The sequence below is a fragment of the Halichoeres trimaculatus genome, unplaced genomic scaffold, assembly GCF_033239565.1.
Source record: "Halichoeres trimaculatus isolate MK-OKI-2021-1 unplaced genomic scaffold, fHalTri1.1 fHalTri1_scaffold_21, whole genome shotgun sequence".
Lineage (NCBI taxonomy): Eukaryota > Metazoa > Chordata > Actinopteri > Labriformes > Labridae > Halichoeres > Halichoeres trimaculatus.
The window spans coordinates 13,820,311-13,942,206 of NW_027437199.1; the positions used below are offsets into that span (position 1 = coordinate 13,820,311).

Below are 121,896 nucleotides of genomic sequence, written 5' to 3' on the forward strand. Positions count from 1 at the left end.
TTTCCTCAGGGTTCCCAGTCAGTTGGCCATGCTGCTTCGCTGTCAGCAGGTGAGGGAGACAACAGCAACACTGTGACTCAGTAGTACAATCCTCAGCTCAGTGGAGGCTTAGCTCTGCCGGGATTATACTCTCCTCCAAATGGCTGGCTGGGTATAGTGGAAACTCCACAACTCAGCTTATAATGTACACTTGCTTAATGCACTGCACACCGGGGCTCGTGGGTAACAGAGCGGTTGGGCTGGTCGGGTGTTTCTCTAAGGTATTATAGCCTCACTGAGACTAGCAGAGATTATTCAGCCCTCTAATGTGCATTAATTACGGCACCTTCTGTTGGGGTTTTAGCTGCAAACGTATGCAACCTTAAGGGTCTTAAGAACAGGGCAGAGACGTCCTGGTTCAAATTCAAGTTACACAATAAGGAGGGTTACACGCGAAAGGGAGCTAATGAAGATAAACAAGAGACACAAGAGATGCAGAGGCTTCAGGAACCACCAAAACAAGTCAGACTATCCCAGATAAAACCCCAACAGAGAAGCAGAGGATTAAAGAAAAAACTAATCCCTATCTTTATCTCAATCTGTATGACATAACTGATCTGAATTGTTGAGTTCAGTTCAGATATCTATCATCACTGACTTAACAATTGGTTCTTTTTGCTTGAGATGAAAGCAATTCCACTCTAATACTCTGTTCTATAAACATTATAGCAAGTGAATGTATCTGTTTGCAGCACCTGTTGGGTCACTTACATGAGCAGATTATGGATCTACATGTCAGAGGTCAGAATCACTGACTGCATATGATAAATTGATGTAGTCACTGTGATGTAATGTCATGTGTCATCTTGTTCTTTAGAGCTACAAGTGACTTCGTTTAGAGGACAAAGTGGACAAGCAATTCTGTTTGACGAGGCTGCAGCTTTTCAATACCAAGGTAGCCACACTGTGACGCATTTCCAGCACTTTCTTTCAACTAATAGGCCCATTATTTAAAAAATAAACACCCTGCATTTTAAATGAGACTTGAAACAATCTGTTTCCATCACAGATTCATGAGGAAAATAAAAACTAAATGCAAACCAAACAATAACTATAACCCATTACCAATAAAGAAAATGATTAGTCAGCTGTTTGTTTGGGTTAAGTGCTATTTATCTTCTTCTTCTTCTTCTTCTTGACAATACACCACTGACTCTCCATGGGGTTTGTGTCAGCAAACAACTCTGTAGTAGTTTTGGCACTGTGGGCAGGTGCTAAATTTGGGATCTTCATAAAGCTTTTCCAGCAGATAGAATCATGAAGCGCTCTCAAATGTAGATAACTGTGTTTACTTACAACTTCAGCAAAATGGCATGCAGATGACATGGCTTCAGAAACCTCAAAGTAGACCTTAGTACCTTGGATTCTGGGCTTCTCCTCTCATCCTCCAAACTCTAGGATGTTGATTCCCTTTGAGGGAGAAAGCACATGGCTCTGTAGTGTAGAGATCTGCACAGGAGACTTGGTTGCCCAACTGGGGGGGAGAAAAACAGACTTGAAAGAAGGAGAGTGCTTGCTAGCTTATGGACTTCTCAAGGGTTGCAGTTAATAGTGTTTTTACGCTTTCTGTTCATTAAAGATGCACTTATCGTTTCAAATGCCGAATAAATGTGACTATCACTGTAAACCCCAAAGTTCAAATTAATCAATCGGATTCAGCTATGAAAACTCAAAAGTTGTTTTTGAGTTCACTTTTCTCAAATGTCTGAGTTTTCAGTGTTGAAACTGATGATTTCTGAGAAGATTAAACGTTTGTTACTGTTTAGGTAAGCAGAACTTAAATTCATTCGTTTGTGACTGTGATTTTGTAACCGTGAGTGAGGAGGGGGCATAGTCGATATGAGACTTCAAAATGTACAGCAGTGGCAGGTTGTCTGTGCTCCACATGGCATAACCTGTTTGTCTGTGCGTCACAGCATGAACTAGCTGTCTGTTCTTCTTGTGGGAGCTGACTATACTCTATGTGGTGTGGACTAGTTGAGTAAAAAAAATAAATAAATAAACATTTTTACATTTAATTTCAAAAATGGTCTAAATATCATGATAGTCTAGTCAAAATTCATGCAGTACTATATTAACCATTAGGCACACTGCAAAAGTCAAGACCCATGCCATTGCGCACAGACCACCAGTCAGTGCAACATTTTGTAACATTACTTAACATTTTAATTTGTAACACATAGGCATTGGGTTTATTTGGTTAAAGACATTCAGTAAAATGATTTCGATAATTATTGTAACTACTTAGATCTTGAGTTTTATTACTTAATTTTTTTTTAAGGTAATCGGTTACTAGCATTTTTCAAGTAAACTCAATTTATCCATGTTTACGGCGTACACCATAATGTGATTTTTTTAACCTTCCTGTTTGTTTTGTTGTATCTATGTCAAATGTCCTTGACTGACTCACATTTAACAGTTAGCATCAAACATGATTATTTTCTTACAGGCTGAAGTCTAGATTTCAATCAGTGTTTGGATGTCCCAGTCCGATGGATAAAGATACCAGTTCTTGAGAGCGTCTTGGTTTCCTTTAAGGAACTTAATTAATGAAATAAATGATCAAATGTGCTGCAGGGTCGTGTGATGCACATCCTACTTCCTCCTGTCTAAGTGCTTGGCCAACCTCCTCAGTGACTAATTGTCCTACCTGGCGGTAACTGATGCTAAATACAGATAGAGTGTGAGAGGCGGCGTCAGGTTGCACATACACGCACACACACACCAACACACACTCGTATCCTGTCAGTAAGGGTATTTGATGTGGCACACTGACCACCAGTGCCCACACACACACACACATGCACACACACGCTCCCAAACATGCCTCCACATTCAGTCTCCAGTTACAGTGGGTACAGATCTGCGCACAGTGTTAAATATTAAAGGCTGTAATATTAACGGCTAGGTGTTGTAATCGAGGAAACTGCTAAAAGGTCAAGTTCAACATAGAGGCTGCTCTGCTTCACTTCTCAAATATTGACTTGCAGGAGTCACTCAAGTTCAGCGTTATCTCAGATGAGAATGAGAGTGTCAGGGTGGGACCTAAAGGTCTGCTTCAAAGCCATTTCACCCATGAAATGTAGACTTTAATACAGGTGGATGATGGGGCATATCTACCATAACAGGGGAAGATAATCAGGAGTTTTTCTCCTTTACACACCTGCCATACTTTTTGACATGAGCCATGTTTTGAGTGTCAATCGGTGTTCATATTAATGTTCCTGTTAGATAATGTGTGTTTATGCCTTTAGCTAGCACAGAACTGCAGATATGTCAAAATGAGAAGACAGACAGGAGTATCTTAGCCTCTACCCTAAAACACTGTCATTTCTTTAAACCAATGAAATTACAATGGAGATGCCACAAAATGAATCATTCCATTTCATTTAACCCTGTACTGCCTGAATTAATTTACAATTATCTAAAAAAAAATAAAAAAATCTGTTTTTTCATTCTCACAGAGGCTAAATTGAGTGGAGATTTTAAATTTGAACATAACACGAGCTAATAGTTATAAATAAGTTATATTTTCTAGATAGATATAAATGTTCACCCTCTGACCAATCTATTGGTACAAAGGACATTTCATATGATCTTTGGTATGCATAGTGGGATAAGAAGATCTGGTGGGGTATATTGCAAATTCGTGAGAAGAGGCATCAATGGGTTAAACCAAAGTGTGATAGCCATACACAGTGTAAAAAATATATAATTTCAGTGCAGTCTGTTATATTTTGTAAAATTTCAAATTAAGGGCGCGGTCACACTGGACATCCAACCCGTACCGTGCTCAAACACGATTGCCCCACGATTGCAAGCAGTCACACCACTAAAATGAACCAGACTTTAGCAGGTGCCACACACGCGCATGGCCCGTCTACGTCATCGTGAAGCGTCTGTTTACATGAAGCGCGATCTCATCAGTCAGCAAGATGTGACACAGGCAGCTCTGCTACAACTTTAGAGACTTTTAGACTTATGGTAATTCGTTTTGGCCCGACACAGCCCTCTAGCACCCCCGCTTTGTTCAAAATGATTGTCGAGAGATGCGCTCGCGGTGATAATACGTCGTGGGTCAGGCGCGGTGTCCGCGTGCTTGCTCGTGCATGAAGTAAACCGTGCCGAAGCCCTACTCTCCGTAGCGTGCCAAAGCAGAGAAGTGAATCGGTTTGCCAGTGAAAGCTGAATAGAGTCAAGAAATGTGGTGAGTAGAGAGTGAGGAAAGGCAAATAGGTGAGGCTGGGAACTGAACAAACAACTACTGGGGGACTATAATCCCTGTACGAACGTAGGTTTAAAGCCTAGTGATAGTGGTTTCCAAATTGATGAGGTTACCTAATGCAGCTGCCACTTAGAGCTATATTGCAGTCTTCTTTCCTGTCTTTTTAGGCCAAAGTTATATCACTTTGTACACCAATGCCTCTGAGGGTCAATCGAAGGAAGACTGTCGAGTTTAAGGGTGCATTTTAATGCCAGTTGTAGGTTACCAAACATAGGATAAGTAAAGCATGGACAGTATTACTACTATCCAGGGTGAAGCTAGAATTTTTATGTTTCCTCTGGTGACTGAATGCATTATGGGTCATAAAGCCTGCTTCCTCCATTATAACAGATGGTAAGTGGCTCAAACTAGAAAATTACAGCAAATGTCAATGTAAGTTGTTGTTTTTTTTACTTGATTTCTCTGACATATTTGGCTCTTATCAAGTTGATTTATGTGTAGGTGTTCCTTTTTTTTCAGAGAAGCATCATTTTAATTAATTATTTGATGTTAAATAAATAGATCAACGGCTCTATTGACAAATGCAAGCTCCTGCAGCACTTTTTTATTATTTTATTTTATTTATTTATTTATTTATTTTACTAAAACAGAGGAGTAGAGGAAAGGAACAGTAAAAAAAAACAAAAAAAACAAAAACATGTGACCAACACCTGAAACAGAGTCACTGAACTCTCTTACTCATCGGTTCAGGTGTTGAACTGAAGGATTTTTCCATTTTATTTGTAGGTTAACTGTGTGCTTTGGAAAGTGGAAAGAATGACATCAGTGTCACAGGTCCACAGCCAGATTGCTTTTGCAACTTCCTTGCCTCCATTAGCACAATACGCTAACACCCATCAAGAGTGTATTTTTGGCTTCACAGCCTTCAGTAAGTGTAGATGGAGGAGCACTGTCAATGTTAGCATAGTTGAGCATCACAAACAAATGTTGGCTCCTTACTTTGAAGATTGCTGTTGCAGGAGTTCTACTGTTTGAAACTGACCCAAATACCCAAAGATGATGTGTTGCTTGTTATATATTTTTTTTCTTTATTTGTTGGCAGAGTGAGATTATCTGATTTCTTCTTATATCTGCTTGGTGGAAATATAAAGCCTGCAGAACGTTAGCTTAGCACAGAAATGCAACTTGTACAAAGAGCTCTGGCTCACTTACAAAATATAAATGAACACGTGTCATGTAAATTTAATCTGTACAAAAACCAAAGTGTAAAAATGACAAATCGTTTTTTTATGGGGTTGGCTGGGAGCAGTAATTTCCTGAATTCAATGCTGGTTGCCTGGCAACTCCTCAGAGTCAGGAAATAGCCTAGCACAAAACATCCTATCAAGATGTGCAGAACATGTGCGTTTTTTTATGAACCTAGAACGTCATTTATCTTCACACTTCATGTTTTAACATTTTGGTCCCAAACCTGTTGCACTGGACAGATCAAATGAATTCAAATCTAAAATCCCTAACTGTTTTAATTTTTATGTGATGTTATTAACATAATGAAACAACACTACCAAAAGTATGGGGAAGTTAGAGGGCTGGAGATGTTAGATAGTGAGTTAAATTCTGTTTGACAGCTGTGGCATAAAGTTAAGAGTTGTGTCAAAACAAGTGAGACACTGCATAATTATTCTGGACAGCTTTTGACAGATCATGAGGGAGCTGTAAGGAAATAATCAAGGGCAGCAGCACAGCTCAAACTGTAAGAGACACTTCTCCTCTCCAAAAACTTTATGTGAAAAAACATCAAAGCAATCATACATTTTGTCTAATTCAAAGGTAAATCAAAGAACAAACTCAGGGTCAAAACTGGGCTAACTGCAGCTTCGATGGAAATGGTATAAAAGTTCTCTGACTTACTGTGAAGGACAATTTCAAGACAGCATGATTACAATACAGTCCCAGTATGTTCAAAGAGCACAAACTCTTTTGGACTCAACAGCAGTGGCTTATTCAAAATCGCATAAATACTCAATACGGTTCATATCCATTTAGCTCTTGTACCTAACAAAGCCTTGGTTGATTGTTTTAATGTCTAAATCAATTAGGGGTGCACCGATCACAATTTTCTGGCCGATCACAGATCACAGATCTAAAAAGCCTGACCTGACTATACCAATTTGGGACGATACTGATTTTTATTTTTTATAACTGAATCTTTATGTTTTAACTTAAACGAACCAATAAAGTGTCCTGGGTTTTAGGTCTCAAAGCAAAAAGCAACAATGGCTGGCTGCCAGACCTTCCTGGAGGTATACGAGATCTGTTTCATATGTAAGGATGGGCCGATCAACAATCCTTGATCACCAATCACCGATCCCTCAAAATGAAGAAAATTGGCACTGATCGATCGGTGCATGACTAAACCAATACTTCAACAGCGAATTGAGTATAAAATCTCATGTAAAAGACAATCTAAAGAGGAAGACCTACTCCACTTTGCAGATTGAGTTGTAAATGGTGAATGGATGTTGGGTTTTTAATAGCAGACTACAACCCTATGCCTGTGGTAGATTTTTTTTCCACTATCCACAAAGTGTGAGGTCGGATCAGTGACTTTGACTGATGTGAATATGAAGCACTTTGTCACAGACATCTGCAAAAAAAAAAAAGGCAAACGGTTTTGGGATCATGTAATAGAAAGATTTTGTCGAGCTTCTTCAATGCTCCAACCTTTTTCATACAGACTTGAGAAAAAAGCTACAGATTGTTTACATTTTCAAAAGTTGGCCCCATAACTTCATCATGACATCCCACATGGCAAGCAACAGTTGGTTGGTTTAGTCACTGCAAGTGAGTAAGACTCTATAATTGCCTTGTCAAACACAATGACCATCTGTAATAGTCAAAAATACCATTTAGTCTGAACCAAGGATTAAGTTAGTCCTGTTACGAGTTCCGCAAGCACCGTTTGGCCTTTGGAGCAGTAAAGTCACAATTAATGGGTCTTTTATTTTTTTATGTTTATTTATATTGTTATTTTATGTTTTCATGTGTTACATGTTTTTATTGTTTCTGCCATTTTTACTGAAAAGCCACTGGCTGTCCTAAATGTGCTATATAAACAAAGGTGACATTGATATTTCCTGGTAATTCTAGTAATGGTAGTGGCTAGAGTTAACCAACTTTAACTAAGGTTTCTGTTACGCTGTGTTGAATTGTTTACAGTCTAATTAGCAACTTAACAGTTCGACTAGCCCATAGGTTTGTTTACAATGGGTCTTAGTTTCATTGTACAACCACAACTCCAAAGCATGTAAGAATAAAATGTTCTATGTCAATATGAAGTTATTTCTATGGTAAGCAAATCATTTAAGGCTATAATTAATTCAATACAGGAAGAGGAAAACACATCAAAGGTTGAAACTGAACATTATAACTGATTTATGAAAAATATGTATGAACGTGTAGTTTGTGTGAAAACTGTGAACATTTTAAATTCAATGCCGCAACATGTCGCAAAAAAGTTGTGAGCACAAAAAAAGATTTGCAACACGAACAAAAAACGAATTAAGGGAAGGAGGGGGAAAAACGACACAAGATGACTGAGAACACTCCAGAGAGCTACAGACTACAGACTCTCAGATGCAGATGCAGAACATAATATCATTCTTGATGACTGTATTTTACAGACCTTTTTTGCCCTGTGTTAAAAAACAGACATGAGTCTGTGGTGGATATCACTGCATGGGCCCAAAATCACTACCTTAAACTGTCTGTGAACACAGCTCATCACTGCACCTCGTACTGCAAGGTCACACTGTACAATGCAAAGAGGAAATCATACACATCAACATGTTCCAGAAACGCCAGCTACACCTCTGCACCCAAGCCCATTTAAGATGGGCTCTGACATTCCTTGAAGCTAAAATCTAAACACTGACTGGCTTACGCTAACTGATACCAGTGCCAATCCATAATTGGCCAATGTACCTCACAGAAAAAAGGAACACTTCCTGTTCTAAAACCCAGGCCCCGCCCACAGATTTCATAGTTTTACACAAAATACGTAAATAAAGATATCTGATAATACTCAGAGGGGTTTGGGAGCCATCTATCTACCAAACAAACATCTTGTACAATACACAGATTTTATTCCAGCGGCAACATGAAAGAAAGCAATGAACACGTCACTGACATGAAGATGACAAACATGAATGGAAGCAGCTTTAACAGCTACAGGTCACACACACGCAGTGAAATGAAAGGAAAGCATTCAGTCTCTATTTATGTTCTTCAAGCCACTTAAAGGCAGCAGCCATTTATAGAAATGCAAAACACCCACACATCATAATCATATACATGTTTATGAAGCCCTACATTTACATAGAAATGCATAAATAGTTGTGCGCACACATGCCAGAATATATCTGTCAAATGTAGAAGTATTTAAATACCTGAAAGGACCTAAGTGATGACATGTCTTCACTGACTTTTAATCTCAAACATCCACACATCACCTGAGCTCAGAGCTTGATAAGAGCTAATTTACAGTAACTGACCTCAACGTGAGTCCTGAGCCTAAAATTTCTCTCTGGAGAAGTGAGGGCAGGTTTTATGTCATTAAACTTTGACAGAAGAACAGGAACACACAGATTTAGGACGGTACACACACAGACATACACACACATGAAGACAGAGTGATTTCCCCCGTCGTCTGATCTGGTTCATGTCTTCCTGCAGAGAAATCAGAGTTAATAGAGAAAGAGAGCGAATCGATTCTCGATGCTCCAGTTTATTCCTGTTCCTTCCAGTTTCCTCCCACACCAACCTCTCACACCTGTCAGAGCTGAGGACGCTGTTTCATTAAAGTGGCAGTGCATGGAGAGAAAACATAAAGTAGTCAGTCCCAACTCTAAAAGCAGGCATCAAAGGTACAAATAAATTTGTTGAGCCACATCATCCCATTGTAGCCTAAATTTTTTCTAAGAAGCTTTTCTATTTTGGCAGAAATGAATTCCAGGGGTCAATATTGAAAAATGTATTATGTAATCTTGTGGACCCAATGAACAAAGTAAACATTAAAAAGCATGGATGCAGGCATGCCAATAATGCCTAGTTTATTTGAACACAGTATTTTTTTAGCATTCACAACCACAACATCCACAGAGCTGTTTTTCCAATACCTTAGAACAGGGGCCTCAAACTCATTTTCACTGTGCGCCACATCAGCATAATAGTTGCCCTCAAAGGCCAGATGTAACTGTTAGACAGTGTAAAATGTAGCTAAATGTAACTATATGTAATCCTGCTGTGATTGCAGTTTGGATGCTGTCACTTCATGGGTAACATAATCAGTAGGTATTATGGGAAACGTAGTTTATAATCAATGAACCCTTTTGACGTCTCTATTGTACAACAATCAGACCTTTAAAGCTTGCAGGCTGCATAAAATGGTGTAGTGGGCCATATTTGGCTCGTGGGACTTGAGTTTGACACATGTGCCTTAAAAGGTGAGTTTTTCAACATTTTGCTTGCTTCCACTACTTTTTACTGGGTATGTAATGTTTTATTTGTTTCTTTTTGCACTGATCTGCTGCCTGCTGTTAGAAAGTCAGAGAAATATGAACTAGAACACTATATTAAGAAACACCCATGTCTCTGATTGACCTGCAGCTTTTTAATTTTTCATTGTAAAATTTGATACACGTAAAGTCCTATTAAAAATACAGATATTCAACAGTTGCTTCAGTGGTGTTTCAGCAGGAGAAAGGGTTTTTTTTCATGACGGCTTTGAGACAATATGAGCTTGTGGTCACAAAACAAAATGCAAACAAGATTTGATCACCAAGATGAAGTCTACTCATTCTTTGGGCAGACTGGACATGACATAACATGATATAATATGATATGACATGATATGATATATGATATGATATCATATCATATCATGTCATGTTATGTCATGTCATGTCATGTCATGTCGTGTTATATCATATCATATCATATCATATCATATTATATCATATCATATTATATCATATCATATATCATATCATATCATATCATATCATATCATATCATAGGATAAGGATACATGACTTGATATGTTATGGTAAATGAAGTGATATGTTATGATGTGATATAATATAATATGAAGTAATACAGTATATGATATGATATGATATGATATGATATGATATGATATAATATGATATGATATGATATGATAAATGAAGCTTTGATTTATGACATTATAAGATATGATATATAATAAATAAAGTAATTTATATGATAAAGTGATGATATGATATGATATATAATTTGATATGGTAGGATATGATATGATATGATATGATATGATATGATATGTTACGATAGCCTAATTTGATTTGAATTCACTTTTCAATTAATTCTTTTTGCATTTTGCATATAAATAATCTGAAATAACTTACTTGTTCTACTTGCAATTAAGTTATAAACAGCTTGTCTGATGTTCATATAGCCACACAGAACGTGATTAACTTCGGACCCCCTCTGTTTATGTCATCCAAGCTTGATACTGAATATCCAGGACTGATTTGCTCAAGCCCTTACTGTCTCTGAAAAGTCAGTGTTGTTCTCTAGTCACAGATTCCAAGTGATGGTGAGGGACACTTTGAGTTGAAACTGTCATGTAAATCTAAATATTTTAATCTTTATCCTGTTCTGTATTTATTGTAATCGTGATCATTTATGTGTTTACAGGCATGTAATTAAATCCTTCATACTCTGGCCTATATACACTACATTCCAGTAGGGGGTGTTGTAGTTCCCATTGTCCCTGTGTTAAGAGACGAGGAAGCAGGATACGTAAATTTCATAATCTGATTCTATAATTATGGTGAGAAAAAGTTATTTTCATTATTAGAATCCTGTCATAGTCTCATGGAAATATGGCTGAAAATATACGGTGAACAAATGAAAGTGAAATACAGAGATTTGTGCAGTGAGTTAAATTCAGAGAGACTTGACTCTTGCAGTGTAAGGGCACTTAAGCACTTTTTAACTTAGTACCTTTTGAAAGTAGTCAGTGGAAATCCTCATCATTTTGACTCTGTGGGACAAACTCAAATATGAAGTGAAAATAAAGCTGCCTTTCTTCACCATCAGATACTATGCGTTTGTCTGTTTCTGTTAGAAAGATAAATAAGAACATAACAAACCCTTCTACAAAAAGAACAATAAGATAAGAAGGAAGGTTTTGTAATCCATTCGTGATTTTGATATAGTCTCTCTGATCATTTCCTGGAGAAGCCTGTATATAAAGCCAGCACTGAAACACTGAAATCGCTTACATCCAACAGAGTAGAGAAAAGGGCCCGAGGCTTTAGGGAAATGAGGAGGTTTATCTTACTAATCCAGTTAGACCTCTAGATCCCAAACATCAAAACAAACACAGCAGTTTACTGACACAAACACAGAATGTAAGAGACTCATTCTTCCTGCTGTTTACTCCCACATTCTCTCCTCTGTGTAAATACTGCTGGAATATGAAAAAGGAAGAGGAGCAGGATGAAGAAATGAATGGGATATTGTGGAAGAGGATAAGAATGCATGTAGCTTTGTTCACGTAGCACGTTTTGAGACCCTTTGGAAAGGCTTGTGGTGTTGCCCCATCTTGTGGCTAAAGGCAGTCACCTCAGACGACGTGAGATTTGACCAGATCTGACCCAGGACTTTAAGGAGAAGTAAGATGGGAGAGTACTTTGCTCAAAAGAGGAATCACAAACAGAAAACAGAGCCAGATTTGACTTGTATTTATATTACATAATTCTGATAGTCTCAAATCATTACATGAAAAAGCCAACTTATTCAGGTTACATCACGATCTCCATGACTATTTATTTTATTTTATATTTACAATCAAAACAGGGCTTACTGCAAAAGAGAAACATTTGCATCTTGCTACTTAACTTTTAGGACAGCTTCTTTAAAAACACTGATCAGTTTGTGCATATAGTAGCTTCACTTGTGACTTCAAAACAGATATTACCTTTAAAGTAACAAAAAATCCTCCTTTTCTCTCTCATGATGTAAAAGTCTATACTTTTTAAGTGAGAGATGTTAGATACTGAAACTAAAGAGTTGCTGTGAAATATTGACCAATCAGGATCAGGTATTTCATACAACCTTGTACTAACGTCTTAATATTATATTATTGACAAACAGCTGCCGCACTGACCAGCACGTGCCACTGACAGGCCTTCATTGAGCAAAAGAAAAACTTCAGCTTTGGCTTCATATTTTATGAAATTGAAACTATAAAAGCATTGTGTTTTTAGTTACATAGAATATAGTGCAAATAGGAAGACGCTGTTATAATAAAGGATAAAACTCTCATGTAAAATACAACAAAACTTCAGCAGTTAAAGTCTTAGGAGAATCTAACTAATTTGATAATTCTTTGGAAACTATAAAGTTAAAATAAATATTTTAATCAGTTCATTTTTAACAGACTGATGGTTTGACTCCCTGTCTAACAGATCCTCCTGTAACAAAGAGTTTCAGGGTGGATTTAAGACATATTGCCCCATACAGAGACTGGTTTTCATCACAGTGATCACTCTTCAAACGCCCAGAAACAACTTTCCACTTCACTTTTATCTTTTCAGCGGCCAATAAAGGCAAAGATTCTTATAATAAAATAGTCATAACAACCATAGCCATGATAACAGTAACAACAACCAGTACTATATGTACCTTTAAGCTCAAACAATGAGCAGGAAGTATAAGGGAAGTGTGTTTCCTCAGCAGGAAATGACTTAAAGAGGCAGGTTAAAAAAGAAAGAAATTATAATTTCAAGTATGAAAAGTTGATGTGTATCGAATGATTTTTATCTTCAGCACCCTGAGTTGCTTTGACAGTGCTCTTTGAATCTTCATTAACTGTTTTCAATGGTTGCAGATGATACTGATAATACAAATGACTGCTTCTGTTGTATGAAAGTTTCAAAGGTATAAAAATAGGCGTTTGACTGAGAACCTCTCTGAGCTTGGTATGGCATGGTGTGTTTGACTTGGTCTTAGCAATGCATTGGAAATAGAAACAGTTTGGCCTGTGCTGCTATATAAAATCTATAGACTTATTTGTCCTCTCCAGAAACTCTTACATAGTCTTTTAAAATGATTGATGTCTCACAAGTTTCACTTTGATACCCCATTCTTAAAAAACAAAAAGCAATGCATAACTTTTTTTTTTCTGAGAAACCTTTTCCATTCACGCCTCTTCTTAACCACCTTGAAACATTATTCTTTACATATCTAAAAGCAGAATTTGTATCAAAGGGGAACATTTGAGGATGGAGCTAAACAGTTTGTCTTTTCTGATTTCTACAGAGTCCTAAGTGGACCTTTTTTCCACACCCTGTTTGATCCCCAGCACCAAGTGAACAAACCAGTTGATCTGAACCATCCAGCCTTTTTCCCTGCAGATCTCAATCTGGTCCAGAAGGTGGCGCTGTGCCTCATCCTCGCTGCGGCCGACAGTCAATGCCTCGCGGATATACTCAATGTCCTCCTTGCTGGTTAGCTGGGGCATACCTGACAAAAAAATACTCAATTTTCAGATTCAAGTCTGATAGTTTATTATGACTTTTAATCATCAAGTGTCCAACAAATGTGCTCGTATGGCTGTTACTGTGTGAATGTGAGCCAAGTGTTTAAGTGCACAACACAATATTTCTTATTTTCTGCTTGATAATGGCTAGAAAGAAACATTTAAATCGTACCAGTCATCAGCATCATGGAGAAGAGGATGATGAGCAGGTTGGTGTGGTGCCTCAGAGCCAGGTAAGCCTTCACACACACATCCTGAGACACAGATACAGGATGTTTACATACAGTGCATACATTCAAAATATGGAACATTTGATGCCTAAAGAAAAAGGCAACCAAGTCAGGTGGTAGCTGAGTTCTTCCACATTTTGTTAATATGTATTTCTGCTTGGATACTTGTGTGAAAATGTTTCTTTGTTTGGGAATGAACCCATTAACCTTCAGCTTTTTTTTAAACACACACAAAAAATCCCTTTGTGCACCTGAAATTTCTGGAAGTGGGGGCTACTTTTCTTTCCCGATGTTCCCATGACATACAGGAAGTCTGGTGTCAGCACAAAAGGAACCCACTCCTTACTGATTCCCATGAAACTCTTATAATTCCCCAGGATGTGGCCGAAGTCAATGTGGAAGAGGTTTCCTGCAGGAACACAAAGCAGATCAGCACTCTGTATCTCTACACACAATAAGTTCACATGACAGCAAAGAAAAACACAGATCTTAGAAAGCATCATTGAACTTAATTTAATGCCCATGTTCTGCTTTCTTTTTGGTCTGATAGTGAGACATAAAAGCATATGTTAGACATCTTTACTAGAGCCCGGCCGATATGGGATTTTTGGGGCCGATGCCGATATTGGGAACAAAAAGAAGATATCTGATATATCGACTGATATCCAATATATTGGCTGATATGTATAATAAATTCATTGATATACACAGAATAAATACTGTATATGAACACAAATTATTACTAGCTATTAAAAAGTTCCATCTTCCATTTAATGCATGGGACTAAACTAGATTTTAAGTAACAATTAAAAACATGCAATAAATACAATTACAACAAAATACATTGAAACGTTTTCAAAAATTATTCCAACAAAGACAATAACTTGTGAATTTATAAGCCCAGGTTAATCTCGCATGGCGTTATGAAGTGAGACGCTGTGTAGTAGCCTTATATTAATTAACACACAGGAGCAGGAGCGACAGAATCTCCATGGAGCAAAAATTTTTATAATCGGCTACATTTTGGCTGATGTTGATTAATCGGTGACAGGCCGGATTAATCGATCGGACTCTAATCTTTACCTGATTCAGTGATCATGATGTTGTCATTGTGTCGATCCCCAATGCCAAGGACATAGGTAGCCACACAGTAGCCACCACAGGAGTAGAGAAACTTCTCAACAGCCTGTTGGAACTAGGACAGAAAAGTTGTGTGAATGTTTTTCAACTCTGATAAATATTTGATCGGGCGGTGTTTCTATATCCCAGTTTACCTGACACATAACACACTGTGGTAACACAAGGTGGTACATTTATAACTGGTTTTAGTGTACTCTAAAACGAACAAATACTTTCGTTGTTGGAGGTGTTGTTTTCAGGGAAGAAAGTCTCATCTACATAAAAATCATTATCATGTTATCTGCTTTGCATGACCTCATGAGACAGATCCAGCCTCTTGTTTACCTTGTCCTCGCTGACACACTTCTCCCTCAGCCACTGATAGAGGATTTCATCTTTAAAAGCTCCTGTGCTCCCAACAACACTCTGCTGGATGTTAGCGATGGTGGTCGCATCCTTCACGATCTCAATCATGCCTTAAATTACACGAAAACAAAGCAGGGGGTTAAATATCACGCAGCGATGGCAATACTCAGCTCACTTGTCACCGTCTGACCTATTCTGTTTCCAGTGGAGATGCAGCCATAGGGTAACAAACAGAGATCCAAAGACTCGGTCTCCCAGATTGACTCCATTATCAGCAGAATCTGGAGGGATGCAAAAGGACAATCAGTTCAAAACTCTTTTTTTTTTCCAGCTGTATGACAATCTCTGTTTGACACCGTGTTACCTGCAGGATGAGCATATCCTGCCTCAGGTCGTCTCCGTCTTTGAAGATGATGCCGATAGGGTCTTTGGACAGAGTGGTGGGGTCGGCTCTTTTAAACTGCAGCCAAAGTGGCTTCTTCTTGGATGCCATAACTTTGCACTGCTCAATCTGGGAGCACAAGAACAGAGTTGTCTTTAGGATTCAGGTGCTTTTATGCTCACAACCCCTTTTCCAAAATACTCAGATGACATTTCTGTTATTAGGGTATTTCTACTTATAGGAACAGGTGTGTCAGGTTTGTCCTCACCAGCAGGGCTCCAGCTCTGAGTCCAGGATCATAAGGAACTCTGAAACTCTCTGGCAGACCTGATGACTGCAGAGTCTCCAACTTCTGACGCAACTGGAACACAACTGACAAGCAAACAACACAGAGTACACTGCTTAAGCTTTGGAAATGTATTTTTAAAACCTACCTCTGTGATGGATTAAGCAACTCCACTCACTGCTGTTTGTCTTTTTATTTTGTTACTTTCAGCTCCACTAAAAGCCAGGCTTTAAGCACAACACAGACAGAGATAGATCAAAACAATGAGCTCACTGTCTGAAGTATTGAGTCATACATGTCAGCAGCAGGAGTTATAATTAGTAGCACACACCCACTGAATTTCTGCTTGTTTCACTTCTGCATGTCCTTAAATCCCTGTCTCAAACTTTTATTTTCAAAGAGCCTTTTATACATGCAGCCCAGAGTGCATCAAACACACACATCCAAGGAGAGGAGGGTTATCCAGCTGAAGCACGCCACCTTAAAGAGCTGCAGGCATGCTGGAGTTGAATTTTCTTACCTTGTGCAGTGACATCATACTTCTCAGCAGATGTTGCCTTCATCTCACGGGTGACTTTCTGCAGCGCCTCAGTCATCTCCACCTGGAGAGTGTCAATTCACAAAGCACTCAAGGAAAGAGTGGAGGAGCACAGAGTAGAAACCTGAACTTTAATGTGAGTATAGACTACAGAGTCAAATCCCTAAAATGAATTTAAGCATCAGTCCTTTCATTTATATACACTGTGTGAAAAGCTGTGTGAAAGAGTTATTTTTCACCTGTTTCTTGAAGTCCTGCAGCATGTCCTCACCGCAGCCCCTGAGGTAGGCCTCCAGCAGGACAGCATACCTCTGCTGGTAATGCATGGACTGAGCAATCTCACTGCGCAGGAACCAGAAGAGAAAATGACCGATACGCTTACTCTGTGGAGAAGAAACAAAAATCAAAAACAAATAAAAAAGGGAGTTTAATTTCATAGAACTGTTGTTCTGATGTGTGAGGGAGTAGATGAACAACATAAATAATAATACTTGTTCTCTTCTCCAACATTTAGAAGTTGCTCCTGCTCACCTTCAGAGCTCTCTTCAGCAGGAACCTGACCAGTGCGCTGTCATGGTACGGTTCAAACTTCACAGCCTGCAGAGCAAGGCAACACAAAGTCCAGACAAGTTGGTTATCTCTGAAGGAGGCTTCCAAAATAACAAGCGCACGTTCATGCAAAACATTTTTCTTACACCATAACACACAACAGACAAATATTTCAGTTTCAATAAATCCCGTCTGGATGCAACCCAGACCATATGGTTCGCATTTGAAAATATGCCTGTTTTATGTACAAGAAGGAATATTCTATGCTAACTGGTGCAAGGCCTGATGTTTTCCCACAAGGTGAGGAGAAGGAGGTGAGGACGACGTGCTGGTTCTCAGGTATGAGCTAAGAAGTGATGACATGGACCTGTCCTTCCATCCATCGTTATTGGGAACATAAGATCTATCTCCAATAAGATGGACGAGCTAGCTGTGCTAACCCAGCAACAGAGGGGGTAACGGAAAGCAGAGTAGCATCATGCTATTCACAGACATGGCTAACAGAGCTAACACCAGACACCAACGCCACATTGGAAGATCTACACCTGCTGTGAGCAGACAGGATCCAGGAGACAGAGACTGAACAGACGTTGAAGAAGCTCAGTCCTGGACCCTGTGGAGGTGGAGGCTGGCTGAACTGGAGAATGATGGACAAGCTGTCATCATCTATTTTGTTAAGGAGCTTTTTGCACTTTCTGAACACTTTCTTACTTTTGTTTTCTTGATTTCTGCTGTGACTTCTCCTGAATTCCCCTTGGGAATAAATAAAGCATTTTCTATTCTACTCTATTCTTTTCTTGATTGTGTTTAAGATTTAAAAATAACAAAACTGTGTTCATGTAACGTTGTGCAGTGGCTTTACAGCCTCAGACTCTCATTAAAATAAAGCTTAGGACCAACGACCCCCTGCTGTGAGAATACACAGACAGGCCACTCCAAAAACAGACAAAAAAAGAGATAGACTACCTTTGTTCACACATTGCTGTGTTTCATAAATTGACCTGCTGCCACTGATGCCATCGATTTACTGGCTCAGTCACCTCGTGGGTCTTGTGGCAACAAAGAAATGTGGAAAACAGATCAAATATTTTCTGTTTGCATGGTTCATAAAATTTACTGCATCACAAAATCATTGCATTAAAGCAGGGGTTTGGAGGCTTTCTATACCCGCTGTAGTCCCTTTAGTCATCTATGATATGTTGTATTTTGGTAAACATTGCATCAAGATGTCTGATACAAAGATTAAAGCTTAAGCTGCTTTGTATAGAAATTACATTTTTCCCCCACAGTGGGCTTCTGAATCATTGTAGAACAGAACGGCACAAACTGCATATATCTTAAAAATGACCCTTTCAACGCCACTGAAGTCAACAAGATAGAGAGAGCACAGTGCACTGTTAAGCTATGAACTATTTTACTATCACATCAACGGCTCTTTGTGAGCCTCATTTGATATCTCATCATGTTTATGCAAAGCTTGCCACAGAGCCAACCATGGAAACACACTAGAAGATAAACATACAGAGGGTTTCTGCTGGGCTGCTTCTCTTTTCATGATGTGGCAAAGCTCTAATTTTCTGAACAAAGATCCAGCGGTTTTCAGAGTCACTCTGAAAAGTGACTGAAACTAACTAAACAGAGGGTCTACTGATATTTTCATGCATAAAATTCAATATAGTACAAATACAACTCACTGGACTTTTGTTCAGCAGATGATACGTATGTTATAATATTATTATTATTATAATTATTATTATTATTATTATTATTATTATTATTAATAATAATAATAATAATAATAATAATAATAATAATAATAATAATAATAATAATAATAATAATGTAAAAGCTTTGTAATTTTCAGGCTTTATCATGATTTGCATTTTATTTATTATATAGATGTATTTGGATTTAAAAGAGATGATCAGATCTATAACAAATTGTTGCGGTGTTGGTGGTTTGGTACTTTGCCTGTTGTGTGTTTTGTTATTACCATGGATTCAAATTGCACCCAGGATCTGAAATTTTGTGGGCTGTGTAGATTGTTGTTAAAGATTTGCATGAGTGAAGTACAGGAGAAGAAGTTTCAACCTTAGTAGCAAGTAATGGGCATTCAAAAAAATATGAAATAAAATAAAATAAAAAATAATGAATAAATAAATAAATAACATTAAAATAAAATAATAAATAAATAAAAATGCAATAAATTCATAAACAAATAAATAAAAATGAAATAAAATAAATAAACAGGTAATGCAGCCATGATATTACTGGTGTAGAGGTATTTAATTTTCAGGATGTAAAATGTGGCTAAACAGACAATTTAAAATCTGAAAAAGTTTTTTTTTCTTATTTTTACTTTGAGTTAGATAAGCTACAACTAGTACCTGTGAAGTTGAGCTTAGCCATGCACAATGGCTTGAGAGGGTAACAATAAGTCACGGGTAGTAATAAAACAGTGATAAACATTGCATAATTTTATTGGAGTCTCTGTACAGAGCTTTTCCTAAGAGACTTTGTGTTGACTAAAGCTAAACTAGCTATGATAGCTTATAGATGTAAGAGCAGTATTGATCCTGGTTATTAAAGTGGTTCAACCTTAAACTGAACTGTAATGCAATAGCTAGATGACTTGAAGCTAATATGAACTTTTAGTGTTTACACTAAAGTGTAGGTGTTTAGTGTTTCACTGTGCTACAGTTTTACACTAAAAGTCTGCATATTTTATAAGTAAATGAACTGTCTTTCACTCACTAGCGACTCAAACATGAAATTAGTTTGATAGCTCATATACTTAACTCTGTCACCTCTTTAAAGAAAGTATAACTAGATACTGATAGGACGGAGGGAGAATCACCTGAACGAGCTGCAGAAGGTATCTAAGAACATCATCATCCTCCAGGGTCTCCAGCTTCCTGACAGCCATGGAGCGAACCTGAGCGTCTGAGTAATGACAGTCCAGCAGCTGCATGGCCAGACCAACATCCAGACCACTGGACGGGAACAAAGTGACATCAGGTAAGTAGATGGTGACACCTTCCACGTGATACGTAAAGTGGTAGCGTGACAGCCTTTTACCTGCTGTCCCAGGCACTGCTGCGCTCCAACAGACGGTGTGCTGCCAAGACGTCTTCCTGTTTCCCCCACCTGACCGAGCCCAGGAGCTTTGGATAGGCTCTGGTGACATGATCAAAACTCTGAATTAAATATCCAGCAGTTAAAGCTGTAAACAATCTGTTTTATAATAATGTAATAAACAGAGTACCTGGGGTCACGCATACACTCATGTCTGAAGTGCCACAGCAGCTCTTTGTCCTCAGGGCTCAGTGGGTGAAGAGGGTCAGTAGCCACGATGGCCGCAAACTGTTTCTTCAGGTGGTTGGGCATCTCTCTCTGACCACGCTCTCCATCAGTTTCCTCACCTCCCACATCCCGGCCCACATCCCGACTCTTTGGTAGCACCACTGGGTAGCAGTACTTGTCCAGTAAGATGGCGATGGCCATGCTGGAGGCTTTGTCGGGGTTAGTGGCCGATGTGAGCTTGTCTGCATTGATGCTGCTGCTGCTTTCTTCTCCTTTCTCTGGCATTTTCCACATGTGGAGGATAAACTCGCCTTGGCGGAGCAGAGAGCGGTGGTCAATCAGGAGAAGATTTACATAGTAGAGGAGGCGATTCTTTGTCTTTCCTGAAACATGGGAAGACAGGTAGATCAGCACAGAGACTTTTCTACAACAGCTGTTATCAAAGATGAAAATTCTGGAAATTCTGCTGAAGCTAAAGCTAAAGAAGTACCAGTAAACACAATGGAGTATTATCTTTCTTTTTTCCAGTCTAGCTTACTCCAGGAAATGGGCTGATTATTAACTATGTAATTTGACATGTCCGTCATGTGCCTATGACTAAAACGGCTGGGATTTTCCCCACTCCATCCAGCTTGTCCACATCAAGAAAGTACATTTTTTTAAAGCATTGGTGCTCATGATTTAGGTGTTAATTGCAACAGGGCTTATTTGCACAGAACGGGCTTTTTAGCAACAACTAGATGCAGAGTAGCTGATTTCCATGTATGCAAACCACACCGGTGGATGGTGACACTCTTTGCTCCGTGGTACAGTTAATGGAACATTTAACTCTTTGTGTGCTCTTTGAGGAATACATGACATTTTTTTGCTTATTTGCTCAATGTAAGCAGGAAATAAAGCTGCACAATCCTTCATTGAATCAGGCCTTCAGTCTGTAGGCCACTGAATGTCAGTAGACCTCACCATCATGGCTGCCAGTCCCTGCTGTGTTGTCTTGGTAGGCAGAGCCTCCCTTAGAGTTTGGAGTCTGAGGCTGCTTCCCACAAACAACCTGGTTAGGAAAAATGGGACACATGTTATTTGTGTTACTAGCAAATCAGCTGAGCGTAGTTAAGTTTGACTAAAATGTTAACCTGTAGGTTGAGACGCGCCCCTTTTGGCAGGTCCTTGATTTTAATGTTAAACTCCAGCCAGCAGTTCCACAGCACCTCTTCATTAAAGGTTTTAGAGGAAGTTCTTTCCTAAGAGACAAAATACATCCAAAATCTGAGATGTGCTGGTCATGTGTTTAGAAAATAACTGGTTTTATCCAGCCAAACTGACATTAGCGAGGTACTTGTTTCCTTTGAAATTCTCTCTTGAACTCTCTTCAGTTTACTTCAAATCTGCAAAACTTTTAGTTTCAAAGGACATTTTTTTCCATGGGGTGCACAGATGTTTTAACAACTTTTGATTCAAACAGCCTCTTTTCTGTGAAAGCAGTGTGTCAAATGCAAACTAAACACTTCCCAGTGTTGTTGCTTCAAAATAAAAGCAAACAGCAAACAAAATGCTGAGAACAGTTGGGAAAAAACACATATTTCAGGAAAAAACTCATTTGAAATTTTCCTTAAGAAAAAAAAAGCATGAGGCAGAGCTTGTCTGTTCACAGTAGTCAGTCTTACCTGAGCTAGAAGCTGCTGGCCATGGAAGATGCTGGCCTCAATGAAGACAATGAACTCTGGGATTTTGGGGAGAGATGGGATGTCGATACCCAGCACTTTCACTCTGAACTTCCTGTTACAGTCCCACATTGAGATGGTAAACACTCGCTCATGGTCTTTCTCATTGATGGTCAACTGCTCGTGGGTTCCTGACAGGGGACAGACAGAGTATGGCTCCAGATGGGGATCAAACTTCTCTAATACCATCATCACAACTCGTTAACAATCTGAGTCTTTAGTAAAAGATGTTACGTTTTTAAATGTTTACTGTCACTCTTAGTTATGGCTTTGGTAGTTAAAAAATGACAATTTAAATATTTTCTTTGAAAAGCCAAAGCATTAGAAGTTTAATGAATGGGAATTGGAAGTTAAAGAGGTGGTATTGTGATTTCCATTCTTTTTAAAATGGATATGTTTTGAAACTGTCACGTGTTCATATGTTGTAGGAATCCTTGAATCTGTACATAAACTGCTAAAAACACCAAAGTCTCCACAAAGCTTTGAACCCCACAGGTCTCCAAAGGGCCAGCCAATTAGAGGGTGGGAGTTTGTGGAACGGGGAATCTTAAAGAGACAGTAGCTAAAACGAAGCGTTTCAGACAGAGGCTCAAATGAGAGCTTTTAAACCACTTTGTGAAAAAGACTTACTTCATTTGATGACTAATTTACTGACCTGTCATCAGCCTGCCAATTTCAACACTGGTTAAGTATTTTTTACCAAACAGGGATTGCTACAGAGTTTTGGTGTCCAAAGACATTCAAAATACTTCATTTTTATTTCACTTGGAGGTTGTGTTCCTGCCCTTAAGGAAAATTATTTTTCAACATGAATCGCATTTTAACACATTAAATTTATGGGTTTTTTTTTTCCATTTACCTGCCACTCCAGTGCAGTCATCCACCTGGGCCCAATCCTCCTTCTGGACAAGATCCAAGTTGGGGTCTGGCGGCTTCTTCAGAACCAGATGAATCTCCTCCCCGTTCTTCAGACACTGACGGATCCAGTTGAAGTTCTGCAGTGGCTTATCCCCGTACAGATACTCCTCCCTGTGCGCATAAACACAGAAATCTCAATTTTAGACCAATAATCTGCAATGGAAATGAAAGCATGCTCTATGATACACATTCAAGTACAGTGAATAAAGTTTGTACCTTCCACACACACGTAGCACATAGTCAGTCTCACTCATGTCTTCAGGTATACCCAGTAAAACTCTCTTGTTTGCTATTTTGGTGAAAAAGCTCGCCAATACCTGAACAAACAGAAAATTTTCAGAAATCAACAACCAATCTGACAGAAAAAAGTGACCACAGCAAGTTATGCCCATTATTACATTAGTCTACCTGAGCTGGGGTGTCATCAATGGAGACTTTGATGGTCTGGCTGACGGCGCTGATGTGGATCACCACCAGGATGTGACTGTTACTCACCTGCACCAGGAAACAAATGTACAACCAGTCGTCAATAAAGAAACAAAGCAGTCCCCAACAACTAGAAGCTGTCTTTTTTTTCTCTTCGAACCTATTTCTATTCTATTTTTAACAACACAAAGTTTAGCTGTCTTCTGTTTGTCTTCAAATGTATTGACAGACTCATGTTTCTCGTCATGGACACACCTTGCTGAGGAGGTGCTCAGGCAGTGGTTTACAGATCATCCAGGGGTCCATGGAGTAGAATTTGGGGTCTCGGTCAGATAGCTCGATGCGTCGAGGAGTAAGCAGTTTCCTACGGGTGAACTCTAGCTCATCATCATGCACGTTGCTGACATCAGTCACATCATAACCAATCAGGTAGTTCAGGTAGCGCTGGTAATGCAGAGACTCGTCTGAGGGTTGAGGCCGGGAAACAAGCTGGATGCGCCCCACATCTTTCTTCAGTGCTTTAAAAACACAACAGACAAGTTTAGTTGTCTTTGTGGACTAGCAAGAAAAGTGTTTGCCTCCACATTGTCATTGGTCTGTACCTCTCCAGTAGCGGATGCAGTCCAGCGTCTGGAAGACCTGATGCTTGTCATAGATCTCACACACATTGCCTTTCTTCTGGTAGAGCAGGATGCAGTGGTCAGGAGATAAGCGCTGGTAGAAGTCAGGACAGAGGTTCAGAGTCACTGCCTTCAACCACACTTGAGCTTTCACCTGGAAGACAAATTACCCAGTCAGGGAAACATAGCAAAACATTTGAAAAGGCATTGTATTACCTGAAAGAAATAAATCCCCAGAGATAACATCAAATCCTGAGACCTGTTCCACTGTCCAGTTCCCGGCCACCTCCAGTAGCAGAGTGTCGTGGCTGCTCCCGCCCCGCACCACGGTGGGTAAAACAAACTCCACGCTGATCTGATCCATGGAGCAGCTGGAGGATGAGTTAATGGCCTTCTTTCTTCTCCTCCTACGCGTCTCTTCTCGTACAACTTTGGGCTCTTCGTCGCTCACCTGGAGCTGCTCCTCATCCATCGCCTAGCTTAAAGTCAACCAGAGACAAACAGAAAGAAACTCTAATGCCATGATCATGAGTACAACTTCAAAGCCAAAAAATAAGGTCCGTTCCGATTTTAACTTTCTTCACTTTGAGTCTCTGTGTAGCTTTTGAGTTGATTGTCAGGGGGTCAGGAGGGAATCAATCGATGGTGATACTCTCTAGGGACATTTTCTTGAAGAAGTTATTACACCTTTTTCTTGTCAGTTTTGTTTTGCTCCTTTTAGTTTCTTGCTGTGCATGCAAGTTCAGACAGACATCAAAACTGCAAAGCCTGTAAAAAACTAGAATCCCCAGCCACTTGGAAAAAAATGAGGAAAGAATATGTAAAGGCAACCATGTGGATAATTGCCCAGCTGTAGGTCAGACAACTTTGGTCTTCCAAAGCAAATGTCAATTTTTTTTTGCTTTAGCTGCAGAAAACATGTTGGCAATTGTGGAGAAACTGGAGAAAACAAAAGCATTTCTTGCTCAGGCTCTGCAAAAACTTTTATTCTGAGCTTTAGGATTCAGGGTTGTTATTCTACTTTTGAAGGGGAGACATTTGACTTCTTTCTTGAACTGTCCTCAACAGGCTGAGATGCATCTGGGTCATTGCTTTTAATCATTCGGACTGGTCTATACCCAGGAATCCTCTAAACTCAATAGTATGTGCATACAAAGGGGTGTTCTGGGTGTAAAATGTAAGTCATGGCACAAAACAAGCCTCTACAGTGAAGATCTCGATGCAGCATCCTGCAATCCATGTTTCTCATAGCTGTCATGTCTCTTTTCAGAGGGTGGGACTGTATTGCAGACAAAACCAGCAAGTGGGATGTTTGCTGAGTTAGGCCCAGATGAGCTGGACCAATCCTGACGAGAGCTCAAAGATGTCAAGACACTCTGGAGGATTTTTGCAGGAATGAATGAGCCACTTTTTGACTCTCTGCTGTCTTCATAATCTACTTTCACTACACTTTTGTCCCCCCCTGCTTCAGTTGGAGAAACTGAAAACTTCATTGCACTTTGTAATACCCTGCAACAAATTCTTCTTTTTAAGTCTATTTGCTGTCTCATTAATTTTGTGAAGGTTATTTTTTTGGACATGTATATGCTTTACTTTGCCTGTTTTGAAATGCCTCTCAGTTTGAAATCTGTTTTATAATTAAAGCTAACTTGTCCTAAAAGAATCTTCAATAAAAAGAAATTAAGTGACACTAAGTGAGCTTTTTACCAAAACAAATGTATGATCTTGGTAAAATGTATCCAAAGGCTCGGGTTTCTCTTCTTCTTCTTTGACATGAGTAGAGGAAGTTTACAAAGCAGGAAGCCAGACTCGACTTCAGACTAACCACGGCTGAAATAATTGGGTATAAAGACACTGTATCCGCACAGAAAACCATAATAACCAGAGGGAGAGGCGTACTTTTTAAAGTAACTGGAGATGACTTTTTGTGACTCACCAATGAACGCAGACAGCAGGGTACTCCGAATCGAACAGTTTAGGCATTTATACTACACGAAAAGACTACAAAATACAAGAAGTTATTCAAAGTTGAAGCAAAGTCAGACTAAAGGAAACAGTACAGGAAGGATGTCAATCTCACCGGCTAACATTTGCTAACCCAAATTCAATCTGTCTTTCCGGCTAGATCTTTCAAAATAAAACTGCTCTAGAATTTAAAAAAATAAATAAATAAATAAAAATAAAAAAAAAGATATAAAATACAGTCGACGAGCGGACATGCCCTCGACTTTAAACGCTTCGGTTCATAAAATGTAATAATTCCTGGGGTCTTTTTTCTTGTAACGGCACTGCATTTGTTTGCTTTACAAATTGTATCACAAGCAGAAAAAAAGCAACGTGGACTTGGGGTGAAGAGATCATCATAAGGAGAACAATATTGATCTCAATATCTGAGGTGGATCTTGGTCCGTAGGGCCTCTGAAATTTTTCAACGCACCAGGCGCAACATTTTCTCAAATAGAAGTGGTCAAAAATCATTGTAATTATCGATATATTTTTAAGGTGTATTCCGGAAACATTGTGTGATTATGTTTAACTTGATGTATACTGCCTTGCTGCAGTTCACTAATTTATCCGCGAGATGGCACTAGACACGATTAAGAATAACTTATTTTGCATAGCACAGCAATCATTGGGGCTTCACTTCTCCCATTCAGCATATCGCACAAAAACAACCCCTGTCCAGAGCCAAGAACATTATCGCACTCACCCAACCATGGACTTGCTTTGTGCTGACCTTTTTATTCATGTTAGGGGTAGGCAGCATCAGGAGTTCTATCTATCTATCTATCTATCTATCTATCTATCTATCTATCTATCTATCTATCTATCTATCTATCTATCTATCTATCTATCTATCTATCTATCTATCTATCTATCTTATGTTAAATGATGAAGTTTATCAGTTTATCATTGATTTATATTTCTGTCTTCCTGCCTTCTGTCTTCGTATTTACTAATTAGACAGCTGTTTTGAAATTGGGTCACAATCATCTGCTTGAAACAGGGATGATAAGCACTTATCATCACAGTATTTTCAGGTAATTTTTAAGTTTTTGCTTCCGGGGTTTTAACCATGTCTGTAACATTTGAGAATGACATTTTCCCCTTTTTTGGTGATTTATTTGCCTGAAAGTTCATGTTTAACTGGTCCCACGGGATGCCAGAAGATAATGCTGAAAGCAATTTGTCCACTGTGCTTTAAGTATGGTTGTTATTGTGCTTTCCTTTAATTAACAATAATTTATGTTGTGTTATAATCACAAAAATGCACAAACAATACAAGCTCATATAAGCTTGTAATGTTAGTCTTTGTTGGCCCTATAGTTAGTTATAGTAAAGATATATATATATATATATATATATATATATATATATATATATATATATATATATATATATATATATATATATATATATATATATATATATATAACTTTTAAATTTATACCTATATATTGCTCAATTCCTGTGCTTTTTTATCACATTGCAATATTGACGTATTTCTGTTGCATTCCTAACCCCCCCGGTCAAGCTAACGTCATCCATCCATCCATTCAGCTATCTACCCATCACCATTACCCTTCAGTGTAAAGAGTGACCAATCAACATAGTAAACATGCTTGACTTGATGTACAGCAATACACTCGCATCATGAACTTAAAAATAAATTATTTCAATGTACTCAAAACATAAAGATAACGACTTTCCCTTATTATCGCAGAATAGGATAGTTTGGGCACAGCTGTATTTTATAACTTCGACCCACCCAATGTTTATTGTTGTGGCGATGGACTAAAAGAGAAAAAGTCTACAGGGAACTGACCAATGAAAATTAAAGAAGACTTTGATTGACATCTTGCTCAGCCAATAGGATTACGAGAATGAAAGCGTTTATACCAGCCCTCATACCCGTACAAGGCGACTGTTTTGGTGAGTTAAGGAAAGTTCATTGAAATAATTTCAAGGTTTAAAAGTGTTGAATCTAAGAATTGATTCAACGATTTCACTTATTGTTCTCTAAACGTGGTACTGGAACAACACTGTGTAACTGACAGTGGTTATTTTTTTCGTTAAAGCAGTTTTGCTGCTCTCTCAGTAAAGCTTCATTGTTGACGTGCGCGAACAGTTGTTTTGTTCTAATCGCTTTTGCGTTACACAACGCCTCTTCTATCACCGTATGCGGATTAAAACACACCTTGAGTCATCGAGTCTCGTTGTTATTTCACATGTCTATGAAGAAATACAGGCGCTATATTGTCATTAACGTCGACGGTACTTTTGTTTCGTGACAACAAAATAACCCTTCCGTGTATAAAGTTCTCATAGGCCTAACGTGGTCACTATCGATGAATTTTATGACAATGCTTTCGTGAATTAAATATGTATGCTTACTTTCTTGCTTGAAAACCAATTTAACTGCTGATATGAATGTATTATCGCTGTCCTTCTCATATTGAATGAATGGGGGTTTAATGCGCATGCGTACAGGATCCCAAAGTTTATAAACAAGAGCGAGTCACATGACGCACGTATTGTGAAATACATCAGGCTTAATGTTCGCGTCTCTAACGGAATCTTTAATTTAAATGTCTTTACCTAAATAAACATCAATGAATAAAAAAATACTAAAACATCCCACTGATGAGCTTTGAGGATATGTCACAACTAAGTTGTAGGGGGTAATGGCAGCCATACCAGTGTTACCTTGTGTTATCCCGTGTCTCCTTATGTCACCCCATCTATTTATAGTCTATACATTACAGTGCAGCGGGGGATTAAGTGTCTCTCTGTGGGTGGTGGTTGCTTATGGAAGAATCCCAAATGCCAAGTCTCTATTCACCCACTTCTTACTGTACATACATGATTAACACCTTGACATTTCAGCATCAACATTTTTTTCCAATATAGTGAGATGTGATAGATCTACAGTTTGCACTTATTCTGCTTTCTGTCTGATGCAGTTACTTCAGAAATTATGGTTTGGGAGGTGGTGACTCCCAGACATCAGCATACGCTGGACTCAGAGCCTCAAGGGGAACACACGGGTAAGGAAACATCATGTATTAAAAAGTGCAACTGTTTATTTACTGTATAGTTACTGACTTTAAAGTCTCAAAGGAGAACTCCAATAACTCTTTCTTGCACTTACATGAAGTTGTGGAACTCACAAAAAGATAGACATAAAAGGGCCGAAGTCAAAAGATTGAAACTATTGGCATGCAGCGAGATATGAACAACTTTAGAGCCCCTCTACACTCTAGGTATGTCCTTGTTACATGCAGTTTTCAAGTATAAAAAATGATAGCCACAATGACATCATTGGAGTTTAAACTTTGTATAACTCTGCACATGTTTTTTATTCGGATCCCCATTAGCAACTACAAAGTGGTTGCTTGTCTTCCTGGGGTAAATAAAGAAAAAACAAAGACAAAAGACAGCATAAGCAAAATATTCAGAAACTATTCCATTGTTAATAATTCCACTGGCTTCAAGTGTTAGAGCTGTGGTTCCTGGTGAGTTGTTTTTTGTACTCAGAGAAGTCCAGTTTTGCCTCAAATTTGGGTCAAAAACGTAAAATCAGTTTTAAGGTCCTCACTCCTGTTCAAACGGTGAAGCCAAGAAAAATTGTAGAAAAACAAAGTAAGCGTTAAAACACTTTACGATGCTGGGTGTGTTTCCCATGTTTTTGACTGGTGGTCTAATACATTTTTTAAGCACTCTATATGTCATGACTACCAGTTTATATAAAGTAAAGCTTAACTTTTGCATGACTGCTTGGTTACCCAATAAAAAGTTTTCATTCCATATGCTTTGTTATGGAAAGGAAAAAAGGATTTATATCATCTTACTAATGGGCATGCTTTGATCTGGGGTCGTACAATATCTTGATTAATATTAACTTTATTGAAGAATGAGCTACTTCTTACATTTCTCCACCCTGTTATGTCTAAGGTTTGGAGCTCTTAAATCCCACACTGCTCCATGTTTCATTTACATGAAACAGAATGCACTCTACTTCTCATTTTTCCCGGCTTGAATCCTTGCAGTTTTTCTTTATCAAAATCCAATAATAGTTGTAAATTAAAAGAACGATAGAGTGCAAATGCTGACAAGCCTTTAACTTTAGCACCCATGACTCAGTGATGTTGAAGACTTAAAGAACCGAACAAGTTGAACTGGCATTTGTGCGTTGATCATCAACCATATCAAAGCAGCCCACACATCTAACAGGATAAATAAAACTACCCAGTTTACGACAACTTAGCCTCTTTCTGAACTCCTAAGAGTTTCATTTGATAAATTTGGAAGTTAAGATGATTGTGTAATATATAATTCTGTGTTGGATATTAACATCAACTTAATCTATCTATAGGCCTTTTTTCCCTTTAAAGGGACCGCAGAGAGGGGTGATATATCTTCTGTAACATAACTCTTTTTTATGCTCTTACCTTCAGAGATGATGATGGATGCAGAAGGAGACGTGTCACACAACCTGATCTGCTTTGAGGAACACCTCCCGTCTTCACCTGGATTCCCCACCAGTGACAGTCACATGGAATATGGTGCATAAGACATTAGGTTGCTCCAGATTGAACACAATAGACATATGAGGAGCATCATACTTGGCACAAGTCTTTTCTGACACTGTTTGTTTTCTCTTCCTAGATGACCTCCCAGACCTCCAGGAGGTCCAGGAGGAGGTGGAGCAAATAGCACCTCATGTGTACCAGGTGGGCGCAGGAGTCTCCCACCTGGAAGAAAACATGCATGCCCAGCCTCCTGACACACACTGGCTGACACAGCTTGCTCACATTGCCACTGGGCCCCAGAGCCCACTGCTTCAGGACTCACACAGCAGGTGGGTGTGCCTTTTCCTGGCCCTGATGTGTCTCACTACCTACAGTATGTCTCAGTTCAAAATTAAAAAAAATACTATCAGTACTATTTTAGGTCATGATATTATTTTCATTTCCTGTGTAAATTCAGCTAATTCCATTTACAATCCTTTATTCCTTTCAGCTCATCACCTGTCTGCCTCTCTAGCACCAGCACAAATCTACATTCCTATGCCCGGCCCCCTCTTTCTCCTCCCAGGGTCAGGTCTCCCCCCAGAGGTCATGGCAGGGAGCGTCGGCGCAGCAGGGTATCTCATGTTCTCTCTTTGCCTTGTGATAAATCATATTCAGTAGCATAAATGCTACGCTAAATTAAAATTCAGGTTACAGATGTTTTTGTCAAACATCTTGCTAACATTCAGGTGGCAGACAAAGCTTTTGGTATTTTGGGGGGAGTTGTCATGTCGTCCATCTTTTTAATAAAGGATGTAGAGGTGTGGTGTCCATATTTTCTCCATCAGTGTCTAACAGTGCTGCCACTTCTTTCTTTTAAAGAAGAGCAGCGAATGTGGCTCTGCTGTGTCCACCAGATCCTCCCTGTCTGAAGATGAAGACATGGGCTGGAGCTTCTCCTGGCCCCCTACTGCCTGGCACTGCTTTCTCAAAGGTAGGCACACACATCAGAGCTCCTCTGGAAAGATGCGAGGTCTGGATTTTCACATGTCTTCTTCTCTGTTTGGAAGAACAAAGGCATCTTTTTTTTCTGTTTTCAGGCACTCATCTGCGTTTCCACAGCGGCTCTAATGTGGAGTGGCAAGACATCGAAGATCTGGACTCTGTGGAGGGAGATGACTCTGGTGACGAGGAGCCGTCCAGATCTCTAAAGGTGCATTATGCAGGAAGCTTCAGCCTGCGCTCTAATTGTCAGAGATCTGAGTTCACAGTGTGCTTCTGATTCGGTTTCCATCTGGAGTACTCAGTGGTCTTCAAGCTGTGTGTCAAGTCCCTTTGTTAGGAAGGCTCAGCGTTTTATTTTTGAAAACAAATTTGCTGGTGTAAAAGCTGAAAAAGTAGGTCTTTTTTCTTGACAGATATTCAAATAAAAGATGACCGAGTAAAACCTCTTTGCTCTTTGCAGAGTTATGGCTCTGAGGGTCTTCAGCTGGTGGAGCATTCAGAGACTGTCATATCAGGCCAGGCTGTGCTGCAGCTGACCTTTGACCCTGGAGCCTTTGGGCATGCTCCCTTGACTGCTCGCTGCCAACTTGAACACCCTTTCTACGTTAAAAACAAAGGTAAGAAGAGGAAGATAAATCGTGACTGTTTGAAAAATCAAACTGGCTTCTTTACTCTCTCACTCCTGTGCTGCTTTCTGTCAGGGTGGTCGTCATTTTACCCCAGCTTGACCGTTGTGCGTCACGGTATACCCTGCTATGAGATGGAGATAGGAGGTGTGTGCCTTCCACCGGGCCACAGAGATGCCAAACACACTGACAGCTCGCTGGTCTTTGACGCGTTCAGGAGGTAAAGCTCATACAGAGTTAAATGCACACAACTCCACTGGGGATGCATTTTATAGAAAAGAGCCAAAACCTCTTTTCTTTGCTGTGTCCTCCTCAGCTATGATTTCACTCCTCTGGACTCCTCTGCGGTTTACGTGCTCAGCAGTATGGCCAGGCGGAGGCGTACCTCCCAGTCAAGTGGGGGAGCTGTTTCTCCAGACAGAGAGACATCTCAAGGTGCCAGACCTCAGATCCTTTAAGCTTTAAAATAATTCACTGACTGTTAATTATTAGGAAGTGAGTTGTACACAGCCATTGGTATCTGGAGTGTCATACAAATTGTCCATTGTAAAAACAACAAAAACATTTCAGCGAGGTTTGAAGTGCATTCCTCAAAGAAAACCTGTGAATCTTCCATCTTTTCTAAACCTACAGACTCATCCTCTCCTGGTCCCTCCAACTCTTTGTGTCAAAAGCCAACCAAAAGCCAGCATACCAGCACAGCTGGGAATGTCCCGCCCACTAAGTGCAAGCGGCCAATGAACGCCTTCATGCTCTTTGCCAAGAAGTTCAGGGTGGAGTACACACAGATGTATCCAGGAAAAGACAACAGGTAAGTATGCATTTTTTTCTCAGTGAGAGTTGTGATTACATGGTGTATTTCTGTGTGATGTTCAATAGTGAATGTGCTGTTTTATGTGTGTGTGTGTGTGTGTGTGTGTCAGAGCAATCAGTGTCCTTCTTGGTGAGCAGTGGAAGAAAATGCGAAGCGAGGAGCGGAGAGTGTTCACCTTACAGGCCAAGGCTCTCGCCGACGAGCAGAAGAGACTCAACCCAGACTGCTGGAAACGCAAGCGAACAACCTCTGTAAAGACACACACACACACACACACACACGCAGAAAATCACACTCTTACATTTTACTTAATCTGGCACTCAGTGGTTTTTGCTGCAGTCTAATTCTCCCTCTGTGTTCAACAGGGCTGTCAGGGAAATTAAGACTGCAAACAAGAAGAAAGCCAGCAAGAACGCTCACACACACACCCAAACACACAAACACAAACACACACACACACACACACACACACACACACACACACACACACACACACACACACACACACACACACACACACACACACACGCTCTAAATCAGTGTGTCAGCAGTGATAAGTCCATTTTATAACCGTACATTACGGTTAATCTTGAACTCTGTGAACATCAGACGTGCCTTGATCTGCAAAACGCCTCAACAGCAGCAGTGAGACCTTTCTTAAGACATTTTGAGCCGCTTTTAAAAACAGTCTGCTTTCTTTCTTTAGCTTTCCAAAGGTGCTCAATGCTAGATTTGAAAGAGGTATAAATTATTATTTTCTGTCAGAAGTTAAAACATTATGTTGAGATTCTGACAAACTACAGCTGCGTCTCCCTCCAGGAAAGAAATTTTGAACCAAACTGCTTTTAATCCATGACGGGAGGTGACCTCCTTGAGCGATGTAATGTGATGCATCTTTAACTAAAAGAGATCCTGATGCTTGTCAGTTTCTCACCTTATGCTTGAATTAGGTGGAAGGTGTGGTGCTGTAGACTTTCAGTTAAAGTAGATAATGTAGCTTTTTTTCCCAAAATGACGTCATATAGTGGTATATACATTTTTTTGTCTGTATTACTTTTATTTGCACAGTGTATAACACAAAACATGATTATTTAACTTTGCTTTCATGTAATTCATTTTTCAATATTACCGTATATTAAGTTTCATAACAGATGTATGACTTTAATTCTCAGATATTATCCTACTACTTCAAAAAAAAAAAAGAAAAATCATGAAAATGTTCTAGCAATTTGCTGACTAAGCCCCAAAGATGCTCTCTAAGACTTTTACTGAAAAAGTGGAATAAATAAAAACTAAAGCAAGAATTTCCTTCCTCAGCACTACTGCAGCTTTAGAACGCAATTTTTTTCTTGACAGTAATTTAATTAGAGGTTTTAAATGAAATCCTACAGTGTGCTGATTTTGGGGCTTTTTTTTAGAGGATTTACGGTAAACAGTTTTATTACAGTATGTTACAGAGAGCCCTGTCAGCTGTTAGAGGCTGCAGGGAAATGACTTCATGGATGATTTGACTATTTAATCGTGCCATATGTTTTCACCTGCGTTTTATCAAAGAATACCTGTGCTTAAAAAATTTCTTCTACTGGCTCTGACAGTTGGTCAAAAAGAAAACCAGAAAATGCCATGCTCCTTTTAAGATTTCTGGACCCTTGCTCCAAATATTACTGCTTAGAGTTTATCAGTATCATGGCCACCTCAAGCCATTTATCTGATTGAAAAGATTTTGTTGCCTCCTTCCATACAAAAGCTAAACATGCACCAGCTCACACATCTGCTAATCTCAAACTGTTACTGTCCAGAAGATGTGGACACAGAGGTTTTAATGACCACTTCTTGGTCAGTAGTGTGCACCGATTTTAACCCTGGGTTCATGTTGACACATGATTTTGCTATCAAGAGAAAGTTGAATCCTTTATGTAATAAGCTTTAAAATATGTTAAGTGTTTCGTATGACATTAGAGCCATGCTGAGTGTTAAGTCAGGAAGTGGATCTGCTTCTGGGTTTGAGTGCCTTAAAATAAGTTTTGAGATGAACTGAAATACAAATTAAACCCTGCCACAGTGGGCACTCGTTTCCTCATCGCATAATATTTATTCTTAATGCACTATATACACTTTATCTATGTGACTGCTACAGTTTAACGTGTAACGGCAATTATTAATAAGATTATATAGAAATATATATTTTTGGTTTTGACTTAATTTTTCTTCACCTTTCATGGTTGTGCTTGATTATTTAACTTTTGATGTCTTTGTTGTCATGCACATGTCTGTCAGGGGTGACAATGCAATAATGTATGTTTAAGTGTAAATAAAAGCATGAAAAAAAATCCATCATATATGTGTTTGTTTGTTTGAGAATTTAAGGAAAAGTTAAATTTTAGGTCAGAAGAGTAACTTTTATTTTATTTTCTCCCAAAAGAAAAGTTTTAATCATGTACAAGTTTGCTTTGACCTGTAACTTTATACATACTGCACCAGTGTGTGGCTGGAGATGAAGGTAGAGAACATTAAGCTGCTACTGTACTCATGAAGATAAAAAGAGATATAACATTCCATTAAAACTATAAACATGATCAACATTTTCAGGCTAAAATTATCAAATAGAATCTGAACAGTTGTACATGTGTCAATGACTAGAAAATCACTTTTTTTTATAGTAAAATAGAAAATATATAGAAGTACAATATAAACATCCAATAATTTGGCCTTATAGTGTATTCAGGGATATTTACAAAATTAGACTTCATACATATTACAGTAAGATCTGGATGAATCACAGTCTGTCAAGTCGCAGTGGCTCCAGTGATTTGTGCCTTTTTGCATCGCAAAACAAGTGCTACAGAGTGGTCGCAAAACAGGCAACAAAAAGCGGCAAGATTACGTGAGAGTGATTCAGAGGTTGATTGTTTGTGTGTGATGCAACAGAAACATTTGGACCCCCTCAAAACGAAAACAGTCAAAGTAAATGCCTCAGGATTCAGAGGATGAGCAGGGATGCTAAATAGAGTTTCACAGCATTATAAGTCAAAATCTCAAACTCTAAAAGTTTGCAACAGGAAGAAAACAGACAAATTATGTCACAGCTGATAATACTCATTGATTTATCCCTTGTTACAGATTCTAGTTGGAATTTGCAACTTTTTACAGCAATATCCCAGTGAACTGGGGCTGCCAAGTTTCAAACTTAAACTGAGTTTGTGTTACATCATTTCATCCAAAATCTTTTTTTTAAACACCCTTAGAGGCTGATGGCGGATCCCTTCTCCCCGTCTCTAACAAACACATGAAAAAGTAACAAAAGTAACAAGACTATAAGAAAATATAAAAAGAGTCATAGATCAATATTTTGGCATATTAGTTGTACAGAAGTATCAAAACAGGTTTAAGTACAAGAGTATGAGTGACAAAAGGCACAGGGTAACCACAGACCATGGAGCCAGCGGCAACAAAACAGGAATGAAGAAATTCAAAATGTGTCGCTCATGAAGCTTGAAGAGATTTGGGTTATTTTGGTACATGAAACATTTATCAATACAAAGAAGTGTGGGTAACTTAAGTCTCGAATTTTGCTATCCTTTCAAAAACAAGGGTTCAGTAGGAGGTCATTACCCGCATCATTCCCTTTTTTAACATTAAGGCCGTATCTTTTAATATTTATTTCAATAAGTTTTTGCTCTCATCTGCTTGCAAATTGCACTTTTTGTTTATAATTGGTCTAAAATGAGTATAAAATGAAGAAAATGCACAAAAAATAACCCAACAGTGTAAAATAAGAGAGAACGCGAATAAAATGACAAAATAAATGAAAATAAACAACAAATTTAAAGCCCCTGTGAGGAGGTTTTGACTTGCTGTGGACCAACAAGAACAGTATTTAATTGATACTGTTTTTTTTTCATGCTTGAAACTGCTGGGAGGGGTTGGTATCAGACCAAGTTTTTGAGTTTAACTGTTAGAAGACAGGATGATGAGACATTTGTTGGAAAATAAAGTTTTGGCATCTACAGGACAAGATCAATTACCGTGTATCTTTGCAACATGGACCCAACTGAGTCCCTCACAGCAGCTTTAAGGTATGTGTCACATAAACAGTGGACTTCTCTCAGTGTTAATAAAAAATAATGTCAAGAAAATAATAAGATCAGTCATAAAGAATTCTGACTTGTGTAATATTCATTCTAGTTTTCAAGAAAGCCCTCTTGAGTTTCTTTTTTTTTTTTGCAGTCTATCAGACAGTGCTGTGCTGTGGCTCTGCTGCTTCAGGCTTCATGCTGAGCACACACATATACACACACATTCTAACACAAACACTTACATTTTAGAAGTTGGTTTGTTTTTGGAATGACAGTGAACTTTAACTTGATACCATGTTCTCATTTCTGGACCTGTGTCATTACCTCCACAACAACATAACTCAAAAAGTAACAAATGGATCTTGATGAATTGTTCAGGAAATGTTTAAAATGAGATAAGGAAGAAGTGATTAAATTTTGGAGGTGATCCTGATCACCATCTGGATCCAGGATGTTTTTAGAGGATTCTTTATCATTATGAGATAGGGCCATTTTTACCATATGTGTATATAACTCCCTAATAAATGGTCGGATTGCTTTGCAAAACAATACACTATAATTTCTGACAGATGTAAAAGTAGGATCAAGTTAAACAAAACAAAACAAAACAAAAAAGGGGGAAAAAGCACTATTAACTGTTTATCTTGCAGCCAGCATGGACAGTTAGATCCATGAAGCCTATCGCTGTAAAGTGAATTGTGTCAGTCAAACTATTAATCGAGTTCTGAATTAGTTTTGGTCCTTGTGGTCAGCAGCCCTTTTTGCAAATGCAAGTATCAAATGAGTTAAAGTGAGTTTCAGGACAGCATATTATCTTTTCTTTTATACCAGTGGATCCCTACTGCTTTGAGTGTGCGTGTGTATGCGTGTGTATGTGTGTGTGCTGGCATGAAGCATTTCTTGTGTATGCAACATGTTTGTGTGTCTACATGAGTGACTCCAGGCTCTCAGCGATGTTGGTCTGACCCAGCAGCACAGATCCATTGGTCTCAGGATTCTGCAGGGCTCTCTGGTCCTCCTGGCTGCTCACCAGACTCAGCACAGCCCGGTACAGATACTGGTACTGCTCCTAAGGGGACAAAATCAAACCCTCAACACTGGACCATGCTTGGTTAAAATATAACTGTATCAGCTCACATTTTTCAGTCAGATTTTATAGAAAGGGATCATTAATGTATATCTGAGGTTTAGATTTTTACCTTGTGTGATTTGTGACAGAAAAGAAAGATTTGAGTCTACCAGTACTTACAACATCATTGAAAACCCCAGGCCTCATCAGGTTGGTCATCCGTGCCACCTGGTACACATCTACAGCTCCCTCCTCCTGGAGCTGACTGGACAATGTGGTGAGGGCACAGAACAGTCCTGATGTAGCCCCTCCCAACCTACAAACACACACACAACCATATACACACAACCAAACACACATGCACATGCACACACAAAGAGATTAAACATCACTTGGAAAGGAAGCTGTTGAAAAAATGTGTCATCCAAGGGGTTGTGCTTACGGATCATGTACGATTGTGGGTCTGTCGGAGTGTTTGCTGTGCTCTTTGACTGTGTTGACCAAATCAAAACTGTTCCTGATGGGACTGTCCGGGTTGGGCCAGCAGGTGGTGCTGTACTGCCGTACCTCCAATACATATTCATTCTAGAAAGACACATGATAAATATTAATGGATAAAGATTTTTTCAAACAATTCAACAACAAAAAAATAAAACAAACAAAACCAAAATAGTTACTTTTTGTAAAAACTCCACTAATAACCAATCTGTTTGAAAAGGGTGGAAGACCCTTTTTCTCTCTAGCTATTTCAATTAGAGACAGACTGATGTTTTTTTAGGGCCTATACCAATACCGAATATCAGTTGTCAAGGAAGACTATAACTGATATTGGGGCCGATATTCACTTGCAGTTAAAGTGAAAATGTTGCCGTCAAAATTACAAACTCCAATACTTGACTTTGTTTTCACGCCTTTAAGCCTGTTTTTTAAACAGCTCCCAGGCTCAGCAGCTGTCTTATAAAGATTTCTACAGTAAGTCAAGTTTGAAAAAAAAAAAAGGCTCTGCGTGCCACCAACTAGATGGTACTGTGGATGGGACAATTCTAGAGGCAGAGTAACGAATGCAGACAGAGAGGCACAGCTGTATTGAATAACAGTCTTAAATTTAATTTCTCATTGGCCACTGGGACAAAAAAAAAAAGGGCCAGTGCCTCAAACGCTGATAATTGGCTGGGCTGATAATTGGCAGGGGTCAATAATCAGACATTTAATTATGAGGCAAATTGGCATCCATCTTTTTTTTTTTTTTATCCTGGCGGCAAATAACACAGCCAGCTGATAATCGGTCTATCCCTAATTTCAATCAAGTAATACAGACAACCAGAAAAGCAACAATACTACAATAACACACAAATTCATAAGACACACCATATAAATAACTTTACACTGTCAAACATAGTATGCTGTGTGTGTGTTACCTGTGAACTCTCTACTCTGAAGTCCTGCACCAAAAGTCTCTCGTCATTTGACAGACACATGTGCTCCTCCCCCAGGTATGACACTGTGAAACCCTCAAAGCTCATTGGCTGATCTCTTCTGGGCCAGTAAATGCAGCAACCTGCCTCTGTGCTCTGAAATAAACAGGAAAACATGACAGCGTGTGCAGGTGTACGGTCTTTTTTAAAGAATCACAATAATGTTGTGTTTGAGTGTCATACCTGATAGTGTGTGTCTGACAGGCAGACGACAGTGTGTGTGTTGTGTTCCCAGATCATCCTCCAGAAATCTGCCACAGTGCTGCTCAGAGGAGTCTGGCTCACTATGAACTCCTTACAGTGGTGATGTCCCTGAGAGAGCGCAGGATGTGTTGTTACATTAAAGGAAACCTCCGCTGTTTTCAGTTCAGCAGAAACAGGCAAACATGGTGCAGTCGTCTTACCATGACGTATGAGGCGTTGATGAACCCTGTGGTGTTTGATTCTGAAGCAGTTAGACAAACTCTTGATCTCTCCACTGAGGAAAAAACAAGACATAAAACAATTCAGCAAAACATCACTGTAAAAGAGAGGGTGTATATATGTGAATACATCTCACAGGCTTTAAAGGGTCCAGAGCTGGTTTCCTTTTTGTCCTGTCATGCTCACCTGGCATCAGAGCTCTGGCCCTGTTCCTCTCAGCATTGCCGTCCCTCAGAGCTGTACTGTAGTCTGCATGCTTTGCCTGACGCTGACTGATCAGCTAAAACACATCAAGTACACTTTGTTACACTTGTATGACTTAAAGCCTGTACACACACTTGGATGATCGGGGAAAAGAGAACATACTTTAAACTGTCTGTCCATGCGGGTTCTGCCTGATGCCCCAGGGGTCAGGAGGTCAGACACATATGTGTGGAGGAGGTCAGAGGTCACTAAGGTGTCTCGGCTCAGGATGGCCTCCACCAGAGCATCATGGATGAATACGTACTGCTCCTGCATGAGAGAGACACACTGAGTGAATAGACCGCAAACACCTCTGACAGGATGTTTGTAGGCGTGGGGAAAAAAAATCAAAAATGGATACATCAGGAGTTTTTTTGTTTGACAATATCAAAACCAGGATTCTTTTCCCCATTTTTTTTTCAAATTCTTAATTTCAGTCTTTATTTATTAACTGTATTGAAAAAAAGTTACTACTTTTCTCCAGCAGAGGGTGAAATGTTTCTCTCTGACTTACATGATGTGAATTTTATGGGAAAATATGTCTCCTGATATAGTCTATACACATTATCATCATCATTTAACTTTTTCACATGGTCTGGTGTTAAAACAACAAACTGAAAATTGCAAAAATTGTAAATATCAGAGAATCGCAATTTAAATAGAATCAGCACAGCAAAAATTATAATAGAATCGAATTGTGAGAATAGCATCATCCCAGCCCTGGATATTTGTGTGTTTGTGTTTTTACTGCTTACCTCAGTCTGCACCAGGAAGTTCCTCTGCGTCCGCACATGTTTTAGGAAACCCAGAACATTGACCGTACCCTGGTCCTGGATCTGCTGCAACATGCTGTCTATCACGATGTAGGTTCCTGTTCTCCCTACACCCGCACTGTGACACACACCACAACCAAAAACATTTAACACCTTTAAGACACTACAAACTCCTGTACCCTCCAGTATCAGAGAATTATATGTCAACACACAATTTACCTGCAGTGCACCAGCACAGGACCGACCTCCTGTGTTCTCGCCTGGGAGGATGCTCTGATGAAGGACAGGACAGGCAGAGTGTATTCTGGGACACCCATGTCTGGCCACTGGGTGTAGTGATAATGAAGGACAGTGTGTTCAGCTTTCTTCTGAGACGCCTGGAGGACAAAAACAATTATTTACAGATGTGTGTGCTTGAGGAAGCATATTTCTCAGACTAAACAGACAAACACTGTTGAAACAGTGTGTGTTTGTGTGTGTTTGTATTGGTTCGTACCTTATTTGACGTATTTCTGACGGTGAATGTCCGTAGAGTGTAGTATGCCAGAGTCTTGCTGCTTTTCAGCGTCACCTGGTACTGACCATATTCCTCCTGGTTCTCGTCCGGCCAGTACTGATCACATTTTGTCTGCAGGGGAATGGGACAGGCCGAGAAAACCACAGGCTACTTTTGGGCAAAGAGTATTGTAACCAATGTGACTGATCCAAACAGGTGACCTCAACTGTTATCACAAATTCTCAATTCTAAAATAATCTGTACTTTTGGTTTATCAGGTCCTGTCCGTAATGTGTAACACTAGTAAATCCTGGTTAGCTATGTCCTGCCAGTCATCTACCAAGCAGAGCTAACGTAACCTCACTCTTCATTTTATTGATAGACTCTCAAGTTTGAACAGACCACTGCAGAATAACTGCTGACTGTGGGTTGGAATAAACATTATCACAAACAGATTGGCTCCTGTGTTATAGAGTGATACAGCCCGAGCTAAAGGCTAATTAGCCTTTAGCTCGGGCTGTGTCACTCTCCCGTTTAGCTTTCTTCTGCTATTCTGTCATTTTTCTGTCTGACAGGTAGGCTCCAGGGTCCACCATCACTACAAAATTAGTCATAGAAATCGTTTTTAGCAGAGAAAAACACAGATCTTTGTGTTTTATCTCTTCTCACTGCTAAACTTCCTCAGCTGGTGTGGTGTTGTCATAGAGACCTTGACGCCCCATAAATCAATCCAGTCCTGGACGACCTGACCTGGAAGCTAAGAAGTAGCTATTTAAAATAACCTGTAACCAGCAATATCGGCGCTGATAATCTCATTTTGAAGTGTGGATTACAATCATACATCTAGAAGGGAGACTTTTTCAAGATCACTTTAAACTCCTCACAGCCCCTTTAAAGAGATCTTTGACATTTCAGTCACTTATATTTGCTCTCCTGTTTTCCCTGCATCAACAAAGCCTGCTAAAATGTGACTGGTCAAAACCAGAGCAAGAAAACCACAGCATCTCCTACAGACCCCTGAGGATTTTTCATTTTTATGTAGAGTTGAGAAAAGAGATTTTTCACAGTGAAGTTCTCCAGTAAAGATCAGATCTGTTGTTCCTCATTTCAATCTCAAAGCTTGTGTTTGCGCCAGCAGCAGAATTGCCTCTTACCCGTCCTTTCTCCTTCAGATTTGTGATCATGACAATGACTCCAACATTCTGCTGCCAGATCATCCTCCAGAAGTCCTCCCTGCCCGCTCGCAGAGGCCCCTGAGCTGCGATGTAGGCCCTCGTTCGCTCGTAACCCTGCAGCAATAACCACTAATTAATCAAAGAAGCTCTGTGTGCGATGGTTAGTGTTGTATGGTGGGTAGCTTGGCTTCCAGTGCATACTCACATCAACAAAGTTAGCATTGATGTAATCCCCACATTTCCCATCTCTATCCAAGCTGTTGGAGAGCTTAACTCGACTGTGGTCATCTGAGGGAAAGAGGGTTTGTCAGTTTCAACCTAAAGGGCTGTTGCAGTTAAACATAAACACGGAACAGAGACATACAGGCCAGGATGTTGATGTATCTGTTCTTGCTTTTATTGTCAGGGTGATTGGAGCTGTCTGTAGTAATGCCCATGTCCACAGTACATGCCTGCACCTCCTGAAAAAATACAGACACAAACAGAATCAGGTTAGTTGTGTGAGGAAGCTCAGGAAACTTGATGTGGGTGTTTTGTCACTTTTTCACGAAAAAACTTTACTTTTTTTATTGAAAAGACAACTTAACAGAGGAAAAGTTCTAGGGTTACAAGGAGCTTGATTGGAACTTGGTTGTTGAGGGGCAATCTGGGGTTGTAATGTCCACTCCATTGTTACTTTTCATTCATTACCTCCGCCAAGGGGGTGGTGCTTTTGGGAGAGTTTGTGTGTCTGTCTGTCTGTCTGTTTGTTTGTGAACTAACTCATAACTCAAAAACTAATTGACGGATCTTCATGAAATTTTCAGGAAATGTTCAAAATGGGATAAGGAAGATGGTGATCTGGATCACCATCTGGATCGAGGCTTTTTTTTAAAGGATTCTTTATCATTGTGAGATAGTGCTGTTTTCACCATATGTGTATATAACTCCATGATAAATGGTCAGATTGCTTTGCAAAACAATACAAGACAAGGTCACCATGATTTCTGACAGGTGTGAAAGTACGATCCAGATCCTGGCAATATTATGGAAACTACGGTCCAGAATATGAAACATGTACTGTTTCACCATAATTTTCAACACTGTCAGGTAACAAATTATACCACAAACCTGCAACTAACATCAAATTGTAGCAGACAGTCTGCTGAAAGGGAGTATAACATTAAAGTAGGAATAAAGTGTTGCATGACAATCACATTATGGTTGGTGGAGGTCTGAGCTCTTTGAGTGCTTTTCTAGTTTGGATATATTATGAACAAATTGACAGACAACAAAGCAAGGACACCACTAAATGTTGAAAATACAAAATGTAATTGGTTAACGAGAAATACATGATCAGTATGCCTCAAATTCTTTGCAATTTACTTGGGGGGAGGGATAATATGCCTGAACATTTGCTGAAGTCTTTAAAAGAGACAAACATCTCTTATTCATAGTACAACATGATCTTTAGTTTCAGCATTTGACATGTTGTCATTGCACTTTTAAAAGAAAATTAAGTTGAAAACAATTATCGATAAAAAAGCTGAAGAAACCACCTCGGAAACAAATGTCAAGAGGTGAGAATGTCGGTGTCTTACCTCATAGGATTCTTTGACAATCTAATGGAGGGTGGTGAGGATGCAGAAAGCACGACGATGGTGGTGGAGGTGGTGAAAGGAGAGTCAGAGGGGGGGCAGGATGAAAGACAGACAGACAGACAGACAGATAGACAGACAGGGAGTCAGTGCAGGTACAGAACATGGGATTCAGATACACACAGAGAGGCGGCGCTGAGAGGGAAACACACATTTTCCCACTGAGCTGTGGATTTTAATCTTAAAGCCAGTCTTTACATTCTCTAACATTACACATCAAAGCATCATTTTGAACAGCAAACGCACAAAGTTTGACTATCTGAAAGTCACAACTGTGATGATCTCAAATAATCCTCGAATGTATATATAATATATACATATTCATATTATATATATCTTTGTATTCATCCCATCTGTGTGTGCTTCTTTGGAGGCTCATGCTAGGAAACACAGATGACTCATGTCATGCAGATGTAGCTATTGCTGGAGCCAACACATATTTGTATTAACAAGATATGAATGAAAGCCCTGATGGATGAAGAAGAAGACGGTTTCTGGAAAATCTTTATGAGCTTTATACTGTTTTCTCTGCCAAGTTAATGAATCAAAAAGATAATTCCAGATCATATGTTTTCACTTTTCATGATCAGTGTTTTGAGTTAGTGAAACACTGCACAAAAAAACACAAACTACTCCTTCCCACTGGAAATTGGTTTTCTTTTCAGTTGTAAAAATGAATGACACTTTATGAATTTAAAAAGCAAACAAGTTTGTTAACACAGACTGACTTTAATGAGGCCATCTCAGTTGACAAAAACATCTAAAGTGAGTAAGATTTCAGCTCATGTGATTTACTGCATGCTGCCCAAACAGACTTTTGTCACATTTTCCAGAGCAAAGAGTGTCAATAAGCAACACATTTAAATGTTAAAATTAGGCAAGATAAGACCATGATTATATAAGATAACATACAAACCTATAAAACATATGATTATATAGATAAGAGGCTCTGCTTTGGCAGCAAAGTGCTTAGGATCAGCACAACAGACATGACACTGAACTGAAGTATACAATCCTTCACTTTCTGCTTTCAGCTTTCTTTCATGTTATGCCAATAATCCACACAAGTTTTTTTTAATGCTGACATGATGTTTCCACTGCAAAACTGAAATCTTATCAAAAGTTTTTTGTCTTATTTAAAGTAAAAATTGTCTTGTTATACCTGACATGCGCCATATTCCACTAGTCAGTCCAGAAAAATGTCCCATTTTAAGTTGTTAAAGACAAAAATTAGGTCTGAATTGCTTGTAACAAGTAAAAAAAACCTGCCGATGGAACAAGAAAAATTTGCTTGAAAATTTGCTCAAAACTAAAATAATGTCTTAAAGGTCCCTTATTATGCAAAAATCACTTTATTAAGTCTTTTTGTGAAATTTGTGGGTCTTTGGCTTTCCTCACAGCCCACAAAATGTGATATTTAATGACAAAACCTGTACTTAGTAGTGCTTGTGAATGTTAAATCCTAACCTTAAACGAGCTGTTTGGATTTTGGGGATTCCCTTTTTTGACCAATCAGGACCAAGTCTGACCTGATTGGTCCACCAGAGCAGATACCTCCAAACCCCTCCCTGCTGCTGGAGAGAAATCTCTCCAGCTGCAGGGAGGGGAATGCTGACGTTGAAGAGCCATCACTGCTCTGTTTTTGGCTGTAAACAGCCTGTCAGTTCCATGCACAAGCTTCCCATCTCAGAAGAAGACAAGACTAAGTGGCTTGAGTTCATTTATCAAGGAAATGTGCCAGCTACACCCAGTAAAACTGTGCATGTGTGTGCTAGTCACTTCAAGGCTGACTGCTTTTCCAACTTTGGTCAGTACAACAGAGGGCTAGTGAATAAACTTGTCCTGAATCCAGGCACATTACCAACCATCCGCCAACAAACCTCAGACCCTGGAAATGTGAGTATTTTAAATGCTGTGTGCTGTGGAGCAGATGTAAGAGCGTTTCCTCAGTGTCCCCCTGTCTCTGTGTTAGCTTCAGGATGCTAACTTTAGCTGCAGTTAGCCAGTTGTTTTAGCCTGTAATGTTACGGTAAACGAGCTTTGCTGTTTTCTAAAAATTGTGCACTCGGAGCTCTTGGCACCGCTCTCAGTGACGCGGAAGAGCGGGGCGGTATCAGCAGTGGCTCATTTACATATGAAGGTCACACCCACTAAATCGGAGCGTTCTGAACAGAGGGGCTATGAGAGCCTGGAAACAATGCTGCTGTACTTGATTTATTGGCTTTTTGGACCAAAACATGTTACTACCATTTCATGAAGACATCAATGATCCATATTAAACTGCAGAAAAGGAGCAGAATATGGGACCTTTAACACAAGTAACTTTTCTCTTGTTACATTGGCATTTTTTTTCACTTGTCACAAGCAATTCAGACCTCATTTTGTCTCTAAACAACTTGAAATAAGACATTGTCTGTTTGTCATTATCATTGACATTGGCTAGTTAGGTGAACGTGGCTCATATTAAGTCTAATAAGGTATTTTCTACTGAAAATAAGACAAAAACACTTGATAATATTTCAGGTTTTTGCAGCTTGAATTAGATTTTTCACAAAGTCTGTTTATCATTGAGTCTGTTGTGGTCAGTTTGAAGCCCTCTTTCTGTCTTCTACTGTGTATATGGTAAATATGGAATTTACACAAAACACTGTGCTGAATGGTTTCTATGATGTTAATAGAGATATGAAAGAGCATTAAGGAGCTGTGACAAATGACGTACTGCCTTCTTACCGTCACCACACATATGATTTGTACAACACTGTTTCTTAAGCATGCTGCTGAGAACTTTGTTCAGCCCCAAACTCTCTGGAGCACTCCACGCACCTCAAACTCTTTGGAGAAGGTGTTGGTGGTGTGCAGCTCCATGACGTGTTTCACAAACTGTTTCACTGTCAGCGGCTCATGACCATCTGTAACCAAAAGGACAACAAATCAACTCTGAGTTAATGCAATTTAAAGAATAGTTTTAATGGAACAAAGATATAAAAACTCCAATGTGTATGGGTGGGTGTGTGTGGGTTACCAGTTGCCAGCAGCAGGGGTGTAGACGGAGCTGATATGACTTTGGGTGACGCTGTGTCATCAGGATAAAAATTAGCCGCTTGGAAACAATTTCTACGACACAAACAAAAAGTTTCAAGAATCACAGATGAAACTGTTTCATTCACTCTTTGTGTGTGTGAGTGTGTGCGAGTTTCTGTATTTGTGTGTGCTTGTACCTCCAGTAAATGAGTATTCCCACCAGAACCAGCAGGCAGAGGATGGTGAGAGTGGAGACCACAGCAAGAGGTATGACTGTCCTCTTCTCTCTCTCCACACCCCCAACCAGTCCCACCCGAGACTCGTGACTGCTGTTGCTGCCTCCTGAAGGAGAAAAGAAACAGATTTGAAATTATGTATCTACTACATTTTTAATCTTTTCTTTATGTGTGTAAACACAACATAGTGTTTGCATGTCATGCTGTATTCACTTTATGGGGATCCTCATAGAAAAGTTTTAAATACACTGCAAAAAACTGAAATATTTCCAAGTGTTTTTGTCTTATTTTCAGTAAAAATTTCTTAGACTCAATATGAGCCACATTCACTTAACCAGTCCAGAAAATTGTCTTATTTTTACTTGTTACAAGCAATTCAGACCTCATTTTTGTCCTTGAATAACTTGAAAAAAAGACACTTTTCTGAACTGGTCAAGTAAATGTGGCTCATATTAAGTCTAAAAGGACATTTTTCACTGAAATGAGACAAAAACACTTGTTGAGATTTCAGTTTTTTGCAGTGTACACAATCTAAAAAAATGGCACAACAGACAAATCTGAATTAAATAACCACTTTAATTAAATCATTTTGAGTTTCTGCACTCTTTATAGAGAAATACAGAATTTTATCAAGCCGCAGTGTCTGCTTAAAGTCTGGTTTTAAGTCCTGCACTGACACAACACTGTAGTGTCAGATACTGAGCATTACATTCTTCTGCACTGATGTGTCTACACTGTACTTGTTGCTGTGCAACAATCCTCCAAAACACACAAGGACAAGGTGCTCTGTTTGATCATCAGATCACCTGTTTTGAGCTGCTACATTTTTTTTGTTGTTGTTGTTTTTTGTTTTTTAAACTTCAGAATTTCAAATTAAAAGCAGCCTGATGTTTTAAACGTTAAGTTTTCTCAAAATAAAGTCAGAAACTGGTTTTATCCCTGCATCTGTTTGTCAAAAGAACAGATAGTAGCATCCCTTTGACTGACAGCTTTAAGTGCCAATCAAATTTGGGGTGGCATATGTGGGGACCAATCAAATTGCAGCCCCACAGCTGTGACTTCCAGTTACTAAACAAGGTTGAGGAGAGCTTTGAGACTGCACTAAGACAGTTAATTTGCGGTCCAAATTACCAAAACATTCAAAGAGCAGAGTCTATGATCTTTTTAGAGCTGAAGTGTGTAAACATGTCTTTTTTTTCAACTTCAGCTCCTTTAAAATTACCAATCAATTTGTCACACATCAAGAGATTATTGCTGACGTATTTGTTTTTATTTCCATAAGCAATACCAATGCTGCTTTGATAAATGATGTCTATAAAGCCAAGGCTGTTTAAATGCAAAGTGCTGACTGGTTAAAAGTTTCCAGGTGAGTCTTTTATTCGGATCAATTAAAATGTGCACTTAACAAAAAAAAAACATCATGTCCTAAAGAAGCAGGATTCAGGAAAAGCTTTAAGAGTTTTAGGATGAAATTACCTTCCACTGGCTCCTCAGTGGCTTTGTCACCATCAGTCAGAGTGAGCAGGGGAAAGAGACGCCCCAACACAGGACTTCTCGCACCATCAAACAAAAACCCATCCTTGGTTAAGACCTGCTGCAAACTCTCTTCAGCCCTGGCTGAGTCACTGCCCTCACTACCAGCTCCTTTATTAAGCTCTTCACCCACGTCAACTAAAGTTCTGTCACCTTCCCCCTCTTTGTTCTCCAGAAGAGCGTCACTCAACAAAACTTCAACATTTAGACTTATTTCCTCACCCTCGTCATCATCATCATTATCACGTCCAAACCATGGCAGCGATAACTGGGGATGGTGTCTTTCTCTGGGTATGTCTTTGTGTTCTTTCTTGTCAGCGCCTCTGTCATCACTTTCCTTTTCAGGGACAGATCTGTTTCTCTGATCATCACCTCTTACTTTTTGTGCTTTTCCATTCTCTGCTCTTTCTCCAACACCCTCTCCAGAACCACTTGTTTCCTCTGGCCAGTGAGAAAGTGTAAAATTGGACTCAGTTTTGTTCCCGCTGCTGGTCGCAGGGTGTTCTGTTTTTTCTGCAATAATCTCAACTTCAGCTTTCCTCTCTTTCTCTCCCAGCGTGTCCCAGCCTGCTGTGTTATTGAACTGTCTGGCTCTCTCGTCTTTCTCGACATCAGCTTTCCACACTCTTTGACCAGAGATGCGTACTCCTTCATCTTCAGTCTTTTCCTCTTCTTCCCCACTGTTGAAACTTTGATTGCCCTCAACATTTACTTCCAACAAGCTCTCTTTTTCACAGTGTATTTTGCATCCTGACCCATCCGTACCACTATTTTTTTCACCATCCATTGTAATTTCTGTTAAGATTCCTCTTTTTCCGGTATCATTCTCTGCAAATCTGACGGCTACATTTGGAGTAGAAGAAAGATCAGTTCTGACGACGTTGATGGTTTCTAATTCCTCCATGAGCTTGTTGCTAAATAGACCAGAGCCTGAGCCGCTTCCCTCTGCCAGCATGTCTCTGCTGGTTTCCTCTGAATAAGAAGGAACAAACAAAGTCACATCCTCAGAGTTAAATTGGGACGATGTCGAGGTTGGTCCATCTATCGTAGTTTCTCCTTCAATATTTTGACGTTGTGAGATGTTCAAATCATCTTGAAAGCTCTTGTTGAGAGAAGAGTTTAAGGTGTTCTCTTCATCTCCGTCTGATTTAGATCTCTTGATGGTACTTGAGTCATACTCAGGCAGCACAGATGGAGAGCTCGCAATCATTAAACAATCTTGAGAGCCCAAAGCTGCTGAGGTCTGAGTGTAATCTGAATCCATCGTCAGACTGACAACAGAGAACTCTTCAGAGGATTCGTGATTAATGATAATTCTGCCCCTTGTACCTTCGAGGGCATGAGAAGGATGGAAACTGCCGATGAGTTCATTAAAAGGTTTGAGTGGTTGAGGTGTGACACTGAATAAATCTCCATTAGCAGAAAGTGCTCCTTCTGAGAAAGAGACTGCAGGTCCGGCTGGGTTGATGATCACTCTGCCTACAGAGTTTGTTAAGGCTGAGGACTGATCGATGCTTGAGTTCTCAACCTCCAGTGTCGCTGTGTTTGCTGCAAGAAAAGCCAAATTAAAAGTCTGAAAGAAACTTTTTCAAGACCAAGCTTTGAACTCTGTGTCCTTCTGAAAAATGTTGTTTACATTGAAGGAAGAACAGAAAGAAAAGAGCGGTTGATCCAGGTGCTCATGAAGAGGTCTTGAGTCCGATAGAGTTTCCCCTCATTATGCCATGACTGCTGCATAATTAGAAGGAGTGGGAGTTAGTTACTGAGTCCCAGATGAATCAATGTGAAGAAATCACTTTGATTAAGCACCCGATGATTACGGCTCAACTGCATTCTGCAAAAGGCTTAAGGAGAACAGCCACTAGAGGGCAGTGCTGAGCCACAGAAAAAAAGCAGACCCAGAAAAGGACTCTCAAAAGTAGATGCAAAGCACCAAGACTGAGTGGATTCAAGATAAATTTGCAGAGCTCTAAAAATATGACCTCATGTGGAGTTGAAATAGGCTGTGAGAGTTGAGGAAGCACATTTTTATTTCTCAAGCAGTTCAGGTGGAGATGAAGCCGCAGAGCATCACTTCAAATATAATCGGAGGCAGCAGCTTTTTCTTTTCCAGCGTCATCATCACCACAGTCAGCACAGACTACATCCTGACCCCATGCAACATGCCAGAGAAAGCCGTTTCACAGAAAAGATGAGGGCTATTTGAGCAGAAAGGCAATCATACCTCTGACTACCAACCAAAATAAAAGCCTCTTTATTCACTTCGCACTGCTGTTTGGTTTTACTACTAAAGCCTGTAATCTCTCCTCATAGGTAATACAGTGATATCTTCCATGGCATATTACATTCATGACTAACTGCATGTGCGACAGCTTACCGTTAAACATGGGCTGGGTTGTGTGCATCAGCACCTTGAGCAGAGAAGAGGTGGTGAATGATTTGTAGACAGATTCTGCGAGTGTGTTGCTGGCAGTCCCCGCCCTCTCTGTTATCCAGACAGAAGAAGAAGTGGAGGTGATGGTTTCTGGAAGAGGTCTGTTAACAGGGGCATCCCTGTCGTCAGAGGATGGAGGGGAGACCTTGTCCACATTTTTGCCTGTGGGGACATGACAGCCAAAGTTATGACATGAGGAGATACGTGATATGGTTACCTCCGCCAAGGAGGTTATGTTTTTGGAGAGTTTGTCTGTTTGTGAACAACATAACTCAAAAAGTAACAAACAGATCTTGATGAAATTTTCAGGAAATGTTCAAAATAGGATAAGAAAGAAGTGATTTAATTTTGGAGGTGAACTGGATCACCGCCTGGATCCAGGATTTTTTAAAGGATTCTTTATCATTGTGAGATACAGCTGTTTTCGGTATATGTGCATATAACTCCACTATAAATGGTTGGATTACTTTGCAAAACAATACAAGACAAGGTCACCATAATTTCTGACAGATGTAAAAGTACGATCCAGATCCTGGCAATTTTCTGGATACCAAGGTCCAGAATATGGAATATGTACTGGCTCATCATAATTTTCAACACTGTCAGGTAACAAATTATCGTATAAATGATAATTGCAACTAACACCAAATTGTAGCAGACAGTCTGCTGAAAGGGAGTATAACATTAAAGTAAGACTAAAGCATTGGTGACAATCACAATATGCTTGGTGGAGGTCTGCGCTCTCTGACTGCTTTAATAGTTAACATGACGTGAGGTAACAAGTAACTTGTGATGGGATGTAATGTGAAGTAAAGTAATGAGTACATGATCAGTGTGCCCTAAAAAACTTCAAAACCACTCAGATAATTTTAAGAATATTTTTTTATTTTTTACTCTAAAGTAAGATTTCTAAGATGCTAGGAATATTTTTTTAAGAATATTGGAAAAACTTCAAGGAAATACTAGTTAAATAGTTCGTCTTGTGTGTTCATTGGGCTTTGGGGACATAATTATGAAACATAAACACGTGAAGAGTGAACAGCCATTAAAAAGCCATTTGTTCAAATGATTTCACAACAAGCAGCAGTAGAGGGATCTTCTGCTGGTACTTTTTTAAATATTAATGAGCTTAAATTCCCCCTCCGGCACTCACAAAGGGCTGCTGCTGCAGTTACAACCTGAGGTGTTTTTGATCAAGTGGAGTGCAGAGAAAATAAGGCTCTCCAGTCTTACCCAGTGAGGTTATGGTTTCTGCTGAGGCGTTGTTGTCTGTGTCTTCATAGAAGACGTCTGTGACTTTGATGTCCTCCACAGGAGGGGTGAAGAGGTCTGACTGGGGAGAAGGGGAGTCGCTCTCACCAACTTGTTCAGGTGGATCCTGATCTGTTGACTAAAGGTAGAAGAGGTGTTGGTGTTGTGGGGAATTTCTGCTTTGCTGGTTTAAGATTGATGAACACTGAGATCAGATTGTCTGTTTAATTACCTGATTTTGTGATTCTGACAGCGAGGCCTCTTCTGTGATTTGTCGTCTGATTGCTGGCGCTGTTGCTGTCTGAGCAACTGGAAACAAGAAGCCTGGCTGCTCCGTTACCTCAGTTACCCATATTGCGCTGTTACCATCAAAACCAGAGTTAGTGAACGGCCGCAGCGTTGTGAGTATCTGGTCCTCATAAATCCAGTTCTGATCCACTTCCTCAGGTTTGGACTTCCTCAGTCCTGGTTTCTTTTTCACATTCTGTTTGAGTCGAGTTTTCTGGAGGACAGCAGACTCAGAGGGGGACTTTGGGGTTGATCGTGAGTTGACTGGCAGGTTTGGGTTGGATTGGGTTTTGTCGACAGGCTGGTTTTGGTAAACTTTGGTCTGCTCCAGGGGGACCTCCTCTACAGGGCTGTTATCTTCTGGAGGGAAATTTAACTGGTTCTCACTCTCTGGCTTCTCCCATCTGCCGCTGGATGACACCTGGCATAACGGATAAAGCAATGCTGAGTTACCGCTGAGTTCTTGAGTCACAAAGGGTTGACTCAGACACTGTTTGGGATTAAAAAAGACAGGCCTCAAAGAAGTAACAAAAAATGTAAGACACACCAGGTATGCAGTCATACACTCTGTAAAAAGTTCAAGAGGGGAAAACATCTATTCTTGACAGTAAACTTCACTGACTTTATACAGATTTTAAAACACCTTTGCTTCTGTCCATTTTGGAACTAGTTTGTATGACATAAAAACTAGAATGAGCATTTCTGTCTGAATCAAAAAAGAAAAAATGAATTCAAATTTTTCAATAAGTTCACAAATGTACTTCGGTTTAGTCTTTTCATCTTGTTATGTTGTAATAACAAACCCTGGGATGTTAGTGGGACGCGCCCACTTTAGTCGGACTGAGTGGCAAAACAAACCTCACTTAGCATATTGGAGAGTGGCAGTAAATACAGTGAGACCGGAAAAAATGTGGAATACGACATGAAGTTGAGGATAGTTGGACTCAACATTGATTTGTTAAAGCTTCCTAAGAACCAGGGGTCCGCGAAAAACCAATATGTGGTCAGAAATCATAACCTGTTATTTTTTTGTACCTGATTTCCAGGGAAAGCCTCTACATGATTCGATTTACAGTATAAAAAAGTATAAAGTGGATTGACCCAAGTGAATACACGTATGATCTATTTGTACTTTTGGTATTAAACATAGAGTGTATTATTAATAGGCGTGTAGTCTCTGCGATGGTATTCAAGTAAAGTTAATATCAAATACTTTATACAGCACAGCTACAGCTGCTTGTGCTGGAGTTCCCTCTTATTTGGAAAACTGGGTTAGCCTCAGTTTAAGTTAGTTTACCAATCACAATGTTCATCACACAAAGACAAAAATGTTTCAGATATGAAAAATAAAGCTGAATGAAAAATTCTGATATTTAGAGGGTTTGAAATTTGAGGAATTATTTTACCCAAAAATACAGCATAACTTAATGTTGACTGACACAAAATAGGAACTGCAAATCCAGCTTTGGTTGCCTGGATTGTTTCTGAAAATTACAGCGGCCCATCAGTTTCTAATTTCTTTTTCTTTGTCTTTCAGCAGCCTGTCAAAAGATAGCTCTGAATGCTTTTCAAACATGTTAGTTCAATCATTCGCGCAACAGGTCTTTCCCAATTTCTGGTTTTGTTTTAGAGTTTTTGACGGTATTAAGCCAACACTGCCACTGTTCTCCCTCTTTCTGCCACTCAGTGGGTGTAACTGCAGTGACTTCCGCTTGCTGTGACATCACATGCATAACCTTTTTTAACAGAAGAGGACAAAAGTTGAAATCAGACATCATGACTTTGTGTTCTTGTAGCGGGAACTAATCTCACTTTTGTACAAAGACTTGTATCTGAGAAAACATTTTTCTTCTCAAGTCAAATACTAGCTTGTGTATTCCAAGAACTCAACCTCATCCTGCTGTGCTTTAATGCTCAAATGTATAACCATTATTCCACCACCCGTGGATTGTTTGGAGGAGTTGTTCTGTAAGACGGGATGTTGTTTCTGGCCTGGCCTTGTCATTGTCTTCATTAAGCTTTCTTCTGACTTCAGATTTTTTATTTTTTGGTGCAACTGTACAGACAGTGGCAGCGCACCTTTTCAGCTTCCTCAATATTCAGTTAAATGATAATAAAGCGTTCAGTAGCCTCCATTAATTCAGTGCAGAAGAGCACAGGCTGTTCCTAATCTCTCAGGGAGGGAGACATGGTGGCATAACAATCTTCTTGAACTGCTCTGAAACAAGCTGGAAGGTCTCTCATAACCTTTTGTGCTGCTCTCAAAACACACTAGAACACGGCTCTGCTGACACAAGTGCAAGCATTTGCATACTCATTATGTTCACTTACATGACTGAATACATGCAAAACAAGCGCTGCAAACGATAAAAGCCACCAAGCAGAGTGGGGTCAGGTGAAACAGCGGGTTTGCAGTCTTTCTTACCTCCTTGTTTGCCCCAAAATCTTTAGTAACAGCATCTGGATCTGAATCACTTTCTACGGAAAGAAAAAACATGTATGGAAAAACATACTCAGAAAGCAGCAAGTGTTGAAAAAAAATGCTTTAACTGTGTGCTAAGTGCTCTATGTACCAGGGTCTTCTAACGGCATGTCCACTATGATCTGGTCACTCCATCTTCCTCTTAGTCCATTGGTGCAAATGGCAACGACCTGAACCACATAGCTGCTGTTGGCCAGCAGGCTGGGGATGATGGCACCCTGGAAAGCGCCACATAGATAAGATTTAAATGAATATTTAAAAACCATTGACTGTGTAAAAGATGAAGATTAAGACATCATGTTTTCACCAAGATGTTTATGCACTGCAGTTTCAAAGTGTTGCATTTGTTTTTGGCTTTTGGTATCAATAATGATGGCCCTCATACAAACCACAGGGAACAGACAACAACATACACTTGCTAATTGCGGTTAAAGTGAGTCATGTTTAGGGTTCGGGTGATAAAAGGAAGGTGTAATTACATTTTATAATACAGCAATATGAAACGTGATTGAAAAGCAAATATTAAAGGGTTCATATTAGCGATGCTGCATATCTCCTATTTTACATGTTTGTCACGTTATCTGTCAAAACGAAATGCCTGTTATGAATACAAAATAAATCTTTAATGATTTTTTGTCAGCATTTAATCTTCCTTATTTAATCCAAGTGTAGCTGGCAGCTAGCTTGAGCTTCATTTAACGACATTCAAATGGTTTGTTCATCACACTGGGACCTGAGAACTGTGTACTACTGTGATAAAACAACAGACAGAGACACACGTTCCTATCGTCTTGACTCCTTCAAACCAGCTTGCTGAGCTGCCTGTCTCTGTTCATTAGAAAGGGGGCAGGTTTAAGACGCGTCCACATTATGAACTCCACTGTTTTAATCAAGAGGCCATGTCCACTCGTCCTGTACAGTCTGGATCCCAACCGGTTTGCGCTCGACACGCAGCCCCAATCCTGTCAGATGAGCTTAAGTACTCATTCATCAACACTGCTCCTTATGCCCCTAATTATTTAAAGCTATTAATTATATAAAAGAAGGGCTTGTTGAAAGAGGCTAACACCAGAGGGACAGCTACTCCTGACTGTAGTCTCACTCTTATAAAGGATTTTTTTTTTCAATGAGGCTTTTATGTGTGACATAAAGGATGGCACACTTTTAAACACTACCACTGTTAGATTACCTTCCTAACCCAGAGAAGTTGACCTGAACAGCACATTGGCTTAACAATAATATAACTTCAAGTTGCAGGATGCATTATTTTTATTTTAAAGAACTGAATGAGTTTTGGTGATGGCATTGACCATTCCCAGTCAAGTGTCAATGATGACCTCACTCACTGCTGTAGACTTTGGCTCAATTTATGTCTAAGATGTAATTTACTAGAGCTGGTTGTTCATCTATTTCAGCTGTTGTGGTCAATGGACGTAGTCTCTGTGACTTCACCAGTCTTTCTGAAATAGGAAGACATGTGAATGTAGTATGTAGTAGGCACCACGTACTACCTACTGCTTTTGCATGTAGTATGACTGGTCTGTTGGGTCTGTTTTGTAGTATACTACTCTGGTTTCCTGTTTTGGAAAGCGGTGCTACAGCTGTTTTTTTGTTTTTTTTTTCCCTTTATCATAAATGTACAAAAAAAAACTATGGGCAGATCTTAGCATTTAGTTACTTTGTTAATCATATCATAGCAGGGTCATCATACTTGGTTTCCAATCTTACACCAAAAGTTATATCATTTCCTATAAATAAATCTGGAAGGAATTTTTACTTTTACAGCTGATGGAAAAACTACATCCATATAATCCACTTTCATTAAATTTAAAGAGTAAATTATTGGTTTATATGGGCTTTAATAAATTTCTGGAAGTAAACACCTCTTTTACAACCAGAAGTGACTAAATTTACCAATGTTTCTTTCTTATCACTTCACTTTACTTCTATCTCATAGACCATCCAATGTTAGTGTTGTTGTATTGTAGTTGTAATGCAGAGTCATTCCAGTAGATGGTGGTAATTCACCAAAACCTGCCATCCGCATAGACAAACAGCGTTAACGTGGTACATTGTGGGAAATAGTATGCCAGATAGACTGGTCTGTTGCAAACTGAGAAATTTTCCTGGATTAGTAGGATATCTGGGGATTTTTGGCATCCTGCAGATTTTGCAAGTTTTCGCAAACTGACTACTACATATTGAATTTTAGCCAAAATAGTAGGCACTGCTAGTGTAGTAGGCGGTTTGGAAAACAGCCAGAGATTTAAAGCAAATCATCAATAGAAGCCATATTGGTAATGAGGCAGTCCTTAGCCTTCTTTCTTACAGTTATAAGGAGGTCGTCTGTCAATTGTTATATATCAATAACATTAATCAGCTGTTCAGACGGGAGAATTTTTTCTGCACCAGGCTATGATCTGGTAGTCATGGTTGAATATGTTGATAACAGAGGATTTTGGGAACAAGGCTCAAGTAACAAATCTCTGACATCTCAGCTGACCAGGTGTGAATTATGATGTCACATGCAAAAGGTCTAACAGGTCACAAGGCTATTGCATTTGCACAAACCACCATGTTCGCACCTCTTCAAAGAGTAAACAGTTCCCTATATGTATCCTCTGCCTAAACTTGATGTGATACTCTATATTTATTTAAATGAAAATAAGATAAACAGTTGATTACCACAGAAGCAGCAAAAGCAAACACAAATCCTTGCAGAAAAAAGTTTGGGGGTACAGTTTCTAGTATCTCTTTCTTAATCTGTAAATTATCCTCAATCAAATCAACGTTTTCAAAGTTGGAGGACATGAAGACTAAAACTAGCACAGAGATACCAAACAGTTCACATGAAGACACACACTCACTACTGCTGGTCACATTAAGGGATGCTCAATGACCCGTTAAGAGGCCAAGATTGATCTTCACAACCAATTGATTGATCTTCACTTTGATCAATTTGAATCCCAACAACAGGGGCAATGTGACAGTGACAGAACAAACAGTACATGCTGCAGGAGGAAAAGGGAACAACTAATCAGGTCAGTATAAGCTAACCTCTATTCTGAAGTCAAATACCTGTGTGAACTGGAGATAATGTCCCAAAACAAGAATGGAAATGACATGCAATCAAAGATGAGAGCACAAAGAGGTGATGCTTTTCTGTGTTTGTGTTTGGAGATGCTTTCATACCACGTCCTGGTCTCCATCTGTCCTGTACTCCTGCTTTTTCTGGTCTTGGCCCTGCAGCCTCTGGTACACCACCGTGTACCAGTCGATAGTTGTGTCATAAACCACACGGGGACGCTCCCATGTCACCACGATGGTCGTGTCGTTCTGAGCGTCGGCCTGAACGTTCTCTGGCTCTGAGCTGCAGGCTGCAGACGGGAGATAAAAAGACAGGTGTTTGGAAGAAAAGAAGCTAGTTGTGAGTGATTTGCAAGAAAATTTGAGAAACCAGAAGAGGGAGATTACACCTCCTGACAGTGGTAGTCACAGCTGAAGATCTGCACAGAAAATGTATACTGCACTTTAGCTCTACGTTGCTTCAGGTAACTTGATATTAAGGGACAGGATCAGAAACGGAAGAGAGCAAAAGTACATTTTCAAAGCTGGGACGAGAAGGTGTGTGTGTCTGTGAGTGTGTATGGCTGCATGAATTTTGTTACAGGCAAAAAGCCTCTTTGTAAATTTCTGAATTCTTTATTGCAATTTCAAAAAGAGCTGCAAAATAAATTGCCAGTTCTGAAAGGAGCAGGGGCAATGAAGTACAAAGTCAAGCTTCCTGGCAACCCTTAAGTCTGACTGTTCTCAAGGGCTGGCTTTATGGAGATGGAGAGAGCGTAGTGAATTATATCTTTTGATGATCACGGCCAGGCTGACCTTAGAGGACAGACTTGAGATATAGAGGACGCAGAGGATGGAAAATACTTTCAGTCATGGATGAAAATAAGTTAATAATACAACATATATAGAAACTCCTGAAGGGAGGATTGCCCTGAGTCTGGTTTAAATCAGACAAGTGGATGGAAATGGAGATATGGGAAGGAAGTCTGAGGTACAAATCTTTTAACTCTAATGAGAGAGATTTTTTAGGGCACAAAATCTGCACGGTAGACCAATACTAGTGTTTTCCTACGTATCTATGTCATTTTCTGAACTGCTTAAATATCTGGTACGACAATAATATTTAATGTTAAAACACAGCACCAATTTCAAATCAGATGCATGTGCACATGTAACATAAATCTTGAATTTAAAAAACAAAAACACTCAAGCAACCAAAGCTGCAACAACTTAGCTTAGTCATTTCTCCTTCAACATATAAATAGCTAGACAGCCTATGGCTAAAAAGTCCTGTGCCATAGCGGGAAGATCCTCACACAGAGGGAAAAAAAATTCAAGTAAAAAGAAGTCTGAAAACTGAGGGGACTAAAATCATTTCCTTCAGGTTTTTTTTCTTAATTTTTGAGATAACAAGCTTATCTTAGAACCAAATGTCTATCGTCTAAAACACTATGTGATATTTGCACTCTAAAGGCCTTTGCACACTGAGGGTGACACAAACAAACGGCACGAAATTGCAAAAAATTTGGAGGTGATATATTCAATCTCGCAGCTATATCCCTCCAAACAATGTCTTTGTAATAATTGTCATTGTAGTTTTACGTCTTTTGTCGTAAAAAAACGAGAGCTGGGACATGAACACAATCAATGTTGAAAGTTTCAGTATGTGACTTGTCAACAACAAGCGTTTTGATTGGTCGGACATGTACTCAGCCGCAATTTCGCTCATCCAAAGAAAGTTGCTGGTGTGAAAGCTTGCATTAAAAAAACAATAAGTTCAAAAAAATAAATAACGTGCAAAATATTTGTGGGACAAATATGCGCCTGGTGTGCAAAAGACTACTTTTCAGTAGTTCTTGTGAAGCCAGGGGTTGAGCCCTAAAGATTGAATTATTCTGCAGTGGTTCTTTCCATTTAACAGGTCTTAGGTTTCGATTTCTAATACAATCTGAAAGTTTTGAACTTTGAACTGATTTAACAGCTGATTGCTTATAAGCTGATTGGCTTTGGTAGCTTGGTATGGAGTAGATTTGGCGCTCAAGCTAAAATGTTTTAACTGGCACTAGCAGGTAGAAATGAATAAACTATCATCAGATTACCACTGAGGGGAACTGGCAAGTCATGACAGGAGTATGTGTTCCTCCTGCTTTTGCTCTCCACATAAGCCATATTTCCACCGAGCAGTCTGGTTTGGATCAGTACGGTTTGGAATGGGTTAACTCGGTTGAGCCTGGCCCTGTTTGCGTTTCCACAGCCATAGGCTTTTGTGTAGGTAATGTAAACAAAGATTATCTGTGAGCCAAGTTGCCTTTAGGCTGTGCTTTGTTGATTATTGGCCAGAAAAAAAATCTGTAAATGCTCCAAATTTCCCTGAAGAGTCAGTCATTTAGAGTGAGTTGTTGTTGGACTTCCATCAGCAACTAGTGCAGACTTTTTTCTGGAAGGAGCGTGCTTTTCTTCAAGGTGACATATAACTACATCCTTGTATCCAGGCAATCTTTCTGTACAATCAGCATCTTGCGAATAGACAATGTTAAAAATAAAAGAAGACATGAGCTGAAATGTTTGATGACATACTGGGTGTTTGCACCTCCTCCACGCCGGTGTATGAGGCGAACACCTGACCCATGAACTGCTGCTGCTGCTCCCTGAAGTTGTTCTGCAGGTAGTCCGTCAGCATCACATATCCGGCCTGCTCCATCGTCATCACCTCACAAAACGCTTCCAGCTTTGCAAAAGAAGAGAGAAGACGGGGTGAAACAAATGAAATACAGAACGTAGAATCTCCTCTTTCGCCACATTTGCCAGAATAAAACTTGAAGCTGAGGCTTGTCTGTGTGTTTGTCTGAGGGTATTGTGTTTTTGCAAGGCAGAGGCAAAGAGATGGCACTGCTCTATTTTTGGCCAGCGACTATGTGCCCATGTCATGCCTTGCCACCCCTGTTTCAATCATGCAACACAGCCAACACACACAAATGTGCACATGAAATAAACACACAACTGCTCTCATGACCTCATTCTCTCTCCATTATTTGGCTACATAATTGATGATTATCACACAGATGATTTCACTTGAAGGCTCAGTTCCTCAGAGGTCCTTAACCGTCTGCAGCCTGGAGTAAAGTTACAGTGTCAGACTGAGATGTCACGTTTCTTTAAGCAGATCATGCTTCTACAGAGACCAGACTCTGTTATTTAACATTTGGACTAATGCTGTCACATTGCATCACTCTAATGTGACATTTTGATTTTATGTCAGACACAGATGTCAAAGTAAACTGACCTCAAATTTGACAAAAGACTGCAAGCAGACACGCAAAGTCAAATTTACTGAGGATGTTTGGCCTTTATGTCAGATGTTATGTTTGTTTTACAAAAGAGAGGTCAACAGTGGAGGTCAACAAGAGGTTGATGTTGTAAACAGTGTTATATCAAAGCAAGAAACAACTGTTTCTGTATGAATATAATAAATTACGAAGCATTCATGAAAGAAATACATTGTAAAAGGGATCATTTTAAATCATTTATCCATCTATCTATCAGTCTTAAAATACTGCGTACACTTGCTCTGGCTTTATTGTTTGGTTTGTCTTAACTTTGCTTAACTTCAAAGTGAAATTGATCTCATCTGTAACAATTGATAACCCGGTTTCTGTGCTGATTCTCTGCTTTCCAGATTCCCATGTGAGTAAAACACTGACCATTAACAAGTTCTCTTTACAAATCCATTTGTTAGCTCCAGTAAGGGACTTCTTTTTTGTGTTGATTTGGTTACACTTTACTTTAGAGGTCCGCAAATTTCATCACACTTAGGTAATAATTAGACAAAGTTTTTTCTTATTCCTTTGAAATTAGCACATAACTTCTTTAAAATAATGTCCAAATTTATTGTTGCAAGTCGCAATTAATAATAATAATAATACATTTTATTTAAAAGCGCCTTTCAAAACACCCAAGGACACTTTACAGAATAAAACAACAATAAAATCAACAAAACAAAAAACTACAAAATCAGCAAAATATAACAGACAGTGACGGTTAGGTGGATAGGAGTGGAATGATCATGGTAAGGAGTAAGCAGTTCAGAAGAGGTGGGTTTTGAGTCTGGATTTGAAGAGAGAGAGGGAGGTCAGATTACGGAGGTCTGGAGGAGTTCCAGAGTTGGGGAGCAGAGTTACTGAAGGCCCTACTCCCCATGGTGCTGAGGCGGGCAGAGGGCACAGTGAGGTGGGTGGAGGAGGAGGAGGATCTGAGAGAGCAGACTGGAGTGGCGATGTGGAGAAGGTCCGACAGATATGGAGGGGCGAGGTTGTGGATGGCCTTGAAGGTGTACAGGAGCAGTTTGAATTCAATCCTATGCTTGACCGGGAGCCAGAGGAGCTGCTGCAGGATGGGGGTGATGTGATGGTGGTAGGTCACTGTTTTTTCCAGTTTCTTTGAGATTTACTCCAAATTGCAAGGTAAGACAGCGACGATTAGCAAAACAGTTATTAGAAGTTAAATCACAACCCACCACAAAATGTTTTTAGAAGTATCCCAACGTTTCTTCTATTTCCAGAGAAGCAGGTGATAAATAGCTGCTTAGTTCTTGAATACAGAAGTTAGGTCTATTGTTTCCTCTGATAATTACCTTTGAAATGTTCAGTGAATAATTCAATTTCCCAATAAACAGCTGATAGTTAGCTATTTGTTATTTGAGTTCACCAAGTTCTTTAGAACTGAGTTTGTTGATATGCATATTTGAGATCACATGTAAAATGATATACCTGTATGATTAGGCCTATAATGTTTTACATGATACAACTGAAGGCTTCAGATGTTATATTCACCAAGAGTGGGGTTTTAAATTGGCCTTACCTGATTATGATAGACACTGCGAGTGCAGGGGCACTGCAAAACAGAATCTGGCCAGAAATTATGTGCTTATTTTCACCAAATTCTCATGAAATTTAAAACTAAAAACTTGTTACCTGAGTGCGATGAAATTTGCAGACCTCTAAAGTAAAGTGTTACTATTGATCTTCCCCTTTGGATGATGTGTTATCTTTCATATCTGCACTTCTTTAGTGATTGTCTTTGCAAAAACCTGTTCATTAGTCATGAATATTTGCTTTCCTGAAATGTTATAATCTGCATTTTCGTCACCGTGCTGTGCCTTGTCTGACCTCCCTGCAGTGCTTTCAGATTCAGAAAAATAAAATATAGAAATTGTTACTAACTTTGCTCATGATCTAGTTTGCACTCCTTGTTTATAAATACACATCACTAGAATTTCAGTCTGTGTTTGTACGTATGTATGTGTTAGGTTCACTGACCTGTGTTTCTGATATGGCCACAGTGTTTTTGAAGACGATCCACTGCACATTTTCAGAGCAGGGGGGTGCAGTTAAAGAGCCGTTGTAGATGTAGTATTTATCTGTGTTATTGGGCAGTAAAGACCTCAGGGTGAAACCTTCCATTGATCCGCTCTTACCTGAAAAAGAAAAAGTGTTATTAGAGACAAAATGTCACAACAAACGTGTAAAATCAAACTAAAAAAACAGCCTGTGATAAAGGATTTAGAATAATATTGTATATTCTTAATGTTTATCACTGTTTTTCATACATTTTTAAATAAATTTGATCAAAGCTACTTAAATATTGATACTTAACAGCTTAACAGCTCTTTAAATCACTGAATATAATAACATGCTGATCCTCCCTCTGCCTCAGTGTTTCTGAGAAATACTTCACACATCTCTTTTAGCTCTTATCTATTAAGGCAAAATGACCTGAAATATATCTTTAAAAAACAATTTGAGCCCTATATGGAAGTGACCTACCAAACCTGCTGACAGTGTCGAGGGCCTCTATGACAGGAGTGTAATACTCATTGTCCTCCAGGCTGACCTGTGAGAAACAACATAAGCTGCTATAACAGAATTCATCAACAAGGAGAGGAAGAACTTCATTTACAGAGACACAAGCTGATCTCTAACTCTGCAGCCTCAACATGTCCAACCAACCTCAAAGAGCACAGCCAGGGCAGCAATCCTCCCTCCTTCTTTGACTGCAACATCCAGACTTTGAAAATCATCTGGATCATAACTATAAATCTGCATCTGAATTAAAGATAAAAAAATGGGTTTAATTGGTGGAAAGAATTGTTGGATAACTGTATTAAGGTAGAGACAAACAGGCGAGATGTTTCTGTACCTCCAGAGGATACTTCATCCCGTTCAGGCTGTGTTCAGAGCCTTCTGATGTTGCATTGCAGCGCCCCCAGTGGAAGGTGATTCTACCAACACGGAACCTGGAGACCAGGCCTCCACCACTCACAAAGAAGTCCCCTTCGACATCGATGGCCACTGAAGAACAGACATGAAATTAACTTAGACATTGTTATCTACCTTGAAAATGCCATACAAATGACCACTTTCTGTGAAAACAAACCACAGAGTTAACATTTATGTGCCGATTCTATTTTGATTACGTTTCTTCAATGTTTACAATTTTTGCAATTTTTTGTTTGCTTTTTTTGACGCCAGACCATGAGAAAATATCAAATGATGATGAGCCATATCAGGACCCATATTTTCCCATAAAATGAACATCATGTGAGTCAGAGAGTAACATTTAATCCTCTGCAGAAGAAAAGTGGTCACTTTTTTCCTATCGTGTTCAAAAAGACTGAAATAAAGAATTTAAATTTGAGGAAAAAAAGTGTTTTTTTTTTTTACAAGAATCTCGACATTGATTTGCGATTTTCTCTCCCAGCCAACTTTTTAACAGGGGGTTTTTCAAGATCACATTTTTTTCAGCAGCAGATCTTTTGACTCTTATGTGCAACCATAATTCTAAAATGATAGAGATGTTAGATGATGTATGAAATGTAAATTAAAAAAAAACTTTAATTTGATTTTTAACAAACACACATTTTATCCTCAACAGAAAATAGAAAAAACTTCAGATCTTTGAAGTGAGATATTTTATTATTTAATACAAACGATTTACCCATTTTGAAGTTAATGGCAGCAACACTTCTCAAAAAAGGGACAACAAAAGTCTGAAAAAGTGAGTGGTACCAATAAGAAACAGCCGGGAGAGCATTTTGAAACAAATTGGGTAAACTGGCAACAGGCAAGTTGACTGGATAAAAAAGAGAACATACAGAGGCTCAGTCTGCCAGAAGTGGAGATGGGTAGAGTTTCACTGGTCTTTGAAAAACTGTGTTGAAAATTGTGGAACAATTTCAGAAAAATGATCCTCAGCAGATGATTAGCAGGACTTTGAATATCTGATATCTACAGTTCATGGTATCAAAAGATTCCAACAATCAGGAAATGTCTGTGTCTGAGGGACAAGGACCAAAACCAACACTGGATGAACATGATCTTCATGCCTTCAGACAGCACAGCATTAAAAGCAGGCATAACTCTGTAGTGGAGATCACTGCATGGGCTCAGGAACACTCCACAAATCATTTTCTGTGAACACAGCTCACTGTGCCATCCAGAAACGTAAGTGAAAGCTCTGTCATACAAAGAGAAAGCCATTTGTGAACACGATCCACAAACGCTGCTGTCTTCTCTGGGCCAGAGCTCATCTAAAATGAACCGAGGCAAAGTGGAAAATGTTCTGTGATCAGACCAAACAAAATGAGAGGGACCATCCAGCCTGTTACCAGCGCACAGTTCAAAAGTCGGCATCTCTGATGGGATGAGGGTGCATTACAGTGTACAGCATGGGCAGCTTACACATCTGGAAAGGCTCCATCATCACTGACAGGTGAATACAAGTTAGAGAACAAGGCATGTTGCCAACCAGATGACGTATTTTTTAGGGAAGGACTTACATATAGTGTGGTTGCTAGGCGCTACCCAAGTAGCTGCCTGTTGCAGCAGCTCTCTCTTCTTTGTCCGTTTCTTGTAATTTTTTCGTCTCTCTTTCGTCATCTTTGTATTTGGAGTGGATCATCACTTTGTATGGTTCATTGTCGGTCACGGACACCAAACTTTTTGTGGCTTCGGCGATATTTTTACTACTTTTCTCCTGTGTTTGTCTGGAGATCCTACATGTAACCATGGCTGCATTGTTTACATGCGAAATTAGCTGTTAGCAGCCTGTAGCATGTAAATGCTCGGATGTGAGCTGGGAGGTGACGACGTGGACCTGTCCTTCCATCCATCGTTGTTGGGAACGTGGGATCTCGCTCCGGGGGATGGATGAGCTAGCTGTGCTAATCCAGTGGCATCATGCTGTTCATGGACGTGGCTGACGGAGCAGACATCGGACGCAGCGACACATTGGAGGAGCTTCGCCTGCTGTGAGCAGACAGGATCCAGGAGACAGAGACTGAACAGACTGCTGGGGAGGCTCAGTCCTGGACCCTGTGGAGGTGGAGACTGGCTGGGCTGGAGAGTGGTGGACGAGTGGTGGACGGGATGTCGTCATCTAATTTCTTATGGACATTTTTGCACTTTCTATACTCTTTCTTACTTTTGTTTTCTTAAATGCTGCAGTGACTCCTGAATTTCCCCTCGGGGATAAATAAAGTATTTTCTATTCTATTCTATTCTATTCTATATTTCAGCAGATCATTGCTAAATGCATACTGCTTTCATTGCATTGCTAAGGAGCATAAAGGCGTCGTCATTGTCGTCATCTATTTTCTTGTGGGCCTTTTTGCACTTTCTATTCACTTTCTTTCTTTTGTTTTCTTGATTGCTGCTGTGACTCCTGAATTCCCCTCAGGGATAAATAAAGTATTTTCTATTTCTATTTCTAAAGATTGGACTCTGGAGCAATGGAAGAAGGTCATGTGGTCTGATGAGTCCAGACTGACCCTGTTCCAGAGTGATGGGCCATCAGGGTAAGAAGAGAGGCAGATGAAGTGATCACCCATCATGCCTAGTGCCTACTGTCCAAGCCTGTGGGGGCAGTCTATGATCTGGGGTTGCTGCAGTTGGTCAGGTCTAGGTTCAGCAACAGTCTGTGCTCAAAGAATGAGGTCAGCTGACTTCCTGAATATACTGAATGACCAGGTTACTCCATCAATGGATGTTTTCTTCCCTGATGGCACGGTCATATGCCAGGATTCATCTGGCTCAAATTGTAAAGACTGGTTCAGGGAGCATGAGATGTCATTTTCACACATGGATTGGCCTCCACAGAGTCCAGACCTCAACCCCATTAAGAATCTTTAGGATGTGCTTTGCACAGCGGTCAGACTCTATCATCATCAATGGTGAAAAATTAATGATGGAAAACACTGGATGGAAATAAATCTGTGACATTGCAGAAGCTTATCAAAACAATGCCACAGCAAACGCATGCTGTAATCAAAGTTGTAGTTGGTCCAACAAAATACTAGAGTGTGGGACCTTTTTATTTTTTTGCAACTAATTTTTTTGTTCGGGCAATGCATTTGTCTTTATCTTGTATCTGCAGTCATTTGCTAATACTTTCTGCTTGTCGCAAGCTGGGAAGGTGGCACATACTGTAGTTGGTTTATAGAGAATCTATAAAGGCATGTACCTGCTGTGTCTTTGTGGTGAGCCTCAGAATTAAGCTGAAGGCCACAAACAGTAAAGGTCAGAGGGCTTAATGGTGGTAGCAGGATTCTTTAATCAGATTATTTTTACATATAGCATCTGTTAATAACAGAAAAATCTGTGTGCAGTATCTGACTCTTGGTTTCACAGTTTGTGTCTAATCTCTAATCTGTGTCTTCATTTTACTTCGGTTACAGACACCTCACTCCACAGCAGCGCTGAACATCCAGTTTAGTGAAACTGTGCCTGCCTGTATAAATCTTTCATATCATGAAAGCTATGCAGCATGTGTTTAAAATGCAATTTCCTCTCTGACTTCACAGAGGGGAAAAAGAGGATTAAATTGTGGACCATTAACATATGGAGGTAACAGACACACATGAAGAGACACAAACACACTCTCACACAGCCCAAGCTGTATTGGAGAGATGGTGATGATAGCTCAGACAGCTTCCATGAGTTTATCAGTCCAGACATCACTCAGCCTGCTGCTTTTTCTCTCACTGTCTCCCCACATTGTCCTCATTCTCTCCACTGCTTTCTCTGTCTCTCCATATATAAATATATTTATACACTTATACCTCTTGCTCTTTTCTGTCACTCAGTTTCATTTCTGCCTCTTCACGTTGATGTCCTTTCTCTCTCAACATGATGTCTCAGCACTGCTCTCCTCCTGACTTCCTGTTCTCTGTCGCCTTTATTTTCTTTGCCTTTCGTTTTCCTCTGGGTATACCTTCCTGCTTTTACAGATGAGGAGGTCAAAATCATTTCCATTGACCAAATCTTTTAGGGCTGGGACAATATGCTACTCGCACCATTTGATTCTATTACGATTGTGAGTCTTCGATATGTACGATTTTGTGTTTTTTAGTTTGCTTTTTTAACACTAGACCATGCGAAAAAGTGAAATGATGAGGAGCCATATTTCCCCATAAATTGTACATCACCTGAGTCAGAGAGAAATATTTCACCCAGTGTTAACTTTTTTCTAATCCAGTTTATAAACAAAGACAAAAATGAAGAATTTGAAAGATTTTCAATTTTTTCTCCCACCCCTAAAATCTGTATTTTATCTTCCACATCTGGCTGCTGCTTCATTACGCACCTATCTGCAATTTGATAGAAGACGCTTTTTTTTACAAAGATAGAACAGCATGTGATTGGACTTTAAGCTTGTTGCTTTATTTGAAAAAGACACTTCTTCCCCAAGACTGATGTGAAAATCCACACAGGAAAATGTTACAACCACAGCCATGCTCACATACAGAGGAGTTAGATGGTAAATGGACTGTATTTATACACCCACTTACAGCACATTCATACACAAATGTCAGAGGCAGCTTCATTAACACCACTTTCAGACACTGCGAGCACAGCCTCTGGTGACAGGACACTGTGACATGTAGACAGCAGGAGCTGAGATCTTAGTTCAGGTCATCGTAATAGACAACCAAAATTAAAGCTAGGCTACAGAACATTTAAGAACATTGGCTCACCAGTCTTTCCGTTGTTGTGAATGGTGCTGGACTCTGCTGTGAGTTTGTCCCAGCCTTCCAGCATCAGATTCTGGTACTGCAGCCTGACTTGGGTGAACGTCTCATCGATGTCCACAGGAGACTGTCTGGCGCTGTTGCAAAATGGGTATTTCTTACCCCAGTTACGTTGGTTGAGTGCACCTGCATGCGAGAGAAAGGAGAGAAAACGTAATGATGTCATTTTCATATTGGAAAGCTCAACTGCTGCTAAAATGTTGTTCTGCTGTGTTTTAAGTGAGCAAATTCAAAATCAATGAATTACCAAATGCTGGGTGTATTACTACCTTTATTGCAATCTAAAAAGTCAGCTATGTCCTCTTCACAGGTGCAACCAAAACACCAGCAAAAAATACAGAGAACGTTACTCTATCGTCTTCAAGTAAGTTCACCCTAGAGCTGCTGGGGTTTTACTCTGACAGGCAAACAGCCTACTTTTCAGCAGCTTTTTGTCCCTTGTCATGTCATACTTATGAGTTTAGTACAAGAAAGAGCTACAGTCTTCAGATATTTACCTCTGCCAAGTAGGTTCTGTTTTTGGGATAGTTTGTCTGTTTGTTTGTAAACAACATCACTCAAAAAGTAACAAACAGATCTTGATGAAATTTTCAGGAAATGTTCAAATTAGAATGAGGAAGAAGTGATGTAATTTTGGAGGTGAACTGGATCACCGTCTGGATCCAGGATTTTTTTTAAAGGATTCTTTATCATTGTGAGATGGGGCCATTTTCACCATATGTGCATATAACTCCATGATAAATGGTTTGATTACTTTGCAAAACAATAAGAGAGAAGGTCGCCATAATTTCTGACGGATGTAAAAGTACGATCCAGATCCTGGCAATATCCTGGATACAAAGATCTGGAATATGAAATATGTACTGGGTCATCATAATTTCCAAGCTGTCAGGAAACAAATTATGGTACAAACCTGCAACTAACACCAAATAGTAGCAGACAGTCTGCTGAAAGGGAGTATAAAATTAAAGTAGGACTAAAGTGTTCAATCACAATATGCTTGGTGGAGGTCTGCACTTTGAGTGCTTTTCTAGTTACATCTTATTTTCCTTTACAAACCATGCCTCAAGCAGCATTGTGACTTTTAAACTCCTGCACAAAACAAAATCTTAAAACCGGGGGAAAAATTAGAAGAAATCTCATTTGTCACTGTTGGAAGCAAGTTATAAGTATTGCTTTAAACGTGGAAAGAAGAAACAGGAGACAGAGACAAAAACAGAGTTGAGGTAATTCATATCAAAACTGCATTTAATCCCAAACAGGTGGATTTTCCAGAATTGATTGTGAATGCTTATGGAAATGCTTGTCAGGAAACTGTATTTGAATATGGCAGATGTAGATTATTTCTTCCGGCTGCGTTCAAATTTCCTGACCTGATGAAATATGGGTGAAATGGCTGCTAGGTCAGTCTATGAGATAAAAAGAAAAGGGTCTAGATCTGATCTTTCTGTAAAGTGTCTTGAGATAACATTTATTATGAATTATTATTGATTGAACGATCATCGTTAAAACTGACTGATGGTGAAAGTGCTGTTATGTTTCACAGGTCATGAGGCTTCCACTTGCACACTGATGTATTACACCACAAAACAACACCAACAAAAAGGAAACCGTCTTATATTAATTATATCTTTTAAAGGCGCAGATGGTCAGAGTGGGTTAAACTTGACTGTTTTGAGATGAGTCTTTACAGAGAACTCTATAGAAGTTCAGTTGTTTACATCATTGGTGCATGTTGCTTATTAAATTCTGTGCACGTTATCCATGAATTGATTTTTTAGGGGGGTTCACAGCATGAGCTCTGTTGCAGCTTTTGATGTGCTGCTGGTGTGTTTTTGTGTGTTGACAGCTTTGCGTTTCACATGAATAATTTTGAAAGAGAAAAGAGAGCATTAAGACGAAAAAAAAATCAGCCCAATATGCTACACTAAAAAGAGAATGGCACTGAGGGACAGGTGGAGGTGACAGTAGTGTATTTTAGAGTTTATAAGACTCTCACATAAGACACAATTTTCAGTTAATATCACAAGCTCTGCCTCAAAATTACTGTGGATTTAGGTTTTTATGAGCACATGGCCCTGCCAAATTAAAGCCATGCAGCTTGGATGTCTGGGGATTCATTCATGACTGAATGTCACACTATCATCCACTGGCATGTGTGTATGCTTCATTTCTTCTTCTCCCTTTTTTTCTGCTTGCAAACTCACTTCTCTTCTTTTTTTTACATGCAGAGCTGGCACATGGTGAAAACTATTCCTCTGTCCTCTCACAGACCTGCTCAGAGTGTTTCTGTGCAGTGATAAACATTCTTTGCATGAGCTGATGTGTCAATGCACTGTGCAACCATTCAACCACTCTTAACATTGACTCATTTCCTCTGGCTGTATTTAGAGAATAGTAAAAGAGGAAGCTTGTCCGGGCGGCAATTTCTAGCTAATATTTATGAGCTGGGACTGTAGTATGATGTATTATACACTTGGAAAGTGAATTATAGAAAAAAAGTTATTCAAACAGCACTTTTCATCTCCAGTCAGCCGAGTATAGATTTAAAGGAACAGTACAGAGTTTTCAATTAATGAAAGCATGGAACAAATTTGAAGTGTTCAGGAATATCTCAGCCAATGCAGCATCTAAAATAAAAATAAAAACTTTTATGACCTAAAATTGTAAAAGTCCAGTTCAAAAAAAAATGTGCATGTGTGCATGTGTGTATGTGTTTTACAGTATGCAGCTAAGACAATAGGTCTAATGAGGTCAGAGCAGATGGCTTAACGGTAACTGGTCACACATGACTAAACAGGTATTGGCTTTACATTCCTTGTTGTGTGTGTCATGCGTGTGTGTGAGTGTGTGTGTGTTTATGTGTGGGAGTGTGTGTTTGTGGAGGGGAGAGAGACTTCGTTGAAAGGGGTTAAATTAAATCAATGTTATGTCATCCATTGTTGCCTGGTCATGCAGTGATGTTAGGAGAGCTGAGGTGATAACGGTCAAATCGCTGTTTCTGCAGACTCTGGCCTTATTTCATCAAAAGCTTTGGTCCATTGTCAAATTTAATGTGAGTGAGTGAGAGTTGTTTCTGCTCATAATATTGTAGATACTGGGCTTTTGCAGTTTGATGTTTAAAATTTTAACAACTAAGTTGCATCACTAACGCTAGTTAAAATCTTTCCCCTAATAAATACAGAGGCCATGATACAATCCATATTGTGGTATGTGTTGAATTTGGATGAAGACCATCTCTTAGAAAGAATTCACTTCAACTGCCGTTCTTTATCATTAAAATAACAGCAAAGGCATAGTGTAAAGGAATCCACAACTTAAACACTTCCATTCAGGCCTTCTGTGATCATTGAAGTAAATTATAATATTCTCACAGAGCTTTTAAAGATGCAAACACAACATTGTATCATTTTAAAGCTTAAGAATAACCTAAAAAAATTGCTTTTTACTTGAATTCACAAGACTGCGCATCTGTCAGATCCTAGAACAACCCTAAAATGATGCCACATCTCATCTGTGTTGACACCATAAGTCAAGCAGTGTGGTATCATATCCTGAAAAGAACAAGGACCAAAAACAAAGTGTCCTGCCACGTTTAATGCAGCTTCCTGTCAATAAGCTGTATATTAAAGCCAAACAAAGAGACCAAAGTTCCCAGATGTCAATCATGTTGGCTTGAAAACAGCATTTTCACTCACTGCACACCTTTCAAGATGTGTGTTTTTACACTTAACCTGTGTTAGTTTATTTAGCAGCAAGACAGGAAAGACCAAACACAGACCAGCAGTTACAAATAACTTTTTCTTTTGCAGATTGCTCCTTTTGAAAAGTTGTTGTTCATTACAAGTGTCCATTCATCTGTTTCTGGTGAGTCTTAGTTTCACTGTAAACATCATGTTGCATGAGCTAGTGAAGGTGTGAATGAAGCTTTGTAAAGCGTTGAAGCTCTCTAGGCAAATGGTTCACAAAAAGTTAATTTCATAAGGCTTCGTGTGCACACTGATGCAAATTAATCACCCAACACATGACACACCCAACATAAAACACGCCGAAAACATCAGACACATACCACATACAGGATACGCCAGACGCACCCAAAGCACCAGACAAACACAATGCAGCCAACACACTAGATTCACCTGATAAATCTGACACACCTTACACTTGACGCTAGGGATGCACCGATCCGATCCTGGTATCTGTGAAAAAGTATCGGTCCAAACTTGACTCTAAGGCTATAATATGATTTCGTCTGCGAGGTATAAAATTTTACAATCAAATAGGCATTTCTGTAAATTCTGGCGCATTTTTTTAACCAAACTGCTATTCAACTTCAGTGATTCCATATGTACTTTTTTGTCTTTTACTCAAAACATTACCAGTCATATCCTACAATAGGGCATACAGGTTATTATTTAACACTAGCATTGGACCAGGATCGGTATCACTTGATACCCAAAGCGCAGGTATCCGTATCGGTATCAGGACCAAAAAAGTTGGATCGGTGCATCCTTACTTGGCACACCACACACACACACACAATGCAGCCAGCCTGATCAGGCAATCAGGTTTGCCTGATGAAGGTCCAGCACTTGTTTCTTTTGCAAGTTGGAACCTCTTCCTGAATCTGTGAGGCTTCAAATGCCACCAGTGACATCACTTACCCTAAATAAAACAAGCATTGATACACACTTCATTAAATTTTCCTGACACCTAACGCACCCAACAAACAGTGTCCTGTCATTTCTAACTCTCTTTACATGAACAGCTGTTGGGTAAAAAAAACTAACGTGGCATTTAAGCACTCGATGAAGACATTAAAATACTGTCTTCTACATGATTGATGAGAAGTAATTGTATGCACTCATTGGTCTACATGTAGAAGAAGGTGCTCGCCTTCCTCTCTATTGTTTTTAAGCTGCGCCCCTAATTGATTTGTTGTTTCCCCCCTGTGCCCCCTTCCTAAATGCAGTCTGAATCCGCCCCTGCTCCAAATAGAGCTGTTATGTTATGAGGTGTTTGTTTGCTTTTGGTTTCTGCAGTGTTTCTCCAAGACACCAAAGCCTTTTGAGATGTGATTGGTCAATACTACACAGATCAAAAATGTGCTAAAAATAGACCCGAGAAAACCCTTCAGACCAAACTCAGGCTACTTTGTAAACATCCAACATTTTTATGTAGAAAATGTAAAAACAGATTAAGGGAAATAAATAAGTTTTTCATTTGGGGGAATAAATTCTGCCTCCATGCCAAGAGATGCCAGTCTAGAGATGTAGGCATACATTCAGTCATCTGGAACTGAGCTAGGGGGAGAGAGCTAGCACATTTACATGGTGACCTATATTTTGTACAAAAGTGTGAGTTCTTGAAGTGTGCATGTGTGTATGTGAGTGTGTGGGTGCAGGGGGAAATGGCGTGTTTGTAAGTGTGTCCACAGCTACATCTGGCCCCTGGTTTAGTCACCACCATGAGATACACACGCACACATGCAAAAAAATGCAAAGACAGAGTAACTCTTCTTAAATGATGCTACCATGGCAACAAGTAGCTGACAGGTTGGAGAAGGAAAAAATAAAGAAATCCCCTGAAGCTCGACTTTCCTGTCTTCATTAAATCCATAAAATCACTTGCACTCCGGCTCGCAGGAAGACAGCGATAAACACTTAGTGACTAAATCTGTAGATTACATTTCACATCTGACTTTCTCTTTTCACGGGATAAAGTCAGCTCAAGATTGCACTCTGCTGTTGACAAATTCATCCCAGATCTTCAAAATAGAGCACAAGTGTTATATTATCTAAAGGTTTAGACAGTTTTCAAATGAGGAGATCATACCAGGCAGGAAATACAAGTTTTGTTGGGAAATGGGAAATCATCTGAGAGTTAACAGAGTCTGATCTTAAAAACTACCACATTTACAAAAGATCTGTTTCAAAAAATAGAAAACACATACTCGATATTTTCAGGTATTTGAACTGAAGACACAAATAGAAATGAGAAACAGTGTTTGGAAACTTTCAAAAGAAACTTGGTGCTCTGCAGGGGCTCAGCCATCAGTCAGCTGTTAAAGTGGTCAAGGCAGAAACCATTTACACCTGCTGCTGCTCCTTTTACCACAGCACTACAATCATTACAGCCCACCTGTCAATCTCAAGGGATGAGTGAGATAAGTGAGACAGCCGAGGAGGAGAGTGCACGGACGACAAAAGGCGATAGAGCAGCAGGGAGCACAAAGGTACCAGTGCAAAGAGGAGGTGATAAAGAAAAGGCTGGAGAAAAGCAGCAAGAGGAGGGGAGGGGGAGACATGGATGAGACAATAAAGGAAAAGGTGGAGTGTTGAGGACAGGAGTGGGAGGAGGAAGGAAGTCAGAGGGAGAAGATGAAAGAAGGGGGGTGAACAGTGCACACACTCTGCAGCACTGTACGGATGATTTCCATGCTGATATTCTAAGAAGTTAGCACAGACACACACACACACACACACGTGCTGTCTCTCTCTTCCTGCCCACGCTTACACCAATTAGGCTCCCACAAACATACGCTCACAAACACACACAGGCACACTCACACAGCACAAATTTCACCCTCCATGAGAAAGGTGCCGTGCGCTGCTGTGCAGAAAACATGCAGGATTATTAAATTGAATAATGCAGGGCTTGACTCTTTTTGGGGGCTGTCTGCTCCGTTTGCCTCTCTGCCGGCAGAAATAGCTGAATATGTATCAAATATTAAAGGCAAAAAACGACTGCTGGTTCGGTTTAAGCCCCAGTGGTGCTTTTGAAGCTGCATGATTGTACGTCTGGCAAGAAAAAACGCCAGCAGCTCAACAGTTTGACCCCATCTCATGCATCCATGGACCGAAATTTACAACAAGGAACTAATTGCACCAAACATATGTTGACAACATCTGGCTATTATTGAAATTATATATGTTTGGATAATATTTCAACATATTGCTTCATATTTTTGTTTACTGCATATCAACATGATATCCAAAAGTTTAGTGCAACTGCAGCTTATCTAATCATTTCAATCAGCGATGAGATTTAAAAATAAAATGGGATAAAGCAACAAAACATGATCCTTAATGAGCAGGAATGTGTTAGTGGTGACTTCTTTTAAGAGACGAATGGGAAATGCTGAGAGCAGAGAAGAGGAGAGGGGGAAGACACTCAGAAACTAGTCAGGGCCTGGAGTTATGGTGTGCTCCATTTGTACTCGGAAGACAGAATTTTTGATCCCTGCGTGGGAACGCCACATGAGGTCGGGATTTCCGAGTTCAGGGGTAAACAGTAAATAAGCTCCTGTTAGATTCTTTTGATTTTAGAATTTCTGTCTAGTGTATTTTGCAATAAATCAGCCATATACGTAGTATTATTCAATGTTTATATATAGAAATACTGCTGTTATGGCAAGTTTTTCCCACTTGGCAACTGGAAGACTTGACTTTGAAATGACATCATTCCCATGCTCGACTTCTCAGTTCCAAGTACAAATGGAATGCAGCGCTGGACCCGCAACTGCTGCAACAGGGACCAAAGTCATGTGTGCCTAAGCGGCTCAGCCTACGTTGGCGTCTTGCCACTTCCAGTCTTGACAAATGAAACCAATATGGAAGTGCTATAGACTACACGTTCCTCAATCATCTCTGGAAAAGCTCTGGAATCCCCATAAGGTGCTTTTCATCAGCGAGAACTAAGGCCTTTTGAGGAACTTCCTGTGTTTGGAGCAGAAACAAAGGTCTAAATTGAGCTCAACGGTAGCTGCTGTATACCTTGAAAAGTCCCCGCTCAGACGTAGTTCTATGTGTACGGGATCTGAGGTGGATATTTCCACCATGCTGGATGCTGGAAATCTGATTGGGAGAGTACCTGCAATGTTACTAAGTGCATTTCACCCACTAATTTGCAATAACTTTTATTCCCCATACATCTCTGGCTTGATACTTATAATCATCAAGACATCAGGCCACGAGAAATGTGGACAACAGTGGGGCTTAATGGCAAAGACCTGTTCAGCATTTCCTTTAAGATGACATTAAGGCTTCAAAACTCTGCTCCAGAAACAGAATGGTGGTATCACCAAAATTGTGCCCATGCAACAAACAGACAATGAAAAGAAGTGGGAAAGAACCCACAAATCAATCAATACACATACCATCAGGACACTCCTGTAATGAAGCAGCCTTTATAAAAGGTCTTGTTCGCAGCAGGAATAATGAGACAGCACAGCAGGAAGAGCCCAGATGTGATCAATTATCCAAATTAATGCTGTGTGTCATTTAGTCATCCTAGTCTCAGGGTATTGTGTCAGCTGGCTCAGTGGGGTGTCTGTTTTATAACATTGGAGGCTTCCTGTTTGAAAAGTCATAATCGCTGTTTTGGTGAAGGTCTATTACTGGGTCACATTCACCAGGGTTGGAGGTCTCAATAATCCCAGGTACACTATGACCAGCTGGGCTGCCTGCTTGTCCAATGAGCGGCCAATCAGTAATGAAGTACAAAAAAACATAACAGCTGTGCTTTGATTAACTTGTTCAATTCTCAGTGGCAGGTGGCGAGAGAAAATGGGAATAGGATTCTTAACCTGAAGCAGCTTTTAATCAGTCAATCAACACTGAAATATGATGAAGCAATCACTGGCATGTGAAACTAATCTCTCTTTCAAAGTGGATAACTCTGGGGGGGACTTCCCTTCACCGTTGTAAATATTTCTTACAAGCATCTAGCCTTGTTTAAAGGCTGCTATCAAACATATATGAGGCACAGCTACATGCTACACCACTGTGTTTCCAACAGTTTTTAACTACCTACACCATACAGCAGTGGCCAACAGGTCAAGACCCACCACCACCTCATAAGCAAGTGCAACACAGATTTTTAAAATGTGTCATTTACTGGCAAACAACAAACAATGTTTGGAAGCCAATATGGAAGAGGATAATGTAACAAAACAAAAATGCAGTTCCTTGAGTGTCCACTTGAGGCTGGCTCCAAAAGCCCTAAAAACCAATTGACACCAATATAAAAACAAAAAAAATGTTGTTTATTACATCAAGTTAAACCTGGTTACCATCTGGTACAAAAGCAGCTTTGGTGTGGAAAAACTTGCATTAGACAGGACCAGGTTTGATCAGCTTCCACATTACCATGACCACAACTGTGACATGTTAGAGTGTGTCTGAGACACCATTCTACCAAACTGCATTGCGTCAAAGAAAACACAGAATTAAGAATTGTAAACTCTGATTTCCACAACTGTTTTCTAGGAGCATTCACAACCTCCTGAAACTGGTTTTGCAACCATTTAAACTGCATAACGTACAGACATAGCATCTGTGATGTCACCCATCTGTTTCTGAGACAGAGTTTTGAAGCATATTGCCAGCAGGAGCCATATCAGAAACGAGGGAGGGTGCCTGTCTGTCAGTCGAAGGAGCTGTCCCAGTATATCTTTCTAAACTCATTTATAAAAAAAAAAAAAAAGATTTACCTCCATATAGCGTGTGCCATTGGAAAGATGAGCTATTCAGACTGATGTCATTTTTGCACCAGGCTGTAAACATGTTCATTTCTGCTGTAAAGATAATCTTTTTTGTTTGACGTGTATGTGGACAAGCCGCAGTTTTTAGCACATCTGTATTGTCATTTCTCTTTGCCAGGGGTTGCTGCTTGGTTGTAACCCAGTTTTTGGTACTGGTTTGTCAGGCTCCAGAGGTTACACTAGCTGAGCTCTCTGCTCCTCAGAGTGTCCTGCTGGATTTGATCTCCTGTTTTTCAGGAGCAAACCAGGAGAAAAAGGAGAGTATTCAAAAAAGACAAGGAGGACAGAAGGAAACAGAGCTGATGTAACTCATGAAAATAACAAGTGTTGTTAGAGAGAGCTTCTACCTAGTTACTTTACCCTGTAACCTCAATTTTACACCGTGGATTTGCCAGTGGAGGCCACTGTTTTGTTTTGTCTTAGCTGGTGTTGTCTTTCAGTCTCAGTCTGCAGTAAAACTTTTTGATCATAACACTGCAGAGACTTAAGCAGAGAAACAAGAACTGCTTCTTTGTGTGAAGGGAAGCAGTTCTTTTCTGCAGAATCAATGTCTGTGAATGCATTCATGGGCCCTCACACACACACACACACATACACACACATACAGAAGGCAAGAGAGAGAAAGAGGAGGCAAAGTCTGAGGCTGACAAGATCTAAGCTAGTAAATGAATCTATTATGAATGGCAGAGAAAGAACTGCACGCACACCCACACTCATCCAGAGATATCTCCTATGTTAATGACGGATTGTCATGCACGTCAGCAGCCAGAATATCTAACAATCAGACCTGTCAGTTTATTCAAAATAAGAAAAAAACCTGAGGGTATGAATCAGAGTCCCTGTGTGCTCCTGATGTGATCAGTGGCATCTAGACGTGTCAATATGAAAAGGTTTTTGGAGCAGGAGAAGACCAAGGTTGAGACTGTGCGCATGGAGTTACCTAGTTAAATATTAAATGTGGCACACTTGCTCTCTGAACTGATTCAGTGTTTTTTTCTGAGCATGTCAAGTGTAGGTTAACTTTAACTCAAAGCAGAAAAGGATGTAGTAAACAAAAAGCCTCTGCTTCTATGGCACCACCTATATGGTGTTACCTAAACCAATCACAGTCTCCCTCCTTATAAGGAAATGCAGTCTGTTATTTACACTGTGAAAATACTGAAATCTTATCAAGTGTTTTTCTCTTGTTTTTAGTAAAAAATGTATTTTTAGACTTGATATGAGCCACATTCACCCAACTAGTCCAGAAAAATGTCTAATTTCAAGTTCTTTAAAGGTGAATATGAGATCTAAATTGCCTGTAACAAATAAAAAAAATCTGCCTGTGGGGTAAGAGAAATGTGCTTGTAAAGATTAGAATAATTTCTTGATACAAGCACATTTCTCTTACCCCACTGGCAGATTTTTTTACTTGTTACAGACAGTTTAAACCTCATTTTTGTCTCTAAATAATTTGTAATAAGACATTTTATGGACTAGTCAGGCAAATGTGGTTCATATCAAGTCTAAAAAGACATTTTTACTGAGAATAAGACAAAACACTTGATAGGTTTTCAGTTTTTTGCTGTGTAGGACAAGTTGGAAAGGCCGGATTATTCGACATTAACGTGAAATTTGCTGCTGTTATGAACATCAAGCCATTGTGGTTCAAACTGTTAAACTCTTGAATGACAAAGTGCATAAATTACATCCTTGTTAACTCAGCTGCAAGTAGGACACAAGGACAGAAAATAGGAGACAGGGAGCGTGTTTCTGTGTAAAGGAGAACACATACACACCTCTGCATGATTACCTCATGTCTCCCACAGGGCTCCAAGAGCAGCCACACTGGCTGAAAAACAACTGGAGCAGAAGAGCAGCCAGCCTAAAGTATTTGGTGACTAAGAGAGCGGTGGAGAACATGGTGGGTGGTGAACACATGCATGTACACAGAGAATGAGACACATGCGAGATGAGAGAAGGAGGCAACAGAGGCGAGCAGCTTGATGGAGGAGAGACACTCAGAAACCGAGATCAAAGACCCAGCATTCCCTTTTTCTTTAGTTGTTGTAGCAGGGAAACCTCTGCTACAGTTTTTAGATCTTCATGGGATTTAGAGACACTCTGGTAACAACACTGATGATTCACATCAACAAAGACATGCTAATGCACACTTACAAGGATTATAATCAACTCAGATTAAGAGCTTCAGACAAATTACCAGTCACACAAAAATGTTCACATAATAAAAAATTGCATCCTTCCCACTGCAGGACAAGAAGAGGCTTTCAAGAGCTACTCAGATGGTTTGGTATGATACAATTGAATACAGTACATTTGAGTGACTATTAGGGCCGTCAGCATTAACACATCACTCATGACGGCATTAAGGTCAGAAGGTAATGTGTTAGTTCTTTTGAATCACAGTTAAGCTTTTGCTTTGCCGTATGACAGGGAATAATGACACTGCTGCGCTCCTTAATGCCCCATTTCATCTGAAAAACCCTCCCAGACACATTTGGTATCAAATAAGACAACATCACAGAAGCACTTAAAGCATGAGCTACCACCTAAGATCAGTGAACAGCAATTTAAAGCCAGAAAAACACAGTTTCTGAGTGTGCAAACCACCACAGACCTGTTGCTTGGATCTAAAGAACGACCACTTGTTAGCATGCAGAGCTACCTTTACAAGGACTTTAAGTTTCATGAAACGTGTGAAACAGTGCAACTTACTGGAACTTCTAAAATGTGCAATTATGGGATAATCAATAAAACAAACTGACACTTTTTGTGTTAAATGCAGTTTATTAATAGCTTTAGAGCCAGGGTTTCTGATTTGGAGACGTAGCTGTGCATCTCGAAGGGGCTGTTTACTCAACAATGGTTTCAAGATGAAATGCAAAAGTATTAAGTAAGTAAGTAAGTAAGTAGTTGTAGCTGCATTTTGATCTCACCTTTACGCAGAAACTGTGTTTCTGTCGACCCAAAACGCAAACTTTTGAAAACGGCCTTCAGAGTGGGATTTTTCTGAACTGCTGCGGACACTGTTGCCGTGTAAACAGTAAGTCTGTGTTTTCAGTGGAAACGCCGATGTCACGCTCAACTTTGCGCAAGCGCATACAACAGTCCAACAGCACTGTTGTTACTGTTGTTGCACCTGTTGCTCCACTTCTGCACTTAATATTTACCAATACACCAAATGATCAGCTCAACTCTACCTTGGTGAAGAGCTCCCAAAAGCTGCTTATGGACAAAACAGTTATACCGCTACCAACAGGCCTGGCATGTCACGACTTTTTCAGTCCCTTCATGTAAAATTTAAATGCAGATTTTTTTAACTGCGTTCCAAATAAACGTTGTCGTGTAAACAGGGCCCACATCAACCAGAGCTAGCAGGGGTAGTTAGCCAGACTCCTGTGGCTGGTGTTGGCTGGCCTAGCCTAGCCTCCTTACAAACAGAGAACAGCCAGAGTTTCTGTTTGAGTCAAGCATGGCGGTTATATAAATCAAACACTAGACAGGCAACAAGTTCACATTTTTAATGTTAGCAACACAGCGGCTAAGCACAACAGAGCCTCTGAGGCCAAATACTCTGGTGATCTGCGATCCTATAGCAAAATAAACGAGAAACTTTCAAACAGCCACAGTCAAATGCCTTACAGGGACTAGCGCAGCGACATTAAAGGAAGTGAAAGCTAATGGCAAAAGCAAAGAATAGATTAAATAAGCTTGTAATTCATGATGACTTCTGGTGATGGTCATCGAAAACCACTAAACCTAGAGAGAAATCTGTGTGTTTACTTCCTAGACAATGACAAACTCCTCAGTTTTCTCTGGATATCTGCTAAATTGTACCAATGATGAGACATATAACCGCATCTTTTCATTTCACGGCTAGCTGTCGAGTCTAGACCTGCTTATTTTTTGGGGGAAAGCACCTTGAAGTAACATCTGTTGTGGTTGACTGATAAAACATGCATTTAACATCAATGTTTCATTTCACTCACTGACTGTGTCTTAATGCAGTGAAATAATTTGTCACGTCAACAAATATGTAAAGAATGTCGAGCACATAAGGTAAATATCCACTCTTCACAACGACTCACTGATTGGAAAATGGTATTGCTATGATAGATGAACATATTACACACAGAAATCCTCAGAGAGTTGGAGGACACAGCTTTCAAACAGCCTTTCATCTTGTTCCTATTAGTCCAATCCTAATGATTCAGAGGTACTAATGACTGCTTGGTGGAAAGGTTTTCTTGGAAACTGCTAAAGTCTTGAAACAGGAGTAATCTGGTTCTGAATGTGAACGCATAAATCATTCATTGTCTGTCAGTTCACTTCCAATCATCTCATTTAGAACAAGAAACAGGTTTAGTCCAGAATCTTATAGACTTATAGGGACAGACATAAGTTTCATATGTGAAGTGTGCGTGCGTGTGTGTGTGTGTGTGTGTGTGTGTGTGTGTGTGTGTGTGTTTGTGTGTGTGTGTGTGTGTGTGTGTGTGTGTGTGTGTGTGTGTGTGTGTGTGTGTGTGTGTGTGTGTGTGTGTGTGTGTGTGCATGTTCCCCAGACAAAGCACGAGGGAGTATTGCAGCCTGCGTCGCCCCGAGGTAAGACTTGGATCAGGCAGAGAGAAGAGACATGGAGACAGACAGAGAGAGATGGGAGAGAAATGCAGAGACAGATACAGAGGTTAAAAAATAAAAAGAAACCAGCAAAATATACTCGACTTTATCTGTAATAAGCAACACATTAACATTCCACAACATTCTGTTTGTCTCCGTGTAATGTCTGATTCCTTTTCATCCTCCCTATCCTTGTTTCTGCACATCTAATCCAACACAGAACATCATATTCGATATTTTTGTTATTCTGTGGAAGAATAACTCAAAAAGATCCAGTGATAGGAAAAGATTACATGTATTATGGTTTTAAAGTTGCATGGCACAAACAAACTTGTAGTGTGGTAGTGATAATTTTAAATTATTTGAAAAATGTGCTGTTTCCGGATACATTTTCCTGGCAGAGAAACCCCCAGGTTATCAGAGTGCACCACCACACACAAACACACAAACACATGCACACAAAACAGATGGGGCCCTGGGGGTTGTCTTCTAGGCAGAAGGATCCCAGGGACCCTGTAGAGACTGAGGAGAGTACACATGGATGAGGAGCAGCAGGGACTCTTTCCTGCACACACACACATACACACATACACACATGGTGTACCTGCAGGTTTTAAAGACCTTTCGAAGCTACAGAGATTTTAATTTTGGAATGAGTTAAACCCAAAACAAACAAATCAAGCTGACATTGCCACAACCCCCAAAATAACAGAAGCTGGAGATAAAAATGAAATCAAAGCCAGTCTCTGCCTCACAAGAAGAATATCTGCAGATACAATGAGCACTATAATACAATGAAGTGACTTCATTTAAAACTGGGAACTTACAGTGCAGCTCAGTCACGGTGGAAAAACTACAGATTAGTGACAACTTCAATGAAAGCAGGCAGACCAAATAAGTACCAAGGGTTTGAGTCTAATAAGACTAAAATATGATTTGAGCAACTAAAACTTGCAAGACACAATATCTAGCAGCTAAGGATCCAAAAATCCATGTAGAGCTGATGCTGAACATTTGTTTGCAATAACATGAACTGCATCCCAAAAATCCTCAGAAAGATGCATTTCAAGATCCTCTGAAACCTTTTTAGCCAAAGGGTGCATCCTTTCCCCTAGCCACAGAGAGTGCACCTGATGCATACTTTATATCCCAGGCTACCTCAAATTCATTGTGCACTACTTCAAACAAGATGGCAGATACACTTCAAAAAATAATATTTTTTTTTTAAATAAAAACTTTATTCAGTGCAGCCTTAGCTGTCAGTGCAGACCACGCTGCCTACATCCTTTGTATGATGCAGCCAATGAGGATGGCCACAACTAAAGCCAATAGAAAAATTAATGATAAAACATTATCAACTTTTTATGAAAAGAGCATGTCAGTGTAGCCCTAAAAGAACATCAATGGTTTAGTTTAGTTAAGTCTAGTTAAGTTAATTTCGCCACTTTGAACATAAAAACTGATGTACACGTTAAAAGTCAAAATGAACAAATGTTGTGTTAATGCCATTTCTGCATCAACACCAAACAGTAAACAGCAACAAAACAAGGAAAAAGAAATCAACGTGACAAATCACAAAACATATACACACATGACATAGTTGTACACTTGTTGAACCCCTGTACGAGTAGAGCAGGGCTATTCGATTGAAAACTCAGCCGAGCCAGATTTTCAGACTAAGGACATGAGCTGGGTTGCACATTTTTAGCTGTAAACATCAGCTTTAATTAAAGTTAAAGAGACATGCTATTTTGAGCTGTGAAGGACTGTTAATGTTAGCTTTTTAAACACACCTGCTCAATAGCACAATGCATTGGGCTAGTTGCAAGGTTACGATAGGTGTTCCAGTCAATTTTGTAATAATTTCAGAATCTTGTTAAGAACTTTCAGTGTTAGAAAAAGATCTTTTTCATCAGACCCTAATCCTAATCACTTGGCGGCTGCTTTTGGGCCCCTCAAGGGTTGCTTTAGGGCCACATGTGGCCCACGGGCCACTAATTAAATAGCGCTGGTGTAGAGATACTTGAGGTTGTATAAGGAAGTAAATTCTGTCCATTGTTATAAAATTACTGATCTGTGTGAAGGTTTGGTAACTGGGGTTCATTATGTTTGCAAGCAGTGTTGTGAGTCGTCTACATCTCATGGATCTTGTTCTGTAACCATTTCCCTAAGTTTTTACTGTTTTCTCTGATAACCTCTTCTCTGAAAAGCTATTATTTCAAGTATTTTCCCAGCATGGTTAACAACATGCAGATCTTACAGTGTCTTTGTGGAGCTCTTTGTGGTTCATAGTGGTCAGCCCTCATTCAGAGAGATGTGGATACAGCCCAGTTTTACACTACTAATTTAACTTTCCCTCTCTGCCTCTCCCCCATTCAACCCCACTTCTTCTTTACCCGCTTTCACTCAATTTTCTCCCTCTTCTGCCCCCCTCTTTCTCTTACTTCCCTTTGTCCCCTCTGTACTTCTTACCCGGCTAAAACGCTGTGCACGGTGCCTCACAATGAAGTGCGTTTCTTTCACATGTTAATGTTTTTACTCACGACTCAGCGCACAGCACAAGGCAAGAAACAGAGCTGGTCAGAAAAACAAGACTGTGCTAACATGCGCACTCACACAGACACACACAAGACACAAGACCAGCTACAGTTACATTGAGTCCAAATGAACTGCCACTGAGTCACCTTCAGATCAGATGATGAACTTCAAAACCCAACAGAGAAGAAAATGAGAAAGGAAGAAAAAAAATCAGAGAATCAGTCTGACAGTGTGAAAGAAAGAGAGAGATTAATGAAAACCAAGACTGGAAAAGAAGGTGAAGAAGACATGGGTAGAGAGAAAGAGAGGATCTCCACTCAGAGGCTTTTCATCATTCATCATTTGAAGTATTCCACACTGAAAACACTTTGACACAGGATTAAAAATAAAGATTTACACGATGAAAACACGTGCTGCCTCTCTATTCATACTGCTTTGACAAAAATGACTCAGGACACGTGGAATAAACTAAATCTCACAGCTGCATTGGTACATGTGGTGACTCATTGCAATACAACAAGTCCATTAAAACATGGCTCATCACCAGTTTTCATTTTTCCTGCTGTGTGCAAAGATAATTTAACTGACTCTTTAAACTCATGGAAAATAATTGCTTGGTTCATGTTTTCCTTTCCCGTTATGCATTTTGGACACTGTTTCTGATAAACTTAAAATCAGTCTGATCTGCCTTACCGTTTATAGCATATTGTGATTGTCACCAACACTTTAGTCCTACTTTAATGTTATACTTTCTTTCAGCAGACTGTCTGCTACAATTTGGTGTTAGTTGCAGGGTTGTACCATAATTTGTTTCCTGACAGTGTTGAAAATTATGTTGACCCAGTACATATTTTATATTCTGGATCTTAGTATCCAGAATATTGCCAGGATCTGGATCGTACTTTTACACCTGTCAGAAATTATGGTGACCTTGTCTTGTATTGTTTTGCAAAGCAATGCGTCCATTTACAGTGGAGTTATATGGTGAAAACAGCCCTATCTCACAATGATAAAGAAGTCTTTAAAAAATCCTGGATCCAGACGGTGATCCAGATCACCTCCAAAATGTAATCACATCTTCCTTATCCCATTTTGAACATTTTCTGAAAATTTCATCAAGATCCGTTTGTTATTAAAGTAATTATGGCTATATTTTATTTCTTATAAACCTTAAGGCGGACCCTTTCCCCCGCACCGGGGTCTCTCCCGCCGACCCTGCTACATCTCAGAGCCATAGTGCTCTTAACAGGTGAACAAAGAGGTAAAAACGTAGTTCTGTCATCTGTTCTGATGTTTCGTAGTTTGTCTGAGGGTAGATCAGACAGGAACAGACAGGAACAGACTGATCTCTGACTGACGCTGTCTTGTAGGAAAGTACAGCAGTGCGCAAATTCGCACAGATGAGATGGACAGCAGTGGAACATCGGTGTCTCTGCGTCCTGTAAACTGGTATTTTAGCCTGATTAATCCATTCAAAAAGTTGACGCAGTGTTAATAAACTGAGTTTGTTAGATATCATAATACAAACGTACGATTCATTCACCTTTATCCTTTATTGTGTGTGTAATGGAGACGCAAGTCGATCACCACAGCGTTCTCTCACTTTTTCTCATCACTCATCCTTTTATACATTGTTTAATCAAGCTTGTAGCTGGATAAATAACAAACTCTTTATTTTAAAAAAAATCATACACTTTCTAATTTTAATTTTAATTTTTTTTTACAGGTCACATTTGAGCCAAAAAATCAGATTCAGGTCACTTTTGACTGCAGTGTGAACGTAGCCAAAACTGGTTTCACTAAACTTTACTTAGGCGTCTGTCGTTATGGAGGATGCCTAAAACCAACAGATTTATCAGAAGACACTGTATATTTTGATTTCTACAAACAAAGATAGAGTAAACTTTTTTCTGCAACAACAGCATCTTAACATACAAGCATTAACTTCAGCCAAGCTCACACAGAATAATTAGCTTCAAATGGCCTCTCAGTTATCAGTAGCAACCCACTAGGGGTCTTGGTTAATAAGTGTAATAGCTCCGTATTGGATCCCCTGATGACCTGTTAAAGCTGATCGTTCCTCCTGATTGCCCCCAACCAGTAAGAAGCTAATCCCTCCCTCCGGGACCAGCAGTGTCTGTCTGCGTCCGCTCTTTTGTTTCTAGTGGACCGCAGCTTAGCCCAGTGGGGGCTTTGAGCTGAGTTAGCTGAGGTCATCTGACATATGGTCTGAGGCTGATTGAGGCTCTCACGGGAGCTGTTAATGGATAATTCCCTTAATTCATGTGGTTTTCAGCCGGTTCACGCCAACTTTGCCAGTCTGATGGGACTGTGTCTTGTTGTCAGATTTAAGAGGTGTCAGGTGATTCTGACAGATGAGCCGACTGCCTACTGATTGCATAACAAACATCAATCATAGGAACTTCAGAAACTTTGGTTAAGTCACACTGTGTTATTGCTTACTCCAAAGCCCGTAGCAAAGATTTAGCATTTCTCATTCTACAGCAATGATTACGGTGTGACTTTCCCCAAAGTCTATCTAACTAATGCACGTCTTGGAATATTTTTAATGAAACTGACGCTAACCTCAAAGAGCTAAAGCTCATACTGACCTGAGTATGACCAGTCGATGTCCTCTGGGATTTTCCTCAGACCTCGGACCAAAGGCTCTGCTGCCACCACTACAGAGAAGAGATGTTAGAGGTAATTAGTTTTGTATATCATTCTCAAAGACACACACAACCATGACCAGCTGCTGTGAGACTTTGCCACATGGTGAGCGACAGGCTTTTCCTGTCTGTCATTCAGAGGATACGTTTCACGACTGCTCTGGAAACAGTCAGTAAGAGAAGAGAAGCCAAATGTGGTGACACTGTCATGTCTGACATCACTGTATATGTATGCATGTATGTGTGTGAATGGTATGTCAGCTGAGAAGCCTTTTTTTTTTTCTCTGCACAAGGACCTGAGATAGCCTTGGCACCATGAGCTACATTCAAAGCAGATGAAAAAAGAAACATTTTATTCTCAGTCATCAGTATCATTTCAGCTGCTGCAACACACTCAGTGACCTGATTCCCTCAGCAGCCTTTGAGCACACTAGTCCTTTTATCAGTGTAACACACTCAGGTTCCTCTGTTAGGACCAACCTTCAGTCTGAGTAATAGACACTCTCACATACAGACCACTTAAACCCTTCAAGACGATCATTGTGCAAGTTTGCTGAAAAATATTCTTTCATTTTTACATACTGTAGTGCAATTTTTTGGAGTATCTTTATTTTCTTCACATCAGTATGACCCTACGCTGGGCTCTTTAGGTTTTAAGGGTTCAAGAGGGACCAGTATCACTTAACTTTTTTCCAGCACACACAGTCTTCTATTTCATGGTAGTGGTTTTCACTCAGGGACGGGGGGAAACAATATCGTGTGAAGTCATTGGATTCAATGTGTGTGTCTGTGTGAGTCAGAGTACTTCTTGACACACTGTTTCTTGTACCAGCCAGGACTCTGCCAATGCTAAGCTAAGCTTGTGGTGCAGCATTTTCAGATTTTATAAAAACACTTTTTTCAGGGGACAACTATTTACAAGGCTGTCACTTGAAATGATTAAGGATATCTGAGGATTGTTGTTGTTGTTATAGTTGTAGTTGTTGTTGTCTTAATTAAAAAAGGAAATTACAAGGTCTTTATCGGGAAATAGAGCCACTATTCATTAGTAAACAACATATTTATAGCCAAACAACAGCTGTCACAAGGATTCAAGTACTATCTAATATTTGCATTGAGAGGGATTCTGGGAAGTGTTTGAAAACTTGTGTTAACGTTTGTTAATACTACACTCCATATATGGTGAAGTTCATATTCTTAATAATAATAGTATGTAAAACAGAATTTACATCCCAGCAGACCATTGCTAGCTAATGGTATAAGGCTTTCTGTCCATAGTTCCACCATAAATAGGCTTCCTGATGGTTTTATTGCTTTGTGTGCCTTTTAAATAGGAACCTGGTTGTATTAAAGGTCCCATATTGTGCAAAAATCACTTTATTAAGTCTTTTAGTGAAATTTGTTGGTCTTTGGCTTTCCTCCCAGCTCACAAAATGTGATATTTAATGACAAAACCTGTATTTAGTAGTGCTTGTGAATGTAAAATCTTGACCTAAAATGAGCTGTTTGGATTTTGGGGATTTTCTGACGTCAGCGATTCCCTTTTTTTGACCAATCAGGAGCAAGTCTAACCTGATTGGTCCACAGGAGCAGATACCCCCAAACCCCCTCCCTGCAGGAGAATGCTGAAGTTGAAGAGCCATCACTGCTCTGTTTTTGGCTGTAAACAGCCACATAGTTCCATGCACAAGCTTCCCATCTCAGAATAAGACAAGTTTAAGTGGCTAGAGTTCATTTATCAGGGAAATGTGCCAGCTACACTCAGTAAAACTGTGCACGTGTGTGCTACTCACTTCACTGCCGACTGCTTTTCCAACTTTGGACAGTAGAACAGAGGGCTAGCAAATAGACTGGTCCTGAATCCAGGCGCATTACCAACCATCCACCAACAAACCTCGGACCCTGGAAATGTGAGTATTTTGAATGCTGTGTGCTGTGGAGCAGATGTAAGAGCTTTTCCTCACTGTCCCCCCTGTCTCGGTGTTAGCTTCAGGATGCTAACTGTAGCTGCTGTTATCCTGTTGTTTTAGCCTGTAATGTTACGGTAAACAAGCTTTGCTGTTTTCTAAACATTGTGCACTCAGAGCTCGTGGTGCCGCTCTTAGTGACACGGAAGAGCAGGGCGGTATCAGCGGTAGCTCATTTATATATGAAGGTCACGCCCACTAAATCAGAGCGTTCTGAACAGAGGGGCTATGAGAGCCTGGAAACAATGCTGCTGTGCTTGATTTATTGGCTTTTTGGACCAAAACATGTAACTACCATTTCATGAAGACATCAATGATCCATATTACACAGCAGAAAAGGAGCAGAATACGGGACCTTTAAGTACCTGGTTCTGATTGGTCAAAACTCGTAACAGTGGTCATTCAATCTTAATAGTAAAGATTAACACTAAGGACAACAAGATCACATGGCGAATCAAATCAGTGCAAGAAAAGCTATCCAGTACATTTATCAAATGATTGTGTCATCATTCCTGGTCACTGTGGTGCAAAACATAAGTTTCTGAAGCATCAGTAAAAGCACTGAAGATATTTTAATGATACTTTTGATTGATCATGCTCCAACATGACTGTCAGACTCTTAAAAGTAAAAGAACATACAATCCAGAAAAGAGCATCAAAAGAGTTTCACACCATCTGAGTTTCCTCCGTGTTTGACACCACAGAACTAGAAATAATGCTTACAATTATCATAAGCAAACTATTGCTAGCCTAAGAGAGAACACAGATATACCAAAAACAGACATGGCATGTTATCTGTTTCTGTATTTTGCAGCCACAAATTTAGCATACACAGGGGTATTGGCAGCGATACTGTTGAGCAAAGCCTGTTTCTGAGCTTTTCCATGTAAATACAGAAGATTACAATATCAGAATTTGCCTGAAAGAAAGTGGCTAGTAACACGATGAACAAAAGAATAGACACAGCATGAGAATAAAATACTAATTCCACTTTTTCCTAATAAAAATAAACATGAAATATTCTGGAGGATAATGAAAGACCAATGGAAAGCCAGATTTAGGTCATCTATCACCATGATGCTTGTTTGTATAGCACAGATGAGCACAGAATAATCCTATTGTTTACTGTATACAGCATCCGATAAGATGTTAGGAAATTAAAGTATGTGCGTGACAGAGTGCACTCGTTGAGTCCCTTTGAACTGTGTTGTTGACCTTTTGAAGGCATGCAATGCCGTGCATCTAACTTTGAAAACAAAACCCTTCTGCATCATCTGTAAAATATTCTGCAGCCATGAATATTTATATGATGCCACAGGGGTTTAATGTTGTACTTCACACTTGTTCATCTCACTTCTAAATCTTTCCATCTTTTCTAAAAAAAAAAAAAAAAGGGAGCATTTTCACATGCTGCAGGTTCCAAGCAGCTCTAATAATCTGAATTAAAAACCAATTACAGATGGATTAGATTTAGGTAGGAGGACATGCTTTGTGTTTAAAGAAGGTGATTTGGTTTTCATAGAGGTTGATTGGATTTGTTTTATGTTACTCAAGTGGATTGGACACAGTGATATCATATCATAGATCAACATAAACAGCCACTGACAACATTCAGTGTTCTCAGTCAGACCGCACTCGATCTATTATGGCAGGCAGAATAACATCCTGCAGGGACAGAAATGACATAAGGTCTCTCTTTAAAGTAAAATAACTGAAATGCAGAAGCTGGGGAAGCCATGTACGAGAGAACCACATGTGTTACTGAAACACCAAGTTGAGACTCATTTTGAAGCGTGAGTAGAAACAGTAGAGGATGACAGGCCATCTCCAGTCATATCATTTGCTCGCTGAGTTAGCATACGCTGTTGTGCTGCCTCTGGGGCAAAGAAGATTAACAAGCTCATTGTGAAAATGTTGACTGGAGATTTTGCGCATGTTAAGAAAAATGGAGGGGGAACACTTCCTCCAGCTGATGGCTTTAGCACAGTCAGTGTACAAGCTGCCATGGGTTGAAAAACAACAGCAGCAAGGACGAGGGTGAGGTGTTTTAAAGTGAGTTAGAAAAATATAGCCTGCACAGTATATAACAGCAAAATATACTGTCTTTCTTATTTATTGCACAAGCTTCAGCCTTTTATTGTGCTTCTATTCCAAATAGCCATAATGTGAAAACAACTCATTTTGCAGCCACAGTGATAATTACAAAACAAACAGCAGTTGTGTGGTGCCGTCAAACCAGTGCTTCTTTTTTTGCATGCATCAAATTTTTAATGACTGAAAATATTTCATTTATAAACTGTCATTCAAACAGCCATCCTAGTATGGAGAATGAAACTGCATGAAGTCACAAGTTTTTCTTATAGTTTCTTTAAGAAATAATGAATTGTAAAATGAAGCTTGCATAAGTTCATGTAGGACACAGGAGTCATATGTCCAGCTGTTATCAGCTGACTGATTTAAATCCTAGTTTCCAAACCCACCAATCACAGCTCTTTCTTACCATCAAGTGATTTATTTAAACACATTTTCACTCTCACTAATCCCTGCTTCATCCATACTACTCACACTCTGCTGCTGCTGTTGGTTAAGATATATGATAAAGAAATAGACAAAAAAAGGGAAGAAACTGATAAAAAAAAAAAACCTGGAAAACATCACCTTAATACGTCAGCAATAAACTGGGGAGTTGATTTATGATTTGATTTTGCAGAACATCTACTTGTCTTTAGAATGCCTTTTTTTCAGAATACTTGTTGATCACATTCATTCAAACACAAAGAAGGAAAGACTGACGAGGGAAATCTGGAAATCCAGCTAAAGGGGAAAAAGTGAAGAATGGAGTCGACAGTGGGGTTTCAGCACTGACAATGGATTCATTAACATCACACTGTGAGAGGTTCTAATCTAATTTGATTTTGGCATTCCATAGAGACACACACACACACACACACACACACACACACACACACACACACACACACACACACACACACACACACACACACACACACACACACACACACACACACACACACACACACACACATATCCCCTGAGGATTGCGTGTTGTTTCAGTATTCAGTAAGAGATGTGTGAGGGAGCAGAGTTTTAGTCGGAACAGTCAGTGCATTTGGAGCATTTCCTTAGCTCCAAATAGGAACAACACTTGATTGATTAAAGAGGAATCTAAAAATGCACATCCACCCTAAAATTGATCTGTGTGAATAACTAAAGGAATTGCAAATAAAAGAACACAAACAGGAAAATGTATTTTATCGAAACAGGCATCACCACAATTACAGTTAAACTCAATACTAACATTTCAAGAATTGTCCACTTATCTGCATGTGGCTGTTTTTGTGCGTCTGCGACATCTAAACTGAAACAAGTTTCTTAGGCCCCATTTACACATTTCATGCAAAAAAGCTAAAACGCTGTGGAAAAAATCTGCACAGATCTTTATCTTAACACAGAAACACTGAGGGACATAAAACTTTGTAGTAAGCATACCAGGCCTGTGAGTGGCGCTATAACTGTCTTGTCCAGAAGCTGCTTTTGGTAGATCTCCAATGAAGTAGAGTTGAGCGCATCAACTGGTGTATTGGTGAATGCTAAATGTAGAAGTGGAGCAACAGATACACATTTTGTTGAAAGACAGTCAGCAGATTCAGCAGAACAAGCACAACATGGTAATCTACGACAATTGGACTGTCGTATTGTTGCGCTTGTTTGAAGTGGAGCTAGTCGTCATGGTTTACATGGCAACAGTAGCGGCAGCGTTTCAAAAAAACCCCACTCTGAAGGCCGTTTTCAAAAGTTTGCAATTTAGGTCGGCAAAAACACTGGGTGAAACGCAGCAATATTTTTGCGTTTCACCCTAAAACCATTGTCTTGTAAACTGCATAAACAGCCAAACACGAAGTTTGTAAACAAGGCTCTTGACTTGTATCAGAACATACAGATGTTGATTTTACAGGTTCATCTTCCAGTGATCATACAAGGAACAAATGATTTATGTGATACTTTTGGATGTTTCTCTGATCATTTGCTAGCACTTTTTTAATGTGAAATTTTATTTTGGTTATCTGCTTCCACATCATGCTATGACCAACACTCCAAAAGACCACACATTTCATTGGTTTGGCCATGTTGAACAAATGGAGGTGAATCATGTTGGTTGTCTGAGTATTTTAGTTTTTGTTTTTATAATTTGAAATGAGTATAACATGTCATTCTCTCATATTGTGAAGATTTAGCTTTCATTTATGACTTTGTCAGAATTACAATTGTGTTAAATGGTAAAGTTGCAGTTTTTCTATTAATATTAATCTTTTATTTTCACTTGAATGTTTACTTTCAAATGTTGTCGAATTAAAAAAAGAAAAAGAAACTGCTGTTGAGCTTAAGTACTGTTTTTTTGTGTGTGTCAAGGACATCTTCTTCTCCTGAAGGTTTTTCTCTGTGAAACCCCCAAACTCAAAGTTCAGACTCTGCCTGTGGTTTAGAGGCTGACCAAGGACAGCAGAGCTCTGGGTCTGAGGGCAGATGAAGACCGCTGGATTCATCATCTTCCATTTCCCGCACTATTTTTGTCATCTCCACTGTCTGTGGTAAAAGCAAAACAATGTCTGAAATAAATGTGGGCTCCTGGTGCCTGTGAGCTTATTAAGAGAGAAAAGGATTTTAACAAAGCCGCCTCGAAGAATTCCTCAACATCTAACAAGATATCCACTTTTCATTATTTTGTTAACATTTTCGGGTGATAGGTTTGCTGCGGTTGAGAAGTTAACCAAACCAGTATCATTCTAAAACCAGAGAAAAAGCAACTTTTTTTTTTTTTTTTAAGAAAAAAAAGAATAGCAGTTTTTGATTGACACTTTGGTCCATACAGGCATGTTTGACATCTCAAAAGCAGTGCTGGGCTGCAGACACATTCAGCAGCTGTCAGTCACTGAAGGCAGCAGGAGAAAGAAAGGATGAGCAGGTAAAGAGCCAGCAGCAGAGAGACACCGGGGCTCAGCTTTAAGAGCACAGCCGATAGAAATGGGACTTCAATGCTGCTGGCAGGCCATGCATGAAGCTAACAGCTGAATCACTGTATTATTCCACCCATCTGCACTTTATCTGCTTTATCAAACATCCCAGGAGGCCCCAGAGATCTTGCAACATGGCATTTCTGTGGATGGTGTTTTATTCATTGAGGAAAGGTCGCCAGTCATGCATTTTAACAATGGGGATCCGTTTCATCCTCATGCATTCATATGCCTTATCTTAAATATCTCTTTTCTGTGTATTAAAAAAAAGGCTTCTGTTTAACTTGACCTATGACCTGTGTTTTGGGATGAGTGGTTACGGCTCCACGGCTGGCTGTAAGAGACAGAACAACGGAGCCAAGCGAGGATGTATGCCAGACACCTGATACCCGGACTGCAGCCGCTCTCATGCTGGAGTGTCACTGAGGAGAATTTACTGCAAGAGCACCACTCATAAAAATGTGATACGGCCAAAACATGTGAATGTAATGTGAAAGCTGGGACCACTTAATGTCAATGGTAAAATCTCAATCACAGCCAGGCGACTGATCTGATGTCAGAAACATGGTCACTTAATTCTGTTAAAGGTGGGATTTGGATAGAAAAATGTAAAAGCATGACAGAGAGGGCATGACAAAGGTTTTACTGATCTTTAAAAGCTAATAACAGGAGTTCTGTGAGTTCTGTTACTTTTTATGTTGTTTTTGAGCGTTTATTTCATTTCAGCTACAATCTAGAGTGAGGAATATGAATTATGTGTGATCACTTTACAAAAATAAACAAAATGATAAAATGAATAAAATTATAAATGTATATACATGCTTGCAATTATTTTCCCCACAAAATAATATAAACAAATGAATGAATAAATAAAAATAAATGAATCAAAAATTTATATACATGCTTGCAAAAAAAGAAAAATCCATAATAATAATAATAATAATATAAATAAATTCTATAATAATAATAATGATATAAATAAATTTAAAAAAAATAAAAAATTAAACTCTGTAACCGAAAAAGGAGTAGGCTTTAGCCGAGGCTAATTTCTGCCTATCCTGTTACCATGTTGGAGTATACACTTTGCTTTTTGGGACTCCAATGAAGGCTTTATCAAGTTGAGCGCAGAAAGTAGATCCAAAGACTTTTTCTGTTGATGGTGTGGGAGGTTTTACATCATTGGTTGGTTTTCCAGTCCAAAAAGAAGTCCTGTAGAAGTTGTGAGCTCACAGATGCTCCTGCATATATGTGAGGATAGATGCATGGCTAAGGGGATAAACAGGGATCAGGCTGCAGGTGTCTATTACTCCTGTATAATACTCTCTGGATCAACTTTGTTCATCCAACATCTCTGGAGCTACGTCAGCTGTTTCAACCCAACTGGACCAAATGGGGGTGAAGCAATGAGGCAAATGTCTGGATCATGGACTGTTAAGACCATTGGTGTAGTCTCAGTGAAGTCTAATTGCTATGGATAACCTGAATCTCCTGGACTGCACAGCTCTGTCAGTTTAAGAGGAGGTGAAAGTCCAGATGGCTTTTGTAAACCTCCTATCCATTTCAGGTAAAGCAGTTGTCCGCTCTTCATTAAAGGTTTTTTTTTTTTTTTTTGTGGGGGGGTGGGGGGGGGGGCTCTAAACCGCAGTATCCATGTTCAGTTAAGGTCTGGGTATACTGTACGTAGGGGTCATGAACTTGCATCACGCTAACTTGACCCTGGCAGACGGGCTAGTGTGTCCACTCATATCCTCTTGCATCAATCCATCACGTTCCGCTCATTCCAGGAGGGATTTTGTGATGATGTGTAGGAGTTTTGGGGTTTCCACTTGACCTTTATACTTCTTCAGTTACAGATTTCTTATGTTTCCAAAACACCAGAAAAACACAGCATGAGCTTGTTGCTTTCACTCAAACTTGGATTGAAGGGTGACAAGGTAGAGCCAGCTGCACGTCTTTGTTATTGCTTAAGACTTTTCTAGCTGCATTGAATTCCAGTCCAATGGTGAACGCTTAAAATGACTTTCTGCAGCCTTGGATGGCAGTTTTCTTCTGGGATAGAGACAGTGCATGTAGGTTTCCCTGAAGCTCTGTGTTGTTAGTGTTGAGATAAGTGAGTCGCTCCTGGCTGAACACTAATGAATAGCACCGTGTAGGATTACAGGACTCCTGGGGCTGATTTAGCCTGAATCTCTGTGATGAGGGAATCTTTCTTTGCCTGCTTTCACACCATCACAAACTCATTTTTAACAGTAGATGTGATTACTGTTGTCTTATTAAATGGAGCAATGAGTTTCTCCGGGGAGCGAAAGCCTGTGTGTTCAACCCACAAGAGTAAAAGTGTCTGTGAATTTAACAATCTGTGACGGCTTCAGCTGGAAAGCAAGAAATCCAACTCTTTTTTTTCCCATTAAGTATTTGACAACCTTTACTGAGACAAACATAGTCCCCTTACATGGAGAAGAAAGATATTTGAAGCAAAAAAATAAATCTATTGAGTTAAAAGTGGATAAATGGGTTTTAAAAGCACCAAATTAGATTTGAGGCAAGGTTTTTAAGATTAGTGATGCACCCTAATGGAGCATAAGCACTGGATGATTGTTCATCACTGATAGCATCAAGTTTACGTAACAGGCAGTTTACAAGACACAACCTAGAGACATTTCAAGAGGTGGAAACACTTGCAAGAATTTAAAAACATTAATTCACACAGCTCATTTAAAGATGTTGTGAGGAGGATCTGTTTTAATTGCACTCCCTCGCCACCTTGTGGCCTGGAGTCTCCGCACACTGTAGCGTGTGTTTGTTTTGGGATGAAATGGAGGTCGGATCAAAACAAATTTTCTTGGTTCAAGACAACTTTTTACTGGATACAACGCGCTGAGGAAAGGTATTTATCAGTACAGTTACGGTTTGAAACGTGACATCAAGCAAACATAGCTGGCTATATGTAGCGTTATCAGCACCCCGGTGCTCTGAGGTATCTGTAGGCTAACATGACAACTAGTAAACACTGTCAGTTTGTGAGTAGTTTGATAGCCGTTAATATTTAGCGCAACTGGCAGCCCGGCGCTCTAAGACCCGTCCATAATGTGTAACGTTAGTGAATCCTGGTTAGCTATGTCCTGCCAGTCATCTGCTGCTCTTCTTCCACCATCACTACAAAATCCATCACAGAAATTGTTTTCAGCTGAGAAAAACACAGATATCTGTATTTCATCTCTTCTTGCTGACTCCACCCTTCTTCTCACTACTAAACTTCATCAGCCAGCGTGGTGTTGTCATAGAGACCTAAACATGCCGTAAATCAATCCAGTCCTGGTCGACCCAAACTGAAAGCTAAAAAGTAGCAATTTAGAATCACCTGTAACCAGCAATATTAGCGCTGATAATCTCATTCTAAAGTGTGGATTACGATCAGGCCTATATCTAGAAGGGAGACGTTTTCAAGATCACTTCCAAACTCCTGACAGCCCATTTAAAAAGAAACTGACATGAACTACAGAAGAAATGCTAAAAACAATACCTCTATTAAGGTCACACCAATCGATGATGAAAAATAGCAACAAAATGGTGCTGAATTGCATCTGTGTACTGTATATTAAGATGAGCTGTTGAAAGTGTTGAGGAAATTTCAGGACACTTGATGAAAAAGACTCTGATTGCTTAAGGTGAAATAGTTTATACAGCTTGATCGAGAAGAAAATGACAGACAGTACATATGCAGTGTTGCCAACTCCTCAGCATCGGAAGTAGCTGAACCTGTGGCTGCCTACCTGTCAACTGAGCGGTCCTAGTGCCCGTAGTGTACAGCTGGCCGTGCAGGCAGGCAGTCAGACACACAATGCATAGCGCACGGAGAGAAGGGAGGGACAGAGAGAAGCCTCCGACCACCAAAAAAGTTGCTGGATTTGTCGCTAGTTGCTTTTCTCAAATTGGGGGGGGTGTCCAGAAAGTCACTAAAAAAAGTGACAAAATTGCTAAGTAGGCAACATTGTGCACATGGGTGCCCAGTGTAATGCAGAGTCAAATCTAACAGACCAGTTTGTGCGCTCAGTATTTATCATTCTTGAGATTGGGATTGCTATGTATCTATGAGCCAATGGGTTCAGCTTAGCTTGGGAACTCAATGTGAGAAGGAGATAGGAACGTGTGAATCGGATCCAACCCAGACTAGAAACACACTGTCTCTTTGTGCAGATAACTTTAAGGCAAATACAGGTATTATTGTAACGCATATAGAGGCAAATTACAGAATTAACTAAGGAAAGGTATAAAGCAATACCACAGAGAGAAAAATTAGTCCATTTTTTTTAGAATTTATTCAGGAGAGATGTGACTAAGATCTCACACTCTATATCCAGTTCACTTCCTGGAGCAAGCTTGCAAAAATCAACTTAGAGAATAAATACATAAGACCCTCTGTCATACATCATGGCACCGCCTTTACAAGCAGGGGTTTGGGCTCAGACAGCTCCAGACTGTTTTAAGTCATATCAGAATAAAATTGACAGATTTATGTACAGATGTGATATTTTTAGGTCATCCAATGTTGGGATGATGGGGAAATGTTCTGATCTCTGAACATTTTGAGCCCAACAACATTTTTCAGACTGTGGCACAGTTACCACCAGCTCTCAGCTGACTGTAAATATTTCACTCTAACTGCACAGAGCTGTTAGTGCTCACATTTGTAAATTCAGGTGTTATTTAGTATGATGCTCATTTGAATAGAAAAGGGTCCATTTTGCTTAAAACTGTTAGCATTTTACAGTGTGTTTGTGCTGTTAATCTGACAATCTCTTTTTTTGTACAGGTTTGTGAATGCAAAATCTGTGCAACCAGTCCAGCAGCAAAAAACACATGCTCAGAGGGCATGATGGATCGCTCATACAGAGATAGTTCAGCTTCCTGTCAGCCGTTAAAGGGTAACCTCTTCATTAAACGTCAATTAAGCCAATTACCGTTAAATGTCTTTGCTAAATGAAAGCACTCCAAGACAGCAACTGCCATAACTGATCTCTAATGAACACACAACATCCATGTCACATAAAGCGTGTCACCTGTTGACCTCAGAGTCAAACACACACTCATGTACACACACACACACCCAGGCACATACCTCCAGGGGGCCAGTCTATAACTTATATAGCATTCAGCTGTGTGGCGTGTCAGCTGGTTAAATTAGTTCACTTCACTTCTTCTCTCGGTCACTGCTGTGCTGGTTCTGTCACCTCATCTCACTCTGATGAGCTGTATGTTTCGACTGGCCCTGTCTGAAAGACTTTTTAAAAATCTTATGATCAACTATGTGTTATCATCACTCATTTGATGTAGCTTATAATTTTGAACTATTTGTAAAAAATTGCATTGTATCAGTCATCAATGAAAGTTTTGCCATTGTCTGTTATTAATCTCAAGCTGTTGTGAAGCACAAAGCTGTGCCACGGACAACATGTAATCATTCAGCATCAGTAAGAAGTGTGAACATTTGGAGTTTTATTTTAATATAGAGCCCACTGCTCAGCTCACCATGGAGTTCCCCACTTCAGATTGAGGGAGCAGAGAGTAGAGAATGAGTGTGGGATTGCAGAGAGCAGATGTAGCCTCAAGTGTTTGTAGTCTTGCACATTTATTTACCTGGATGATTGGTTATTCATTTAATGACTCAGACAATGTCAGCCATTTAACGAGCAATTTAATTTCATCCAGACATTTAATGACCCGAGAAGGAGATAATGATTTTTTTAAGGATGCAAATACCAACAGACATCTCTCCCTCGTGCGCCTGTGATTTAATGAGTCAGCTGCACAGTTTGTACATATAAAAAAGACCCCTGAAAAACAATATGCTCTCCCGTGGGTCGACTAATTATAAACTTGAGTTTGAGCACACTGAACATTTTTGTTTTGGTAATTACAACTTTTCTCTGGACTTCAACTGGCAAAAACATATTCTCATTGAGGGTAATTTGTTTGCAGGCTGTGCTATTTTACATTTCTAGCCTTAGTTAGTTTTTGTCACATTTTAGTCTTTTTGACTTTGATAGTTTTAGTTCAGTTTACTAACTAGAAAAGCACTCAGAGAGCGCAGACCTCCGCCAAGCATATTGAGATCGTCACGCAACACTTAAGTCCTACTTTAATGTTATACTCCCCTTCATCAGACTGTCTGCTACAATTTGGTGTTAGTTGCAGGTTTGTGCGATAATTTGTTACCTGACAGTGTTGTTGTTTTGCAAAGCAATACGACCATTTATCATGGAATTATATACATGGATCAAGATGGTGATCTGCATCACCTCCAAAATTAAATCACTTCTTCCTTATCCTATTTTGAACATTTCCTCAAGATTGGTGATCTTGGGCGGAGGTTAAAAACAAAAAACAACAACAACAAAAAAAAAACGTTCGTCCAGTTTTAATTAAGTATCTTTGGTCAGGTCGTACTTTCCCCTGAGAACATGGATCTGTTTACGGCATGTAGACCGCAAGTCCCTATGAGACTACAGCAGCTGGCAAAGTTAAGCAGTGAGAGGGAAGATTTGCCTTTATTTTCTGGAGAAAAGGATGCCTTGCCTTGCCTTGCCTTTGTAGTCACCATGGACACAAATCTAGATTTATCTAATAGATCACCATACTATGATCAGGTTAGGGTTAGCTGCAGATATGAAAATACTATTGGTAATAGCAGCAGAAAATGGTAAATGTTAAATGTTAAACTGCCATCACCCCAGAAGCTGGTAGTGGTTTTGTCCCCCACACAAACTGAGGGTTTAAATCATCAATGAAAATGAGAAAGATACACAAAGGCGGTAACTTTTACTAGAAGCATACTTGTAGCTAAATAAGCCTCCATGCTAACACTACACCTCTCAGATAACTGAGCCTGTGGCAGGATTGTATTGCCTTTAATTTGACTGGCCAAGACACACAGTGGGTGGGATGCTATGGATTTTGAATATTTGACGGTCCAACACCAAGATGTTCATTACATCATTGTTGTGTTAACGAAAACAAAAGACACATTTATCTGAGTTTCTATCATCAGTGAAAGGTGTGCCTGTGTTGACATTACCAGAAAATACACTACCCAAGCAATGTCAGAAGATTTATTTCCATCCAGTGTTGCATTAATTTTTTCACCAATATCTTGCACCGATGATGTTAGCCTCTGACTGCTTTCAGTCAGCAATCAGTGGGGCTTCAATTTGCTAGAGAACATACAGATTGGGCTCTGGAGCAATGGAAGAAGGTCATGTGGTCTGATTAGTCCAGATTGACCCTGTTCCAGAGTGATGGGTCATCAGGGTAAGAGGAGAGGCAGATGAAGTGGTCACCCATCATGCCTAGTGCCTACTGTCCAAGCCTGTGGGGGCAGTCTATGATCTGGGGTTGCTGCAGTTGGTCAGGTCTAGGTTCAGCTACAAGAATAAGGTCAGCTGACTCTACCATCATCAATGAAAGATCTCGGTGAAAAATAAATGGAACACTGGATGGAAATAAATCTTGTGACATTGCAGAAGCTTGGGGTGATGTCTTACTTTTTCTGTAGGTTCATAAATTTTACTTTGTCAGGTTTAAAATCACAAATTTGTCCCCTGCATTTTGAGGTCCTGACTGGTCATTTTCTGCCCTGCTACTCATGAAGTTGGCCCATCCATCTCCTGTATCCAGCCTCACAGTGAACTCCAGCAGCACAGTTTAGAAGTTAATGAGATTAGGCTTCATATTAAATGGAGGTTACTGTTACTGAGCTCCACACAAACCGTGCATTGTGTCACAGGGATACAGCAGCATTAAAGCTGCAATATAAAACCCTTTCAGACAAGTCTATCACTGGGATCTGTGCGTGTTTGAGTGTGTAATGAGTGTGTGTACTTCTTTAAGTCCAGTTGTTCTGGTGAGTATAGAGGGACTGTGAGTATGAGTGTCCACAAAGTAAGAGGTGACCGTGAGAACTTGGGGCCCCTATCTCGAAGGTGGTAATACAGTTGAACAGCTGGGGGGTTAAAAACCTCACACATGTACACACACACACAAAACGTGCACCACACAGTGTCAGGTGTCACCCCACTTTGTCCAGCCATATGGGGTATCACAAATTCCTTTTCAGCCCTTTGGCTCCACAAAAGTCCAATAAAACCAAACTGCAGTGGACTGTGACAAAAACACACTGCTGATGACAGATAACTGAACACTGACCAGATCAGCTCGGCTTTACAGGAGTTTAATACATAACAGCCTGGAGTTAAGGTTCTTCAGCATGTTCCAGAGGGCGAGCCAGGGACAGCCACAGATGTAGTAATTACTCTGCTGGGTAGTGCATGACATTTATAAAGCCTGACTCTCTCCTGATCCTTATTGCAACCAAGTATACTCCAGTAGGCCGGCAGTAAAAGAGGTCCATAGTGCTCCTAATTCATAGAGAGCTGCAGTCAGAAGAATTAATAACAGCCAGCTGTGTGGAGGAATAATACCCACACTGACAGCATGAGTCAGGCAGAGATACGAGCACAGCTGCTTTGGGTTAAAAAGATGTCGTTTTGTTTCAGTTTGGAGGAGAAGCTCGCCTGAAGGGTTGGATTTGAGCATCAGTATTTTTTTAACCATAGTGAGAATGGCACTACGCAGACCCTGTCCAAACCATTACTGCTACTTCTTTGGACAGAAACAAAAGACAAGACAACCACAAAGGAAGACCAAGCAGTAATATATTCGTTTAGAGCTCTTCATCTGAATTTCAATCATGCTTCGATGATAATTAATGTGGGGTTTTTATTTGCAGCCAAATGATGTTAAAGTAAAAGGCAGTTTAACAGTAAGTGGGGAAAGCCAACAAATCTTTGACAGCTGAAGCAACTGTAGCTTCAGTGGGGCTTTTTCAAAAGTTTATGATCCAAAAAAAAGCAAGGATACTGTGAAGTGAACAGGTGGTTTATGCAAATAGGGATCCTGGCAAGGTGAGCAAGACATTAATGTACACCAGTATAAGTTGCTGACAGATATGAATGCTTAAGCCACAGGGCCAATTCGCAGAGTAGGATATGACTCATGTAAGCAGGGAGTCCTTAGCATCCCTGTTGTTGAAACATAATGATTCTTTTCACAGGTTCCGCTCAATCAAATAAAGTAAAGACTCCAAAACTTGCTAGTCATGAATCTTGAGTTCTACTTGCAAAATGAAAAATTAGCATCATTTGAGCTCAATAACTGGCTGTAACTTCTGTCCTGTTGAAGTGCAAAACAATGAGAGAAAGCAGTACAGTCTGACCCAAGTTGGAGCAGTCAGGGTAGGGATGGGTACCGAATTAGGTACTTTTAAGCCGCGTTTCCACCAAGCAGACCGGTTCGGTTCGTCTCAGTACGGCGCACATTTCGTGTCATTTCCACTGACTTATCCCGGGATGGATCCCCAAATAACCAAGACAAGCTGTTCCACTTTTTAAGGCCCTTCTGTATGGGTGCCAGACTAAACCGGTCTAATCTTGCAAGGTGGAGCTACAACACTGCAATCTTTTGATTTGTCCAAAGAATCGTCACTTACCCCGACAGCGGCTGCATTTCTCCTGGCAGCACACAGACTTCTCTGCAACGAAGCTTGATTGCACTTTGTATCAAAGAGCTACATGCCAATCACAGAGAGGACGAAATGCTGCATGTCTTCCATCTATGCTCTTTGTTTACTGTGTCACGTTTTTCTTCTTCGTTTATTAGCGGGGTAAACTGTGTCGCGCTGCCATGGCATCACGCCATTGTTTAACAGCTGCAGCTTTCGGCATCCGGCTTACATGCCATCTACCCCGAGAAGGCACAGTTCTGCTGCGGAAACGCAAACGGCATCAGGCTTAACTGTACCAAACTGTGCCAAACCGTACTGAACCGAACCGGACTGCTTGGTGGAAACGCGGCTTTATAGGTACCGACAAAATTCAGTCAAAAGTATCAGGTACTGACTCACATAAAATTAAAAGATACCATGTTTAGGTACCTAAAGGCATCCTTGTAACTGCAAAGGAGTGGGAGAGTTTCCATGCTGGACATGAATACAGTATTACAAGGTTATACATTTAATAAATATGTTAAATTGAAAAGAAATTACAGTTTATTATTAAACAAATTGATATTTTTTACCACATAAACACACAAAGTACCGAAAAATTGGTACCGTTGAGTACCGATACTGATTGCCAGGTACTGGGAATTGGTACCCATCCCTAAAGTGTGGGCTTTAAATCTGAATGAGGGGCACATGCTGTGCTAAATCAGAACTCTAATGCAGAACTTAATGGCCTTTTTTGTCATGTGAATTTGTAGGATATCCACCATGGGAGAATAAAATGTGCATCTTGTTTGTATTTACTTTTAAAAATCAATTGGGGGATCAAGTGTCAGCCATCCAAAGCCCAATTTAGATCATCATGATACAATCTTGATGCATATTTTCAAAGTACTTCAGGACTAATTCATTAGCGACATCATTAAGCTTTCTTTGGTCTTTGACTCTGCCGTTACTGAGCCAGTAAACCTCTGATTCTTCCTCAGTGAGGAAATTAAGTTTCACCTGCTTTTGACTCAAGCTGCCAGATTACAAGCTGATCCAACACGGTCTGGGTCAAAGCCAGGTGTTAAAGGATAAATAAGAGTGTTTCCTCCACATGCTACCCTGGAGCTGTGATATGTTTGATGAGCTGTGAGTCACAGAGACCCTGCAGAGGGATGGCCTGAAATCTTTGCCTCAGGCTGAGGACACATCTTATCAAAGAGCCATGAATAAAAAGATCCACCTTAACACATGACACACAGACTCACTCACACACAGACTCACACACAGGGGGTTTGGGGTGGGTATAGGCTGATCTATGTCTCTGACAAAAAAAATCATGAGCCAAAGAAGAGGAATTAAACCATTATGTAAACACTAAAGAGTGTGATGACATTTGGGACATACACACAGACACACACACAAATAAAAAGGGTGAAAGCACAGGGGACTGAAGGAGGCTGAGGGTGTGTGTGTGTGTCTGTTTGATGTTACAACCCAAATGCTCTTTCCCCAAGTGTGCATGCAGGCGGAGAATTTATCCACTGAGCATGTATGACTGCACGTGTCCACCTCAGCTGTGAGAGAATACTGTGTGTGTGAGTGTGTGTGTGTGATCACTAATCTGCTTGCCTAGTTAGAGCAGTGAGATGCACTATTTCCATCTGCTCAGCAGAGAAAATACTGTGTGTATACAGTGTGTGTTTGGTGTGTATATGTGTGTGTATGTATGTGATTAGTAATCCTGTAGCATTTCAGTGGAGCAGAGCAACAAACTAATACGTCGGCTGCTGGTGGGAAAAAAGGCTCAAAGATTTTCTGGTATCTAAGAGCATTGATCACTTTTTAACCAGAGAGCAGAGGCTGAAATCTTCATCTGTGTGAATGTGGAGAAGAAGAAAAAAGACAAAACAGGTGGCAAAACATAAGCCTGAAAAATAGTTTGCTTTTGCATTTCCTGTGCTGGCTGTCTCTTTTATCTATAGTTTGATTTGAAACTATGAGAAGGAGATGCTGTTAAGATTTTTTTAATTATTCAGTCAAACTCTTCTGATGATGCTTAAGATGTGCAACTTTAAAGTGTGTGCTTAAAAGCAAGAGTGGAAGCAGTGGATGATGTGCATTCATTAATAATCTGGTCAACATGTTTCCCATCAGCATTCAGCCTGAATCAGTGGAGTTTCCATGACAACAGTTCACAGCGTCATGACAACGGAAGAGTCCCCCGATGGCGTGTGGAACACCCTGACTTCCTGTCGGCTTCCTGCTCCAATGCTTTCTATCGCCTTGGATACCGAACCATCCCCTCTCCTCTCTATCTTTGAGCACGGGGTCACGCCCCCAATCCCTCACTTGTCAAAAGTCACACTCGCTCACACACACACACACACACACACACACACACACACACACACACACACACACACGCACACACACACACAAATAATAAAATATTGACACACATGTGCACACATACATTTCCAAAGACAAACCTTACCGCAAATATAAGCTGGCATGTATATTTATAAAGTGTGTCTGTGCGTCATACCATATATATCTGTGTGTGTGCGCATCTGTCTGTGAGGCTACTCAAAGAGCCCACCCAGAGATTCTAAAGAAATCTGTGCGAGCATGTGTGTGTTTGTGTGTGTGTGAACACTTAAAGGGGGTTGGTTGACTGGTCGGGGCGGAGGTTTAATCAACTTTCAACCAACCAATTGGTCACAGCAGCTGCCCCCTGATGAACTTTCTCACTAGGAGACAAAAAGTTGTGGCGAGATCCAGCTCACTTTGGGTCCGCTCGTCTCTGAACTCAGTGCTTGACAAATCAATGGACAAGCCTTCATTAACTTTCATTAAACCAATTGGTTTTGGTCCCCAACTAAACTCCATCACCGCCTAAAATAACAAACCTATCTCAAAGTTGTTCAGAGAACAGGCCTGTGACAAAATGTCAGCTTTTTTCTATAAAAGGGTTTGAGCTGTGATTTCTCTTTGAACTCAGTGATTCACTGAGCGATAAAAGCTAAATCTGTCACCATGCTCAGGTTCTAACTTTTTTTTATCTCTGACTTTCCTTCACTCTGAATATCAAAGATGAGTTTTTCACAACTTAAACAGTTTGGAGAGGAAGAAGAGATACTTTGAAGAAGAATCTGTTTCCCCCCTTGATGTTACAAAACCTGCTACAAACAAATGAAGTTGCAAATTTGAAGTGGAAAGAGAGAAGATTAATTTATTAATCATGCTAAAAACATACAAGTCTACCCCTAGAGAAAAAAACACTTATGAGAAGGAGATCTTGTTGTATCACTGCCTGACATCTCATGCTCCTAAAACAGAAGGTTCCTTGTACCAATAGCAGTCTTTAAAGTCTAAGTTAGTGAGTTCATACCCTGTGTCAAGTCATTTAAGTCAACATTCTTGAAGTGGCTCTACCAAACTTCAGCAATACAAAGCCGCGTTTCCACCAAGCAGTCCAGTTCTGTTCAGTACGGTTTGGCACAGTTTGGTATAGTTAAGCCTGATCCTGTTTGCTTTTCCACTGCAAACTGTGTCCCCCTTGGTAGGCGGCGTGTAAGCCAGATGCCGAAAGCCGCATCTGTTAAACAATAGCGTGACGCCATAGCAGTGCAACACAGTGTACCCTGCTAATAAATCCAACACAGAAGAAAAATGCAACAAAGCAAACAAAGACAACAATGGGAGACATCCAGTAATTCTTCTTCTTTGTGATTAGCATGCAGCACTTTGATACAAAGTGTTTTCAGGTTTTGTTTCAGAGAAAACTGTGTGCCGCCAGGAGAAATGCAGCCGCTTAAGTCACAATTTTTCGACCAATCAACAGTCTGCAGTGTCGTAGCTCCACCTTCTGAGAGTGGATCAGTTAAGTCTGGCACCCCTAAGGAAGGGTCCCAAAAAGTGGGATGGCTCGTCTCAGGTTATTATCTTGGTTATTTGGGGATCTGTCCCGGGATAAGTCAATGGACACAAAATGTGCGCCGCAACGAGGCGAACCGAACTGGTCCGCTTGGTGGAAACGGGCTAACTGTACTTGGCAGGACTGGTCTTTTACATCCATTAGCATGAGCATATAACATGGGTGTGCCTCACTTCAGAGACAGTCTGTCTGATATCTGATGTGCTATACCTGTTACAAAAAAAGACTTCAAACATTTGTGAAACAGAAGACACACTGGATAATGATAGTAGGACTGCACCTTGAAGAGCATTACAACAAAGAAATCTCAAGGTTAATACAGGAGGTTCTCATGAATCAGGCTTAGCTGCACTGCAGGGAAACAGAAATATGAAGTAGGTCTATCACCAGATATCAAATACAGGGCCAGAAATTTACAATTAATATTACCATCTCACATTTATTTCTTCTTATGTAAATTTATTTTATATTGCTTTGAAGTCTTTTGATCCATCCATTGCTCAAAAGCACAATCAAAAGAAGACAGTGTTGCTCTACTTTTTTTTTAATCTGGTTTCTCGTATACAGGGTTGTTGGAGCAGTTACTCTGACACCTGTGGATGCAGTGATAGCCTGTGTCCACTGATATTCATTTTTGGATCTGACTTTGAGCCCATGTGGTGAGTTCCACTACAGAGTCAGCTGAAGAAATCCTTAAATTGAAACTATTGCTGACACAGTCTTTCATAAATTGGTGAGCTTAATTGATCATACCCTCTGAGTGGTTCAGCCTGCTTTGAAATGCCCTGTTAATATCTATATTATATCATGTAACTAACCAGGAGCAAATGAACCTCATTCTGAAATGTTCCTTTTAGAGGGTTGCTTAGTAGCGTTACACAAAGTGTTCAGTATTTTCTCTGTCTCTGTCCAGACTTTCTTCAAATTAGTTGTTGGCCTCAAATTTTAAAGACCCCTGTGCTTTTATGACAAAAAAATATGTTTCAACACTTGAATTGTTGACTTTGGGAAATTTAAAATGCCAGTCCAACGTAGAGTTTGAATATTTCATAAACCCAAATGTTTTATCAACATTGTACACAGCATCTCTTGTAGACAGTGATTACTTGCTAGTGTTTATGTCTCATATGGCCTGTGGCTATCCAGCCCAGCAGTAGCCAGGTTCTTCCCCTCTCCAGCAGTCTCAGTACTTGGTGCCAGCCTTACACAAAAACAACAGAAGCTTTTGTACGTGGGCACAGACAGACACAGACAGCCATTGTCAGCAGATGTAACTTCAGACAGACCTCTTCAAGTGGAGAGACCGCAGAGAGAGCATTGGCATTTTGTGGTTTCAGTGGTTTGGTTTCATTCTTCCTCTCCTTTTCACCTTTTGTCCTGTGGGATTTTGCCATCCTGCTTTTCTATCTCTTTTTAATACCTGTGGCTTATTCAAGCTACCTTGTCAAGTCTGAAATGTTAAATAAAAAGCTCAGTATAGATATGGAGCCCATGCTTGTCTTAGATCAAAGGGGACCAGCTCTGCTCTCTGTGTCTGCAGAATAGGAGTCTATTCCAAAAAACATGGGCATGAGGCTTAGTCAAATTAGCATACTGATGAGCTAAATAGCATTTTGAGATATTCTCTGTATTATTCTGTTATTTATTTGAACTTCAAAGAAGTCTCTGATTTTATACATCAGAAATGTTGTAAAATAAATGAATGCAAAATTATCATGATAAGCAAAACTGTTATTATTACAAAGACATCATAATCCTCAAATGTTGCAGCCTGACTGTAGTTTTGCGTCCACCTGTCCTGGGTAAACATTGAGTTTGCATTGTTGGGTTAGGCCTACATACAACAGGACAGCAGCCTACAACAGTATTCCATTTCTACTTTTCAGACTTTGTGCTTCTGCAAATCTGTGCCGACAAGAGCAACCTCGGTAACTTCTAAAAAAACTTTTGAGTGACATAAGTGTTTCACTGAGCTGAGTCTCCTGTCCAGGCTGCTCAGCATCAAAGACATTCAGGGGTCCTCATGGCACAGACCAGCTTTAAAATAACCGCAACCATGCTCTGCCACAGAGAGAGCAGACTGCAACTAAGTGGATTAGAGAATAAGAGCGCTTATGAAAAAAAATGCTTTAGATGGGAAGGCCAGACAAAACCAAGTAAGTGGGAAGGACAAAACAGAGAGGAGGAAGATAAAATGTAACAGAGGAAAGCAGGCAATCAATTATTCAATGTAACATCTGTGGTTTTTACCAATGCCAACACTGTGGTGACTGTATCAGTGCATCCCTCTTCTCATCAAGACAAGATTGGTGAAAGTAGTCAAGAAACGACAAAGAACTCAGATCCACGAAATCTGAAAATACTAAGCTTCAAACTGAAGATTCAACAACTGTAAAGAGATTTTTTAGCTTCTAACATGATTAAATTTTTCTTTACAATTTTGCAATTTTCTAAACTTTTGGGTGAAAAAAGGCAAAAAACGTTTTTTCTTTTTCACTAAAACCAGACAGTTAAGCAGGCTTTGGAAAATCTCTCTAACAAGATTTATTTCCCTCAGTGAAGATTTTTATTTGGCTGGTTTACAGAGCTTGACTCCATCAGGGTGTGTGTGTAAGTGCGTGTGCACGTTTGTAAGTTAGTGCACACATAATCTCATCTTAAGCATGGAGTTAAAGCTAGAAAGATGGGTTCACAGAAAAAAAGACTCCCATACCATCTTCAGTCACGAAGAACAGATTAGAAATGAAGGAGCAAGAGATATTCTGTGGTATTCATTTCATATGTGTCCTTTGGCCAGCTTCAAGCTAATCCAAAAGCACACATATGTTGATGGAGAAAGCAAACAAAAAGAGAAGCGCTGAACTAAAAATAAAGATAACTGGTTGACCTGATCCCTGTAGAAATCCATGGATATCTGTCAAGAGGAAGTTAAGAACCCCAAAACTAGAGACATCTAAAGATCAGGGTTTTTCTTTAAGATGTTTCTATTTAGGTTAGTCCTACTGGAAAAGCCTGGGGCTGAAAATGAATACGTTACAGCTGTAGCATACTGAAGCAATACTGTTTCACTCAGGGATATCTAAGTCAGTAGATCAAACAGCATCAGTGCTGATAAAGACTTTATGAAACAGAAGGCATAATCACCAGAAAGGGTGATGTGACCCTTGTTACAGGTATTAAACTGTAAACAAATAAAAGTTATGTTTACATTCATTTATTATATGAACCAAAATACACTCTGTGGATTGTGTAGATTTAATTTGTGATCAAACCTTTCAGCACACATTTAAATCCTCTGTTGTGTACATTCATTAATAGCTTGCAGTCTTTCAATCTGGGCTATCAACTGCCTCTGAGTCAACTTGAAAAACACCCAGAGAGTGCAGACCCAACACTTCAGTCCTACTTTAATGTTATACTCCCTTTCAGCAGACTGTCTGCTACAATTTGGTGTCAGTTGCAGGTTTGTACGATAATTTGTTACCTGACAGTGTTAACAATTATGATGACCCAGTACATATTTCATATTCCAGATCTTAGTTTCCAGAATATTGGCAGGATCTAGATCGTACTTTTACATCTGTCAGAAATTATTGCGACCTTGTCTCGTATTGTTTTGCAAAACAATCTGACCATTTATCGTGGAGTTATATACACATATGGTGAAAACAGCCCTATCTCACAATGATAAAGAATCCTTAAAAAAAAATCCTTGATCCAGACGGCAATCCGGATCACCTCCAAAATTTAATCACTCCTTCCTTATCCCATTTTGAAAATTTTCTGAAAATTTCCTAAAGATCTGTTTGTTACTTTTTGAGTTATGTTGTTCACAGACAAACAAGCAACAAACTATTCCAAAAACATAGCCTCCTTGGCAGAGGTAATTAAACAGGATGAAATGTTAGCATTATGGAATCACCTGGGAGAGCATGCATTTGCATTCTCTGGGTTATGCACCATACAAACAAAACATGGATCAAATGTTAAAATATGGTGTTTAGATACTGTGTCTTATGTCTAGCTGTCCTTGTCGTTTTTAAACTGGTGAAAGTCTACATGACTCTGATCTGCAGTGTGAAGGCTTGATTCATTTACTGATAAAAATCATTAAGCTCAACCTCTTAATGTAAATTACCATCCATACAGCTTTCATTATAATGAGGAGTACGGTGAGTAGAAATTGGAACACTTAGCATCACTGTTCACACTTTGTATGTGTGAAGAAAGAGGCTCCAGTGATGAATAAGTATGATCCTCATTTTCTATGATAAAAATGTGCCAATACTAAGTCTTTTGAGAAAAACTATTGCTCTGTGCTTCCTCCTCTTACTCTCACACCTGGCGTGCTTTTGGTTAGATAAAATAAAAATACACATGGGAATAGTTTGTTTTCTCTGTGCTGTGGTCAAAACATGGTCATGAATATTCTGGTCTCCATGTTGGGGGACTTGCTACTGATACAAATATAAAAGGTTTATTCTAAGTTAACAAAAACAACAGAACTCCAACATTCAGGTGATTTTGTATTATATTTTATTATTTATCTATTACATTATTATTATCATTATTATTATTCAGTTTTCATTAAGTCTGTTGTGCTAATGCTGTACACTGCACTTTTACAATGAAAAGGTTTACAGTACAGAATATTTTGCCCAGCACTTAAAAATAATATGTTCAAGGTGAATCACTGTGACAATAATTTACTGTTACTCTTCTCCATGATGTTTCCTTAGTATCTGACTCTCTGCCATCACCATTCACTTCATACTAGAATTGTATTTACGCACACAGTGAGCTAAAAGTCAGGGCGTGTGCCAGTATATGGTGGGGTATTATTGTCACACCATCAGACTTCCGGATGAAACCCCTCTGGTTCAAAGGCTCTGAGTGGACAGATGGTATCTCACAAGGAGAACGTATGAACATTGGACTCACATCAACTAAAACACATTAACTACAACACAGTGTGTGATGGCATGAATGACTGAATCTCTACAGGCAGTATTTAAGGGGGTATGTGCTATTATGTGGTGGATATTTATATATAAAAACTTCCTTCTCACAGCAATGGGTGAAAACTTTAGATTTGTGTGTTCTGTAATCATTTGAATTACATGTGTAGTGTGTATAAACAAAGTCATAAAGGTTAAATTCTTTTTCTGGCTCTTGCGAACAAGCACACTCAGTCAAGTAATCACTCAATGAATATGCCAAAACTCCAATATAGATCATATCGATCTGCTGAGAGATCAATGCCATGCAGGAAGTAGGGTTATTCTGTTTAACCAATCAAAATGCACCAATCTATGTTAGGGCTGGTATTTCAGGGTAAAAGGATAGTGTGTTTACTTTTGTTGAAGTGGGGTTGTATGAGGTTTGTGTCAATAGTATATTCCCAACATGGGATCAGGTCAGCTCCACTTTTTGTTGACATTCTGACTGCATAACCAGCACAGAAGGTAAGCTATCAACCCTATAACATTTACAACAACAATTAGCTATTTTTAACTGAAACGTAAACACTAATGTCCACCAAGCAGTTCGCTTTAGATCAGTACAGTTTGGTACAGGTTGACTCCTTTAAGCTTGGTCCTGTTTGCGTTTCCACAGTCAACCGTGCCCCCTCGTGGTAGGCGGCATGTAAGACAGATGCTGATAGCCACATCAGTAACATAATAGCGTAACGCCCAAGCGGCAACCTCCAGTCTAATAATGTGAGACAATGTTGAAGTGCTAAAATCCGCTGTTTGTCAAGTGTTCGCTTGAGGCTGGCTCCGGAAGTACAGAAAGTCACATACACACCAAGCCAAAAAAAGCCGTTTTCAAAGCAGAAATTAACCTATTTACAGCCTGGTTCAAAAAACGTCTCCTGTCTGAGTCGCTAATTTTACTATTGCCACCCACTGTACAGGGTGATTTTTTTTCTAACTTGGTCATTCAGAGAATTTTAAGATCGCGAGTTTCCCCAATAAGAGGCAAAGCTGAGGGTCCCGTGACCGACAGGTGCCCTATGGCTGTAGGCGAAGCCCTTGCAACTACCAATATGGCAGCTATAGCTGATGTGCTTTATTTTCTGTTTCAGTAAGACGGGTGACATTGGCGAGACTATGTCCATATTTTATACAGTCTATGGTGATGCAGCATGACACAGTGTACTCTGCTAATAAATCACACGAAGAAGAAAAACGTGACACAGTAAACAAAAAGCAACTATGGGAGACATCCAGCAATTTGTCTTTTTTGTGATTGCCTTGTGGCTCTTTGATACAAAGCAAGTTTTATTTCAGAGAAGATTGTGTGCTGCCAGGAGTAATACAGCCGCTGTCACGCAGTAAGTGACGATTCTTTCAACCAATCAACAATCTGCAGTGTTGTAGCTCCACCTTCCGAGATTGGACTGGTTTAGTCTGGCACCCCAAATGGAAGGGTCCCAAAGAAGTAGGACGGCTTGTCTCAGTTACTTGGGGATCTGTCCAGGGGCTAGTCAGAGACCAACCTGAACCCTAACCAACCTGAACCGCGGACTTTTGTCTAAACTGTAGAGATTAGGAAATGACAAGGGGTACAGGTAGGAATTAAACCCAGTCACATGCTGATAAACCTTTGGTTTAACCATGAGCATTATTCCTTTACACAACTAGACAGTAATGTGATGCTACATCCATGTTGCAGTGATTTGTGGGTACTAAAAAAAAATCTGATGTCTTATGCATGTCAAGCTGAGCTATGTGAAAGTACATTAAGTTCAAGTTTAAAAACCCTCAACAGTCTCTCTTAGACTTTCTAGGAACATGCCCATAAGGTTTGCTAGAATTATCCACCACCACTGACCACAAAAAACATCAACAAAATGCAAGGGATTCTGGGTAGTAAAAGTCAGATTCAATTCTTCATGATTCAAGAGAGAAGAAGGGAAGAGCACTGTTACATCCATAACACTAAGCTGAGTCACCTTAGCTTTAAATCTTCAACCAGAAGATTACAGGATCCTGAAGCTTACAGTAAAACAGGTTTCTAATATCCACATCTACATATATCACAAAGTAAAAAGACTGTATGCACCACCTTCCTGCTGATCTGCACATATGGAACCACAAACTAAAGGTGTGATTACCGCTGAGAGGTCAGATGTATGGATGCAACCATGTTGAAAAGCATATGGCACAGTGAAGGATGATGGCTGGAATAACGCGTTTACTGGCAGCTCTGCTTGGACAAACAAGGCTGAAACAAGAGCACTAACAACATCACAACCACTTGTATGTGTGTGTGTGTTTGTCTAGAAGAGTGTGAGCGAGAGGCTCAGCAAGAAAATGTGTTTTGAGTTGTGTCCAGGCATATTGTGGAACAGATGGCTGGAGGATGCTCTATTTCCCTAAAGGATACATTATTTCTATGTGTCGAAACAGCGTCTTTAACACAAACATTTCACAGGAAATGAACCAGGTTGTTCACATGGTCACAGACGCAACATGCGAACTCACAGCCAATGCAAAGCTCCAACTCGTTAACATCTGCTAAAACTTGAGAACAGCCAGACTGAAAGCTTCAGATCTGCTTGAAATGATGTCTGCTGGTTGTACCCAATTTGGGACCCAGAGATCACAGAATCTGAAGGTTTCCAGTTAATTAATAACATTCTCTGGTGACAACAGCTGAGGGGAAAGTTAAAGTCACTATGGGGAGTGTTATCTTAATTGGACACAACGAAAAAAGAAGCAATAGATTTACTGTAATTAGAAAATAAATCAAAAGAGATTTCAGGAAAGAAATATTTTAACACAACAACCTCTGATCTCAGTGTTTGAATAAAGCCCAACACTTTCTGACAAAAAAATAAAGAATACGGACAACTAAGACATGTTTTGCATTTCTATCCAAATACATTTTTTTTAATTCTGCAGGTCTGAATGACCACAAATGGACTATCTCATTCTGAACGAGAATGAAAAAGTCAAATAACTGAACAAAAGATGGGCAATTTTTAAAAACACTTCAGTGTCAGAATGGCTCTTAGGCAGAGGTCCACAGCAAAATCTGGCATTTTAATTTCAATTTCCATTCAAGCTCAAGGCCTTTGACTAATATTGCATTTAACACTTGGCCCTGTCTGTAGCTCATATTAAAATATTACTTATTTCTGAGGCTAGATCATCATCACAACCGAAGAGTTATAAAAAAAAAAAAAAAAAAAAGATGGTGTCTTATATTTGTAATTAGAAGAATGTGGATCATGGTCTACCTTTTCCAGCTGTGAAATCTTTTTTTCAGTCCCCTCTAGTGGTAAAAGTATGTATTGCTGCCTGTGTTTTAAAACAACCTTAAGAATACTAATTAAATATGGGCTGCGATTTTTTTTTTTTAATGTATTTATTTTTTGATAATGCTCCTCTAATAGATACCTTTACGAAACAACATCTAATAAATTTACATTTTTCTCCTTCATTCTGCTTCTACTGTATGTCTCATGTTTCATGCCAGTGTTGTAATGACAAACAGATCTGTCAAATCTTTTATATTAATGTAAAATAAAACAAAAAAAATGAAACAAAAAAGTACATAGAGGTAAAATTAAAACCCATTTAAGAATTTTTTACAAAATATACAAGGTGAGTTTTTCTAACTTTTGCCCTTTTTTCACCTTAAGCTATTCATTTATATTTCACTTTATATTGTAATCAAAGGGTAATTATGATGCTTAAATGATAATACATTTGATGTGCAGTGCAAGTTGGATACTTATGAGAAACTTTCAGGTCATAATTTATCTCTTTATAGAGTTTACCTTCCACAAATTTGGGAATGACTCCATCAGTTTTGTTTGTTTTGTTTGCTCTGTTTTTCAGTCTTACTTTAGCACCTGTTACTGAAAACAACACCAAGCCCATCCTCAGATTCTCAGTCACACAGGCTGTCCTCAGGCTCCTCAAAGAGATGCTCTGGGTCAAATCTGGTCATTCCAAACACCACTTCAGACACTGTATAATAAGTATACACAAAACACACCGATATTCAAGCATAATCATGTGATAGAAATGGTAATTGCACTGACTCGCCTGACCTGACACTAACAGAGACATCTGGGCTGAACGCTCCTTAAGTTGCAGGGATCCCACGGGAGCAGTTTCGAGACCCTTCGCCAAATCCAGTATCTCCGAAAGACAACAGGGACACAGAGCCTCGTCACGCAACACAAATTCATTCATACTCCAACATGTGTTTGGGAAATCGGATCAACATGTTCAAAGCATGACAGGAAATCCTTCTGTCTACTGCAGACAGTTCACTTGTAACAGGACGTGGCATTACAGCAGCAGACTATTGGAGAAACATGTCTCCATGGCGGAGATGTATGTCTAAAAGATTCAATCTACATGATACAGAAAGAAATTAGTCATGCGAGCGTTTTGACGCTGACCGAAGTGTGCAGGGTTGTTGAATTCCCAAGGGTACAAACACACGCACAGCGTCCACAGCATCACATGTCAACCACCACAGTGAATAAATCTGTATGTCTTCTCAGTTTCTTACCTATGTGGCTGAACAGGAGCAGATGAGAGATGAAAATATCGGTCCTGGGAACTACCGTCTCCATGGTCTCAGCGTGAAAATGAAACGTAAAGCGGCAAAATGTGGATTTAAGGTAACGAACTGCGGGTCTGGTGCGTAAAGATGCGCTACCAGGTCATCATTCCTCCCCTGCTGCCTCTGTGTGCGGCAGCAGCGCTGAATGCTCGGATCGGTTTGGCTCGGCTCAGTGAGGTTCGGCTGGATTTGGCTCGCTGGCTGGTTGGTTGGTTGATAACCGACGCGCACTGGCGTTTATCGCAGTAGGAGACGGCGGGCTGAGAGCGCGCACCGCCCACTGCCCTTAATGGAAATGTGTGTATCACTCCTGAAATGTTCTGATGATATTACCGCTGGGACTTGGTGTGTGTCAGCGACGCGCAGCTGCATTTTACAGGCTTTAACCTCCCGTAACGCAGGAAGGGATTGTAATGATATTCAAACCATGTCATACAATCAGAGTTTGTAGTGCACTTTAAACGAATAACAGGTCCTCTCCTAATCCTATTATCTCCTACTGTGAATGATAATGGGCTTATAATATGGAAGCAGATTTTTTTTAATACAAAGAAGACATACCAGTATTCAAAAATGTGATTCCTTCATTTATTTATTAATTTTATTTATCAATTTTAGTGTCTGCATATTTTATTATACATGTCACAATAAAAAGACATACCAGAATTCAAAAAAATGATTCCTTTATTTATTTATTTTATTTTATTTTATTTTTTATTTTAGTTTCTGCATATTTTATTATATATGTCATACTATCTGTGTACACAAAGCTCTGTGTTGGGTTCCAAAGAGAGTGCTGTCATAATGTAGCCGAAGTAAGAACAGGCTGGTTTTACTGATTGTCATACCAACATGTGTCCAAATAAGATAAAAGGATAAAAAATTAACGATAAAATAGTCCAAAAAAAAAAAAAAACATGAGGCAAAGACTGTTAATCCAAATGTTGAATCTTGTTATGTAAGAAAATTCTTTCTGAAGTATCACAGATACTTTAACTTCAGGGTAATTCTGAAGTCTCACAACGTTTATACGATAAAAAATAGAAACTAAATTAATTTCTAAGGATGTTAAATTCAAAAGAGCAAAAGTTTTTCTTCCTGTTGCAGCATCACAAAATGAAACAAGAATGTGCATCTGACTAAACCAAGCGTTAACTGTCCTGCAAAGGAATCACAGTTTGTGTATTTGTGTGTGTGTGTGTGTGTGTATAAACTGGTGATGGTGGTGTGATTTGGCAGTGGCTGAACTACAAGATTCCCATGAAGTACACAATGGCCAAGTACTTAGTGTGTGTGTGTCTTAGGGAAAAGAGAAGTGTAGCTCCACAAGCAACAGGACTCAATGGTGCAATAGCACACAGTTGTGGGAACCCTTACATTTTTTTTAAGAGTCAGAGTGTGTGTGCGTGTGTGTGTGAGTGCAAGAGTGTGAGAGGCAGGCACAATAACATGCTGCTCTCATTACGCTCTGTGCATTAATTAGCATAAATTAAGAGAGATAATCCTCTTTAATTCAGGCGGGAGCCTGTCTCACTTGTTGGACCAACATTTTTTCGGATGCTTGTTACAATATCCTCTTTGCCCCTCTGCTTCCGGTGTATAAGCCTGGCAGTGTGTGTGAGTGTTTGTGTGTCTGTTAGCACAACATGTGAGCACACGGTTGTTGGGGAAAGGGACCTTCATGTTTGTGGCATCGGTCTACGTGATCACTGACAAAAATAGAGAGGAGAGCAAAAAAACATCCTCTTGTTAAGTCTTACATAACTAAGACACACACACACTGACACAAGCAAATTCTCGCTTTTTCTCACACACACACACACAGTTTATAAGCTGTGGGATACAATGCAAGTTTAAAAAGAGAGAAACCACCGCAACATCATCTTAAAGCCTACATGTTGACACAGAGCTGCTGTCTGCTCTGACAGGTGTACAGATAGTAGCTCTGTGTGGGGAACAATCGCAGCAGGCTGTCGCCCGCTGCAAAATATCCAGAGCTTTTTTAGATCCTGTGGCTGTGAGAAAGCTGGTTCAGTTTCAACTGCGCGGGCTGCTGTGGATTATGGATTGTGTTTGCTCTCTTTCCTCTTTCTGACTGAGCATCAGGACTGGGACTGGGGGAGTGTCGACAGCTCCACAAGAGTTTGTTTACATCGCCCATTTTTGTGTCTTTGGCCCAAAATAATCCCCAGAAAGAGACGCCCAAAAATACATGATAATAAAACAGCGTTATGTAAAGGGGTATTCAAGTGTTTCATAACCTGGACAGATAATTTGCATATTACAATTCTGGGTGTGTTTTTCATGATGTATTAAAATGGGTTATTTTTCCTGCTGTTAGAAGAATCTAATGGCTGCATTTGACTGCTGCTGTTAAATATACCATGTTTAAGCGCTTGTTTTTGGCATTGACACACTCAGATTACT

At 39.7% G+C, this 121,896-nt stretch overlaps 3 protein-coding genes across 6 annotated transcripts; 1 reads left to right on the top strand and 2 right to left on the bottom strand.

The window, feature by feature from the left end:
• Positions 1-13,299: 13,299 nt before the first annotated feature.
• pik3cg (phosphatidylinositol-4,5-bisphosphate 3-kinase, catalytic subunit gamma) lies at positions 13,300-26,398 on the bottom strand. Of its 2 annotated transcripts, none has more exons than XM_074698678.1 (24): positions 26,248-26,398; positions 24,571-24,786; positions 24,294-24,465; positions 23,947-24,209; positions 23,674-23,760; positions 23,482-23,582; positions 23,207-23,376; positions 22,291-22,478; positions 21,760-21,867; positions 21,590-21,677; positions 20,589-21,009; positions 20,402-20,500; positions 20,181-20,316; positions 17,306-17,371; positions 17,014-17,157; positions 16,757-16,838; positions 16,219-16,322; positions 15,933-16,079; positions 15,759-15,849; positions 15,548-15,678; positions 15,167-15,278; positions 14,335-14,492; positions 14,026-14,107; positions 13,300-13,837 (listed from the first exon to the last, which is right to left on the bottom strand). In XM_074698678.1, the coding sequence occupies exons 2-24, from the start codon at positions 24,781-24,783 to the stop codon at positions 13,638-13,640; spliced, it is 3,363 nt and encodes a 1,120-aa protein (XP_074554779.1). In that variant the 5' UTR covers positions 24,784-24,786; positions 26,248-26,398; the 3' UTR covers positions 13,300-13,637. The 2 variants fall into 2 exon arrangements, with proteins under 2 accessions (XP_074554779.1, XP_074554778.1); XM_074698677.1 differs by having other exon boundaries at positions 24,571-24,790.
• A 1,810-nt stretch (positions 26,399-28,208) lies between these two features.
• Positions 28,209-35,578, top strand: LOC141810511 (HMG box-containing protein 1-like). Of its 2 annotated transcripts, none has more exons than XM_074698128.1 (13): positions 28,209-28,244; positions 29,276-29,359; positions 30,770-30,877; positions 30,981-31,173; positions 31,335-31,458; positions 31,706-31,817; positions 31,924-32,036; positions 32,289-32,445; positions 32,530-32,674; positions 32,771-32,889; positions 33,088-33,265; positions 33,378-33,519; positions 33,634-35,578. In XM_074698128.1, the coding sequence occupies exons 2-13, from the start codon at positions 29,290-29,292 to the stop codon at positions 33,649-33,651; spliced, it is 1,479 nt and encodes a 492-aa protein (XP_074554229.1). In that variant the 5' UTR covers positions 28,209-28,244; positions 29,276-29,289; the 3' UTR covers positions 33,652-35,578. The 2 variants fall into 2 exon arrangements, with proteins under 2 accessions (XP_074554229.1, XP_074554230.1); XM_074698129.1 differs by having other exon boundaries at positions 31,709-31,817.
• A 1,897-nt stretch (positions 35,579-37,475) lies between these two features.
• ptprz1b (protein tyrosine phosphatase receptor type Z1b) lies at positions 37,476-119,743 on the bottom strand. 2 transcript variants are annotated; one of them, XM_074698124.1, is made up of 32 exons: positions 119,416-119,742; positions 89,341-89,409; positions 69,976-70,155; positions 65,142-65,293; positions 64,952-65,047; positions 64,769-64,835; positions 64,262-64,419; positions 61,524-61,674; positions 59,073-59,257; positions 55,972-56,098; positions 55,824-55,876; positions 53,343-53,819; positions 53,093-53,249; positions 51,803-52,021; positions 47,854-47,998; positions 47,658-47,749; positions 47,459-47,544; positions 44,579-44,599; positions 43,363-43,459; positions 43,204-43,286; positions 42,978-43,112; positions 41,824-41,955; positions 41,547-41,704; positions 41,310-41,445; positions 40,678-40,824; positions 40,498-40,591; positions 40,293-40,366; positions 40,072-40,200; positions 39,832-39,984; positions 38,856-38,998; positions 38,594-38,729; positions 37,476-38,413 (listed from the first exon to the last, which is right to left on the bottom strand). In XM_074698124.1, exons 1-32 carry the CDS (start codon positions 119,477-119,479, stop codon positions 38,270-38,272), a joined length of 4,260 nt encoding a protein of 1,419 aa, XP_074554225.1. In that variant the 5' UTR covers positions 119,480-119,742; the 3' UTR covers positions 37,476-38,269. The 2 variants fall into 2 exon arrangements, with proteins under 2 accessions (XP_074554225.1, XP_074554226.1); XM_074698125.1 differs by lacking the exon at positions 44,579-44,599 and having other exon boundaries at positions 119,416-119,743.
• Between the last annotated feature and the right edge of the window lie 2,153 nt (positions 119,744-121,896).

Coding starts and splice junctions, on each gene's coding strand:
- pik3cg (XM_074698678.1), bottom strand. CDS start 24,783: ATGGATGAGGAGCAGCTCCAGGTGAGCGACGAAGAGCCCAAAGTTGTA. Junction 21,010..21,589: donor AGGGACTGGCAGCCATGATG/GTGAGGTCTACT, acceptor CCCATGTTTCAG/GAAAGACAAAGAATCGCCTC. Junction 16,080..16,218: donor TCAGAGCTGGAGCCCTGCTG/GTGAGGACAAAC, acceptor TTGTGCTCCCAG/ATTGAGCAGTGCAAAGTTAT.
- LOC141810511 (XM_074698128.1), top strand. CDS start 29,290: ATGGTTTGGGAGGTGGTGACTCCCAGACATCAGCATACGCTGGACTCA. Junction 29,360..30,769: donor GCCTCAAGGGGAACACACGG/GTAAGGAAACAT, acceptor TCTTACCTTCAG/AGATGATGATGGATGCAGAA. Junction 30,878..30,980: donor TGACAGTCACATGGAATATG/GTGCATAAGACA, acceptor TTCTCTTCCTAG/ATGACCTCCCAGACCTCCAG.
- ptprz1b (XM_074698124.1), bottom strand. CDS start 119,479: ATGGAGACGGTAGTTCCCAGGACCGATATTTTCATCTCTCATCTGCTC. Junction 53,820..55,823: donor ATTTTGGGGCAAACAAGGAG/GTAAGAAAGACT, acceptor CCGTTATGCCAG/GTGTCATCCAGCGGCAGATG. Junction 43,460..44,578: donor TTGTCAAAGAATCCTATGAG/GTAAGACACCGA, acceptor GTATTTTTTCAG/GAGGTGCAGGCATGTACTGT.